The sequence below is a fragment of the Adiantum capillus-veneris genome, chromosome 7 (assembly GCF_014529385.1).
Source record: "Adiantum capillus-veneris isolate H3 chromosome 7, ASM1452938v2, whole genome shotgun sequence".
Taxonomy (NCBI): Eukaryota; Viridiplantae; Streptophyta; class Polypodiopsida; order Polypodiales; family Pteridaceae; genus Adiantum; species Adiantum capillus-veneris.
This window is the reverse complement of record NC_140937.1, coordinates 115,729,391-115,873,569: the sequence shown is the minus strand read 5'-3', so window position 1 is coordinate 115,873,569 and position 144,179 is coordinate 115,729,391. Positions and strand designations below refer to the sequence as shown.

General features: G+C 42.4%; 1 protein-coding gene across 2 annotated transcripts; it reads right to left on the bottom strand.

Annotated features, from left to right (window-relative positions):
* Positions 1-47,369: 47,369 nt before the first annotated feature.
* On the bottom strand, positions 47,370-118,008 carry LOC147454476 (Cyclophilin-like peptidyl-prolyl cis-trans isomerase family protein). Of its 2 annotated transcripts, XM_086516414.1 has the most exons (9): positions 117,778-118,008; positions 78,678-78,791; positions 78,370-78,518; positions 48,488-48,560; positions 48,272-48,361; positions 48,096-48,135; positions 47,931-48,022; positions 47,702-47,803; positions 47,370-47,556 (listed from the first exon to the last, which is right to left on the bottom strand). In XM_086516414.1, the coding sequence occupies exons 1-9, from the start codon at positions 117,877-117,879 to the stop codon at positions 47,503-47,505; spliced, it is 816 nt and encodes a 271-aa protein (XP_086372540.1). In that variant the 5' UTR covers positions 117,880-118,008; the 3' UTR covers positions 47,370-47,502. The 2 variants fall into 2 exon arrangements, with proteins under 2 accessions (XP_086372540.1, XP_086372539.1); XM_086516413.1 differs by lacking the exon at positions 47,370-47,556 and having other exon boundaries at positions 47,635-47,803; positions 48,096-48,167; positions 117,778-118,007.
* Positions 118,009-144,179: the final 26,171 nt, after the last annotated feature.

Genomic DNA, 144,179 nt, shown 5'->3' with positions numbered 1-144,179 from the left:
CACAAAAATTGATCTGCTTCTTTATCAAACTGATCTAATTCAAGGCTTAAAAATAATAGGTTGAACTTTCCTTCACACATAAAAAAACACCACCAAGATGGCTTTCTCACATCCCCTCTCAAAAACATAAAGAAATCCACTTTGTAGCTACAAATCTCTCCCGAAACTGAAAACTTTTGACTTGATGAATTCCTGCATCATCAAGCTCAGTATAAGTTTGCTTGCTTATTTCCCTTGGAACTTCAACTTCTTTTGGAATTTCAATTGTCTCTGCAACCTTCATATCTTCTGAAACTTGAACCATTTGTACTTTTGACATTATCTGCAGGTGGTATATCATCTTTAATAATACAAAATTGATTTGAAGTTGAGTGTTGTGTTCCTACTTCCTCAGGATCTGTCATTGCAATTGCATCCTACACTACATCTTGAACTTCATCTTGTATCTACTCTTCCATAATAGTATCTATCTACACTTGTACTTGATTTTGAGCTAAGCTGTACCTACTGATTTAGTTGATCATATTCTTGTTTTAAGTCATCATACTTCTTCTTCAAGTTCCTCTCATCTCCTCGTTCCCAAACATCCGTCTTTGCATACTGTTCATTCTGTCTTAACTGGAATAGCTAAATCTTTCGGCCCTTCACCATCACAAATTGAGGTTTCAAGTCTTCATATAACTTCAGTTTAAACAAAATTATCCTTCTTTGCTTCCACTTTATGCATTTAGTCCACTGCAAACATTCAAGCAAAAAGTTCACTTCCTGATTCATATATACAATCTCTTGCAAATATTCAGTCGCTTGCATATGTTCTGTTCCCTATAAGTACAGTGTAGTGCTCTTTCCCTGCAAGTATACTGTAGTCCCTTGTAAATATTCATACTTCCATACACACTTAGTCTCGTGCACATAAACAATATTCTGTAATTGTTCAGTTGCCTCTTGCAAGTACTCAGTATCCTGTGAAGATGAAGCTTCCTACACTTCAAAAATTCATGTGGCTGAACATTTCTTGATTTCATATTCTTCCACAACATCCTTCATGCTTCTTTCATCCAAACCCTTTTTCCGCTTGATCCATTTCCAAAAGAAAATAATCAGCAAATTCCAAGAAAGACTTCCATACCATTGAACACAAGTAGAAATTTGTTGCAAACACCCCATGTTGGACTTCTCAGACAAAAAGTCACTTCAGTCACTTGACTCCTACATCCTTTAATTATAGAAATCAAATATTGAACTCCATTATTCATCTTTGAGAATCTATAGTTTGCTTCTTCTTTGTCAAAAACTGCTTCTTGAATATCTTTGACAAGATACTGATCTTGTGAACACTTCTTGATTAATGATTTTTTCTCTCGATGGATCATAAAAATGGCTTGATTTGTCATCACACCTGATTTGATATCTCTGATTCTTCAAATCTAATGAGAGATTGTTGATGATCATTGCTTGAGCAACAATAAGACTTTGAAATTCATGAAACTCAGGAAAAAAATCTGTTTGCAAATCAATAAGTTTTTGTTGAGGGACCTGCATTATGGAATTTTGTAAATCAGGGACTCTCAGCATTGAAACTTGCAATTTGGAGACGTGAAATTCAAGATCCTTGTCTTCACAACCTGAATAAATCATATTCACTCCTAGAAATTGAATGTGAGTCTTCAAGGCTCCAAAAAACACTTCTCCATCAACACAAAGACCCTCCTGACTATCACTTGATTGATACTCCTCATCAAGATACGTCAAAAATTGATTCATCGCATCATCCTCATCACCATCAAAACAGCGAGTGCAAGTGCGGGAGCAGAGAGAGAGAGAGAGAGAGAGAGAGAGAGAGAGAGAGAGAGAGAGAGAGAGAGAGAGAGAGAGAGAGAGAGAGAGAGAGACATGTTGTTGGGTGGAGCACACAACAACGTTATCTTGTTGTAGCTCCTTATTCTCTTTATATTAAAGAATAAGTGTATATATGGTTAAGTTAGTAGATGGGTTAGTAGTAAGTGGGATGTTTGGCCAATTGGCCTAAATCCCAACAAACTCCCACTTGAAGGCCAACGCAGCCCAAGTGACTTGGTATGTACAACCATGAAGCAATCTAGTGGCTTCAACCTATACCCATCAACTCACTGCAATGTGTAAACCACTCCAAAGCTAAGCCTTTCGTCAAAACATCTGTTGGGTTGTCATCAGTGTGTACCTTGACCAAATCAATGAGTTTTTTGGCCAAGAAATCTCTCACAAGATGATACCTGACTTCAATGTGTTTTGATTTGGAGTGAAACACGGGATTCCTCGCCAATGCAAGAGCACTCTGACTATCACAATATATCATTGGAGTCTCATCAATGCCAAGATTTCTGACCAAGCAAGATAACCATAAAGCCTCTTTACTTGCATCTGACAATGCAACATATTCTGCTTCCGTAGTGGAAGACGACGTACAATCTTGAAGACATGACCTCCAAGATACTGCCGCTCCAACAAATATGAAGACATAGCCAGATGTCGATCTCCTATTGTTGACACAACCTGCATAGTCTACATCCGCATAACCCATAATGGATGCATCATTGTTCCCGAAGCGTAAAGGTGTATGGTGCAGTAAACTACCTTCTAATCCCTCTTTTAGCACAAAAATTGTCAAACTCCTTGGAGACATATTCTCCACCATTGTCAGTCCACAACCTTTTGAGTTTCTTGCTAGAATGACTCTCAACGAGTGCCAAGAATTTCTAGAACACAGGAAGAACTTGATCCTTATGTACCTTTTGAGTAGAGTCATCTATGAATGTCACAAAATAGATGGCCCCTCCTAGAGATTTGGTTGACATAGGACCACAAACATCACTATTTACTAAATCTAGAGGTTCAGCTCGCTTTTGACCCAATGGTAAATGGACGGACCTAGTTTGTTTGCCATAGATACAATGTTCACAAATAGGATAGTCAACATAAGACAAGACATGTAAGTAGCCAAACGAGTCAGAGTTCTCAATCCTTTTTGGCTAATATGACCTAGCTGACAATGCCACAACTCAGTAGACGGTAGCTCGCCTATAGATATGTAATCATGACCAACATCTGACACATGCATGGAATACAAGGTACCATGCTTCTAACCTCTGAGTACAACAAGATTACCTTTGCGTACTATCCACAAACCACTGCCAAATGTGGTGGTTTAGCCCAAATCATCAAGCTGACCAATAGAAAACAAGCTTTTAGTCAACTTAGGCACATGTATGACATTACATAAAGTAAAGTGTGTGTCATTCCTTAGATACAATTTGACGTTTCTGACACCCTCAATGCCTAGTTCATAAGCATCACCAAGTCCCACTTTGCCACAAGAGTGAGAATAAGTAGAGAACCACTCTCTATGTGGTGTCACATGGAAACTCGCACCAGAATCTACTATCCAATTCTACGCATACGGCGTATCTTCTATAAGAAGAGCCTTGACAGGTAGATCTATTGTGAAGAACAATACGTCAGAGGTAAGTGGCATAACAACCACTGGAAGAGTCTCTACAATAGGATCATTTGAAGACTCTAGCACATTGATCTCCTCTAACTTTGCTTTGCCCTTGTTTGAATCATCAGGCTTAGAAGTGTCACAAGATTGTTTATCCTTCTTGCTTTGCTGCCATTTCTTGCAATCCTTCTTCACATGCCCTTTTTTATGGCAGTGATAGCACTCGACATTACGCATACAACCCCGAGACTTACTGCATGAGCCCCCACGCTCTTTGATTTTGGCACGACTTTGAGTGCGACCCCTCTGTCTATCACTAGCAGCATATGCATCACCATCCTTCTTGCCTTTGAGAGATTTCTTGCAAATCTCCTCGGTAAACAGACTCCCAAGGACGTCATTGTAGACAAGACCAGTACCAGGTGCTGAGTTGCTAATTGCAATATAGAACATATCCCAAGACGAGGGTAAACTGCATAGCAAGTAGATACGTTTGATTTCCTCATCGAAGACCAAACCTTGAGTGGTCAACTGAATGAAAATGATATTGAACTCATTAATGTGAGTAGAAATAGTGCCTTCTTCCTTCATACGAAGGTCAAACAACTTCTTCATCAAGAAAACCTTATTAGTGGCACTTTTATTTTCATAACTGGAACACAACTTATCCCATACATCTCTAGCAGTTCTTTCTCCAACTAGAATAAAGTACACATATTCGGCCAAATGCAAACGGAGGGTAGATTTGGCCTTAGCATCAAGTCTCTCCCACTCAACATCTGTATACTCACCCTCTGGGCGCTCCATGATAGGATCCAACTAGCCTTTTTGTATGAGAACATCTTGAATCTTCTCTTTCCAAATAGCAAAATTTATCCCATCAAATTTCCAGATATTGTAAGTATCCTTTTCACCACTAGATGACATGGATGCAAGCTAAAGATAATATGGCGATAAACACTGGTAATTCTCGAATCAGTAACGCATCAAAAGTAATGCTCTCAGAGCATAAGACAGGCGCATCAACCACTAACTGTGCATAAAAAGTCAAAAGTTGACCCAAGATTGTCAACACGGCATCAAATGCACCTAGCCCTCTCTATACATGTCCTATGGCGAGGCCACAAAAAAGGGGTACTCCAGCAACCTTTATCACCGAAAGAATCTTAACATTTGAGAATCCCCCAGGTCAAGAAAACCTCATGCTATTGACCCTCACAAAAGGTTATGCAGACAGGAAACTAGCCCAGTCTCAGAAGGGGCCTTCGAACTTAGTCTCAGATCGGTCAGGACTGCCAGAAACAAGCCAAATCGGCTCCGCAAAAGGTACATATGGTAGTTTTTGCAACTCAACGTACATCCACTGTCAACAATATTGTAAGGTGCAATATACGTGCTCAAACATGCGCCAAACAAAATGTGCAAGTAGTAAACAAATCCTTGCACAGAGTAAAACCGCTCGCAAAAGAGCTCAAGCACTATCAAAAGTGCCAAAACACGCATCAAGTACTCCCACTGAAATCTGTGCTGATGCAAAACACCGCAACCTGTAAGAAACCTGGATGTCCTGTATATATGCAAGAACATGTGAGGATATGGATGCCTTTAAAACCCAAGACAATGTCGATGCCAAAAAGTGCTCCTAATCAGCCCATAAACACCGTTTCAATAGCACATAATAGCCATAAAACGACTATATACAATCTATGAACAACCTGCACCTGTGTCATGTACCTATACATGTACCTATACCTGTAGCAAAAGTGGAGTTGAAAAATACAACTCTTGAAGCGTAGCTCGGATGAAGCTTTTGACTACACGAACAGCTACGAAAGGGGGGTAAAACCACAGGATGCCTGATGGAAACGCTCTCGGAATGTTGAATTTGCCGATGCTGCAAAATCAAAAACCAGTTTTCACTTTGAAAGTGTGTTCGCACAGACGTGAAAATGGAAAGCACAAACCTTGCTCTAATACCAGTTGAAGGTGCCCTGGGATGTTAAGTATGGAGCCTGATTTAACCCTTGTAATTTTCTGTGGTAAATATGCACATTTGTAAGGTCCCCATTATGAGGAGAAGCCATCGTACGTGAAGAAAAATCACTCGCTGGAAACCAAAATTTTCACACCCAGTCTCGAGCCTAAGGCTTTGCCGGAATATTCCTTTTCGCAGGAATGTTATGGCCGAACGACAGCCGAAAAGTGGTCGAAAAACGATCGATCGGTTGGCCCGATGGCCGAATTCAAAAGCGGACTTGTCTTCTCAAGGGCGGCTACACATGAGCGGATTGGAGGGTCCGATTTGGACTTATCTACACAAGGGCGGCTACACATGGTTGCCTCTCATGAGAGAGGGCAGCCCTTTTGGCCTATAAAAGGAGGCCATTTCTACATACATTTCATAGTGTGAAGTTGATGTAACAAGGTGGGTGTGAAGTGGTGAGAGTGAAGCAATGCGGGAGCTCCAAAAGGGTATAATCCCTTTGTAACCTACTTCTTGTTTTGAAGTACTAAATCCATTGAGTGGCTGCTTTCCCGTGGACGTAGCCCACGTTGGGTGAACCACGTATATCATGTGTACTCTCTCTCTCTCTCTCTCTCTTTCTCTACTTTATAATCTCTTGTGTGTGGAAATTATCTCTCTTCATTAAGTCATCCACTCAATTATCTACTTAGCTACATCATATTTCCTAACATGGGAAGCGTATGCGAGTGCAAGTGCAAGAACAGAGAGAGAGAGAGAGAGAGAGAGAGAGAGAGAGAGAGAGAGAGACCTGTTGTTGGGTGGAGTGCACAACAATGTTATCCTGTTTTGCAGCTCCTTATTTTGTTTGTATTAAAGAATAAGTGTATATATGGTTAAGTTAGTAGATGGGTTAGTAGTAAGTGGGACGTCCGGCCAGTTGGCCTGAATCCCAACACCGGCTTCCTCTTTCTTCCACCAACATCTTTTGAACTTCATCTCCCTTGCATTGAACAACAACTCTTTCTTGAATCAACTTCTTCTCTTCAGTAATCTAAGTATCTACAACTTTTATCCCATATTCAAAAATATCAAAATTAGGTTGAAAAACTTCAGGTGCTGAAAAATCAGATTCAGGCTTTGAAACTTCAGGTTATGAAACACCAGGTGCTTGAAAAACTATTGGTAACTAAAAAGTGACAACTTGAGGTTGTTTTAAATTGGAAACGGTAATAGGTTGTTGAAAACACCATTGAGAACCATCATAACGAAGGTAATCATCAAACTCATCTACATACTTCTCTGAAATGCATTCACACGCTTCTTGCAGCCTTGATATTCGCCGAGCGATAGAGCATGATTTCCTCTTCTTACCAACTTGACTATTATGCCAGTTGTGTGCATCATCAAGAAATCCAAAAAACCAACTAAATCCTCTTGAGCATCACACATGTCCTGATGACATGATGCATCCTGAAAACTCTGCATAATTTGATACAACTCCCTGCACAACTTTGGCATGCAATACTTGACACAAACATCCTCTTTTTGACAAGTCTTACACATGTAAGGACATCGCTTTGTAGAGTGCCCATCTTTTTGACAAATAGTGCAGTTTTCTTCTTCCTTTTTGCCATTAATCACACATCAAAAGAATAGAGAGCATTTGTACCTCTTTAAACCCTGAGACTGCTTAAACTGCATTGCAAACTGAAATACTTGAAACTACATTCTGTAAATTGAAAAATTGAAACTGCATTCTGCAAACTGGAATGTTATAATTTGCAATATGTAAACAATTGAACTGCAAACTGCAAAATGTAGACTGCAGACTGCACAATGCCTAAAAACGCATATTGCACATAAATTGTATGCACAAAAACTACACAAAAATTGCAGACACTGGCAAGAACCCTACAAACACCTGCAACTTGTTTGCAATTGTAATTTTGATTTTCCTTGGCAGTTTCAAGAAGAAATTCTCTAATAACTTTGATGTATGTTCCTCAAACTCTTCCTGCGGGGTTACCCAATTCAAGAATTCCCTCAGCTGGTCGAGGTTGACTTAACATGTCAAGAACCCACTGTATTCCCAAATTCCATATGGTAAAGACTGAATTTGAACCAGTTGCAGACCAAAGTGTTATTGGGGGAAGAGAAAGGGATGGCGGCGGTTAAAGTATGAGAGAGAAACTTCGCAGCATAACCGACTCACCATTTGCTTTCATATTACTAAAATTTTCTCCCATGTCCATTAGGACACGCACAGTAGGATCACCAAAGTGTTAGGGGCTCACATCCCTAGCAGGTAATCAGTACAAGAATCATGCAGTGTAGAGATAAACAAGGCAAGAGACTGCACATTACACCATAAAAAATGCAGATTGTATGAACACAAGCGACCATGGCTAAGCAAGAGAAAGTATTGCGCTACCCTGTATTCACCAACGTCCAACTACAGGCCCAAAACAGTAGTACGAGTACAGGGAGACTGCAAAGTGCAAACTACCGGGTGGTTACATCCAAAAATTGCTACACGCCATATGACCATTCGGGTATTCAAAACTACCTAGGCTTAGGAACCTGTGTAAACATGCATCTAAGGCTTAAAAGCTAAGACCTTAGTTAAAAGTCCAAAAAGAAAAGTGCCCTGGCAGATCAGGCACTAACAAACATCCAGAGAAAGAGGTAGAATTTTGAAAAGTGACATTTTTTGATGTATCACCTCCTTTGCAGACATCTCATGAGCCATTTATGCCGCAAGTGAATGCTCCTGTCACTAGAGAAACTAAGGAGGCTAGTACTAGTCAGCCGAGAAGGTCTCAAAGAGCCTCAAATCCTCCATACCATTTTGTTCTTGGCCTGGATTTTATATTTCTGACAGATAGTGGTGAGCCATCTTGTTACAAAGAGTCCATGCTAGCCAAGGATAAGACTCAGTGGGAGCTTGCGATGAAAAGTGAGTTGTCTAGTATTTAGAAAAACAAAACTTGGGAAGTGGTTCCATTGCCAAAAGGGAGGAAAGCACTACCTTGTAAATGGGTTTACAAGAAGAAGATTGCATCCAGTGTTGAGAACTACAAAGCTCGTTTAGTGGCCAAAGGTTTCAAGCAAGAATATAGTATAGATTTTCAAGAAATCTTTTCTCCAGTGGTCAAGATGATGACACTGAGGTTGTTGCTTGGTTTAATTGCCACTGAAGATTTGGAGCTTGATCAAATGGATGTCATTACAACTTTCTTACATGGACATCTCAATGAGGAGATTTATATGAAGCAACCTAAAGGGTTTGTGCTAAAGGGAAAGTAACATTTAGTCTGTAAGCTTCCAAAAAGTCTCTATGGCTTGAAGTAATCATCCAGATAATGGTATCAAAAGCTTGATGGATTTTTGTGTTCCCAAGGCTAGAAGCGCAGTATTGAGGATCCATGTCTTTATGTGAAAAGACAACCCAATGGACAACTAATTATGCTTGTTCTTTATATGGATGACATGCTCATTGCTGGTCATTTAAAGGACATTGTTGGCCTCAAAATGAAGCTGAAAAGTCAATTTGACATGAAATGCAAATCACATTTTGGGTATGCACATAACGCTCAAGAACTTTATGCACATCAGTCTCGAGCACTGTCGTGAGTTGATGGGCATTGGGTGATGTAGTCTTACTCACTCATTATTTCTTTTGGCGGCCATCAAGTGGGAGATTGTTGGGTTTGCTAGCCTATGTCTAATCGACCATCACTAACTCCCGTCACTAACTCACTTATAGTTTCTTTATCCAACTATATAGATAATACATTATTACGATCCATACACACCATCTTGACATAGTGTGTGATGTGTAGGAGGGCAAGGCTCACCCTCACCTGTGTGTGCGTACTCTCTTCTCTCTCGTACTCTCTTCCTACTCCTGCAGTCGATCCAACACTAGATGTATATTATAGACAATAAAATATATGTGTTTTTAACTTAACACGCTTAATTGTTGTATTTCCATCATCGTTGGCTATAAGACATCTCACTTATGTATGCATTATAACGTCTAGATGTATATTACATACAATAAAATATATGTTTTTCTACTTGAGTGTCAACTTTGTCTATCAAATGTCTCACTTATGTATGAATTATAAGGCCTAGATGTATAGTACAAACACTAAAATAATATATTTCACTACTTGAGTGGCACTATATACCTTGGTTTGTTTTATCTCAAGTGTAGGTTATTGTCACCAAATTTATCTATTTTTCAAATTCAAAGTAGGCTATTATTATCAGACACACCTGGCTAAAAGCACATTTTGGTGCTACAAAATCCGATGTCCTTGATAGTACCTTTGAAAAATCTTTAGAATGCAATTTATCAAAGTCCCAAAAGAAATCACTTACCATATTGAATATCATTGGATAAATCTTTGAAAGATGAACATAAAAATACATTTTTTGACAAGTTTTCACACAAACTACTAAAATTTTACCTGTCCGCACTTTTTCATTGGTACCAATAAGGTGGGAAAAAAAAAATTTGTACTACCAAACCTTGCTTCCACCCACCCACAAGTGTTTTCATTCCGTGTTTGGAAAAACTTTCATTTAAGAAAAAGAGGGAGGGGCATGATACTCATGGCACCACCTTTATGATGGGCAATAAGAGGATGGAGGATTCAACCTCGGAAGGGTGATTCTTAAGGGTGACCAAACACAAAAAGTTTGCATGTATAGCATTAAGGCTTCTTCCTTTAATTCAAAAGCATGTAACATCATATGAATCTTTAATCAGAAAGCATGTAACATCGTATGGAATCTTTAGGCCAATTAATTGTGTTCTTTGAAGGGTAAAGAAGATGCAATTTAGGCCAGTACTAAGAATTTAAGAATAAAAGATATAGATTCGTACCTAACAATGGGGGTCCTACAAGAGTTTGGCGGTCATTAAATCTAGTGAGTGAGAGATTAGTTTTGGTTGTGCTCATCCTTTTGATGCTTTTCTAGAGTCTAGTAAAACTTTTCCTAGACTTTGTTTGAACTGCCACTTTTTGGTCATTTTAACTTTTTGGTCTTTTTTATGGGGCCCCTATATTTATGCCATTAGAAAAAGTTTGAGGTCAATTTTTTGTCCTTTGGCATTTAGAACGAGTTCTCTACACCATAAGGGGAGGGCTTCTATTTAACTTTCATTGTAAAAGTTTCATTTGAATTTCTAAAATGACTTTGCTGGAAAGACAATTTGAGGTAAGCTCAAATGACATTATGCCTTTTCCTCAACAAAGTCTCTTTCATTGGCATAAAAAGATTTTCAATCTTTCCATTGCCTTCTTTTCTCTCCTATTCCCACCTCCCTCTTTTGCCTCCTCTTCCCACTACCTTGTTCTCCATCCTCTTTATACTTCTCTCTATTCTACATGTCATCTTTTTCAAGCAAAACGGCTTAGCACATCTATTGAATCCATCACCACCTATGGCACACTAAATGAACCCAACAGGTGGATCCCAATATCAATCACCAAGGGTAGCTAGATAATCATTTGGATCGGGTGTAATCCACCCAATCAAAACGGCTTAGCACATCTATTGAATCTATCACCACCTATGGCACACTAAATGAACCCAATAGGTGGATCCGAGTATCAATCACCAAGGGTAGCTAGATAATCATGTAGCAAAGTAAGAGAAGGAAAGATTCATCAAAAAACATTTTCTGTCATGTTGGAAAGGAAGAGTAAAAGATGTCACGCTTTTTGGAAATTGAAAATTAGGCAAGAAAGTCTTAATGCAGCGTATCTATATGGACAAAGAGATTCACCTCCATCTCGCAAGCTCCAAGATTCCAATGCACATATCAAAATATGATGATTCCAAAGGTTCTTAAGATTTAAAACGTGAAAATCAATGGTTTACAGGAGGATAGTGGTGGGAGTTTCTATACTAGGGTCAAAAACCTAGATGACCAAAAGGAAAAAGGCACGGCATGAAAAAATTTCCTTTGTTATATGCTCTTATTGAAGTCGAGCACTCAACATATAAGTACATTTTCATGCAAGGTGAGTGCTTGGGAGAAACAAAAGAAGAGTGCATAATGAAAGTTCCAATTATGGAACACTCTATATGCAACAAGAGAAATTTTTTAGAAAAGCATGCGGTGCAATAGTAGAGTTGATGGGTGCTTCAAGGAACAAACGTAGCACTTGTGACGTAAAGAGATGTCTCGATAGATTCCACTTCTTCAAGAAGGTTTTTCTATGTAGAAGATTCTTCATTCATATCTCACAATGCTTAGTGCATGAGTGTCTTTTGGAATCTTCTAATTCACTCCCCTAGATTCAAAATACATAGACATCAATTCTTATGCATCACCTATACCAACATGAGTCACATGACTTAAATATGCTCAACTTTGTTAGCTTGAGAAGTACCTAAAATAGTAGACAACAAAAAATATTATTTGAAGATTTGGGACTAATGTCTTACTCATTTATTGGCTTAGCTACAGGAATTTTGACGGTTATGCCATGTATTTCTAATGGAAACTTTGTCTTACCTCATCAAGGTTGGGAACCGAATTCCAAAGGTTCTTAAGATTTAGACCCCTGTCATTATTTTGGTCTTGGAATCCATCATTTTGTCCAATAAGTTGGAATATTCCCACTTCTCTTGAGTCTTTTGTTATATGTTGATAACACTTTGTGAAACAAGTTGCAATGTTGCAGCAAGAGTTGATGGGGCCTATTGACACTTGTTAAGCTCTTTAAGGATTTCTCCTTCTTGCACCTTTGTTTGTCTCTTTTAAGAAGAGGCTGTAGATGTGGGTTGGCTCTTTATGATTGATTTTCCAATAGTACTTTTGGGAATCCAGTTTGTTATCGGTTCCTATGTGACTATATTTCCTAAGTGACTTGTCATATGATTGACTTGATGGACCTTAGGCTTTGGTATCCATATGGGGGTACTACTACTGTAAAAGCCTTGCTTTTATAGTAGAGGATGAAATATCTAGGAGAGGCCAAAGAGTGTGGAGACCCATGCTCCACCTAGACTTCTTGCTCTATCCTATAGGCAACCCCCATGCCAACCCCACCTAGCCCTTTGTCCTTAATTACTCCCCCCTTGGAGAAGACTTTTCGTCCTTGAAACAAAAGTGGAAAATTTCTTCTTAAGAACACTAATGTTTTCTTGAGTGGCACTTTCTTCAGATCGGTCTTTCCACTTAGGCAATGCACATGATGACGAGTTTTTAAATCATGATAGTCAATAATGTGCTTGGTTCATATGCTGGGTTGGAGGTTCAATGAAATTGACCAAAATATGATGATCAATTACATTGGCATCCCTATGAAAACGTTTATGTAAATGACTTACATGAAAAACTTAATAAATATAAGAGTGCGTTGGTAAAGAAAGGCCATATCTCCATCTCTCTTGAGTATTTTGAATGGACCACAATACCTAGAAGATAACTTAGGTGTAATACCAATTTTTAGACTTTTGGAATGTTTTGGAATATGTAAGAATTGCTCTTCACCTTCCATGAAGGTGATTTCTCATGAGCATACTTCTCTTATTTGTCTTATGCTTGTTGAACATTTTGATGAGCAATTTTCAACATATCCATATGGTCTTGAATAAAATCCTTTACTTGTTGAATTTTCTCAGTAAGCCAACCCCATCGTAAATAGTGATCTATATTGAAAACCATGCGTATGCATGAAGGGACTAATCCTAGCCATAACATGCTTTGGACAACAAAGTCCAAAATAGGGAGATATCAATTGGATTGCTTATTGATAACATATGCTCATAGCATATCCTCTAGCACTTGATTGACATGTTTAATTTGTTCAATGTCTATGGGTGATCTGCAGTACTGATATAATACCAACTATTTAAACAGAGCCCTCTAGAAATGACTATTAAACTTGAGATCACAATCACCCACGATGTTGATGAAAAATCCATATAATCTATATAGATTGTTAACGAACAACTTGGCTAACTCTGAAGTTTTAATAGTGTAATTCGTTGGAATAAACTTACAAAGTTTAGTCAACTTGTCTACAATCACCCATATCGAGTCATGGCCTTGTATGGTGGTGGATAGGTGCACATTCTCTAGGGGTGCACTATGTCACCATATTAATGTATAACGTGAGTTTGATAGGAGGGGTTTTAAAATGCAAAAATATTAGGCAATTTAACAAAGATACATTAAAATAAGGGGGTTTTATATTTAATTTTGGAAAAAATCCTAAGATAAGGGGTCATTTTATTCATTCAAACATGTTAAAAGAGGGGTTTTTTTAATACCCACGAACGAATGTTATATGGGGGGTATTGAATGGTGAACCCGCTGAAAGCACATTGAAATCCATAGAAATTCTCTCTCATTCACCACTGGGAATCTCCAAAGGATGCAAGAGACCTCCCACCTTCAACTGCTTTGCTTTATTAGCTTAACATTTTTGGCAATGCAAGACATGGTTTTGAACATACCCATGCAAGCGTGGCTAGTAAAACTATAATCATACGAATGTATGAGTTTTCTTTATGCTTGGGTGTCTTGCACTTGGATTGGCATGACATTTATAAAGAATTTGGCACTAAATGACTGCATCCATCAATACACAAACTCTCCCCTTGTGGAGTAGGTATCCATCACATCAATGAAAAAATTCTTCCATCTAGTTAACTCATCACTCAAAGAGTAGAACGAAATGTGGAGGAAGTAGACACACTGCCAAGATTAAAGTAATGATGAAGATCTCTCTTTTTAACATGGATCCACACCTTGGAGTATGCATCATCATACTCAAAAATACCCTTTAGATATTCCAAAAACTCACTTTTAAGTTTTTGAAGAGAAGAGAGTTGATCTCAAGAATTCTACTAAGAGCATCAACTATCACATTGTATCATCCTTTATGATACCAAAGCTTTGCATCATACTCTTGAGAAGAATCTTATCCCACCTAGCCTTTTCACCCTTCAAGTCACATGGCGATGTAAACCACTTGATACTTTCATGGTCAAACACTATTTTAAATTGAGTACCATACAAATAATGCTGTTAAATTTTTATAGCAAACACTGTTGCATAAAGTAATCTTTCATAATTAGAACAATATTTCTATGCAAAATTGAGCTTTTTGCTATCAAACACAATTAGCCTTTCTTCTTGAAAAAGAACTACTCCAATAGCTCAATTTGCTTGCATTTGTCTCAAGCACAAAAGGTTTCATTGGATCCACAATAGGTAAAATTTGGTGGAGTAGTAGTTAGAGCAACCTAAGTGCATCGAAGCTTTGTTGTTGAGTTTCTCCCCAATAAAATGTGATTTGCCTTTGGCTTTCAACTGGTTCATCATACGAACAACACTTTTAGCATAGGTTTTAACAAATCTAGGATAAAAAACTACAGAACCCAAGAAAACCTAAAGCTCTTTTTTGGGGAAGTCCAATTACAAATGAAATCCCTTAAGATTATTCCATATGTAAGCGGCATCAAAAATTACTTGGCCCAAATAGAGAATTTTCACTTTCAAAAAAATACACTTAGATTCCTTAGTATATAGTTTGTGTTGCCATAGCATATCAAACACCAACTACAAATGTTCTAAGTTCTCTTCTTTAGATGATTGTACGCTAGAATTTTATTGAGAAAAACAATGACAACCTGATTAAATATGGTCTCAAAGCATTATCCATGAGTGTCATGAATGTAGCTCGCACATTGGTTAATCCAAAAGGCATAACTAAGAAATCATAATGTCCAAACCTTGTTCAAAAATCATAACTAAGAAATCATATTGTCCAAACCTTGTTCAGAAATTAGGTATATCACCAAGACAAATTTGCACTTGATGATACTCTAACCACAAATCTATTTTCGTAAAAATACAAGTATGGGTGAGTTTGTCAAAGAACTCATCCACCATTAGAAATAGATACTTATTCTTAATGGTAATCGTATCCAAACCACAATATTTTATGCACATGCACATACTATCATCCTGTTTCTCCACCATTAGAATAGAGGATGTTATGGTGAAGAATTAAGTTGAATAAAACCTCTACTAAGGTAGTCAACAAGCTAAAATTCCACTCAATAGACTCAAAATAACTCATTCTATAGGGTGGTGTATTAATGGGCTTACTGCTTGCAACCACATATATGTCATGTTGCACAGAATGTGTCGGTGGTAGCACAAGGGGAAAGTCATTTGGAATTCCATCTTTGCATTGAATTAAAAGTTCCTTTAATTGACTAGAAACATTTTTTTGTGGTGATAGAGAAGTAGCAAGAGAAGGAAGAGAAGAAGAAGCATGCAACATTGAGTAATCATTACTCATAACATTGGAGAAAAAATGACACAAAGAGTAACACAAGAAGAGTTATTTTATTTCATCATTCAAAGAGAACTTTACAAGCTTATTTATACATATAAGTGATGAGGACGGTGCTTTTCCAACAGTAGCATGTGGACACCATTGGATTCAAACATTGGACTATTATGTTTGTAGCTATGACGTAATGATGACCCTAGCTCATGAAACCACTCCCAACTTAACACCACATCTACTCTATCCATATTCATGACTTGAAAATCCAAGGATATCTAATACTTGAATCTCAAGAGGTACCCCCCTAACTTGTGTATCCCACACTTCAGCATCAAGTCCATTTATCATTGCTACCTTGTAGCAATGGAATTGAGGGGTCTAGGGCAGATTGAGACATTTCACTAACTTTTAGATGACATTGTGAGAAGTTCCATCATCTACCATGATTCTCACCTTTTGACCTTGGATAAACCCATGCATCGCATTTGCACAAGCTCATGTAGTCCAAAAGGTTTCCACATAGAGGTCGTAATAATACAGTCATGAACTACTTTGGTATGTGTTACTTCCACATTGGAATAGCAAAAAGAGGATTTAAGGGAAGCAATTTCACCATGTGCACAACTTTCTTTTGCCTTAGGCAACAAATTTTCCTTTGGCACAATCCTTTTTCCATGCTCACTTCCCAAGGAATCAAAACAAAATTTATCCTTCTTTGCCTTTTCAAATTTCTCACTTGAAAGATGGCCCCTTGGTATTTTTGGACGCATCATATGAGGCTACCACAATTTTTCTCTTATCAGGACTATGAGATGCACGTACATTTAAAGTGTCAAGCATGTGTGTGTTATGTAATGCTTTTTCCTCTAGATCATCATGGATATGAGCATGCACTACAAATTTATCAAGTGCTTTGGAATCCTAGGTTTTAATATGCTTCTTAAGCTCAAGCTCGGGAATTAACCCATGGATGAACCCATGCACCTATTGGGTGGCATCCAAGCCCTTTAGCTTGAGGTTGACATCTCTATAAAGCGATATATACTCAAGGAGTGTCTTATGCTAATGCATAGATCATTTCTCCCATGCAATCCAATTTTTGTCCCTCACATTAGTGGACAAAAAATCCTTTCTAAACACATCCTTGAAGGCAGCCCATGCCCATGACATGATGCCCTTCTCCTTGAGAGCGGCATTCACCATTTATAGGATTTATCTTCTAGTGTTAAACTGGTTTGTAGTGCCTTGATTGCATCCAAAGTGCAACATAGATCATGAATACCATTCCGTTTACTTAGAAAGATATTCACTGCGTCCTTGTTGCGCTCTTTCTCCTCCCCTCAAAAGATTGATAGCTTCGTGTTTTCCAACCATTAGTTACATCTTTCTGAGTGAGAATTGGAAATGGATTTGGATTGGATCCTTGATCTGGCATGCCAGGAGTAAAATTTCCAGGCACGGTGTGCCCAACAAACCCCAGGCTACTCTTTTGCAGGGTCCTTAGCTTACTGATGCATATACTACACTACTAGAATTCTCATTCAAACATGTTTCCATAACAAACATGCATGATTGCAATGCTGTAGATTCTTGCAAAGCAAGCAATTCAAAGTTGTCATCCATGCTAGTTTTTACATTTGAACCCTCCATGAAAGTAGTCAGCTATGGTGCAACAACAGATGCAGGGGTCTCAAAGTCGAGAGCATTATGCATGTCTATGTCTACATCCATAGTGTTATATTAGGATAAGAAATTAAATGAACCAGAATGAATACCTTGTATCACAAGCATCATGCAAAGCTTTTGCGAATTGTGGATGAGCAACCACAAGGAGACGTTGAGTGGTCATGCCAAAACAATGCCCAATAAAAATCAAGAGAAGTTGTCAAAAGTAATTATGATCCAAGGTCAATTCTTGAAATCCTGCAAATCACCTCATTCAATATCCATTAGCAGCAATAATAACCTCAATTGCCCAAAATTGATGCTTTGATAAAATTTAATTGCAAATTTTTTTGGTACAAGGCCTTGTATAAAACAGGTACTAGATGCAAACTACCGTCAGTTGTCAGAGTACTCAAGGAAAAGTAGCCCGTACCAAACCTGGAGGATGTCATCAACTTGTTCCAAGAGCACGAGAAGAAAATACAAGATACAAAGTCTTCAAGAGGAGGTTTTGTTACTACATCATCATTGAGCCCAACAAAGCAAAGATGCAAGCACTGCAACCGCACCAACCACACATCCAATAAATGTTAAAAAATCAACCCTTTTGTGCATTGTGATAAAAAATTCATGGGTCTGATTGGTGTCTGTACAAGGATAAAAACAAAGATAAAGGCAAATTCAACATAACTAAAGATTCTAGTGAAGAAGACAAGGGAGTAGAACTACATGGATATACTTTGAGACACTCACATCCTCCTACACCCTACCTGCTTACAATTCCTTAGGAGAGAAAATTTTTCCCTACACCCTTGTTTTCCACCACCATTCTCAAGGGGAGGGATTTTTGGCATACACGCTATTGCCACTACTCTTGTAAGGTTTCCAGTTTCTGAAACCTTAGAAATTGTACAAAGCCTGTAAATTTAGCTGGAAAACACTATTGGATGATTCAATCATGGCTTATATTGGTATTTTTGGAATCATAACCAAAGCTTTACTATGGTTAATATTTTTCAAAATCAGATTCCGATAAAATCTGGAAAAGTTACAGGCCCCGAAAGGTTACATTAAGGATTCAATTAGTTAATAAAAATTGGATGGTTTCAGTAATTATTATCAACAAAGACTTTCTTATCCTAAGGTTCTAGAAATTACTGATATTCCAATTTTCATAAGTAAAAATCAGTAAAATCAACCAAAATCGATTCTGGAAGCTGAGGGGGCAATGTGGAGCTGTGGGGAACCTGCCAGAGTCAGTTTTAGCAGCAAGTGGCGCTACCTAGAAGCTGGGGCCTTGCTTGAGGTGCCAGAACCTGCCAGGAATAGCCCGAGGCCTAGACCTTCATAAAAAACTAGACTCGGAGCCTTGGCACATTCTCTCTCATCTAGAGAGACCTCTACGCAGAAATCACTAGAGATCAAGCTCCAGTTGGTTAATTAAACGGTAATTAGCCTAATCTTTCTTAATTAGTAAAGTTAGGTTAACCTATTTTCTTAATAAATTGAAGATTAATCCTATGTATACTCAAAAATACTCTCTTAATTAAACATTCTCTGCTTATTATTGTGATTAAGCTTAAGGATATTAAGCAAATTAATTATTATATCATATTAGGGCTGAAATTATCTATTTTAACCATAAATTAATGGGAATTATACTAATTAAGTTTATATTAAGTTGAGATAATTATCAGAGCTGTGTTAGACTATCATTATGCTAGGATTATAATTTTTGAGTAATTTTCATAATTAATTAAGCAGAATTGCATTGTTTTTTAGAGAAAAAGAAAGGTGGAAATGATCAAATTGATTCAAAATGTTTTAAGATAATTATAAGAGGTTAATCACACTCTAGAAAAGCCATGATAATTATATTAACCTCAGATAATTAGTTTACCTAATTATCTTAGCAGAATTACATTGTTTTTAGGACAAATTAAAAGGGGGAAAATAGTAAATTGATTCAAACTGCTTTGACATAATTATCAGTAGTAAATCACATCTTAGGGAACCCGTGATAATTTTTTTAACCTCAAATAATTAGTTTACCTAATTATCTTAGCAAAATTACACTATTTTTAGGACAAAACAAAAGGGGGAGAAAATTTAATTGATTCAAATGCTTTGAGATAATCATCAATGGTAAATCACATTTTAGGAAACCTGTGATTATCTCAAATGCTTTGAGATAATCATCAATGGTAAATCACATTTTAGGAAACCTGTGATAAATATGTCAACCTCAGATAATTAGTTTACCTAATTATGTTAGCAGAATTACATTGTTTTTAGGACAAATTAAAACAGGAAAAATAGTAAATTGATTGAAAATGATTTAAGATAAATATTAGAGGTTAATCACATTTCACAAAACCGGTGATAATTATTTTAACCTTAGATAATTAGTTTACCTAATTATCTTAGCAGAATTACAGTGTTTTTAGGACAAAATGAAAAGAGGAAAATAGCAAATTGATTTAAAATGCTTTAAGCTAACTATCAGAGGTTAATTACATTTAAGAAAAACCGGTGATAATTATGTTAACCTTAGATAATTAGTTTACCTGATTATCTTAGCAGAATTACACTGTTTTTAGGACAAATTAAAAGAGGGAAAATAGAAACGTAATTCAAAATAATATACTATATTTATCAAAAGTTAATTAGATCTTAAGAAACCCGTGATAATTATGTTAGCCTCATATATTTAGTTTACCTAGTTATCTTAGCAAAATTACACTGTTTTTAGTACAAATTAGAAGAGGGAAAATAGTAAATTGATTCAAAATGATTTGAGATAATTATCAGAGGTAAATCATATCTTATAAAACCCGTGATAATTATCCTAACTTCAGATAATTAGTCTAACTAATTATCTCAATAGAATTATACTATTTTTTAGGAGAAAATAAAAGGGGAAAATAGTAAACTAATCCAAAATACTTTGAGATAATTATCAAAGGTAAATTATATCTTATGAGACTGGTGATAATTATCTAAACCTCGGATAATTAGTTTAACTAATTATCTCAGTAAAATTATATTTTTTAAGGGAAAAATAAAAGGGAGAAAATAGTAAATTAATCCAAAAACCTTTGAGATAATTATCAGAGGTAGATCACACCTTGAAAAATCCAAGATAAATATCCTAACCTCAGATAAATAGTTTAAATACTTTATCTTCATTAAAAGTAATTGATTTTGTGTATAGAATAGAGAAAGGAAATTAGTAAATGAATTTATATAATTACCAAATAAATACCTGAGGTCCAAAATCACTATTCAAAGTTAAAAAAATTACCTCAGCATAAATGGTTGGTATAACAAATTACTATCCGCAAAATTTTGCCTAAATTAGACCATAACTATAGGAGGGAAAAGTTATAAATCAAATTTATGAAATTCCTAAAGATAGAACATATCAAATTACATTTAGGGTAAGTAATCCACTAGCAGATAGAAATTATGATTTACTAAGGTTAAATATAAAATATTCATGGAATATAGACTAAGGAGAAACCCAGTTAAATAGATTCCCTAATTAAATGGTAATTATGGGAAATTACTTATAGTACAAGGAAGTTACAGGAGAAATATCTCATCCAATTAACTATCAAGGATACCTACTTACTCCAAAAATCCTTTTTTTTGGAGTAAGTAGGTATCCAATTAAATGGTAACTATGGGAAATTACTTTTAGTACAAGGAAGTTACAAGAGAAATATCTCATCCAATTAACTATCGAGGATACCTACTTACTCCAAAAATCCTTTTTGGGTAAAAAGAAAGAAAAGAGATTATTCAATTAAAACTCTAATCGATTAAGTCTTTTTATAAGGTTGTCGATATGGCTCCAAAGAGAGCCAGAGGAAATCCTCTTACCGAAGAAGAGGATATTAGCAACAAAAAAAATAAAGCCACTTATGACCATGAGGCTGGGCCTGCAGGCTCCAGCGCAGCAGCACATAGACGAGCAGTCCCAGGTGGATTTCTATTTTGTTCACTTAAATCTTTTAAAGCTCATTTTTAAGTTAGCATTGCATACGTAAAGGTTAGGAAGACAAACTGGCTGTAAATGGAAGGTAACTTCCAAGAAACCAACGAGCAATGATTGTAAATAGGAAAGAAATGATTGGGTTATGACTGATGGTTGACCTAGGAAAGAAATGTTTGACCATCCTTACGACAGCTTGTCTCAAGACACCTCTGATTCCTTGGAATATTTTACTCCAGGTAATGAGTAATGATGGCGATTCCGCCATGGATGAGTCGGTTTCCTCAGCGTGCGTGGAGTCTTTACCCCGTGCTTGTTTGTGTTTGTGGATATTACTTAAGATATCAAGTTTATCCTAAAGGAACCGCCCGGTTGTATGGGAAACTGGTTGGCGTATGGGCGCCCGGACTTTGGGTGATGGCTTTTTCCACCCCGGTTTTTATAAATAAGGAATGGGTGCCATTTTTTCACCCCTGTATAGGTGGTCTTGAGACAAGCCAGTATTGGTCAGAGATACTTCAGAATGACAGTACCTTGTCTTAAGTCTAAAGATGTTTGTTTGCTAAAAGAATGTTTTCAATACTGTTTTCAAGGGTTGTCTTAATGAAATCCAGTGATGAAACTTAAAAGAAATCATTGTTTTAAATGTGAAAAGAAAGTGGTAGTAATTAAACAATACAGAAATCATGTGTGAGTGCGGGGTGGTAAGTGGGTGACTAAGGTTGTCAATCATGGACGGGTGGACCTGATTAGTTAGGTAACTATCCATTCTCGCGCACTAAAACATTTAGAAACTTCTTCACTTGGAAGAGGAATCCACCAACGGCTGTGCCCTCACATATGTTAGGGGGGAAAAACGTTGGCTAAGAAACCTTAATCTAAATGATGGAAGTTATAGGGCTAGAATAGTTTTTTTTGTGGTCCCATTTCCACTACGAGACAGGACTAGGTCTCCTTCTAGGGCTATAAACCTAAACCATTATCAATGGTAAGGGTGAATTCCCTGGAATTTTTCTTGTATAAGGACTCTGACTTTAGTAGACCTAGAGACCTGTCAATGGTCCCATCCCGTTTTTGGTCTCGGCGGGTTTGGGGACCTTACAACTCTCTAGGGGAGGTACTCTTTTGTACACCTATCTAGATGGGGAGACTTAGACCTCACTAAAAGGTACTTATGAAATTTGATGTGCTCAAACAAAATAGTAGAGGAATTTTAGGATTTGTGCCTAAGCCCATAGCATGGAGCTCTCCACTAGACATTCCTACCACTTTTAGTTGATGATTCATTGACTCCACATGGTACAGACACACACACACACACACACACACACACACTCATGGAGAATCATGCATGACCTAGAAGAGATTTGGGCTGATCTTGATGCCTACCATCACCTATGATATCATTCAAAGCTCCCTCGAGAAGCCTATATAATGGCTCACTATGTACTTACAAGTTTAGTTCAAGAATCAATCCAATTTGTGTTTATTCCCTTTGTGCGTTGAATCTCCTAATTGTACTTAGTGTGGTTGCACATGATTCCCTCACCATCATCATGAATGAAAGCCTAATATATGCACCTTAATCTACTTAATGGGGTGTGATCCCAAGGATCACCATAAGATAGATGGCATCTGCGCAGAGTTGCAGCATAATACCAATGAGAGATGCCAGAGGGTGTGGAGACCCATGCTCCACCCATCCTTCATGTTCTATCTTATAGGTAGCCCCCATATCAGTCCCCACATAGCCCTTTGGACTCACAATCCACCTGGAGGTTGTGTCACCCTTGGTTGTGTTTAGTTGTCTTTGGGTGAAGCCTTGTGCTACACGATTTTTATTCGTGGTTCCAAGTTGAGCTACTACTTTAGGTAATCATATTTGAGAGTTACTCTCATAGAATCCTTGTGCTTGAAATAGCTTGATTAGGAACATCTGTTGTTGTCTTTGGATAATGTTATGCCTATTTTTGATACCCCAAATTAAAAGGTGCATTTCCATCTCTATTCTGACCACTTGAGACTTTGGACCCAAATTTGCTTACCCTTTTTTTTTGTGATGGTGCATAGCATCATTATTTTTGGACTTCATGTTTGCTTTTGATTGTCAATTTGACTTATGGTAGATCCTTGAGGTGTTTAACCAAATGATAGGGTGTATTCCTTTGTTGATTTTGTGGAAACCCCTATATTCACATTATCTTTGTGATTGGAATGACTTCCTTGTTGACATGATCCATCATGTGGGTCTATCTTCATGATGCAGTTGACTTGTTGGTACCCAAACTAGATCTATTACTTGAATAACGGCCAAGAGAACCAACACTTGGTTCCTCTTTTTCTTCTCTAATGCTTTGAATGATAGGTACTTTGGCTGGTAGACTAGATTGACTTCTTTGTTGACATGATCCGTCATGTGGGTCTATCTTCATGATGTAGTTGACTTGTTGGTACCCAAACTAGATCTATTGCTTGAATAAAAGCCAAGAGAACCAGCACGTGGTTCCTCTTTTCCTTCTCTTATGCTTTGAACGATGGGTACTTTGGTTGGTATACTAGATTTTTTCTTAGAACCTCCTACAAATTTATCATAAATTTTGTAGGAGAGGTTGAGCGTGTTTCCACTATGCTAGCTTTGGTTGTAGAGATGTGTATAGAAGCTACTGGCAATGTTCTTGTCTCCACTTGGATATCTCTTTGTGTGGAAACTACAAATAAACTCCTTCCCTTGGTGGAAAGAAATTTTTATAAATATTTCCTTGTTCATCATCATATCCATCTTCTCATAGCTACTTGATGAAGTTGCTAACCATCAGCCTTGAATGTGAGTTGTTGCAGCCTTGTTTGTCCCTTTTCCTTGAAGTTCTCAAGTTTGATGTTGAGGCTCTTGAATTGGTAATAGCCCTAGAATTTTCTTGATTATATTGTACTTCGAGCCAATAAAGGCACCAATACATAGTCTTGAATATGATGTATCTGCTCAAGTTCTTGCAATCTCTCCAATATTCAAGATCCCATTGCAATTGTATCTCTTTCTCTCTTTGTTCTTGAATTGCAAATAACATTTTTAGAAGGGTTTTTTGAGTGATGATCATGAGGTGTAGCTCCCCCCTTCTTAGAGGGTTTTGCAAATTCATCAATTCAATGCAGCTTATACATGTATCCATTGTCTCTTATGCATTCTCAAACTCCATTGCAATCTATCACATCTTTGTGAAAGAGAAGGACTACCACATATCTTGATATATTTCTATCCAGCCTCATCCTTATAGATAATTCTTTTATCCCAAGTTCTACCAACCAAAAATAGGTTCATAGTGAACCCTATCAATGGGTCTATATAGAGGGTAGCTTGTGATGATCCTATTTCAGTAGTCTTCAGGCCAAATATCATCCACTTTGCCCTTGTTTTAAAGTCCCTTGACTTCATTTGTACTCCCCTCATATTCTTGTCAATGAATGGGATGAAAAGAGTTTCAAAATATTGCTAGACGTGTATTCTTTGTTTAACTCAATTCACATGACCATTATTCTTTCTCATCCACGATCATCCAAGAAAAACTGATAGGCAACACATAAAACTTATGTAATGCAATGTAATCATTAACACTGACCTTGAGAATTAGCGATCTAAGTACACAAGTATACATGTGGTAGTGATGTGCGTGAACACACTTAGGACCGACAAGGCATTTTTTCCCTCACTAGGAGGTTTTTTCCCGGTGCATTGTATATACGCCCATCACTCTAGGGCTATCTTTCTCTTTCCATTGCACACTAAGTAATGCAACTCTTTGTTGTGTGCCTTGAGCTTCCTTTGTCTTCTCCAAGATTTGTGTGTTATTTTGCAACCCTAACTTTAACAATTGGTATCAGAGGTTGTGTCCTCCCGAGCTTAGTTGCCAACAGCTCCCGCACATGCCTGCTCATTTTCTCCAATTTTTGTGAGATTTAGCAAACATTAGTAGGTCAAAAAATACTTTGGGAATTCTCATAGATCTTGGTCTGCTCAAATTTTTTATTTGGGCTCATTTCAGTCTTCGTTTTCACTACAGGCAGTACTGAACCGCAAAACACTATATACACTCACATGCAATTTTTATGGCCGAATTTCTCCGGTTTTTTAATATTTTGCCCGAAAAATGGCTATTTTTACTTATATACACACACTTAGGGGCTTGATTTGGCGTTTGGCCCCATATACTTGTAGATTCATGATGTATAAGGGCATATGTACTTGGGTTAGTCCAAAAATTTTGCAATCAAACGACAACCCCTTAAAATAGTCGAAAAACATGCCCTTTTTTGCTCTTTTTTCCATTGGGTCCGCATTTGAGAATGCCTCCCCCCCTCCCAGACGGAGTCCTCCCGAACGACAAGGTATCACCTTGGAGTATGTGCATGCAATTTTATCATTTTGTGTAAATTTTTTTGTCAATGGCGTTTAACAGGTCACATACAATCTTCTAAGGTTTGTGCTATATAGCACGTGCTGTTCTTGCCTTGTTTCTCCTTTGTTTAGGTAGTTTTCACATAAGGTGCAGCATTTGCCATCAACGACAACAACACAGATGTGTTCAAGATGTTTGTTGCTGAGGACAGATTAGATGGGGACAGTTACCCTATGTGGGCTTACATGATGCAACATGTCCTTGTGTCAAATGGCATTTGAAACATTGTGCAGGGCACTGATTTACATCTAGGTTTTGAGGATGTAGGCGATGTTGAGGATGTTGCAGGTTTTGGTGGCAGGATTGATGCTGCCAGAGCTATTTTTTCAATGGCTAAGAAAGCTCGTTGGGATGTAAAAGATGCGTAGGGTCATGCATTGATTGCATTGTCTGTGAAGCACACTATTACTCCTCACATTCGTTCAACAAAATCTGCAAAACAGGCTTGGATATTCTGGTTGTTCTTTATGCAAGTCGCAATGAGGCAAAAATTGCATTGCTGCATAAAGAGCTGGAGTCGAAGACTATGCATGAGGAAGATGACATGGGCACCTTCTTGTTGGTGTCAAGGATATCAATGATAAACTTATTTCTATAGGTAAATTCATTTTTGATAGTTCCTTGTGCAGGCTGTTCTTGATGCTTTGCTAGATTCTTACCAGACTTCTGCTAGTGCTTGGAGACTCATGACCCAAGGTAATCCAGAAGTAGTCAAGTTTGATGCAATATGCACATTGTTGTTGCAAGAGTTACTTTTCACAAAAAACAAGACTAGACAACGTGCAGTTGAATAGGCCTTAATTTCTACTCAAAATGGTGGTAATAGCAATGTAGCGATTTCTCATGGTTCTTTTGCGAGTGGAAAATCACATGTTCCTAATGCTTCTGTTGGAAGCAATTCGTTTGGAAAGTTTGGTGATAAGGAAAAAAAGAAGATGTGTTGCCATTATTCTATAGCTAATGATCATTTGGTCAAGCAGTGTCCTAAGTTGAAGACCAAAGAGGCTGGTTCCACTACTAATCCTAGTTCCAATACAAATGCAGCTTTTGCGAGTGGAAAATCACATGTTCCTAATGCTTCTAATGGCAACAATTTGTTTGGAAATTTTGGTGATAAGGGAAAAAAGAAGATATGTTACCATTATTGTAAAGCTAATGACCATTTGGTGAAGCAGTGTCCTAAGTTGAAGACCAAAGAGGCTAATTAGGAGAAACTTGGACTCAATTTTGGGCCCTGTAAGAAACGCCAACTGAGCATAGAGAGAGGTAATTATGAAAAATGCAAAAGTTTTTGTTTGGAATTCTATTTCTCATAGTACATACATAAAAGTTTGCTCAATCACTTAAATGCATGCTCATACAAAATGCTTTTCGAGAGCCCAACTAAAGTGTACACAAAAATCCATGTCTGTGAATCTTCATGAGTGATGTGATATGCAATGAGAGAAAACATATAAGAGTTGTTTTCAAAATACAAAAATAATACCATGGATGCATCCGGAACGTCCAAAAACCTTAGGAAAACGTTGAAATCTGACCTCTCTAACTCAAGATATAGCATTTTTAAGAATAGGGCCTGATGAGGTCAGTACCAAGCGAATAGAGGCCCTAGAGGCCCTTGAGACCCCTCAAGGGCCTCTGTTCGCTTGGTACTGACCTCATGAGGCCGTACGCTTAAAAATGCTATATCTTGAGCTAGAGACGTCAGATTTCAGCGTTTTAAAGAGCTATCCTAATGTTTTTGGACGTTCCAGATGCATCCGTGGGCTTAAAAAATATTATATCTTAATCCTAGGGCTTCATGAGGTAAAAAAACAAGTGAATAGAGGTCCCAGAGATCCCTCAAGGGCCTCTATTCGCTTGGTTATGACTCCTTCATAGTCTTAAAGAGTACCTATCAATCACTATCAAGTACAATCTGTTCGAATTTAAATTGCGAGTACTTCATAAAAAAGTGATTGATACTTGTGCGAGATGCATAAGTACAAGTACTTTACTTTGTAGGATAGCAACAACGGGTCATAAAAAGGCGTTCGGCGCTTGTGCAAAACGTCATTATCAAGCGCCTTCTTTTCTAATGATAGTGACAATTTCACCAAAATGGTTTTCATGGACATTTTCAAAATGATAAAAAAGGTTTTTTCAATGTAACGTTAGCCTTCTTCCTATTGGCTAAGGAGCATTCTCTCACTAGAGCTAAAAGGCCCAAAAATGAGTCCATTTCTTTCCTAATGGCTAAGAAGAAAGAGGCTGGTTCCACTACTAATCCTAGTTCCACTACAAAATGCAGCTTTTGCGAGTGGAAAATCACATGTTTCTAATGCTTCTGTTGGCAGCAATTCTTTTGGAAATTTTGGTGATAATGAAAAAAAGAAGATGCGTTTCCATTATTGTAAAGCTAATGACCATTTGATCAAGCAGTGTCCTAAGTTGAAGACCAAATCCACTACTAATCCTAGTTCCACTACAAATGTAGCTATTGTTGAGTCTTCTGTGAAAGAAAACTGTGATGCTGATGTTGATGCAAAATGGGCTTTTAGTGTAGGGTGTACTTATGATCCTGATGTCCATGATGCATGCAACAATTGCTGCATATTCACATGTGTGGTATTTTGACAGTGGTGATACAAAGCACATTACCTCATATCGTGATTTATTCACCTCTCTTGATTTTGTCCTTCATGGGAATCCAGTCACTTGTGCCAACAATGCCTCTTATCCGGTTCAAGAAGTTGGAACGATTATGCTTACTATTGCAAATGACAGTTCTTTCACACTTGTTGATGCATTGTATGTACCTAGGATCAAGAAGAATTTTTTATCTGTGTCTGCACTTGCTAGACTTGAACTTGTAGTCAAATTTGTGGATGACAAATGTACAATACATGATCTCATTTTTGGTGATGAAATTGTTGCATCTAGCATTTTATGTCGTGGTCTATATAAGCCACTTTGTATGAAAAGTGTGGGCAGAATTTTGCAAATGCAGTTGTGGATTCTAAGGCTATTTAAGAAGCAAAACTTTGGCACGCACATTTTGGACATCTGAATTTTTCCAGTTTGTTTGGTTTACAGAAATCTAATATGGTTTCTTCTTTGCCACCTCTTCAAGAACCTGTTTGTGAAGATTGTATTTTGGGAAAGATGCAATGCTCGAAGTTTCCAGAGGATGGTTTAGTAAGGGCCACATGCAAGTTTCAGCTTGTGCATAGTGATTTTTATGGGCCCATGCAAACTCCATCCTTAGGCAATTACCTTTACTTCGTGACTTTTATTGATTATTACTCCAGACATGCATGGCTATATCCGCTTAGAGCGAAGTCCAAAGTATTTATGTGCTTCAAACAATTTTTGGCTATGACTGAAAATGTCTCAAAATGTACTATGGGCACCCTCCATTTCAATTGAGGGGGGGAGTATATGTCTTATACCCTATGTGGGCCTACATAATGCAACATGTCCTTGTGTCAAAAGGCGTTTGGAATATTATGCAGGGCATCGATGTACGTCCTGGTTCTAAGGATACAAGAGATGTTGAGGATGTCGCAGGTCTTATTGCAAGGATTGCTCGTGTTAGAGTTGTTTTGCCTACGTATGAGCAAGCTCGTTTTGGGATGTAAAAGATGCACAAGCTCATCCATTGATTGTGTTGTAGTGAAGCGTACTATTACTCCTCACATTTGTTCATCAAAATTTGCAAACAGGCTTGGGATATTCTAGCTCCTCTTTATGCAAGTCGCAAAAATTGCATTCCTGCGTAAAGAGCTGGAGTCAAAGATTATGCATGAGGAAGATGACATGGACACTTTCCTTGTTGGTTTCAAGGATATCAATGAGCAACTTATTTCTGCAGGTGAAGTCATTTCTAATAGCTCCCCTGTGCAGACTGTTCTTGATGCTTTGCCAGATTCTTACCAAACTTTTGCTAGTACTTGGAGACTTATGACTTAAGGAAATCCTAAAGTTGTCAAGTTTGATGCATTATGCACATTGCTATTGCAAGAGTCACTTTAGTTTTTAAAAAAAGGACTAGATAGCGTGCAATTAAACAAGCCTTTATTGCTACTCAAAGAAAAGGTGGTAATAGTAATATAGCCACTTCTCATGGTTCTTCTGCGAGTGGTAAATCACCTATTCCTAATGCTTCTTTTGGCAGTAATTCATCTGAGAATTATGGTGAAAAGGGCACAAAGAAGGCGCATTGCCACTACTGTAAAGTTAATGGTCATTTGATCAAGCAATGTCCTAAGTTGGAGGCCAAAGAGGCTAAGAAGAAAGAGGCTCGTTCCACTACTAATGTTGGTTCCACTAAAAATGCAACAATTGTTGAGTCTTATGTGAAAGGAGATTGTGATGTTGATGCTGATGCAGAATGGGGTTTTAGTGTAAAGTGTACCGATAATCCTGTTGTCCATGATGCATGCATGTCAATTGCTGCAGATTCACATGTGTGGTATTTTGACAGTGGTGCTACAAAGCACATTACCTCATATCCTGATTTTTTCACCTCTCTTGAGTCTGTCCCTCATGGGAATTCAGTCACTTGTGCCAACAAGGCCTCTTATCCAGTTCAGGGAGTTGGAAAGATTGTGCTTACTGCTACAAATTCAGTTCTTTTACACTTGTTGATGCACTTTATGTCCCTGGGATCAAGAAGAATCTTTTTGTCTATATTTTCACTTGTTAGACTTTGTCTTGTTGTGAAATTTGTGGATGATAGATGAACAGTACATGATCTCAGTTTTGGTGATGAAATTGTTGCATTTGGCATTTTATGTCGTGGGTTGTATAAGCTCACTTTGTATGACAGGTGTGGTCAAAATTTTGCGGCTACAGTTGTGGATTCTAAGGCTATTTCAGATGCAAAACTTTGGAATGCACGTTTTGGATATCTGGATTTTGCCAGTTTTTTGCGTTTCCACTGTTTGCAAAAGTCTGATATGGTTGCTTCTTTGCTGCCTCTTGAAGCACCTATCAAACATGTTTGTGAAGGCTATATTTTGGGTAAGATGCAGTGTTCGAAGTTTCCAAAGGATGGTTCAGTTAGGGGCACATGCAGGTTGCAGCTTGCACATAGTGATGTTTGTGCGCCCATGCAAAATCCATTCTTGGGCAATTACCTTTACTTCGTGACTTTCGTTGATGATTACTCCAGGCATGCATGGGTATATCCGCTTAAAGCAAAGTTCGAAGTATTTATGTGCTTCAAACAGTTTCTGGCTACGGCTGAGAATGTCTCAAAATGCACTGTGGGCACCCTCCATTCCAATTGATTGGGGGAGTATATGTCTTATGCGCCTCGGAAAAACGGTGTTGCTGAGAGGAAAAATAGGTCACTTACAAAAATGGCACAATGTATAGTCAAGAGTCAAGCTTTACCGTATTTGTTTTGGCTTGAGGCCATCATGTGTGCCACTTATCAACTAAACAAGTGTCCTACAAAAGCTTTGCAGCCTATGACTCCATATGAAGCATGGCATGATAGAAAGCCTTCTATTGAGCACATGGGTGTTTTTGGTTGTTTGGCATATGCTTTGGTGCCACAAACATAGCACAGAAAATTGGATGATAAGGCTGTCAAATGTATTTTTGTTGGTTATGATGCTAAAAGCAAAGGTTACAGGTTGTATCATTCGCAAACAAAGCATATTCAAGTTTCACGGGATGTTATGTTTGTGGAAATTTATGCAACCCTTGTTGTCATGTACTTGAGACAGTACTATAAGCTCACAGGACATTTATGACACTTTGTTGCCTCTTTTCAATGGTGGAAGTTCAAATGTAAATTCCAATGATAAAAATGTGCAGCCTATGGGGGTTTCTAAAAATGTTACATATCAGTCTATTACTTATGCAAATAGTTTGTTTCTATTGGAGAGTAGTTTGTGGAGAGATGAAGGTCCGATGCAGGTTTTTCTGCTCCTGGTTTGTGGTAAAGTGAGGAGATGGTATGATGGTCCACAGAAAGAAGAAAAGACTAGTTGTGAAGCCTTGGAAGCAGCATTTTAAAGAAAATCTATGGCAGATGCACAACTAGATGAAGTGAAGAGAAACCTAGGGTGGTTAAAGCAAAGCTTGGAAGGTGGTTTTCAAGCGTTCAAGTGGGAGTTTGAATCCCCTTGGGGATGGCTTATCAAGGTAAGTGATGCAGAGAATGTTGATTTGTAAAAGTTGAGCAAGTTTATGGATTGCCTCCATGAGGAGGTTCAAGAAAAATTAGAGACAGACGACCCAATGTCGTATGAAGAAGTGGTGGCATTAGCAAGGAGATGCACAAAAAAAATTTTGAAGAAGCGCCAAGCTAGGCGGGTTTTTCAAGCCCAGTAATTCCAAAGCAGGTTAATGGGATGGAAGTAACGCCTAAGTTGATGCAAAGGAATGTGCCAATGCGAGAGGAACCAAGGGTTCTATGGTTGCAAAGAGATAGAGCGGCTTCTATGTCTAACATGCCAGCTAGGGAGGCTCCAACTCTAGAGGAAGTGTAGGTAGTTTTGGATTGGGTAGAAGATGCACATACAAGTCAAGATATGGTTGTTCAAGCTCCTTTGATGAGTGCTAGAGATCAAAAGGTGAGGTATTTTTATGAGGTCAAAGTGGTAAATCTTGAAGAGATTCCAGATCTCAAGACAGAGTAGGAGGTAGAAACTAGTGATAGTATTTCTATGGATGCAGATGCAAGTTGGGAAATTGAGTTGTCCCAATCAAGGTATGAACAATTTGATATGCTGCATGTGAGTAGAGATGTGGTAAATACATGTAAGGAGCAAGGAGAAGTGCAAGCCAATATGCTTGATGGAGAGCAAGTGGAGGATTTGAGGCCGACATGTGAGGACATGCAAGTGAAGATGGTGTAAGGTGCCATGTTATGACTATGCTCGTGAAAGTTGCAATGGAATGGTCAATGGTGGTGCAGCACATGCGAAGTGTTGGGGTCGTAAAGCCCAATGTGCCGCACCTGAGTGTTGGGCGGCCGAAGACTACCGAGAACTAACACTGACCATTCATTCTACATAAAAAGAATAAGGACTCATAACCCTAACACTATTGTGTTTGGAGTCCACCCAAACCTATGTCTCATCTCTTATCCATTGTTGCACACACACACACGTGCGCGTGCCCTTCAACTGGTATCAGAGCTCAGGGATTGGGAGCACCATTGGAGCTCAGCGGGGAGGCAAGCGGAGAAGCAGCAAAAACTGCAACACGTTTTTGCAGGTCTATTTTGGCCTACCAAAACATCTTCATTCAAGCCGATTCCCTCACTTTCTGACCAGTTTTTTGTCCTCATCAACTTTGCAGAAGAAAGTTTTCTCAAAATCTTCACCAATTTTGAGATACATCACTCAAACTGCCTGTAGGTCGTGAAGTAGAAGCTGCAGATTTTTACAGATCTGTTTTGACCTGTAAAAACATCTTATTTCATGTCCATTCCCTCGACCCCAACTGTTTTCGCATGGTCTACAACTTTGCAGAAGGAAGTTTCTGCAAATTTTGCACAGTTTGAGAGATATTCAGTTCGGACAGCAGGGTGGTCTACCTTCGTCGGTTCTTCTACGTACAGGTTTTCATTGTAGACACTTTCTGCAATCTTTGTCACATGCATATTTGATGTAAGGTCTTGAGGGTCTATTAGATCAAACAAACCGCCGCAGCGGTTACAGAAAAGGGTTTCGGTGATTGATGTAAGATCTTATGCGGTTTATGTATTGTGATGGAAATATGGAAAGCCTATTGTTGAGGGTCTTGGTAAGGTTTTATTGAGCTGGGGGATTCTCAAATGTGGAGATCCTTTCAATGATACAGGTTTTGGAGCGAGCCCCCAGCATCCCTATAGTTTCTGCATCGACATAGGATGTATGTTTATGCGGTTAGTGCAGTATTGGTGTGCATTTGCTGACCCGCAATTGTTGGCATTGTTGTCATCTTTATGTGTATGCGTTTGACAGTGTTCTTTGAGATTCTATCTTGCCGATTTAGCCACTTTGACCAGTGTTTCAGTCATTGTACACATTTGTTTTGGGTTCAGAAGTCAGTTTTGCAGGGGAGACTCTGCCGAAAATTTTCAAGTTTTCTATCATCTTCTTTAGTGCAGTGGATCTATTACTTTTGTTCCTTGTCGAGTGATGGCTTCATCATCAGAGAACTCTTTGTTCAACATTGAGAAGTTAGATGGCACTAACTTCCCATTTTGGATGGAACAAATTTATAATGTCTTAGTACAAAAGAAGCAGATCCGCCGGTCATAAAGATGAAAGAGATAAAGCCTGAGGATATTGATAAGTATGATTGGCAGGAGTTGGATGAGCTTGCCAGGTCCACCATCATGCTGACTTTGTCAAAGAATGTGTACTTCAATGTGAACATGGAAAAGACTACTTATGAGCTGTGGAAGAAGTTATGTGATCTATATGAGAAGCAAAGTGCAACATCACGGGTTTATTGGCTGAAAAAGTTAGTTGATTTGAAGATGGATGAGTGCACACCCATGTGCAACCATCTCAATGAGTTCAACACAATTTTCAGTCAGCTTTCTGCGCACGGAGTCAATTTTGACAATTCGGTCAAAGCAATGTTCTTGCTAGTTACGTTATCAGAAAGTTGGGATAATTTTTGCATAGCCATAAGTACCTCAGCACCTCCTGATGGTTTAATATGTGCTGATGTTGAGGGCAGTTTGCTTACTGAAGAGGTTAGGAGGAAGAATCTTGATACTTCTCGTGGTACTAGCAATGCTCTCGTTGTTCGTGGTCGATCACAATAAAAGGGCAAGCAGAATTAGAGAGGAAAATCTCGTAGCAAATCACGTGTCCAAAAAGACATTGAGTGCTATCATTGTCACAAAAAGGGTCATATGAAGAAAGACTGTCGAAAGTGGAAACAAGAGAAAGGTAAAGACAAAAAGTCGGAAGAAGGCAAGACCAAGGAAAGTAGTATAAAGATTGAAGAGATCAACAATGTTTTTGTTGAAGATTCTGATGGAGAAATTTATCTCACATCTGCCATGGATTCAACATTTTTGGTTGCCACTGATGACTATGCTTTACAGGATTAGGTTATTGACTCGGGTGCATCGTTTCATGTGACTCCTCACAGAGAGTGGTTAAGTACATATGATGCAGCTCAAAAAGGGCGTGTTCGTCTTGGCAATGATTTTGCTTGCAACATAGTTGGTGTCAATGATGTGCCCCTAAAATTTCACAATGGTTCTTCATTCATGCTCAAGAATGTGAGACATGTGCCGAAGATTACCAAAAGCTTCATTAGTACAGAACAATTGGATGACGCAGGATATTACTGTACATTTGGTGATAGTTCATGGAAGATCACCAAAGGTTCTTTAGTGGTAGCACATGGTTCAAAGTCCGGGACTTTGTACATGCTACATGTATCCAATGTTAAAAACCATGTAATTTGTGTAACCGAGCAACCAAGTGTTTCTTTGTGGCATCACCAGTTAGGACATATGTCTCAAAAGGGAATGAAAATCTTGTCTCGTTTTGGTTATGTGCCTGGCTTCAGTTTCTCAGACTTTTCAGTTTGTGAGCATTGTCTTTATGGTAAACAAACACAATCACCACACAAAAGGGGAAACACTCGGAAAAGTGAGCCATTAGAGTTAGTGCATAGTGAGGTGTGTGGACCTATGTCTAACATATCCATGGGAGGTTCATTGTACTTTCTTTCATTGATGACTTCTCAAGGAAAGTGTGGGTATATCCTCTCAGGAAGAAGGATGAAGTTCTTTCAAAATTTAAGAATTTTGTGGCATTAGTGGAGAATCAGTTTGGCAAGAAAGTCAAGTGCTAAAGGTCAAACAATTGTGGTGAGTATGTCACTAAAGCCTTTCAAAATTTTTGTGATTCCAAAGGCATCAAAAGAGAGTTGAATGCTCCATATAACCCTCCACAAAATGGTGTTGCTGAGAGGATGAACCGTACCATACAAGAGAAGTTACGTAGCATGTTGTCTAATGCAGAGTTGCCTAATGGATTTTGGGTGGAAGCGTTAGCAACTGTTGTCCATCTTATTAATAGATCTCCTAACAAGGCTTTAGATGAGAAGGTACTTGAAGAGCTTTGGTCTGGGAAGCCACCTTCTTACAAGCATCTTAGAGTCTTTGGTTGTGAAGTGTATTGCCATGTTTGAAAGGATTTTCGAAGCAAGTTGGCTCCTAAGTCAAAGAAATGCATATTTCTTGGTTATGGCAATCCTGGCGAGATGGGATTTTGGTTATGGGATCCTGAAGCTAAAAAGATAGTTCACAATAATGACGTATAATTCAATGAAGAAAAGATGCATAAGAAGCCTGTGCATACACTGGAGGTCAGGAGAGTTATCTTCCAAGAAGATGGAGTTGTCCACAATAGGGCTGAAGTGCCTAATGTCAGACAGCAAGGATAGAATCCTCCTGAAGTACAAGATGTTGCTGAGGGACAATCGGGTCAAGAAGTTATTAGAAGGTCTACAAGAGTTTCAAGGCCTCCTGATAGCTTTACTCCCTCATTGGACTACATTGTGTTGACAAAATGCAGAGAGCCTTTCTGCTCTATAAGGAAGCCATGTCAATGGATGACAAGGCGAAGTGGGAGAAAGCTATGCAATAAAAAATGGACTCGTTGTATAAGAATCAAACTTGGAAGTTGGTTCGATTGCCTAAAGGTAAAAAGGCATTACCATGCAAATGGGTGTACAAGCAAAAAATTACACCTCATGATAATAAACCCAAGTACAAGGCACGACTTGTTGCTAAACAATTTAAGCAGCACAGTAGGGTATTGACTTTGATGAGATATTTTCTCCGGTTATCAAGATGACTACTCTGCGGTGTGTACTTGCGTTGGTTGCTAAAGACGACATGGAACTTGACCCGATGGATGTCAAGACGGCGTTCTTGCATGGTGATCTTCAAGAAGAAGTTTATATGCAGCAGCCATAAGGTTTTGTTGAGAAGGGCAATGAAGACTTGGTGTGTCAGTTAGAAAAGACTCTTTATGGTCTAAAACAGTCATCAAGGGAGTGATATCGTAAATTCTACTCTTTCATGCTCTCTCAAGGCGACAAACGTAGCGATATGGACCATTGCCTCTACACTAAGCGAGCTAAAGATGGTAGTTTGCTGATTTTGGTCCTTTATGTGGATGATTTGTTATTTTCCGGGAATTGCAGGGATAAGATTTCAGCCTTGAAGTCAGAGTTACATGCAAACTTTGAAATGAAAGACATGGGTGAAGCAAGCCATATCCTTGGTATGTGCATTAAGCGATATAGATGCAATAAATTGGTCTATTTGTCTCAATCTAAGTACATTGCTAAAGTGCTCAAGCGTTTCAATATGGAGAAGGGGATTGAGTACTCCATTGCCTCCATATGTGAAACATTCTAAAAATGATTGCCCTAAGTCTAAAGAGGAAAAGGCTGAAATGGCACAAGTGCCTTATTCATCTGCAGTTGGGAGTTTGATGTATGCTCTGATTGCTACACATCCTGATATTGCTTTTGCAGTGGGAGTTGTTAGCAGATATATGTCAAATCCAGGCAAGAAACATTGGGAGGTAGTGAAAGGGGTTATGCAATGTCTGAATGGTACAAGAGAAGGTCCACTTCAGGCTATGTTTTTGAAATCATTGGACGTGCAGTTTCATTGAGATCTCGTTTGCAAGATTGTGTTACCTTGTCTACTACAGAGGATGAATATGTTGCATCTTCAGAAGCTTGCAAGGAAGCTATATGGCTTGGTCGGCTAGTGGGAGACTTGGGAATCAATGTTGAGATGCCTGTGTTACATTGTGATAGCCAAAGTGCTATACAATTGGCAAAGAATCTAGTGTTCCATGCAAAGGCAAAGCATGTGGATGTGAAGTATCACTTCATTTGTGAGGTGCTTGAGGACAATTGATTCCAGCTTGCCAAAATTCACGCCACTGAGAATCCTTCTAACAAAGGGCTTACCTTCAGAGCGGTTTGCACATTGTCGGGCACTCATGGGAATTGGGTAGATGATCATGGTCATTGTCTACCTATATTGTATATATATATATATACAATGTCACCCAGCTTAAAGGCACATTGTCCTTTAAGTGGGAGGTTGTTGGGGTGGTAAAGCCCAATGTGCCGCGCTTGAGTGTTGGGCGGCCGAAGACTATCAAGAACTAACACTGACCATTCATTCTACATAAAAAGAATAAGGACTCATAACCCTAACACTATTGTGTTTGGAGTCCACCCAAACCTGTGTCTCATCTCTTCTCCATTGTTGCACACACACACATGCTCTCGCACGTGCACTTCATGAAGCTCTACCAAAAAGGACAAAGTCACCTTGAATATGGAAGAAGAGCATGTGAATGGTGTGTATGGGGTGAGTTTCTCTCTTCTTTGGCTAAAGATGTAGTAGTGGAATAGGTGCTTGAAGAGAAGGCAAGTGAAGCCAACAAGCAGGTGATGTCGATGGATCTTGAAGGGATAATTAATAAGGAAGGTCTTGGTGATGTTGGGATTGAGTGATTTACAGACGTGGATACAAGCGTGGAGCCAAAGGTGGAAGAGTATCAATGCAGTTGGTATGCTCTGTGGTGTATGAAATAGAGTCCCAAGTTGCAGATTTTCTTTCAAAGGAGGTATGTGAGACATGGTTAAAAGGCATGTTGGTAAGTGCATATGTGCAGTGGGTGATTCATCGAATACATAGTTTACTTGAAGTGGACCTCACTTTACATGGTTTGAAGGGAGAGTCAGGAATGTCTCCTAAGGGTGATAGTTGGAGGGAGGGCCCATTCCAAAAATGAATGGTACACCCCTATAAAAGACATTTTTTAATCATTATGAATGCTTTTTGGCTAGAGTCCTTTGAGCCATTGGAGTTTGTGTCTGTAGAGAGGGGATTTTGGACATATTTTTGTGCCTATCAAGCCCAAGGAGTGTGAGTCTGAGTGTGTTTTTTCCCGATGACCAAGTGGGTGCGCCATCGTTGTAAGTGAGTTTTATATGGTGTTTTTTGCTGTGTGCTCAGGCTTCCATAGCCATTTCTTGAGTGTCATTCCCCTCTGCTTCCTTCTCTACTTCTTTTGCTTTTGTGTCGTGGTGTTGGCGTGTGTGAGTAGGTGTGTCCTCTAGGCCATTTTGTGTGCGGAATGGAAGTGAGAGAGGTGTTGTGTGCGACAAGAGTGTGCCATCTAAAATGAGCGATGAAATGCATGTGGGTAGCTGATCTTAGCGAGTGTGAGTGTGTGGTGTGCAACCTAGTGGTGATTTGCTTATTATTGTGAGTTAGTGTGTGCATTGGTGTGTATGCAGCCAATTGTCTGCCAATGATAGTGTGAATTTTTAAAGGTAGGATAGGGGTGTTTTGAAAGCCTTGAGATATAGAGAGGCCTTGTGTTGTGTGTTGGGTGTCGGGTGTGTTTCCCCATTCTCCATGTCCAATGCTTTTAGCTCCAAGTACTTTATGGAATCTTGCCAGGTGATCAAAATGATCTCCTAAGCCATCATACCTTTCTACCCATTTTTGAAAATCAACTTGTCTTACTTCTCTTGCATGGTCTAAGCCATTCTTGTATTCTTGTGAGTGTTTGGCATCCCAAGTCCTAGATCTTCAAACCAAGCTTGGTATAATCTTGTCCCATTTCAACTTTTGATGGGCTGTTATTAACAGGTCATCATGTCAATCCACCTTTACAACATTGTTTCCTTTGTTGATCGGATATTCTTGTGGGCTAAAATCTTTGCTATTGTGCATCACACTAGATGTGTGTAGTGGTTGGGATGATTCCACACAATTTGTATAACCTCTTACTAAAAATCCAACAGCCAAATTTTGAGGTATGGCTTGATGTGTACAATGCATTTTTAGGTTTTCTCTCAACCCCACACTCATAGGTGCTACAAGATTTCTTGTTTTCTCCATGTGTAAGGAAACCCAAGTCGTGGTGTTTTGGCATGGTTAAAGCCCTTTAGCCATTGACTAGCTCACCCTAGCCTAGTGCAAACAACCCCTTTTTTCCCCTGGTCAAGTTTCAAGTTTTGTGGTTCTCTTGGATGGTGCTAGTGAAAGTATATCCTTCCCTTGAATTTCCTTGAATTTAAATCTCAAGTTTGCGTTTTGTCATAAAGTTTGCAAATTTTAGAAGGTTCAAGACTGTTTAGAAGTTTCTCCTTACTTGTAGCTCCAAATTCTTCCAAACGTGGTAAATAACTTTCAAATCCCACATAAAACCAAAGTATCCATAAAATACATACAATTATGCCATAAGGTCAAAACTCAAAAATAGTCCTAGATGTGTGAGCTGAAAAATAGGTGTGCCTATTTTTTAGGTGACCCTTGTGATGTCCAATTCCTAGTTTTTTCACATGCATGTGTTCCTGGTGATATTGGTAATGTGAATCGTCAAAATTTAGTCCCACATCACTATTCTTAAAGAAAGACGCACCTAGTTTTTAGTTTGCCAAATTTTGATCCACTTAAGATTTGATAGCACGGATGCAATCTTGACAGTCAATACTCCTACAAAAAACTAAAAAGGGAAAAGAATGTGAAAAATAACAAAAACCAAAGCAAATCAAAATCTTGACACGGTGTAGCGCTCAAAACTTACCCATATGTCTCAAGCATCCAACACTAGCCCAAATCTAATCTAACTACTCGCTAGTAGAAACCACAACCCAACCATGTGCTAAACAAAAGTAAAAGGTCAACTACTCTAGAGTGATTTGGAGGATGCTTTGGAAAAAAAAAAGTACGTGGTTTATTTTAGTTTAGGTTGCCTCGTCCTCGGCAACAATGCCAAAATGTAAGAAGGCCACCAAGTCTCATTGGTAGCAAAGCAAAAACCAAAAACACTAATATGTCAATCCATGGGACGTAGCTGATCTGACTAGAGCATGGAGACTATGAGAGGTTGTTAATCCCTCAAAAACCCAGTCACAACTTACTACTCTTAAGTGTCAATCTTTATAGTCTTCCAACAGCAAGCACACACGCATGTTTCACTAAGATAAAGTGCTTCAAAAGGAACCAAACTTGCTAGGATGGTAATACCATTAAGAACCTCCTTATGGTCTCAAAATTTTGATTCGGCCCTTGGAAAAAACCATACCTATTTTCAAGGACCTATTTTGAGTTGGTTGATTTTGACATCTAATACACTCAATTATTTTGTATAAAGGAGCTCTATCCCCTACCATGCTCAAAGTTCCAAATGGATGAATAAGTCAAGCAAAATGAGCAAAAACAACAAGACGATGTCCACGCCAAAAACACAAAAACTTTATGAGAGACTTACGTTGAATTGCAGAGATTTCACCTGTGATCCCAATGCCAACCGCGTGAATAGAAATTCATGCAAGGGAGATGTGAGCACAAGAAGTAAGAAGATGAACAAAGTACTAAAAATGTCAGAGCACTTACTTTTATTGTCTGAAAAAACTTAGGTTTGGTTTAGATAAATTGGCCTCTATACTTTGCCAATAGTCAAAATTTTGTCCTTTGGTCAATATGGCTCATAAAGATGGAAGACTAAGTTCCCTTGGGTAATTAAATTATAAGCTGGAAACCATTAGGCCCAATTTACTCAATAAAGGCTCATTAGATCTCCCCAATCTTGAAAAAATAAAAAAGTCTTTCAGAATATCTTAAGTGCGTAAGTGAAGGGTGAGAATATCTTAAGTGCATAAGTGAAGGGTGAGTTTGGGAAATGAAAAGACTCATGAAAGTGGAAAGTCAAAAGACTTTTTGTTTCCATATAAAGATATGGCCAAGTGCACATTGATACACTTGTGTTTTTCTTTGGCTTATTTTCCTTTTTCTTCTCTTTAGAGTGTCCTTGCACTATAGACTATATGAATACTGAATATATATTTTTTGAAGCCATTAGGAGATCTATACATTAGGCTCACATATTCAACAGTAAAAACAATAATTAAAGTTGTGAATTCTACTTCGATTGCATATGGTCCCACTTTTGGTGGCAGGTATTAGCTTAGTTGCTGCTAACAATTCTTTTTGTGATACTATACTCCTAACATATCTGCATGCCTTGAGCATAAAGGAATGACATTCGATGGATTGTGTCATTAACATTTTGGACATTTGACATGGTTCCATTAGCGAGAATCTCTATAAAGGGAGAACACATGAGTCTCTTGTAGAGAAGAAGATATTCTTTCTTTTATGATCACTTCTATGTTTCACCAACGTCCATGAAAGAATGGAAAAGCTTATGTTGCTTGATTTTAAGAGTGGAGAGTGATTGCTACCAAGCTCAAGCACAAGTGAAAGCTAAGGTATCAAATCTTTATAAAATCCAAAAATATTTGAAGCCTAACATTGCAAGCAAACAGCGTAGAGTATCAATATTTATGACAATCATTGTCTTTGTGGATTTTTTTGCAAAGATATGTGAAAGTATTAACCATGATGTCATTTAAGTGTTTGGAAACAAAAAAAATATTCTAGAATTTCTAAATGAAGATTCAAGTGTGAAAATAGTGAATGGATTTATTTGCGAAATGCAAGCTAGCTTCATTACTAGTAACTACCTGTGATCCATATCTGAAACTTTAGCTGCTCATTTTTTTACAATTGATAGCATCATCTGGGTGGCCAATTGGTCCATCTAGATCAAACTTGGATGATTATTTTGAGCCCCTATCTAGAACATTGATGTGTAACCCCATCCACGACATTGATATGTGAATAAACGATGAGCATTTGGTCACTTTGAATATAAGTTCCATGTAGTAACTGAGGCAAGATCTACAAAATGAAGGGATCGGTTTACTAGTAGCTTTTGCTTTTCAAATAGATGACAAGAAGATGTGTAAGGAATAGCTTTTCTTCTTACCATTTTCTATTTGTGAGTATTATAGTCTTTCTTTTTACTATTACTCTTATTTCTTGCGAGTGTAAAAAATAAAGGAAAAGAAAGTCTTGTGCAAGGAAATGTCAAAGGGGATTGTAAATCTATTCCCAAACAAAGCCTATTCCTTATTTTCATGAGGCAATCTGTACCCAATCTTGCCTACAATTGGCATTTTGTACAAAATATTCTGATATGAATGAAAAGTATTTGTTTTGTGAAAATGACTCGTCTCATTGAATTCAATTTTGTAAGACTTTTGCATGGTTGAATGACGTGAAAAGATATACTAATGTCTTGTATATTTGGTCTTGTCGTGCTTTCAATTTTGTAAGGTTTTTGTACGGTTGGGTGATGTGAAAATATGCACCAGAGCGTTGTATAGTGGATTTGTCTTGCCCATAAATAAGTGGAGCTAAAAAAACAATTTCTTTAAAACCAAAATGTTGTCTATCAGTCTTTTCATAACACAATTTTGTATATTTGGGTTGATCATTACTCAGAAAAAAACTTCTTATTGCATAAATCTATATTTAGTTTAACCCAATCTCAAAGTCACCCATTCATACTTGAGAATGAAGAATAGGATTATAAATATGGTCAAGGATAATAGGTCCTCTTCCTCACATTCTGTGAGCAATAGGCAGAAGAAAAAAGAGGCCAAATTTCATGAGCAAAAGACCATAGAAGAGGACAAGAAGGAAAAGAGAAAAGAGAAAGAGCCACGGTTGGAGAGACAATTTCATAATCTCAACTTATCTGAAACAACTCCTAGGGTTGGAGAGCCAATTTCATAATCTCAACTTGTCCGAAGCAACTCCTACCATGGTTGGAAAAGTATATATTCTCTTTAATCATAGGACTAGAAGATAGCATGGATTATACTTTGGACCTTGACATGTTACTTTCAACACAATTAGATTGGACCAAATGTCTGAATTTAGATTTAAGGGCTACTCCAATTGTTGATGAAATTGAAAGATTGCATTGGGACTTACACAAGAGCTAGAGTCAGTGAAATTATAACCGTGAAAGCCTTCTCTTATTCAACTTGTACTCCCTCTTTTTCTTTTGTTTGTAATCAAAATGTTTTATTTTATAAGAGATATAGATATATAAAATGTTTATTTACAAAAGAGATGCTTTACATTCTTTACAAAATGTCTAGTGCACTTCTTGTCTACCTTAATTCTACCAAGAGCCCTTAGACTCTTCCTTGGGGTGGCCTTATGTGCCCTCCTTGGGGTCTTCCTTGGGGTGGCATGCTCTTTCTTCTTATACTCCTTTACGTCCGCCTCCTCCTTTACCAAGAGCCCTCAGACTCTTCCTTGGGGTGGCCTTATGTCCCCTCCTTGGCGTCTTCCTTGGGGTGGCATGCTCTTTCTTCTTATACTCCTTTACCTCCGCTTCCTCCTTCTTCTTCTCGTCCTTAGCCTCCTCTTCCCTATGTTTGTGTTCTTCTTAAGACTTTCTAGTGGTCACAGGCTCCTTGTCCTTCATCCCTGCCTCTCTTTTCCGCTCCCTTTGCCTTTTTTGTGGGTTTAGCATTTGATTTATTCATCCAAAGGCCCACAACATTTCTCTTTAAGCTAGGCATTGCACAAAAAATCATGGCTCCATGTTTCATTAAAAACGGCTACCCAAACCACTAGAGGGATTTGTGTCCATAACCCTTCTTTTCCTATCCTTTTTCTATAGCTTTCCATTGGATAAAATCTTTTGCATGGCATCTTATTAGATTCTAACAACCCAAAATTCATTCCACATGTCCCACACTCATTTGCACGTACTAGTCTTCTTTTTAAGCCCATGGAAATTTAAGCAGCTCTCCTAGACCCTAACCTCCTCATATTGTGGATGAACATTTTTGCATCAAGAAACTGTTGTCTACTATGTTTCTATTACAATAAATCCTTGGAAACCTTGATAGACAATGGAGGATTGCTTTTTTTTTTTGTGAGGAGTTGGACCAGATTGGGCTACTTTTTGAAGGCAAGAGAGGACTCGAGTGTGATGGTTCATGCCCGATACCTTCGCATCAACTAGCTAGTTGGAGATTCTTGCGTGGTTTAGGGAATTGATTTTGGACTATATCAACCACTTATCAAGGAGGTTGGAGAATGGGAGGAGGCTTGCAACTTTGAAACTTTTGTACTTGTCTATGGAGGATTCCCTTGGAGTGTCTAGACAATTGTACCAAAGAAGAAGATGTTGTAGCGAGATCTTGTAATATGGCAGAAACATAAAAAGATAAAATGGATGACTCTTTCAAGCATTTGTGAAGATATTCTCAAAATGAGGAAGTGCAAAAGTAACTTGAGAAGAAGGTTCCATGTTGCCGATGTTTCAACACAATCACAAGGTGGGTGCCACCAACTACCATGATTTTGTGTTAGTCTATGGTGGTCTAATCAGTGTAACACCCAATTACACCCAAACTAAGGTAATGCCCAAGTCAAATATAAACAATCCATTATCACTGCACTTCATGACAACGAGAGTATTACTCCTCTTGTTAGCCCTTGAGAGTGCTTGTGAAGATGAAAGTCCAAGCTTAGGTGGTTGCCTAGTTCCTTGGTAGAGCCTAGACAACCTATCCAACCTTTGGAGGATGTTGTGACAGATAAGTCAAAGGTTGTTAGATCACGTGACACATGCATGTTGGCTTCTAGCATTGAGAGCTAATTGTTGAAGCAAGTTGATTCAACGCGTTCTTGAAGGAGGCATAGCTGATCTCCTATTCTTCCTATAACCTATAGCTATTGATGACATGCCTATGTAGAATTATATGTCGACAATGGAGCTCTAGGGTATATGGTTGACAGAGATTCCATAGATCTTGTAGACACTTTAGGCAATTGTGCACACCTGGTTGTCAGTTGTGTACAAGATTGTCTACCTTGGGCATTGCAATTCTCTATAGAGAAGTGGTGTGCTTAATGCAATATAGGTCTTGACTTGTCAAAATCCTTCTTCACTCTTGAAGGCCTTAGATTTTTGGTCTTGTTGTGTACCCAGGAATTGAGAGGGAGTGTTAAGAGTTTTGGAGGCCATCTCCTTGGTTTCCCATGTAGATCTAGTGAGTGCTTCTTTGTGGTTGTGCCTAACCTTGTGAAGCTTTTTAAGAGTCTAGGCATCATGAAAATTTTCCCTTTTTTTGTTAGGATTCCCACTTATTGGCCTTTTTTATGAGCACCCTATTTTTATAGTCAACGACTTCTTTTTCTCTTATTTATGGATCATGGGGTTTTACGATGAGATTCTAGCAACCATACTTGCCCATATATTGTGTCATCTCCATAAGTGGCCTTTTCCTCTCAACGGCACCATTTTGCACATTGTACATTATTGGTTTTATGCCACAACTATTGTGGAATGCATTAAACTCAATCAGAATGGAGGACGCCTATAATACACCATAAACAAAAATTGTTTTAAGTACATAAATATAGACTTCACCACATTAATAGATATGTCCATGCATGCCTTGAGTGATCATAAATGTTAGTCATGACGACGTAAAGATGGTTGTTGCCAAAAGATGGGGTACGCATTAAACCACGATCTTAACTACCAACAAGTTGAAATTAGAAATAAGTTCAAGATTCGCCACTTACTTTTTTTAAGAAAAAATCGTAAGTACATTATCCTTTGAAAATTTATGTCACTACAATTTGCCTAGCATATAGTCTTCGAACACACATCTTGAAGACGATCCAAGAGGACAACAATGAATAAGAGGATATTGGCAAAATGTAGATGACCAAGGCATGCATGCAAAAAAATTGATTTTTGAAATAGTCTTTTAATAAGCCTTACATACTTAATATTTTACACATATTCGTCATGTGCATTAAGTTTATAAAGCCCCCACAACAATGTGCAAGACGTCACACTTGTACCTATCGAATTGAGATCTTTATTAGTTTATCCATTATACAAATATTTCAAAACAAGACCGAGTCTTGCAAGGGCAAATGCAAACAATAAATTCCTTTTGGCCCATTGGCATACAACGCATTCACAAAAGTATTAAACAACCAGAACACATAAGGATGTATGAAAATAAATAAGTACAATGTTACCAACTCTCTTAACTGGGCAAGAGGCACTATTGGCACATTCGATAATACTTCCACTAGGGATTGCCTCCAAGAGATGTAAGATATCATAATGAGATGTTATCCACTTTGCACGACCAATACCAAAGTACCATGTATGCGATTTTGTTGCCACTACCATTCTTGGATCGTTTAACAAAAGGGTTAAACAAAACTCTCAGCTTAAATAGTATAGTGGTTTACTTCATATCAACCTCGACATTTCTACTATGAAATTCAAAAGCTGTGCTTTAAACTTGCAGATTCATGTAGGACAGAGAAGGCAATGATGGGTTTGAGTAGTGATCTTCCTTTCTTTAACCTCAAACCTTGAACTTGAGAAAACCAAAGCTATTTTATTCACCCTCTCTCTCTCTCTCTCTCTCTCTCTCTCTCTCAAACGCTCAAATAGATATATGATTAAATGTTTTCAATGATTCCTTTCACTAAAGGCAGGCCATCTTAAACATTTTCTTCAGTTCCTTACATTAATAGCAATCACCTCTATTCTACAAACATACCGATTGCTGAGAGTGGATGATGGAAGTAGAGATGCCATGCATGATGTGCAGGCCATCACCTCCGTCCTCGAGGGCTCTCCGCACATCATTTATGCTACAAATTCTAGAAATGTGTTAAAATAACATTGGCCCTCTTAGCTTCACTCGCTCCTTTGGTGATCGTAATGTCCGCTGCTTCTCAACTTTGGCACCCTCTGAGCTAAAAAAGGCTCTATATCATAATCATAATGAGCTTAAAAAACTAGGATTCCCAACATGCACAGATGGCAGCATGCACAAGAATCGTTCAAGTAAACCCATTGGAAGTTTTAAAAGCTCCAAGTTGTGATGTCACTATACTTTTGGCTTCGAAAGATCACGCCACCAACCTCGCTGCCAAGCTACAGCCAGCAAGATGGCACAACCCAAAGCCATGCCCAGCATCAAACTCTTATAGGTTCCCTGAAAAGTATATGTGCAAGTTAGAGCCCATCTGAAGAAACTCGAAGTGAAGCATGTCACTGCTAATATTTACTTCATTGTCAAACATATAAACTAGCTACTCAATTGTAATTTCTTATGTGGATACCTGATTTTGGTCAGCCAATTCAATAAGACGCTTCTTGAGCAAAACAAGCTCTTCCTCACAACCGAGTTCTGATGAACCTCGTCTCGGAGAATCTATTACAGTGAAGCAAGAGCAATGTTTAATTAATGCAAGAATAATCATCAATCAAATTTAAAATGACCTTACCATAATAATATGTAGAAAGAATTGTAATACGCTCCAATGGCTACATGTGCAGTAGGTCGTATCAGCATGCCTCTCAACAAGTTGAAAAAGAAGATGCAACCAACTCAATTCGACCCATTAAGCTTTGATGATTTATTAGGGGAGAGGCTAAATGGATTCTGTTGATAAATTATTACCATGACAAAGATACCTTCCCTCTTTGTTGGCAGCTCTTCCAACTCTGCTAGTGTCTCGTAGCCCTTGGTCACTTTACCAAATATAGCGTACTGTGATAAAACAAGACAACCCTTGTCTGAACTCTTATGCTCATCGTATTCTCAATTCTCTAGGGCTCATAAAGCGCATGCGATCGACTTTAATAGGTAGAATTAGTGCAGCATTGGGAGAGAAACCTGTCCATCTAGATGAGGGGCATTGCCAAGGAGTATCGAGAACGAAGAGCCTGCGCTATCTGGATCGCTATGCCTGTCAAACAAACAAACAAAAAATGAAACAAATCTCAACTCTGAACACTGAAATCTAAGCTTATGGTTAATGCACATGCTGCTAAGCTGTCTGCAACCACATCAGAGTTTGATATGAATTGAACCATGTCTTGATTTTTTCCCATCACAAACATACCGCTTGATCAAATCTCAACTCCGCACAATCAACTCTAAGCTTAGGAGTTGATTAATGCACATGCTGTGAAGTTGTCTGCAACCACATTGTAGTTTAATACGAGGAGAGATATGTCTTGATTTTTAACCATATCATGACCGTGCCGCTTGAAACACTCATGCATCTTTGAGTGAGCTCTTCTTACATCAAAAGCTACTTTGGCTAATACCAAATTGGGTGAGACCTATTCAAGGGGGATTGAAAAGTTGTTCATTGCGCACAAATCCACATAAAACCAACGACAATCAAGCGCATTTCTTCAGCATTTCAAATTGAAGCCTTCATCGGTCAGTCTCATTGCTGCTGTCGTACACCCTCACCATAGCTATCTCCCCTAGCTCCCCCACGCAGCCCCAGCCTCCCATCCCCCCCCCCCCCCCCCCCTTTCACTTTCTAGGTTGCTCACTTGAGCTTGGCCTTGGTGGTGTTTCCCAGCGGCAGCGACTCGCCCTGTCGCCTTATTTAGCTTTCTTCGACGCCCTCAATCCACCTTCGCTCGTCTTCACAGCAGCAGATACAAATGGAGGATTCTACTCCGCCATAGAGGAACTTGACGGAAGCCCCCTCGCCCGACCCCGTGGAATCCACCATCCGACATGCAATTTCGCCGACAGAGCAAGCGAGCTTAGAGGCAGAGGTGGCGCACCTTCAGGCCACCCTGTTATCTGCAAGATCAAAGGCGCCCAGCCTAGCAGAGGGGAGGTGCGTGATCTCCTCCAGGCCCGCCTTTTAGCAGAGGTGGGTAAGATCATCGACGTTCAGCTTCTCGGACGCGGCTACTACCAGTTTGAGACTTTTGAGATGGCATCCAAGGTCATTGCGATGAGCCCCCTGGCCAACCGAGCAACTAGAGCTCATTTTCGACAGTGGCACCATGGATTTGATCTGGCTACCAATATTCTTGTCGAGGAAGCAACTCAGTAGTTTGCTTCCCAGGCCTGAGGAGAGAGAACCTCTCGCTCCTTTCCAGGATTGGTTCAAAGATTGGGACTGTCTTGGAGACACCTCGCACGGCTGCTTTTGTCGCTGCCAAGGATGCTGGCATACCTATAGTACGTTCTAGTTCGAGACACCCACACCCTCCCGATGGTCGTTTTACAACCTCAGGTGAGCGGTGGTTGGCTCCGTCAGAGTGTGGAGTATTCGGGCCCTCCGAATCAGTGCTTCATTTGTCAACAGATGGGCCATCTTGCAAATTCTTGTCCACAGAGGGGGCCCAAACCCACAGCACAGACCCAGACCCAACCTCCCAAGGCTGCCCAAATACACCAGCCAAAGACCAACGGAGCTTAGGCAGGTTCTTCCTCCGAGCCTGGTACCCACGCAGAGGAGTGCTAGCAACAGGCCCGTGGTCGTACTCCAGGCCAGCAGCAGTAGGTTCCCACAAGGAACCGTTTTGACCCCTACAGCAAGATGAGCCCACAAATTCCCCCTTTTCCTCAGCTTCGCCACCGACAACCTCTCCTCCTACCATGCGACCCACCGTCCCATCTCCCCCGCCTCCATCTCTGCCTCCCTCCATTTCCCCAGTTACTGCCCCCGTCCCCCCCATTCCACCCACTAGCCTCCTGCTCCACCATCCCCTCCTGCTGCTGCCTCACAACCGGCTCGAGGCACGAGACCGTCTTTGTCTGCTAGGAGTCTCTTGGCAACGCTTTTGCCACGAGCCGCCTAGCCAGAGAGGAGCATACTATCCTGCAGACCCCCTTTTGGTGCAATTGTCACCTTTTGCTGCAGTCCCTAGAGGACCCACGAGCTTCGATGTCCGTCGTCAGTGGGACTTCTTCGCTTCCAACTTCACACGTTTCCTCGGCGACTCTTAACCAAACTTTGAGGCGGCTTGCTTCAAAGTCCATGTGTTGTTTCTAGCAGTTAGAGGGACAAAGGCCTTGGACATAGCGGTAGGTTTCTCTTTCCCTCTGTGTGGCAGGGACCAGACTAAGTGGGCTCTTGACTCAGTGATGGACTGGCTTCAAGCTCAAGCTCTCAAGTTCTCTCACCACACGGGGAACTTGGGGGTGACAGATTTGATACAGACTCTATGGCCACTTGCCAAGTTCTCAGTGACACCTCCGCACACAGTAGGATGTTGACACATTGTGGTGCACTTTTTTGATGACACACAGAGTCCACCATGCTATGCATATGTACATGAGGACTCCTGGATAGAGGAGGTAGCTCGACAGACGACGACACGCTCTTCTTAGGGCCTCGGTTTGACTGACTCTACAGTCACAACTATCTTGGGGCCGCTCAGATGTGGATTACTCCCCATCCAAGCCGGCCTCGAAGATAGTGAGGTTGGTTGCTGTTGCAGCATTCGTTTTCTGTCACCGACTCCATGAGGATCGTTTGTTACATACTTGGGCACCCCAAGTCGGAGATCTAGCACAACACACTAGAGAATCACTTTAAATACTTCACACACTTAATCACAATTTAATAGTCGACACGGCCCGGTATAGTTTCGTGCCCAGAGGTATTAGCTCCAAAATCTAGTGTCCCTTTCAGTATTTATTTTTGTATTATTTAAAGGCCCTTGAGGCTTGGCCATCAAACTCAAAAGCAACATGAAAAGCTTCTAACTCAAAAGCTACTCGCCCAAAAGCAGCCAACGAAAATCATGAAATCCGTACAACCTGCCACGTGGCACACCACATCAACATTGTCAACGCACAATGCGGGCCTACCGTACAGTTCTGCCACGTCATTAGTCCGCCAGAGCTGCCACGTCATCAGTTTGTGACATACCTCCCTCTTGAAAGAACTGTAATCGCCCTCGATTATGCCTGCAAAATCAGACATAAGCCATAAACCAATTCAGTAGACACTGACTCTAAGTGCCGACACACTAGAGGACACAAATCCAGTACTTGTACAAAGATGATAGTCACATCACATCACATTCAAGTCATATCACATAGAATCCATTCAAATCTAGGACCATGGTTTCTGGCAATGTATTTAGCAATCGCATCTAGATTCACACCGGACCTCACTGATGTCGGATTAACTAATCCTTATTGTGATCATGTTCATAGATTTCTCAAGACCGAAATGTTGCAGTCATTTCGTTGATCATTCCATCTTTCAATCTTGCACTCAAACACAATCTCATGTGTGAGTAATTATTTCCGAGATTTCTAGTTCATCAATCAAACACTTAGTTCATACTAAACAAAGTGGTTCAATCATTGAGTCCTAGTCATCTTATCGTTGTGTAGCCATCTCATCCCTTGGGAACTCTTGATGTGATGATCACAGTATCCAATCAGATTATTCATCATTAGTCATCATCATCATTCAAAATTCATGTTTCTTGTCTCGAATCGTAATCGGGTTCATTCTGGAGCTATCATTACTTCCGATTTGTTATCATCTCATTCTCGATTTCACTTGTTATCTATTCACAAATAGTAGGATCTTCAAGAAAACATTAATTTCTTATATAAATCAAATTCATCTTGGGGAATTTCTATTTCAAAGTTCTTTATTTATTGAACATGCAATTCACAAATCCTTAGTTCATACTAAATACAATGTTTCAATCATTCAGTCTAGTCATCTTATCCGTTCAAAAGTTTTCATGCACCTAGATACCTGTGTAGCCATCTCATCTCACGGGAACTTTTGATGCGCTCATCACAATATCCAATCATCTCATTCATATGGTATTCTTGATGCACTAGAATCATTCATCATCATTCGACATTCCCCATGCGTTATCATCCATTCATTCAAATTGCAAAAAAAAATATCATCATTCTTATCTTGAATCGACGGAATTATTCCTGAGCTGCCGTCGCTTCCTCACCATCTCATCCTCGAGTTCACCTACAAAACAGGTAAAATTTCAAGGAGATGGCTCACCTCGTTGCAAAAGAGTGGATGTCCACCTCCATGTTTCCCAATGCATACAAATGCGAGTTCCTCACTCCTATTTCCGGTTATCTCTACACAAACAATCAGATTGTCAGCACATTAGTATCCCTTTCACTGTCCTTTCTGGTATCTGGTTCATCTTCTGGTCGACAGCTCTGTCTAGCTCTTCCTGCGAGTAAAGCTTCCGCTTTTCTACACTCATCTGTCCTTTCAGCTTTTCTCCCGTCCTGAGAGGAGAATCAATGGCCTCCCGCCATCTCGAGTGAATCTCATCAATCGGGTAATTCTTCAGGTGTTTCACAAATCTCGGGTCTCTGGAGTACTTTGATCGATCTTTTCACGCACGTGTGAACCTGCAATTAACGCTTGTACTTCGCTCTGGCAAACTTCTTTGCCGAAACATTTGTCCAAATCTTTATTCTTTTCTTCAGTTCCCACGCCGGATTTCAACTTTTCTTTGCCTTCCTGTTGAGAGGTGTTATCTCTGTCACATTCTCTACGAGAACCCATGTGTAATCTGGGATTCTTTATGGCTTATGTCCTTTAAGACAGAGCGATGAAGACAAGAGCGGAGCGCGCTAGATGCGCGATGCACGAAGGGTGGGAGTGGCTAATAAGTCTGGGGTCGGGACACAAAGATTCTTTAAGAACCAATTTCTAAAGTGCCCAAGTGCTCTGTCTGCTCTTTGGTAGGACCGATATGCTTTGAGAAAAGCACACGCCTCAAGCTTTGAAACCACTATTACCGATATGCTTGTCAACACACTGAGGAAAAGAGGGGCCTTGGGTTCTTATTTAAAGGCCCTTGGCCATCAAACTCAAAAGCAATTATACATGAAAAGCTTCTAGCTCAAAAGCTACTGGCCCAAAAGCAGCCAACGAAAATCACAGCACTCCGTGCGGCCTGCCACGTGGCACAACGCAAATCGCGGAAGTCCGTACAATTCTGCCACGTCATCAGTTCGTCAGAGTTGTCATGTCATCAATTTGTGACATCGTCTCATGGAATGTACAGGGATTAGGTGGACCCCAGTTTCAGCGCCAGCGAGGTCGCTTGCGTCAGGAGCTTCAAAGATGCCTTGTGGGTGGTATGATTGATATGCTTATGCTTCAAGAGCACCCTCTTTGTGAGAGCCACATTAGATGTTGTGGTCAGATTTTGTGTGGTCGTTATGAGACATTTTGGTCAGTTGTATTTGAGCCTAGAGGCATTCAAGGAGAGGTACGTATGACTATTGCGGACTCATGGGCCATGGTAGCAGGCCATTGTGGACAGAGATATTATTGTGCCAGGTAGGGCCAAGTAGATTACTATGCAGGTTCAGGGCTGCCTTATGGGCTTCTTGAACATTTGTACGCCCAATGTGGCAAATGCACGAGCTAATTTTTTGGTCCCATATTGTAGAGTCCTTGCCACATGTAGAGGAGTGGTGTGTTGGGGAGACTCCAACATGTTGGAGGTAGCCATGCTATTGTGCACGGAGCTGAGTTGGCAGCTTGGGAGCATTTATGTATGACCTTGAGGGTTTCTGATGTTTGGTAGCATACAAGCTTTGTGCAACCCCAAGAGACCTTGTCCTTTTCTCGCTTTGACCGCAGAGTAGGAGAGTCAATGCAGGAGCACCACCCAGAATGTCCTTGGTTGGAGGAAGAGATGCAACAGCCTTGACAAGAGCTCGCTAGCATTGAGGAGCGGCGGTATGAGTTTGCCTTCCATCGACAAATGTAAGGTGCAACGGAACTGAATGTTGAACTTTGCTCAAGATGAGTGCTCCAAATTGTGCTCAAGGTTCCTTTTACTTACGGAAGGGAGAGCCTTCCGTTCCTTTAGTCAGAGAGTGCAATGGACACAAACAAAGTGAATAGACATTGTGAATGAAGGTGCATGAGTCTGAGAGATAGATAGAGAAGAATACGACACCAAATAGGTTGTCAAACCCTCCTCCAAGGGCCCCACTCTCGATGGCGAGAGCGATCTATGCTATTGATTGCACAATCTGGTACAAGAGGCTGATGCAAATCTAAGTGATGCTATGTCGAGGCCAGCGATGGTACCGACGATGTCGAGACTAGGGCTGAAAACTGAATGCTTGGAAATGCTTTGCAAATCTACAACTGTCGACGATGACGGGGTTGATCTGCTACCGCAAAACGTTGTCCTTGCTGTCCTTAAAACGCTGGTCTTGCTGTCTTGAAATGCTGGTCGCTGGCTATGAAAAACGCTCGCTGTTGTCTATGAAAAACGCTGGCTTGCGGGTGTCCAAAAACGCTAGCATGTAGGATGAAAACTCTGGTGTAAGGCTGGCTTTCTTGTTGAAGACGCTGAGGTTTAATGGTTGAAAAACGCCATAGCTTCAAGGGGTCATGCTTGAGATAGAGATAGAGATGCCTGCTGCAACGTGAATTGCCTTTGCATTCCTCCTCTTCTGCCAGATAAGCTTAGCGCTAGGTTTTCTTATATATCATCTCACTGAATTTGCCCAGCCCAGTTCCCAACAAAAGTCACTTAAAAATAATAAGTGAAAAATGTCAAAATAGGGAAAATAGGTTTAATGAACTGGAAAATGCTCCTGATGGATTCTGATGGTAATGTTGATGATCATGCTGTGTGCAACCAGAGGATATGCACCTACTCTAAGTGTCTGGACATACACGGTCTACGAATAGACTCACAAAAGTGCCAGATCACTTCCTATTCTAGACTGACTTGACTAAACTGAACCCTGGTCATGCTGTGGCTTGTCCACGGACACATAGGGTTGGATGTGTCACGTGACATCCCCTCCTTTTCAAAGTGAAGTACTGATACCAAACTGTATGGTGTCGAGGAAGATCGCCAACAAGGTCTGGAATCCTGGGAAGGACTCTTCGTCGACCCACTCCGATGCATGGGTCATGCGATATTTGAACTTCATAAAGGTCTGCAACGCTTACTTCTTTGGGCCGCGCCGAAAGGGATACAAAGTCTTCTGTGGCTCCTTCGATGCTTGAACTTCGTCTATAGTCATGCGGCTACCTTCTTCAAGAATCTCCGAGGATGAAAATTCTTAAAACCACTTCCAACACAAAAACATGAACATACCCATTCCATGTAAAGTGACTGGAAAAATTCTAGTTTTTCGAAAAGATTATGCATACAATGTAGATGAACATAGAGACGGAGTGCCAAACCGGTCATCAAACACACGCAAACAATGGAATCGAATCTTTTTGATCTAAATCTATGAAATGTGGCAAATCACAATGGAAATGCCGATGCTTGATGCTTAATCCTTCTTGTGCTCTTTCGGATATTGTGTCATGCCAAGGAAGAGACATGGAATGTGAATTCCTTGAATGCAAACATTTCATCTTTTCATGAATCATCCGCATACATCCGTTCTCATTCATGAGTGAATCGTGCTCAGCATACAATATGGCATGCCTTTGGAAAGTGATCACATAAAGACGCTGACTAAAATACAGGAAACGATCACGAATGAAACACTCGAACAATGCGTGCTGACAAATCATTTGAGCATAATACTTCCTGAGAGGGTTCTTTGGACCTAGGCTCGAGAGCCAAGATTAGTTCTTCGTGATCTATAGAATCTGCAATGAGGTTAGCTTCACTAGAAAAAGTATCAACTAAACCATCATCCTTGTGAACAATCACATCATTATCCTGCAACTCATCATGCTTGTGAGTAATCACATCTTGATCATGCAAATCATCATGCTTATCATTATCATGCAAATCATCATGCTTGTCATTGTCATTCAAATCATCATGCTTATCATAATCATGCAAATCATGTGTGTCATGCTTTGGAGAAGACGAGACTGAGAGAGTCTCCGTCTCCTGAATCCTTTCAATCTTCACCTGTACATTAGAAATGAGAGACGAAGAATGAACAACTTGCTCTCCACGAATGACAAGGGGAGAGTCACTTTTTGCATTGAAAATGAACGTATCTTCCGCCCAATCAATGAGAGGGTTATGCTCACAAAACCATCGAATGCCCAAAAGCATATCACATCCTGAAAGAGGAGAGACTACAAATTTTATGCGGAAGGACACTTGTTGAACAGTAAACAAAACATCAAGGCACTCTTGTGTGATGAGAGAGTCCATATCGGGAGAGAAGCCAGACACCTCGAAAAGAGATGTCTTGCGAACCTCCAAGCAGGCTCTTTCGACAAGAGAGTCACTAATCAAATCATGCATACTGCCTGGGTCATACAATTTGACAAAACGTTGACCATTCACATGACCATAACACTTTATGAGAGACTCATCAATCGGAGGATCATGAGAGACTTGGGTCACACTCGTGTTCTCATTTATTGCATTGACAAAGGAAGTGGGTTCTGTGGGTTCTTTAGATTCATTCGATTCAAGCTTAGGACATGTTCTTTTTATGTGACCCTTGATGTGACAATGAAAACAACGACCTTCCTTAGAATAAGTGCTTTGCTCCTCCAACGTGATGTATCCTCCTAAAATTCCTTATTCTACCTTTTCATCTAGAGTGAGCTTAGGTTTAGCTATTGTGTTAACTTTACCCTTAGGTTCATTTGGAGAGTTCTTTTCTGAGAGACTCTAGAAAGATTGGTTAGAAGAGTTACCGTTCTGAGGGTTTTGAGAGGTACTTGTGGAAGTCTTGTTTTCCTTAGGCTTTCCCTTGTTGTGCTTCATCTCCTATGCGAGAGCAATCGCTACCGCCTTGTTGAGATCGATTGGATCGAGCACCTCGACATCATACTTGATATACTCGTCCAATCCATAAAGGAAGGCCTCTTTGCGCTCCGCATCCGATTTGCGTAATTGAGTGACGAGCTGCAAAACACGATTAGAAAAAGACATAACTGGCATACCATTTTGCTTGAGACCGCGCCAATCGTCCTTCAATGGTGCGAGGTACTGTGGTGGTATAAACCGCGCCTTGAGCTTGTCTTGGTAGTCGGCCCAATTGAAGGAAAGGGGCACGCTATCCTCGGCTTCCTCTAGGTATGCGGCCAACTGTGCCTCTTGCCATGCGTGGTACCAATTGATGGCATCATCGGCAAGGTACATAGCTACCGTCAAAACCTTGTTATTTCCTGTCTTCTTAGTTATCACAAAATAAGCATTAAATTGATGCAACCAAGAATGAATAATCCTAGCATCCATCTTACCATCATACTTACTGAACTGGATCTTCTCTATGACTGGGTCATTGGAGTCCGAATCTCGGCTTGCGCCACTTAATAAACTACCAACATCTTTGGCTGGCTCGGTCTTCGAGACGAGAACATGTCAGACCAACTCTTGTATGCGTCGTTCACTCTATGCCGTATGCTCTGCTTGTCTTTCTTCGGCCTCCAAGCGCGCTTGATCACGCTCACGCTCCAAGGCAATGTGAGTCACTGTGATCTTCTGTTCTTAAGTTCACGAGGAACTTGGGTTCTTGTGGATCTTGGGGGTCTTGAGGTTCTTGGGGGTCTTGAGGTTCTTCTTTCGCTTGCAATCTGTGTTAGAGAAGGATCTTCTCTTCACCCGAGTTCTGCTCTTTTCCGAGGGCGCACCCCTTGGCAGCCTTGCACTCACACCAAGGTTGCTATTTCCCACCTCACGTCGATTGGCCGGCCGCTAAGTGCACGGTCCGCTCTTAATGAGTGAAAAGAGGCACAAGGGGAGGCTGGACAAGCCCTTCTTTCTTGAGATTCGTGTCACTCTTCAAAAACACGATTAGGAATCGACACGCCCAAGAAGACTTGGGTTACGTGCGACCGCAACAAGAAACAAAAAATCATTGTGGTTCTTTCTTTGCGTGATACAGAACACTGCCAAAGCTCTGATACCAATGTAAGGTGCAGCCGAAGTGAACGTTGAACTTTGCTCAAGATGAGTGCTCCGAACTGTGCTGAAGGTTCCTTTTACTTATGGAAGGGAGAGCCTTTCGTTCCTTTAGTGAGCGAGTGCAATGGACACAAACAAAGTGAATAGACACTATGAATGAAGGTGCATGAGTCTGAGAGATAGAGAGAGAAGAATATGACACCAAATAAGTTGTCAAACCCTCCTCCAAGGGCCCCACTCTCAATGGCGAGAGCGGTCTATGCTATTGATTGCACAATCTGGTACAAGATACTGATGCAAATCTAAGTGATGCTATGTCGAGGCCAACGGTGGTACCGACGATGTCGGGACTAGGGCTGAAAATTGAATGCTTGGAAATGCTTTGCAAATCTGCAACTGTCAACAATGACGGGGCTGATCTGCTGCCACAAACCGTTGTCCTTGCTGTCCTTAAAACGCTGGTCTTGCTGTCTTGAAATGCTGGTCGCCGGTTATGAAAAACGTTGGCTTGCGGGTGTCCAAAAACGCTAGCATGTAGGATGAAAACGTTGGTGTAAGGCTGCTAAAAATCGCCAGGAGATCTTGGCTGAAAATGCTGGCTTTCTTGCTGAAGACACTGAGGTTTAATGGTTGAAAAACGCCAGAGCTTCAAGGGATCATGCTTGAGATAGAGACAGAGATGCCTGCTGCAACGTGAATTGCCTGTGCATTCCTCCTCTTCTGCCAGATAAGCTTAGCACTAGGTTTTCTTATATTTCATCTCACTAAATTTGCCCTACCCAGTTCCCAACAAAAGTCACTTAAAAATAATAAGTGAAAAGTGTCAAAAATAGGGAAAATAGGTTCGATGCACTGGAAAATGCTCCTGATGGATTCTGATGGTAATGTTGATGATCATGACATGTGCAACCAGAGGATATGCACCTACTCTAAGTGACTGGACATGCACGGTCTGCGAACAGACTCACAAAAGTGCCAGATCACTTCCTATTCTAGACTGACTTGACTGAATTGAACCCTGGTCATGCTGTAGCTTGTCCACAAAGGATGAAGTTACCTCTTGCCACGACACCATCCGGTGGTGGTCCATGCGATCTCTCAGTGACTGTTGCAGTACACGATATCTTCAACATCGACTTGATCATCTACGGGCGAACGATCCTTGGGAGATCCACCAACCATTGTTCAGCGGTTGTGCACTCCAAAGGGGGTGGTGACTTGTGGTTTGCTATGGACACACCTATGTACTCATCAAAGTTCACACAAAATATGGCCATGCTCATGGCATATGGGATGCCGACATTCCCAGAGAAGACACCACCATCTTGGGTGGTGGTCCGTGCGGTCTCCCGATGACGGCTGCAACTTCCGATAGCTTTGGCAGTGCAAATTGTTTCGTCCGGCTTTCCTTGTTTCAGAGGATTTTACGACGCAGATTGCTACATCTGGTTTATTTCCTGGAGTTTTTCACAGCTTAGCCACCTGGCCACTTTGGGTTGCAGGTTCATGCATTGACAGGCTTCTTGTCATGCTCATGACGGTTCCTGGGCTTCCCCATTTTCTCTGGACAATTTGAACACAAACACCATAGATCCTATTGGGCTGGACACTTGCAGGTCTATGGGCACACCTTTTACAACAAGGAGTTATTTTCAAACTCAGTTCAGGACCTTCACGCAATATATTCACCCTCTAATGGCGGGGTACAGCAGTTTGCTAGACTGCTCATGACGGCACTTTACCATGGAGATCTCTCGGAGGTTGAGACACCCTAGACTGCTGCTACACTCATGGAGTATCCTTCAGTGGACATGACAGGAGACATCTTCATCATTTGCCTCACATCTTCGGCTTCATGCGGTTTGTTCAGCATCCGATGCTGAAAGGAGGTGTTAGATTTACCCCACTTTGCTCCAGCCTGCTTCACTCAGGTCTAGGGCATACATGTACAGCTAGTATGTCTCCGGGCTGGCCACCCACTGCATTGTCCGGCCGCCCACTTTTGAGCCGGCCGCCTCTCTTTTGTCCAGGCGCCCTATATCCTCGTTTTTCTTGTTGGGTCGTATCTTTGCATTGCCCTACCTCCCCTTGCGCACCTATATATGGGGCCAGGGAGTTCCCCACAAAGATCATATCTCTTGTATTGAGGTTATCATGCTCTGTTAGTCACTGGGGGGTTGATCGCCCTCTTTCCCCATCTCTAGCGTTTTTGTGCTCTCTCTCTTTCTCTCTCTTCCACACCCGCACGCACTCACATTTTACAATGTTTTGCTATAAGCTGAGCCTCAGTCAAAGCGCCAAGCTGCATGCAAAGAGTAGGTTTGGGAGCAAATGCCTAGCCTTGTTACTAAGGAGACGCGCTTTCTCTCCAACTAGAGAAGCTTCATGAGGCCCTCACAGCACTCCCCCGAGGTAGTTGTCTAAGGGAGGATGGTTTCACTCCCAACTTCTTTTTAGAGTATTGGAACTTGCTTGGTTCGGATCTGTACAGTGCCTATCAGTACATCTTGCACACTGGAGAGATACCTAACAGCATGAGTTGAGGGTTTGATTTACCTTATTCCCAAGGAGGGAGGCTCCTTGGATGAGATTCGACAGTGGCGACCCATCACCATTCTCAACTCAACCTACAAAATTCTAGCAAAGGCTCTGAGCTTGAGAATCCAGCCACTTCTCGAGAGCATTATACATGAAACCCTGTCACGAGGACATGGCAACTACTAACCTTAGTTGTTGGTTTCTTTCCGATGATTTTTATTTCATTTTTGGGACCCTCTTTTTGAAGTCACAAATGGTTGGACATTGCGTGGCCAATGTGAAACAGACGACGGCCGAGAGTTTCACCCGCAGTCATGAAGGGCAGGTCGCCACGAGATGGTCGGGCCAGTCGGCACTGAAATTTGAGTTGTAAAAGGGTGAGCCAGGGGAACTGTCCCATTGCGTGCAGGAGCACCTGAGACACGCGTAGGCATGCTCACTCTGCTCGAAACGGTCCAAAACAGAGAATTACAACCTGCTGTGTTTTTCTGCAGGTTTAGGGTTTCGCACCTAAACTGCAAGGAATCGCCAGCGTGGGATGCGAGTACAAGGCAGTCGGCACCTAACAGTGGCAAAACAGAAAATTACAACATGCTGAAATTGACCCGCAACTCGCTAGAAAGCTTCAGCGAAAGTGTCCTTGACATGTACTTTTGACCTACAGGGATATTTGCGTCGTTATGCTGCCGAAATTGGGTCAAAAACCTGCAATTTACAGCCATGGACAGGTTTGGACAGCTTGGTGAGGGTTAGGCAGAAGCATTCAGATCGTTTATTTGCCAGGGGAGCCTAGGGAAAGCATCGGGTGCTTCCATCATCATTTGATCATTGTACGGGTCTTCTTGTTCCCGTAGTCATGGGCGGTTGATCGCCCCCTCTTCCTACACATAGCGTTTTGGTGTCTACTCTCTCTCTCTCTCTCTCTCTCTCTCTCTCTCTCTCTCTCTCTCTCTCTCACACATGGTATCAGCAACTTCAGCTTTTCCATGGCCTGGGACCAGCACTTCATCATCGCATCAGGTACCCCTGCCAAGATCAGATCTGCTAGTGTTTCTGCAATTGGAGCCAAAATCTGCCAGCGTTTTGAAAAAAGCCAGGCAAGCGGTGAAATTTGAAGTTTTTCATCGTGGAGGACCCCCCTCCATCTATGTTTTTGCATTCATCCCGGAAGTTTTGCATTCTGGCTGCCAGTGCTGGCCTATTCGGGCCTTTTCGTCACGGAAAACCCCTCTCCTCTATTTGCGTTGCTCAACCAGATCTGACGTTTTTGTCAGGCTGCAGCATTTTTGCAGCAGAGGAGGGGAGAACGCTTTGCCCATTCCGATCTTGCCTTTCCACACAGGCTCGTCATTCGGTCACGTGCCGATCCGGTTCCTCTCCATTTCCACTAGATTTCAGCCATATACCACTGCTGTTTTCTCTGTTTTCAGACCACTTTGGGTTGCTACGTTAATTCCCCGCCCTCTCTACACCCTCTGCACCGCTCCGGATCCTGGCGGGTGTAAGGTGCAGCGGAAGTGAATGTTGAACTTTGCTCAAGATGAGTGCTCCCGACTATGCTCAAGGTTCCTTTTACTTAGGGAAGGGAGAGCCTTCCGTTCTTTAATGAGAGAGTGCTAGTTATCACAAACAAAGTGAATGACAGGGTGAATGAAGGTGCATGAGTCTGAGAGATAGAGAGAGAAGAGAATACGACACCAAGAAGTTGTCAAACCCTCCTCCGAAGCCCCTTCTCTCGATGGCGAGAGAAGTCTATTCTATTGATTGCACAATCTGGTACAATGGCTGATGCAATGCGTCTACAATGCTTGCTATGTCGATGTTGATGGTGTGGACGACGGGGACGAGACTATGGTTGAAAACTGAATGCTTCGAATCATTGACTTGATGCTGAAAACACTCTGCTTCCTATGGTTGAAAACGCTGATCTTATGGCTGTCCCAACTGTTGGATCTGCTAGCAAAAACGCTGGCCTGCATTGCTGAAAAACGCCATGTATGCTGGTTGAAAACGCAAGTTCATGGGCTGGTCCAAAACGCTAATGCTGCTGGTTCAAAAACCGCTACCAAACTGCTCCTGGAAGCGCCTAGTGCTGGCTGAATCTGCTGATGCAAAAACGCTGGTATGGCTGGCTGAAAAGCGCTAACTGCTGTGAGTGAAAAACGCCAAGCTGAGGTTCTTGTTCTTGCTGAGAGTGGGCCTGTTGAGCAATGCTCCTGCTGCCTCCTCTGCCAGAAAGTGCTAGCGCTAGATTTCTACTTATACAAGCTTAGTAAATTTGCCCTATCTAATTTGCAACGAAAGTCACTTAAAAATAATAAGTGAAAAATATCAAAAATAGGGTAAATAAGTCTATGCACTGTAAAGTTGCTCCTGATGGGTTCTGATGGATTTAATGATCATGTTGTGTTCAACCAGAGGATATGCATCTATTCTAAGTGACTGGTCATGCACGGTCTGCGAACAGACTCACAAAAGTGCCAGATCGCTTCCTATTCTAGACTGACTTGACTGACTGAACCCTAGTCATGTCGTAGCTTGTCCACGGACACATAGGGTTGGATGTGTCACGTGACACCGGGAGCATACAAGCATGCTGAAAATTGCTGGACTGCAGAGTTTTCATCACCTCGCAATTGCGTTTTTGGGTGGACAGCAGACGCATGGTTTGTGTTTTTTCACAGAGGATGAAGTTACCTCCTGCCACGACAGCATTTGATGGTGGTCCGTGCGGTTTCTCAATGACTGTTGCAGTACACGGTATCTTCGACATCGGCTTGATCATCTACGGGCTTACAATCCTTGGGAGATCCATTCATTCCAGCCATCATTCGGTGGTTGCACACTCCAGAGGGGGTGGTGACTTGTGGTTTGCTATGGACACAGCTATGCACTCATCAGAGGAGTTCACACGAGATATGGCCATGCTCATGCAATATGGGATTCCGACATTCCTAGAGAAGACACCACCATCTTTGGTGGACAAACACTTACCACTTGACATCGACACGTTAGATCACTTGCTTACACAAGAGCATCTACATGGACTTAGGGAGAGGATCTTGGATCTCTTCCTGGGCAGGTTCATTGCTTTGATCTATAGACTGGAGTGGGACTTCAGTTCTTTGGACTCTCTTGGAGAGTTTACCCGAGGCATCCCGCGACTACACGTCCAAAAGTGATGACGTGTTTGCCCGAGAGCATGCGGGAAACCCTAGGCTTGACTGCTACTGAAAACCCTAACCCTAAAACTTGCACACCCTAAAGTCTGCCAAAAAACCTAACCCTAACCCTAACCCTAAAACCTGTCCTAAACCCTAACCCTAACCCTAACCCTAGTAGCAAAGGACAGATTTTCGGATAATACAATGGCAGCAACACCCGGATTTTGCGGCGCTTTTCCAGCTGAGCGACGGATTTTGGCTGCTTTTTCTCCAAGCAAATTGCCAAGGGGAGAGAGAGAGAGAGAGAGAGAGAGAGGATGATTTGCTTTATTTTTACGAGAGAGAGAGAGAGAGAGAGAGAGAGAGAGAGAGAGAGAGAGAGAGAGAGAGAGAGAATTTTTGCTTTTGGATTCTAAAGCTTTTGGGGCTCTACTTTTGGCATCCCTTGTAATCTTTAAATAAGTGGTTTAGGGCTCACTCTGCAGAGCATCTGGACGCAGAGTCTGAGAGTGAAACCCTAACCGCTCTCTCGTACTTTGACATTGATTAATACATAAAGAAATACCGAAAGGGGCAACAGTCTTTGGGGCAAATATCTCTAGGCACAGAACTCCGCCGGGCTAGTGCAAATCTATTGTGATCTGTAAATTGTTTTGAAGTGGTTATTTGGTGTTGTGGTGATTGATTCTTGACTTGGAGTGTCCAAGTCTGTTACAGTGGTATCAGAGCACGGCCGATTTCTCTTCTACGTGAAATCCGATCCCCATTTTTTTTTTCCGCGGCACCTATGGCTTCACGCAAGGATCAGTTGACTCCCTCTGCATCTGGAGATGCGGGCAGGAATCACAACGAAGATTCAGACAGAGAGTATGGCCCGCATCGGCCTACTCAAGCGGAGCAAAGAGAGATGCAGCATCGTCAATTGGTCGGCGATGCAACAAAGATGATGCTCAGTTTTGCGAAGGATCCGAAATTAGCAAAATATATGAGCGAGACTTCTTTTCAGGAAATGCATGCGCAATGGCAGAAAACCACAACACGACCCCCGAAACCCGCTCTAAGAAACCTTCTAATCACAAGCAATATTCAGAGAAGGAATTAGAGGAGGTGGTTGATGCACAGATTGCTCAGCTTTTTGACGCGCAGAAGAAAGCCAAAAAGCACGACAAAAAGCAAAAGAAAGGCACTGACTTCCTGGGTCATTTGGGTCGTCAGTTGACATTTGACAAAGCAAAGAAACAGAAGAAGCATGTTCACTTTGGAGGAGTACCCACTTCTTCTTCTTCTTCTTCTTCTTCTGACAGTTCTTCTAGCTCTTCAGATTCGAGCGAAGAAGACAAGAAAGGCAAAAAGCGAAGCAAGAAACAACGCTTCGGAAAGGGCAAGAAAAAGGCAAAGAAGCCTAAATCTCGCCCAGTGACTGACAGTTCTACTAAGGACTCGTCTACAGATAGTTCAGACTCCAATGACGGAAACTTTTATGCGAACAAGAAGAATTTTTATAAAGCCAACCAATATGACTTTCTGGAAGATAAAAGCAAGAAAGTCCGAGAGTTTAAGGAAGGTGGATAGTCGATCAAATTTGACACTTTTTCAGGATACTCAGATGCTTCGAAGGCTTTGTCTTTTATACAGCAATTTGACATCGCTTTCGCGGGAGGATGCTACTCAGAGCACTCCAAGATTCGGAGAGGTGCCTCTTACTTTAAGGGGAATGTTCGAACTTGGTGGTCCACGCTTCTTTTAAACAAGACTGCGTCATTTAAATGGCTGAAATTTAAGAAGCTTTTTATTTCTTCTTGGTTGACGCAAGAGTATGAACGCAATATACGAGCTGCTTGGAACCATTTTCGGATGACCAAGAAAGATACAATAAATGCTTACTGTGAGAGATTCTGGAGCTCTTTTCTACCCGCCTCTTCATTCAAGAAGATCTCGTTTAGAGAACAGATTGAGCTGTTCACCTTGGGTCTACCTACAGAGATCCGAGATCACTGCTTGGAACAGAAGTCAACTTCTATTCAGGAGTTGATGAGTCATGCGAAACGGGGCTTTGCCATTAACTCTGGCAGTCTGACCTACCCCATAGATGAGGCCATGACACAACGAGCCGAACAGACTTCTGGGAATGAAAGTAGAAAGAGAAAGAGCAACCCAAAGAAGAAAGATGCACGACCCAAGCTTACTCCTCAGGAGCGAGCTCGCTTCATCAAGGAGGGGAGTGCTTTGGATGCGGGGAACATGGACATATCTCCGCGAAGTGCCCTAAAAAGGCCCAGAAAGGACAGAATGATAAGGACGACGACAGGCCTGAGAGTTCGAGAGCAGCTGAGGAACGTGAACAAAAAGGCAAGATGAAAACAGGACTGGTTCTAGATTGTGTGGGTGCCGATCCCAACACCATGGACGAGAGTACAGAACTTTGTCGAGCTTGGGGCAAAGTGAGAGATCAAGAGGCCCTGATCTTCTTTGATGGAGGAGCCAAGGCCAACTTCATTTCACCGGAATTGGCGGCGCGGCTCGAGATCACTCCCGATCGGATGGGACCACTTGCGGAGGTTGTTCTAGCGGCACCCGGCAGGGACGTAGCCATTACACCTGTCATTGGCAAACTTCGGTTGCATTGTCAGGGGTATTTGGAGCATGAGGACTTTTTCATAATGCCTTTGGAGGGTTGTGATGTTCTCTTAGGGATTCCCTGGTACCACAAGAACAACGCCGTGGTCGATTATCGGGCGAGAAAAGCGACATTGACTACAGAGAAGGGCAGAACAATTGAACTTGATATTAAACTAAAGGGCGAGTCTGTCCCTATTGTATCGGCTTCGGCCATCTCTAAATTAATGAAATCCAGTCTGTTTGTTTACTCGATCTTTATGAAAGAATTGAGCGATAAGGATAGGAAAAATATGTCTAAACTTGATAAAGAATGCCAAGATTGTCTCCACTCTCACGCCGATTGCTTCTCAGAGGGCCTACAAGGCAAGTTACCACCTGCTCGTCTTGAAGATCATACCATTGATCTGATACCTAGAAGCACACCACCGAACTCGCCACCTTACCGTGTGAGCCAAGCACAAAATGAAGAGATTATGAACCAAGTGAAAGACCTCTTGGAAAAGGGTCTTGTCCAGCCTAGTACTTCACCGTATTGCTCTCCAGTGTTGTTGGTTTTAAAGAAAGACGGATCTTGGAGAATGTGCATCGATTATAGAGCTCTCAACAAAATCACCATCAAGAACAGATTTCCGATTCCTAGGATCGATGATATACTCGACAGGTCACAGGGATCCTCGTGCTTTAGCAAGATTGATCCGAAGAGTGGATATCATCAGATCAAGATCGTGTCGGGAGACGTCTAGAAGACAGCTTTTCGGACGACTTTTGGGTTATTTGAGTTTTTGGTGATGCCTTTTGGCTTAACCAATGCTCCTGCGACATTTAACCGGATGATGGACTGGATTTTTCGAGAGTACAGGCTATTTGTTGGCACTTTCTTTGACGACATCATTGTTTTCTTCAAGAATGAGGCAGAACACAGAGATCATCTGCTTCAGGTCTTTCAGGCATTACGAGAGCACAAGTTAGTGATTAATGCAAAGAAAAGTGAATTTTTCCTACCAGAGATACACTTTTTGGGACACATTGTCTCAGCAGCATGAGTGCAAATGGATCCGGCCAAGATAGAGACTATCCGTGATTGGCCCGATTTGAAGAATGTCCATGAAGTTAGAAGCTTCTTGAGACTGTGTTCGTACTACAAGCGGTTCATTTGAAAGTTTGCAGAGGTTGCTTCCCCTTTGCATATCTTGACACAGAAAGGAGTCCCTTTCTCGTGGGGATCCACAGAGGTGACTGCCTTTCAGACAATGAAAGAGAAATTGACTACAGGACCAGTTTTGACTTTGCCGGACTTGCAGAAGTCATTTGAAGTATATTGTGATGCTTGTGGTCGTAGTCTGGGTGCGGTCTTAATGCAAGAAGGCCATGTCATTGCTTACGAGAGCCGATTGTTCTCAAGGCCGGAGATGACAGCACAGATTTATGAGAAAGAGCTTTTGGCGGTTATCCATGCTCTTACTCAGTGGCGGCATTACCTACTTGGAGCGGATTTTACTGTCTTTACAGACCATCAAATTTTGCGCTACTTCTTATCACAGAAGCAGCTTTCGGAAAAGCAAATGTAGTGGGCGAACATCTTGTCACAGTTTCACTTCCAGATTGTCCATGTGCAGGGACAGAAGAATGTGGTGGCAGATGCTTTGTCTCGGAAGCCATCGGTCCTGGCTATTTCCGCGATACATCATAGGAGCTTCGAGGATATGGTCGACCACTATGCCACAGATACAGATTTTGCAGATATTTTCACACGGATACGGGATGGAGAGACAGTAGCAGGATACTCCCATTCGGGAAGTCTACTTGATGAGAAAAACTATGTTGTGCGTTACACAGCCGTTGAGGGAAAAGGTTATGACTGAATGCCACTGTCCACCTTTTATGGGTCACTGCGGCATTCCTATCACCATGAAAGGGGTAGAGAGATACTTCTTTTGGCCGAGACTCAAAAAGGATGTGGAAGAGTTTTTGCGCAATTGCTTAGTATGCCAGAAGGTCAAGTTTGACAAGCATAAAGCACAAGGATTGTTACAACCTTTACCTATACCCACCCGCCCCTGGGAAAGTATTGCAATGGATTTCATTTTTTATCTCCCGAGAACACAGAGTGGTCACAATGGTATCTGGACAGTTATTGACAAATTTAGCAAACAGGCTCATTTCATTCCAGTAAAGGAAACAATCAAGCCGGATCACTTAGCGAGACTGTTGTTCTCATCATCGTTCCACCCGCAGACTGATGGGCAATCTGAGATTGCAAATTCAGTGGTTCTAGATTTATTGAAGTCTTATATCTCATATCAGAAGACTCAATGGGAAAAGTACCTACCTTTGGTGGGATTTGCCTACAATAACACAATACACTCTTCGATGGGGAAGGCGCCATTTGAGATTGTTGAAGGTGCTGCGAAGTTTCCACCCTTCCTAAGCACGAAAGATAAGATTTTTGAAGCGGATGAAAATACGCGAGACTTGGATATGGCTTTTGCCAAGGTTCGCGAGACTTTGCAGAAGTCTCAAGAACGACAGGAAAAAGGCAGCGGATCGCCGTCGTCGCGACTTGAAATTGAAGGAGGATGATTGGGTGCTCTTACGTTTTGAGAAGGCACGCCTGAGAAAAGAAAAAGGGAAAGGAGAGGCTTTTTCCAAAGCTTAGTATGCGATACTACAGAACTTTCCAAATAACTGAAAAGATAAATGATGTCTCCTTCCGATTGAAACTACTTGATACTTGTAGGATTCACAATGCATCTCATGTGAGTCTCTTGAAACCTTTTAAAGGTGATGTGTCTGATGATGGGGAGCCTGATAAGCAACCCAAAGTGGAAAAAAACGTTCCTGAACAGATTTTGGCACATGAGGATACGAAGAATAAAGGTAAAGTCCGAAGGCGGTTCTTGGTTAAGTTCAAGAACTATCCTGCATTGGATGCAAAGTGGATGGAGGAGGAGGACCTAGCAGATACTCCTCATGTTGTGAAACTTTACCTCGATGCTTTTGGTTTAGCATAGTCTACTCCAAATGGAACCCAGAATTCAGCTTGGCCGGAGATCTGGTGCAGTGGGATGCTAAACAGGGGAGTCACTCCGCTCCTTTATCAACAGATGCCTTGATTTAGATACTAGAGTCACTGATATCTCTTTGAGCTTCAAGGATATTGAAAGCTGACAGGATTCTGTTGTATGACTTTATGAAATGGAATTCCTGATTATGATACTGATTTGTTCTAGACTTCTTTTAAGTGCAGGAACTGATAGACGAAATGAATGCAGCATTTTGGTCTCATTGATCTCGAATAGACATGGTTGCAATAGGGGTTAGTCAATCGGACATCGATGAGGTCCCGATTGGATCTAGATGCGATTGCTAGCTACATTGTCGATAAATCATGGTCTAAGATCCGAATGAATGTTGAATGTCATGTGATGTCCTGTGATGTCTAGTGATGTCGTGTGATGTGACGATCGATTGGTACATGTGCTAGATGTGTGTTCCTACTACGCAGGTACTACCAGTCAGTGTCTGCTAAGACGGTTTATGGCCTCTATCTGTTTTGTAGGCGTAATCGAGGGCGATTACAATGCTTTCAAGAGGGGAGTATGTCACAAAGTGAAGACGTGTCTGCCTGAGAGCATGCGGGAAACCCTAGGCCTGACTGCTGCTGAAAACCCTAATTCTGCAAACCCTAACCCTAAAACCTGCAAACCCTAAAATCTGCCAGAAATCCTAACCCTAACCCTAACCCTAACCCTAAAACCTGTCATAAACCCTAACCCTAACCCTAGCAGCAGAGGACAGATTTCCAGATAATGCGCTGGCAGTAGCACCCCGATTTTGCGGCGCTTTTCCAGCTGGCAACGGATTTTGGCTGCTTTTTCTCAACGCAAATTGCCAAGGAGAGAGAGAGGATGATTTGCTTTATTTTCACTCTCTTGAGAGAGAGATAGAGAGAGAGAGAGAGAGAGAGAGAGAGAAAGAATTCGGATTCTGAAGCTTTTGGGGCTCTGCTTTTGGCATCCCTTGTAATCTTTAAATAAGTGGTTTAGGGCTCACTCTGCAGAGCATCTGGACGCAGAGTCTGAGAGTGAAACCCTAACCGCTCTCTTGTACTTTGACATTGATTGATACATAAAGAAATACCGAAAGGGGCGCCAGTCTTTGGGGCCAATATCTCTAGGCACGGAACTCCGCCGGGCAAGTGCAAATCTATTGTGATCTGTGAATTGTTTTGAAGTGGTTATTTGGTGCTGTGGTGATTGATTCTTGATTTGGAGTGTCCAAGTCTGTTACACTACATCCAGAGTCACCCGGAGCTTGGCTTGGATGGTAGTGCAGTTGCTCTTTTACACTCTTGATCATTTGGATTGCTACCTTCAGAGTTTCTTACACTCACCCTCTGCAACCTTCCAGCAGACTTAACCCCCAACCTGGGCAATACGCCACTCCTAGCTCATTCACATTGAGAGCCACACCGAGATGCAATTTGGTGGCGTTGTTGGCACGCATTTTGTTTTGATCGACACCGAAGGATTGGAGGCAGGAGATACAAGCAAGACGACCCAGACATATTCGTATGGCCTTTCCTCTTCTCAGAGGATCTTCACAACGCATACTTCTCAATCTGGCTTCCCTACTTCTATAGGATGATTACGGTGCAGACAACTTGGTCTAACCACACCTCTTCTCAGAGGCCCTACACAACGCAGACTATTGCGTCTGGCTTTCCCCTCATCTTGGATTACCCTGCCTACTGACAGGACACCATCCGGTGGTGGTCCATGCGGTCTATCGGTGACTACTGCAACTTACGGTAGCTTCTACAGTGCATACCGGTTAGTCTGGCTTTCCTTGATTCAGAGGAGTTTACGGCGCAGATTACTACATCTCGCCTTCCTGGAGTTTTACACAGATTAGCCATCTGGCCACCCTAGGTAACAGGTTCATGCATTGACAGGCTTTCAATCATTCTCATGACGGTTCCTAGGTTTCTCCATTTTCTCTAGACGGTTTGACACCACAGATCCTATTGGGCACGACACTTGTAGGTCTTTTGACACTTCTTTTACAACAAGGAGTTGTTTTTACACTCAGTTCGGGACCTCCACGCGGTATCTTCACACTGTTTATCAGCGGAGTATAGCAATTTGCTACACTGCTCGTGACGGCACTTTTACCATGGAGATTTCTTGGCGGTCGGGACACCCTAGATTGTTGCTACACTCGCGGAGTTCGCCAGAGTATTGTCCTTAAGTGGCCATTGCAGCAGACAACTTCATCATTTGCCTCACATCTTCGGCTTCACGCGGTTTCTTCAACATCCGGTGCTAAGAGGGGGTGTTAAGACTTACATTACTCTGCTGCTTCACAGGTCTAGGGCATACATGTACTACAAGTATATCTCCTGGTCTAGCCGCCCGAGTTTGGGGCCAGACGCTCTCATATATTTCGATATATCATTTTTTTGTCGGATGGTGGGGATTTTTCCAAGCATTGCCCTACCTCCCCTTGGGCACCTATTTATGGGGCCAGGGGGGTACCCACTTCCATCATCATCTGATCATTGTACGGGCCTTGTTGTTCTGGTAGTCATGGGGGGCTGATCGCCCCCTCTTCCTACACATAGCATTTTGGTGTACTCTCTCTCTCTCTCTCTCTCTCTCTCTCTCTCTCTCTCTCTCTCTCTCTCTCTCTCTCTCTCTCTCTCTCTCTCTCTCTCTCTCTCCTCTCTCTCTCTCTCTCTCTCTCTCTCTCTCTCTCTCTCTCTCTCTCTCTCTCTCTCTCTCTCTCTCTCTCTCTCTCTCTCTCTCTCTCTCTCTCTCTCTCTCTCTCTCTCTCTCTCTCTCTCTCTCTCTCTCTCTCTCTCTCTCTCTCTCTCTCTCTCTCTCTCTCTCTCTCTCTCTCTCTCTCTCTCTCTCTCTCTCTCTCTCTCTCTCTCTCTCTCTCTCTCTCTCTCTCTCTCTCTCTCTCTCTCTCTCTCTCTCTCTCTCTCTCTCTCTCTCTCTCTCTCTCTCTCTCTCTCTCTCTCTCTCTCTCTCTCTCTCTCTCTCTCTCTCTCTCTCTCTCTCTCTCTCTCTCTCTCTCTCTCTCTCTCTCTCTCTCTCTCTCTCTCTCTCTCTCTCTCTCTCTCTCTCTCTCTCTCTCTCTCTCTCTCTCTCTCTCTCTCTCTCTCTCTCTCTCTCTCTCTCGCGCGCGCGCGCGCTATTCGTGACTTTTGGCTGGCTCACACTCTCAGGGGTCAATTCAAGAGACTTCAGGGCAGCTCCGACCGCATGCGGGAGCGCTTCCTGCGACTCTGGCGCCCAGGGCCTTTCTTCACCATGGTCCAGGGTGTGCCTAGATGGCACTACCGGCCACTAGTATGGCTTTTTCCTCCTCCCATTTTGTGATTTAGCCCTCAGTGTACATATTTTGTTTACTCACTGGAAAAGTCTCCCTGTCACAAGGTGGGCACCACGTGCCAATAGAAAAGAACAGACTGAACAGACTTTAAGCACTTCAATAACAACTGAATTGAAAGAGAGAGAGACGACACGCGACACGGAGTGGCGGAATTCCACCCCAGAGAGTATTGGCCCCAAACCTTGTCGCCCATTTCGGTATTTCTTTATATTGCATCAACACAGTACAAACCGGTACTCGAAACCATGCACCTTCGCCAGGAAGCATGCCAGAGAATGAGCCCTAGCCTCATATTTAAAGGCCCTTGGCCTGAAAAGCAGTTACAGTAAAAAGCCTTTAAAACTCAAAAGCTTCTGGGGCAAAAGCAAAGCCAAAAAGCTGCCAGCATAAATCACGGAAATCCGTACAGCCTGCCACGTCATCAGCCAATGCAATTTTCGGAAATCTTCTTGTTGCCCTTAGGGTTAGGGTTAGGGTTTCTGCAGTTTAACAGTTAGGGTTTTCAAAATTAGGGTTTCAACAGTTAGGATTTCTGGCAGAAATTAGGATTAGGGTTTCTACTCTCTGGCAACCACGTCATCACTTTGTGACACTTGTTCTTCTTAGGGTTTAGGCCCCTCGGCCACATCTGTAAGTTGGCTCCATTCTTTAGGCTTTGACACGTCAGCAGTTTGTTACATCTCCCCTTCTTGAAAGAGAGTAATCGTCCGCGATTCCTGCATATCTGCAAAACAACTCAACTTAGATCAAAAAAAATTCCGAGGGACAACCAGTTTGCTCTTTTTATCAAGGAGTTAGCTTCTTCTTTCAGTTGTTTTGATCAAGGAGTTAGCTTCTCCTTTCTGCTCTTTTGATCAAGGAGTTAGCTTCTCCTTTCATCCAGATCGGAACTTTTGATATTCCGGGGTAGTAAAATTAGCCATCACACCAGACCGTACTGATCATCCACGGATGGCGATGCACTAAAATTACATACCCAGGCAATCTCATCCAATTAGGAATATTTAGTAATTGGCACATCACAATGCAACACAAATGCTCACATATGCATGTTACAAGACATAGAAACATAAAGCCGCTGATGAACACCCCTCCCGCATAACCTAAAAAGTTCCAGGCCGGGAGATATTCAACGACTCCCTCATCACTCCTCCGGCATAACCTAATAAGGTCCAAGCTGGGAGATACAGAGGCCTTTTACAACCAAACGCCCCCCAAACCGCAGCCTGCGTCGTTTGGAGGTGCTGAGAGTAACCACTGCTCAGACTTCTTAATATTCCTCCCGCATAACCATCCAGGTCCACGCCGGGAGTCACAACAACAATTATTTTACAAGCATACAACCAAACGCTCCCCAGGCATCGGCCTGCGTCATTCCGAGGTTCAAACAATACCAAAACAATATTTCTCAATTCTCCACTCGGGAGTAAAATCACCAATCAATGAAACCAGTATTAAAACTAGAGTCAAACATTTCAAATCGGCACCAAGACAGGTTCAAAACAGATACCATCCATTTCAAACAATACTTTCTCAAACCAAGTTCAAAAGTATCTAACTATAAAACAACTAGAGAGTTCATTTAGGATTTTGTTCGGACAACCGAACTTTGAGGACGACTTGCTTGCCCTTCTGCATCACAGTGATGGTTCAGTTCCGAACCTGGAGAGTCGCATCATTCTTGTCATGCCAAGGCATGCCTAATAGAACGTCACAATTGCCCAACTTCATGATGTGGAAATCAGCTTTTCCATGATAATCTTGAATAGTCACTGGAAGAGCACCAATGAGCGGTACTACTTTCTGAGTTTTCCCTGTGGCTAGCTCAGCTTCAATTTCTCCACCCTCTGCATCATAATCAAAGTGCATCTGCTTTAAGAATTATGGATGGATGAAGTTCTCTGTAGCTCCGGGGTCAAAGAAAATAAGGGCTTTGAAGCCATTGACTTTGCCATATGCTCGACACAATTCATTTGTACTCTCAAGGCGTATGCCATAAATATCAAGAACTAGTCCAATAGCGGGTCTAGCTCTCTCTTAGCAGGAGGTGGCGTTGGGGTTCTGTCAACCGTTGGTGCGGGCGTCGACTCCTCTGGTCTATCGGTGCGTTTGGGACAGTTAGAATGATTATGCCCTGTTTGAAAGCATCCAAAGCATCGGCCTTCTTGTAGTAAGGTGTCTCGTTGTTGAGGAGTAAAACGAGACCTTTGCGGTTAATTTTCACGAGACTCTCGAGAATTTGTTCGTTGTTGCCGACAGTTGTGGTTAGTGGCCGGAGATTCTTCTGTGGTAAACTCTAGCTTTCCCTTCATCAGTTTGTAGCCGACCGCGGCATGGTCCATAAGTTCTTGCATGGTAAAGACTTGCTTGGATAGACAATATTCCTGCAATGGTGATGGTAGTCCAATGGTGTATCGCTCGCATTGGGCCTCCAAGGGAACAAATCTAAAAAAGGACACCAGAAGGTACACGTCGAGAAACCTTTCGTTATATTCGTCCATGGTTTCACTGGCAAGCATTTTCAAGTTGCCCCACTCTGCCAAAATCCGAACTTCAAACATAGAAATCATGTAACTACGTGCAAAAACTGTCTTGAAAGCTTGCCAGGTCCTTGGAGCATGCGGTTGTGTCGCAATTGAACTCCACCATTGCATAGCATTATCTTTAAGAAATCCCGCTACTCGAGAAATCTTGGATTCTTCTGTATAGTTCCCCAAAGCATAGATGATGTTGAATTGCTGTAGGAACTGCAATGCTTTCTTGCGATCTTTCACCCCGGAAAAAGTGAAAAATTTGACTATCGTGCCACCATCTTTGAAATCTGTGTTGGTTAGGCGCATATCCCGGGTATGGATAATAAGGGTATCCATATGGGCTCCGATCATTGTAGACTGGTGGCGGTGGTGGTGGCGGTGGGGGCAATGGCGGTGGCAAAGGCGGTTGCACTGGATCAGGGTCAGATGGTTGCACCATATTCCTGAAGACTCCCCCGATCGGGACAGACGGCTGAGAAGGTTGCCGGTTGGAAGCTCTCGTACTTTCTAGTGCCGGAGGAGGAGGTACCACTTGGGGCATCAGAGGGGGTAACATGTAGTTCAAAAATTGTTGAAAACTTTGCAGCATCGAAAAATTCTATTGAGGATGCCGAGAAAGAATGTTGTGGAGTTCGTTGAGCAAAAATTGCAAATATTCTGCTGAATCCATGAATTCCAAGTCTTGGGTTCTTAATTGGCTTATGCCCTGTAAGACACTGCGGTGAAGACGGGAGCGCGCCCGATGCGCGATGAAGTAAGGGTGGGAGTGGCTAATAAGTCCGGGTTGGAGGGTGAAAATACCTCAAATAAAAATTCCAATAGCTCTATCTGCTCTTTTGTAGGACCGGTATGCTTTCAGAAAAGCACACGCCTGATGCTCTGATACCACTATCACAAGGCGGGCACCACGTGCCAATAGAAAAGAACAGACTGAACAAACTTTTAGCATTTCAATAACAATTGAATTGAAAGAGAGAGAGACGACACGCGACACGGAGTGGCGGAATTCCACCCCAGAGAGTATTGGCCCCAAACCTTGGCGCCCCTTTCGGTATTTCTTTATATTGCATCAACACAGTACAAGCCGGTACTCAAGACTCTGCACCTTCGCAGGAAGCATGCCAGAGAATGAGCCCTAGCCTCATATTTAAAGGCCCTTGGCCTGAAAAGCAATTACGGTAAAAAGCCTTTAAACTCAAAAGCTTCTGGTCCAAAAGCAAAGCCAAAAAGCTGCCAACGTAAATCACGGAAATCCGTACAGCATGCCACGTCATCGGCCAGCGCAATTTTCGGAAATCTTCCTGCTGCCCATAGGGTTAGGGTTAGGGTTAGGGTTTCTGCAGTTTAACGGTTAGGGTTTCCAGAATTAGGTTTCAGCAAATGGGTTTCCGGCAAAAATTAGGGTTAGGGTTTCTGCTCTCGAGCAACCACGTCATCACTTTGTGACACTTCTTCTGTTACTTGTTCTTCTTAGGGTTTAGGCCCCTCGGCCACATCTGTAAGTTGGCTCCATTCTGTAGGCTTTGACATGTCAACAGTTTGTTACACTCCCCACTCATTGGATGTAGCCCTCTCTAGTAGAGGAGGTTTGTAGAACCATGGGCAGTTTTATTAACTAATAGAAGGATCTCTTTCTCGGAAAAAAAAAAGCCTTCATAAGCCAAGATGCTTTACAAAAGGCTTTGTTTTCGAGTCGGGTAGGGCACACCCGGCCGCTCCCCTCATACACCAAAAAAGTATACAAGAAGAACAACCAGGACTATGCACCCAGAAACCGAAGGCAAACGCTTTTGTCACTAGTTTCCTCTGGACTACGAGAGTCCAGAATTATCTACACTCTTAGGGCCATGACTAATCCCTTGAGAGACCCATTTCGCCAACTTGATTTGGGCATGTGCGACCAAGTACCTCTGTTCAAAGGCCCAGGTACTGTGGGACTTGCTTCGGTCTTTCCTTTGGAGTTGCCTCCTCCAGGTAACTTATCGCTCACCTCACCAAACTACCTTTGAAACCCGACGGTTTTCCCCTAGGAAATGCCATACCCGCTTGGAAGGGCGTCGGCTCACAGGTGGCGTCTGCTGAGGTTGGTGGAGTCTCCCGTTTGCACCTCCCAACCCCTTTTAGGTGAAGTCCCCCCCCCCCCCCCCCCCCCCCCCCCGGAGGGGGAATGTCACTTGGGCTCTCTTGTAGCTCATCTGACTTCGCTTGGGGAGAATTACGTCATTTCCCCCGGAAGGGATCGGATTCAAAATAACAGCATAGGACTTTACAAAAGGCCCACTACCACAAAGGTTTTATGCTTTACCTCCTCATGAGCTACACCGATCATTCCAAGGTCACATTCCAAGGTCACGCCTTGCTGCCGCGTATAAAAGCCTTATCTTCTAGAGCTCAAATGTGGTGCAGTCCCCATTAAGTTTGTATCTTGCACATAAGCAATGTCAAGAAGCTTTAAAAACTCGTTAACATTGTCCATTTGCATGAACACAAAGCTTTCCATGACCTTGTAGTGAACACACAATGCCACAACTCTCAAAAGATACAAAGAAAATTTGTGTGCCCTTAAGCATCAGATAAAACACATACTGCCAGAAAACTAAAATAATTAACACAAAACCATTGCTAACATCTGGGATGATATAAGCAGAAATATTCACCTCCCCATTGAAAGAATCCCTTTCGTATGTTTTACATTGGAGAATTCCCCAATGACAGTTTTCTCTCCTTCTTTGCGTTGTTCAGCATTCAAGGGAGCTTCTCTTCCACCTACCACATCAGCTACCTGTGCAACAAAACCTCTGTCCACCTGCCCAAGAAAGCATGGTTAGTGAAGCAAGAAAAGCAAGATTAGTAGATTTGTGAAAAAGTCTAGGAGGCATCAGAGGCCATCTAGCAATTCAGAGGAGGAGAGCTTGTCCTCTCCTGACAGTGACCAGGTTTTAAAAGTCAACCACACAACACTCACTCTGAAGAAATGGTTGGTATTGTAGGCACCAAGCTTAACCAGCTTTGTAATGTGGTCTACAGTAACTGGAGCGACATGCTTTGCAAAGCCAAATTCTATATCCCCATACTTTGTCTGCACCAAACAGGAAGTTTGAGAGGACAATGATTAAAAAGGATATATAAGAATGACTGGGAAAAATCTTCAACAAAATCGTCATTGAAACAGCTATGCTGACTACACTGTGCTCTTGTTAGTTGCATGTACATGGGACTGCTTGTATATGTGGGGGTGTGCATAGATTGCTTGGTTGTGTGGTAGATGTGAGTGTGTGGGTTGATTGCCTGGTTGTGTGTTCTGGATGTGGGTGAGTGCATGCGTGCATGTGATGATCCTCTCCTCTCCTTGCCTGACATTGTCCTTTTGGTTGGCGTCGCACGATATTCATCAAAAAGATTCCCATAACCCCGTTGATGCCAGCAAGGGTGGCCTTTATCTTTCCCCTGGTGTAGAGCTCTCCTAGCTTTGTCCTACTGCTAGTTTATCCTTATGCAAAGCTGCAAGGCATTTGTAGGCCTTCTTCCATGGTGCTAGGAGGTTGCCTGAAGGCTGGCTGCAGACATTGCGATCTGGCACTGGTTCAGTTATCCTTTGGCTAGGCAAAGCAAGAGGTGGATGTCATTATAATTTTTCCCATGTATCTTTGCCTAGGTGGAGGTCATTATAATTTTTCCCATGTATTTCACTGCTTGGGCTAGAATGGGTTGTGTTGCCTTTTGCAGTGGCTCTACAGCACACTCTCCACATTTTCCACTATGCAGCTGGCATTCTCATAACCTCAATTTCTGTATTTTGCATCACTCACGGTTTTCCCCCAGTAGTTCGCAAATGTCAAACCCAATGACTTTTGCATCAAGAGAGGGTATCAGGCCGTGATTCCTACTATGACACGGAGAGAGAGAGAGAGAGAGAGAGAGAGAGAGAGAGAGAGAGAGATGGAGTGCTTCCTTTCCCTCTATGTACAGTGTGGTGCTAGGAGTGATGACCTGCACACTACACACTGCTCTCTCTCTCCCCTACGTGCAGTTATGTGATGCCCCACATGAGGGTTTTTCATTTGACTGATGTACAGTTGTGTGGGTTCATGCGCGGTTGCCGAGGCAAGAGCCTCTTGCACAGGTACTAGATTAGCTACGGCTAATCCCCCACAGGTACAGGTGAATTCGGAGAGGTTTCACGTGAGAACTCTCGTCCAATTCAAAGGACAAGTAGCCCTACAGGTGCGAGAGCTCGAGGACTTGCTACGGATGCGACCGGCACGCGAAACGGAGCCCAAAACAGGAAATTACAGCCTGCTGTGTATTTTTGCAGGTTTAGGGTTTCGGCCCTGAACGATCCTTAATACCCCCAGGAGGTTCAAGGACGCGAGGGGACCGCTGTAGAGGTGAACTGGCACATTTTCCGGGCAGAAAACAGAGAATTCAGCGTCCTGCAGATTCTCGCCGGGTTTTGCAAAGTGTCCGTATGCGTCAGGAAAGTCATCTATTGCGTGGGGATACTGACTGTGAAGCGTCCTAGTACAGTTATGCTGCCGAAATCGGGCCAGAATAGGTGTATTTCAGCCCGGATTATGCGGGACAGCTCGTAGGAAATCACTGGTTATATTCCCTCTATTAAAGAATAAAGAAATACCGAAAGGGGCACCAATTTTGGGGCCTACAGGTTGTAGGCGTCTGCTCGAAGCATCTAGCTTCCGAGCCGTGTGTGTACTTAGGTGTTAATTCCCGTCGCAGGGTTCCTTTGCACGTTCTCTCTATGTCTGTCATAAGTAAAGAATTTCGGGTGAAAGCCAACGCCTACCGCCCCGCGGGCCGGTTTCAAGGTTCCGTTGCCGGGACATCAATAACTTTTTCCTCAAAGAGTGATCCTCGGTTGTTTTGGTAAAGACAGAGTACCTGAACGCGGGATTACATTATGGCCGACAAAGGGAAGGGCATTATGGAAGAGGGTTCCTCTTCGAAGGATAGACAGGAAGTTCCTATGGTCTACAAGATTGGCGAGAGCTCACAACCACGTCAGTCTGTACCTCCTGTTGATGTGAATGTCCCTCCAGTAGTACAGGGCTTATGACTGGGCAACTTGAGGATGATGCGTTCATGACTCGGTTAGTTGCCGCAGTGAATGTCTTTTCGCAACTGGTGCAAAATCCAAGGTTTATGGAGTTCTTGCAAGCGCCACCAGTGCAACATCAAAATAAGTAACCTGCACCGCGTACAGAGCTTGTTGAGGCTCAAGCCCAGGTACTTCATGCGGCTCGGGAGGATAGGAAACACTCGCATGTTGCGGAGTCAGAGGCTCCAAAACAGGTTCCTCCCGTGCTTGAACAGGTGGCTAGAACACCTATTCCACAAGTTATGCTAGTTCAGCCCGCCACCTTTCAGACCCCGCATGCTGTCTTGAATGGACGAACTGGATACCAGGCTATGCACCCAGTTTTTCCACCACCCACGGTACATCCTGGGTGTTTCAGGGGTGGATCGGTGTTCCAAAATATGGCTGGTTATGCACCTAGAAGTCAGCCGTACATGCCAGGAACAGTGTTTGAGGGTATGCAAGGCATGATGCCAAACCCCATGTATGGTAGTATCATCATGCAGTAGGGTTTTCAGTGCAACCAGGGCCGGTTTGGGGTGCCACAAGGTCATTTTGGCATGGCTGGTTTTTCTGGTCAGCAACAGCCAGATATTGCACCTTTGCCGCAAAATGTGAATGACCAAGATGTGTCGATCATGCCTACTACAGTGCCCATGTTGGAGACTATTCCTTATGACAACTTGGGGGCACTCGAAAAGCCAAAAGCTTACAAAGAAGGTGGTGCAGCTGTAAAGTTTAGCACCTTCAGCGGCTTCGAGGATAAGACAAAGGCTCTCACTTTCCTCCAGCAGTTTGATACAGCTTATGCAAGAGGGAATTTTACAGAGGCCTCCAAGGTCAGGAAAGCTTCCACTTTCTTAAAGGACAATGCACTTACATGGTGGACGACATTGTTAATGCAAGGACAGGCACCCGCCACTTGGGTTTACTTCAAGCAAATGTTTGCATCTGCTTGGCTGTCAAATGAATTTGAAGCCGACGTCATGACAGATTGGCACCAGCTTACTTCAGCTTCATGCAAGAGCTTGCTGGAGTTGTCACAAAGTGATGACGTGGCTGCACGAGAGCAGAAACCCTGACCCTAATTTTTGCCTGAAACGCTAACTACTGAAACCCTTATTTTAGAAACCCCAACCCTAATTTTTGCCAGAAACTCTAACTGCTGGAAACCCTAATTTCTGCTAGAAACCCTACTTTCTTGGCGACAGAAATGCCACGTGGCAACAGTACGGACGCGGAATTTGCGGCGGAAATTACGGACTCTTGACGGCAGCTTTTGACATTGCTTTTATCTACGCAACTTGAGAGAGAGAGAGAAACATTGCTTTATTTTTGAAGCTCAAGGGAGCTTGTGAAAGAAAGAGCCTCTGCTTTATTTTTAAGCTTTTGACTTTGAGCTTTTGGGGCTCTGCTTTTGGCAACCCTTGTAAATAAATAAGTGGCTTGGGCTCCCACTCTGCAAAGCATCTGGACGCAGAGTCTGAGAGTGAGACCCAACCACTCTTGTACTTTGAACTTTCATTAATACCAAAAGAAATACCAAAAGGGACGCCAGTCTTTGGGGCCAATATCTCTAGGCACGGAACTCCGCCGGGCCAGTGTAAATCTATTGTGAACTGTGAATTGTTTTGAAGTGGTTACTTGGTGCTGTCGCGATTGATTCTTGACTTGGAGTGTCCAAGTCAGTTACAGGAGTACAATCGGAGGTTTTGTAAAGCGTTACTCTCAGTGACCTCTTACAGATTTGTGCCATTGACAGAGCAGATAGAGAAGTATTGTTGTGGGCTGCCTAAAGGGCTTCGCAATTACTGTACCAAGAACAGAGTGGCTACCCTCACTCAGCTTATGGAAGTTGCTAACATTGGTCTTGCCTTGTTGAAAGGAGAGGACAGTGGGTTTCCGAGCAACGAGAAAGGAGGGCAGCAAAAGAAAAATTCAGCGAAGAAGCCCTTTGTGAAAACGGCTCCTAAAGCGTCACAGAGGTCAAAAAAGGCCACCAAAGATAAGGATTCAGCCGGGACTTCTGGAGCGCAGGCAAAGAAACAGAAAAGGAAGCTTTTTGTGTGCAAGTCGCTCGAGGAAAAGAAGGTCCTAATGGCTGAAAACAAATTCTTTATATGCAAGCAGCCTGGTCACTTTGCTATCAATTGTCCACAAAGGAAAAGACAAGCTGACTCAAAGGATAAAGAAGACCAGAAAGGCAAGAAGCCTAAGTCCACGGCAGGTTTGGTGCCAGACATGGTGGGTGATAGGCCCAATATAGATGCCAGTGAGTTATGCAGGGCATGGGGTAAAGTTAGGGATCAGATGGCACTCATCTTCTTTGATCCAGGTGCCAAAGCCAACTTTATCTCACCAGAGTTAGCTATAAAGCTGGGCATCAGAGTTGAAGAGATGGAGTACACAGCAGAGGCAGGGTTGGCATGTCCTGGCCACTCAGAGTGTGTTACTCCCATTATTGGAAAGCTCCGTCTGCATATCCAGTCATATGTGGACACAGAAGAGTTCTACCTCATGCCGCTCGAAGGATGTGATGCCTTGTTGGGGATCCCGTGGATGTTCCGAGTGCATGGAGTCTTGGATGCCTACAACAAAAAGATCACTGTACAGCATAGGGGAAAAACTCACATCTTGGATGTAAAGCTAAAAGGAGAGTCAGTCCCTATTGTATCTGCTTCTGCTAACTATCACTTCTGTAATAAAGAATCATCTTTCTGTTTTCTTGATTTTTGCAAGTGATGTCTCAAATAATGATCAGTCAAATTTATCTATGTTAGATAAAGAAAGGTCAGCATTTTTGCAAAAGTTTAGTGACTGTTTTTCTGATTCATTACCGTCGCAATTGCCGCCAGAGAGACCTGAGGACCATCGGATAGATTTGGTGCTAGGGTGTGTAGCCCACCAAATAGACCTCCCTACAGGGTTAGCGCGGTGCAGCAGAAAGAGATTATGGGTCAGGTTGAGGAGTTATTAGAGAAGGGGCTGATTCAGCCTAGTTCTTCACCCTTTTGCTCCCCAGTGCTCCTAGTGCAGAAGAAGGATGGCTCATGGCGCATGTGTATTGATTACCGTGCGTTGAATAAGAATACCATCAAGAATAGGTTTCATATTCCTCGGATTGATGATATTCTCGATCGTTTAGAGGGTGCTGCAATTTTCAACAGGATAGACCTTAAGAGTGGGTACCATCAGATTCGTATAAGGCTAGAGAATGTGCACAAGACTGCGTTTAGAATGACATTTGGTCTTTATGAGTTTCTATTGATGTCGTTTGGGCTAACAAATGCTCCTGCCACGTTCAACAGAATGATGGACCGGATTTTCCGCTCGCATCAACAGTTTGTTGGGACGTTCTTCGATGACATGATAGTCTATTCGAAGAATGAAGAGGAGCATAGGCGTCACTTGACCATTGTGTTCGAAGAGCTGCACAGTCACAGGTTACTTGTCAATCCTAAGAAAAGTGAATTCTTCCTGGAAGAGATCCACTTTCTTGGCCACATAGTCTCAAAGGATGGTGTCAGAATGGATCCCGCAAAGGTCGAAGCTATCAAGACATGGCCAGACTTGAAGGCTGTGCACGATGTCAGAAGCTTCTTGGGAATGTGTTCCTACTAAAGAAGGTTTATTAGGAATTTTGCAGAGATAGCATCGCCTCTTCACACATTGCAAAAGAAAGAGGTCACTTTCAGATGGACCCAAAAAGAGATTTCATCTTTTAGTCTCTTAAAGGAAAAGTTGACTTCACATCCAATAATTGTTTTGCCAGATCTCAGGAAGTCATTTGTGGTCCAGTGTGACGCGTTTGGCAGTAGCATCGGAGCAGTGCTAATGCAAGATGGACAGGCAGGGTGGTCTCGTACGGTCACGTACGAAGACGTACGGTACTCATCGAACTAGAAAATTTTATGTCGTACGACATGGTTATGTACGTTCAAAAATAAAAACACGCAATTCTTAACCCTAGATTTTACACTTAGGATAAATAGACAATTGATTATCACATTGGACAAGAATGCAACTTGCAAGTGCCAAGTGCCAACACTCAAGAGTTGAGAATCAAGACAATGAGACACAATGGGTATGAACTGTGATTCGCATTACATATGTCATAAATCAAAAAGCTAAGTTGAGATTTGATAATCGAGATGATACAAAAAAGTAAGCCTTTTAAGCCTCAATCGTGCAAAAAGGGGAAGTAGGGTCAAAAAAGATATGAGAGACACTAAAGTCTAAGAGCTTTCACCATCCTCTTCCACCGCTCTAGTCGAAGGATGTTGAAAGCAAGATTACACTCAATGATGGTGCGTGCAATCTCAATGTCCGCAAGCCTTTGTCTCTCTTTGAGGAAAGACAATGGACCGGAGCTCAAACCCACCGATTGCGAGAGAGAGGCTTGCCTTGCTTGCTTTGGAGGACAGCCACTAGCACTTGCCGATGCCTTCTTCTTATTGGTAGCCATTGAGCTTGCCGTCGCGTCACCGCTTGCAATGGAGGTAGAGGAAGAAGGGCCGCTTGTATCCTCCTCCGAGTCGGTAATATCAATGTCGGGCGCCACTATCTCCTCTTGGGCTCTCTTCATCCCCGCCTTGCGTCTTTTCAAAGGGAGATACTTCTTCTTGCACTCTTCCAAAATGTCGTCGGGTATATTGGGACATGGACCGGCTTCACCTCCCATCTTCGTCAAGTGGATGATGAGTCGAGTGGAGGAGGAGGTCATGATCTTGGGACAATACTTGCATGTCCACCTACAAACGTGTCGTTTGTCCCTCACTCTCTCATAGGAACGGCAATGCTTTTCAAAAGCTTCATGAAGAGGGGGAGGCATGATAGAACACTTGAAAGTTGAGAGATTTAGAGCTTGAAAGTTGAATGCCAATGGAGAGCTATGAGGGAGGAATGGAGAGCTCGAGAGCTATGGAGGAATGCTTCATGGATGAATGGAGAGCTTGAGGAAGGAATGGAGAGGCTAGAGCTTGGGAGGAATGGAGAGCTTGAGAGCTATGGTAATGGAGGAATGCTTCATGGAGAGCTATGAGGGAGGAATGGAGAGCTTGAGAGCTATGGAGGAATGCTCCATGGAGGAATGGAGAGCTTGAGAGCTTGAGAATGACTCATGAGCTTGAGCCTTGAGTTGGAACATAATGGAGAAGAAGAGAAAGAGGGCATCCTTATATAGATTTAGAGTGTACACACTTGCCCTTGAGGCTTGAACACAAGAGAGAGTTAGATAAGAGAGAGAGAGAGAGAGAGAGAGAGAGAGAGGAGCCTAGGCCCTAATGGAATCCAAGGTAAAGGACCAAAGCAATGAGAGAGAGGGAGAGGAAGAGAGAGGAGCTAATGGAATCCAAAGCAATGTGACATGCATGTGGGAGGTGAGAGGGGGGATCCTAGGAGGGATCCTATGCCAAAAAGTCACGTAAATTCCTCGCAGTCAAAAGCGCAGTCAACGTTTTTTAAGCCGGTCAAACGGACTTTAAAATTTTTTATTTTTTTTTTTAAAAATGGTCGGACGGAACGGACGGGACGGGATGGGACAGGACGAGCCGTACGACGGACGAGAACAACCCTGTGGACAGGTAGTAGCTTATGAAAGCCGAATTTTGCAAGGGCCACAGAAGACTATGCAAGTCTATGAGAAAGAGCTCTTGGCCGTGATTCATGCGCTTTCTAGCTGGAAGCACTACCTCTTAGGTGCTGAATTTGTTGTCCAGACAGACCATCAGACCTTGCGATACTTCTTGACACAGTCAAAGTTATCCGAAAAGCATATGCGATGGGCAAACATTCTTTCCATGTTCCACTTCCAGATTATGCATGTGGAAGGCAAGAAGAATGTTGTGGGTGATGCGTTATCAAGGAAGCCACAAATTTCAGCTGTGTCAATTCCTTATCATCATGAGCTAGATGACATGAAGGAACAGTATACTGCTGATGAAGATTTTGCAAGGATCTAGCAGACTTTGCGTCACTAGGCCATTGCGACATAAGGTCATGGAAGAGAGCCATGTCCCACCGTATGCAGGGCATCGTGGTATTGATGCGACAGTTCAAGCGGTAGAGACATTCTTCTATTAGCCTACCTTGAGGAGAGATGTGGATGCCTTTGTGCAAGCATGCATAATTTGCCAAAAGGTCAAGTTTGACAGGCAAAAGGTACCAAGGTTGTTACAACCACTGCCGATTCCAGATAAGCCATGGGAAAGCATTGCTATGGACTTTATCTTTGATCTTCCAAGAACGCCAACAGGGAATGATGGTATATGGACCATTATCTGCAGGTTCAGCAAGCAGGCCCATTTTATCCCTGTCAGGAAGAAGATAAAATCTGATCAGATGGCACGCTTGTTCATGCACAATGTGTTTAAGTACCATGGTATGCAACAATCGATTGTCAGTGATCGTGATCCTCGCATGACCAGTTTGTTGGAGAGGATTGTTTGAGAACATGGGCACTACGCTCAAGTTCTCGTCTTCGTTTCATCCACAAACCGATGGACAGTCAGAAGAGGCTAATTCTACTGTCTTAGATCTACTGAAATGCTATGTGTCAGATAATAAGGGCAAGTGGGAACAGTATTTGCCTATGCTTGAATATGCATACAATAATACGGTGCATTCGTCTACTCGCAAAGCACCTTTCGAGATTATTGAAGGCGGCAAAAAAGTTCCTCCCATTTTGCATACAAAGGACAAGATCTTTGAGACAGATCGATATGTTGAGAACATGGATGAAATGTAAAAGAAAATTAAAGTTGCCTTGGAGAAGACTCAGGCAAAGTAAAAAAAGGCTGTTGATCGTCACCGTCGTGAATTGCTATTATCACCTGGTGATTGGGTTCTGTTAAGGTTCGAAAAGGCAAGGTTAAAGAACATGAAGGGCAAGGAACGGCTGTTTCCTAAGCTCGCATGCATTACTATGGGCCTTTTCAAGTGCTTGACAAGATCAGCGATGTGGCTTACAGGCTGAAATTCCCTGATGCGTGGAAGATTCATAATGTGCTTCACGTGAGTCTTCTAAGACCCTTCGTGGGTGATGTGCCAGAAGATATGCCAGATGAGGATCAGCCAAAAGTTGAGGAACTTAATGAGATCTTGGTACCTGGCACATAAGGACAGAAAAGTTAAAGGACAGGTTGCAAGACGCTATTTGGTGAAGTTCAAGAACTATCCACCTATGGATGCAAAGTGGATGGAAGAGGATGAACAGTCAGAGTCACCAAATGTATTGCAGCTTTACCTTGAAGCCTTTCGGTTACAACCTACCTATGCCCCAACCCAACGTGTGCAAAGGAGGGGTAATGATAGAGCTAGCACATCAAATGTAAATATGAATTCACTGTAATAGATGGAAAATGACAAAAGTATGAAGGTCTCATTAAGTCATTTGTATCTATGTGTTACGACCTTTCTTGCGGATACATGCGATGATAAAAGAGTGTTGATAGCCCAAGATAATCAATGGCGTGTATTTATGGTATGCAATCAAGGACGTTTGTGATTTCAAGAGGGGGATATGTCGCAGGGACGTGGCAGCTGTTAACTATGTTACGAGGACGTGGCAACTGCTAACCTTAGTTGTTGGTTTCTTTCCAATGATTTTTGTTTTATTTTTGAGACCCTCTTTTTGAAGTAGCAAACGGTCGGACATTGTATGGTCAATGTGAACGGTACTTTCACCCGCAGACGGGAAGTGGTCGACACTGGAATTCGTATAGTAAGAGGATGTCTAGGCTAAGAGCAAGATCACGTAGGTCCCCCCCGTCGCACTTAGCAAGTTGGTGGATACTAGGAAGTGAACTCAATAAAGGCATAAAGTCAAGGTGGGACTACCAAATGAAAGTATCCAACAGTTGGGCCACATTGCACTTTTGGATGCGGTCCCAATGAGGATAGATGGTCAGAAGACCAGTGGAAGCCCAACGGAAGGATCTCCTAAAATTTAGGGAGCTGCTATTTTGGGCCGTGAAATGTGTTTGCGTCATTACCTCCGGTATGACTAGGGAAACATTTAAGACTCTGCCGCGAAGTCAACTAAGTCTCAGTCGGGAGATTTTTAGGCGGCAAACCCAAAACGGAAAAATGATTGTAAATGCGCCAAGTGGCACATTTCTGTGCACTTGCCTCACAAAGGAAGAGGTAGCGCTGAATTATAAGCTGGGAGGCCTCATTTTGAAGAACTGTCACGAATAAGAACTATGGAGTGCTTCCTTTCCCTCTATGTACAGTGTGGTGCTTGGAGTGATGACCTGCACACTACACACTGCTCTCTCTCCCCCCTACGTGCAGTTATGTGATGCCCCACATGAGGGCTTTTCATTTGGCTGATGTACAGTTCTGTGGGTTCATGCGCGATTGCCGAGGCAAGAGCCTCTTGCACAGGTACTGGATTAGCTAGCAGCTAATCCCCCACAGGTACAGGTGAATTCGGAGAGGTTTCACGTGAGAAATCTCGTCCAATTCAAAGGGCAAGTAGCCCTACAGGTGCGGGAGCTCGAGGACTTGCTACGGATGCGACCGGCACGCGAAACGGAGCCGTAAACAGGAAATTACAGCCTGCTGTGTATTTTTGCAGGTTTAGGGTTTCGGCCCTAAGCGATCCCTAATACCCCCAGGAGGTTCAAGGACGCGAGGGGACCGCTGTAGAGGTGAACTGGCACATTTTCGGGGCAGAAAACAGAGAATTCAGCGTGCTGCAGATTCTCGCCGGGTTTTGCAAAGTGTCCGTATGCGTCGGGAAAGTCATCTATTGCGTGGGGATACTGACTGTGAAGCGTCGTAGTACAGTTATGCTGCCGAAATCGGGCCAGAATAGGTGTATTTCAGCCCGGATTATGCGGGACAGCTCGTAGGAAATCACTGGTTATATTCCCTCTATTAAAGAATAAAGAAATACCAAAAGGGGCACCAATTTTGGGGCCTCCAGGTTGTCGGCGTCCGCTCGAAGCATGCTAGCTTCCGAGCCGTGTGTGTACTTAGGTGTTAATTCCCGTCGCAAGGTTCCTTTGCACGTTCTCTCTGTGTGTGTCATAAGTAAAGAATTTTGGGTGAAAGCCAACGCCTACCGCCCCACGGGCCGGTTTCACTTTGACCTTGACCTGTTGGCTCAGCGTCATCTCCATAGCTCTTAACCTGTGACAAAAGCTGAAATGAGGCCTCTCCCAGCATAAAAATCAGCGCCCATTTTTCTGCAAGAGGAAAGTTCACGAAAATGTGACACTTGCGGAATTTTCAAACATTTTCCCGTTTCGGGTTCGCCGCTTAAAAATATCCTGACCGGTTGCCCGATTCACTTCGCGGCAGAGTTATAAAGTGTTCCCCTAGTCATACCGGAGGTAATGACGCGAACACATTTCACGGCCCAAAATAGCAGTTCCCTAAATTTTAGGAAATGCTTCCGTTGGGCTCCCACTGGTCTTTTGACCATCTATCCTCATTGGAGCCGCATCCAAAAGTGCAATGTGGCCCAACTGTCGGATACTTTTTGTTGGTAGTCCCACCTTGACTTTACGCCTTAATTGAGTTCACTTCCTAGTATCCACCAACTTGCTAAGTGCGACGGGGGGACCTATATGATCTTGCTCTGAGCCTAGACATCCTCTTACCATACGAATTCCAGTGCCGACCACTTCCCGTCTGCGGGTGAATCTACCGTTCACATTGGCCATACAATGTCCGACCGTTTGCTACTTCAAAAAGAGGGTCTCAAAACAAATAAAATAAACCCCATTGGAAAGAAACCAACAACCAAGGTTAGCAGTTGCCACATCTCTGTGACATGGTTAATAACTGCCACGTCCTCGTGACACCAAGCCTTCCTTTGCCTGAAAAGAAATTTCAGTGAAAAGCCTTCAAACTCAAAAGCACCTGGTCCAAAAGCAATGCCCAATAATCTACCAACGCGTTTTGCGGAAATCTGTACAACTGCCACGTCAGCACTATCAGCGCAAAACACGGGTTGTCCGTACAGGTCTGCCACGTCATCAACCGGCTGCGCAAAACTTTGTGTGTGGGTGTGGGTCCTGCTTTATTTTAATTCCTTTATGCCAATTGGGCCTCATCGGACGGGTCCCATAAGTTGGTAGGACTTCTTCTTCTTCTGTTGTTGCTTGCTTTTCTTATGGTTTAGGCCCCTTGGCCGTGATCTGAAGGTTGACTCTGTTCTTCAATGACTTGACACGTCAATAGTTTGTGACATCCCCCCTTCTTGAAACAGAGTAATTGTCCGCAACTATAGCATACCTGCAAAACAACTCAAGTTAGCTCAAGAATTTCCGAGGGTCATTCCAAGGGACAATCAGTTTGCTATGTTTTTTGTTAAGGAGTTGGCTTCTCCTCTCGGCTCTTTTGATCAAGGAGTTGGCTTCTCCTTTTGTACAGTTCGGAACTCTTCATATACTGGCGTAGTAAAATTAGCCATCACACCCAGATCGCACTGATCGTCCACGGGTGTCTTGATGCACTAAAATTACATACCCAGGCAATCTCATCCAGTTAGGAATATTCAATAGTTGGCACGTCATAATGCAAAACAAATGCTTACATATGCATGTTACAAGACACAACAAACAGCACCGTTGAGCACGCCCTCGAGACAAACGGTCTGCGGTATGAAGCTACTTAATGACTACCTCGTCACTCCCCCCGCAAATAACCTAAAAAGGTCCGGGCCATGAGCTCAGAGGACTGTACAACCAAACGCTCCCCAGACCGCAGTCTGCGTCGCTTGGAGGTTCAAGCATACAACCAAACGCTCCCGAGGCATCGGCCTGCGTTGTTATGAGGTTTTCTAGCATACAACGGAATGCTCCCCAAACATCGGTCTGCGTCGTTCCGAGGTTTTCAAACATACAACGAAACGCTCCCCAAGCATCGGCCTGCGTCGTTCCGAGGTTCAAACAATTCCAAAACAGTATTTCTCACTTCTCCACCTGGGAGTAAAACCACCAATCATTGAAACCTGTATTAAAACCAAAGTTAAACAATTCAAATCGGCACCAAGACAGGTTTAACACAGATAGCATCCATTTCACACAAACTTCAAACAATACTTTCTCAAACAATGTTCAAAAGTTTCTAGCTAGAAAACAACTAGAGAGGTCATTCAAGGCTTTGTTTGGACAACCGAACTTTGAGGACAATTGGCTAGCCCTTCTACATCACGGTGATGGTTCGGTTCCGAACCTGAAGAGTTGCATCATTCTTGTCGTGTCAAGGCATGCCCAAGAGAACGCCGCAATTGCCCAACTTCATAATGTGGAAATCGGCTTTTCCATTATTCTCTTGTATAGTCACTGGAAGAGCACCAATGAGCGGTACCACTTTCTGAGTTTGCCCCGTGGCTACCTCAGCTTCAATTTCTCCACCCTTTGCATCATAATCAAAGTGAGTCTGCTTCAAGAATTATGGATGGATGAAGTTCTCCATAGCTTTGGAGTCAAAGAAAATAAGGGCTTTCAAGCCGTTGACTTTTCCATAAGCTCTGCATAATTCATTAAAACTCTCGAGGTGTATACCATAAATATCGAGTACTAGTCCAATAGCAGGTCTAGCCCTCTTGGCCGGAGGTGGCCCCAGGGATTTGTCTTGACATGGGAGCAAAAGGTTGCACTGAGGTCGTCGAGGCTTGCTCAGGACATGTATTGAATGTATGCCTTGTTTGGAAACATTTGAAGCATCCGCCTTTTTGTAACAAGGCGTCTCATTGACAATGTGTCAGACGAGGCCGTTGAGGTTGGTTTTCACGGGATTCTCGAGAATTTGTTCGTTGTTTCCGGGAGTTCTGGTTAGTGGCCGGAGGTTCTTCTGTGGTAAACTCCAACTTTCTCTTCATGAGCTTGTAGCCGACCGCGGCATGGTCCATAAGCTCTTGAATGGTAGAGACTTGCTTGGAGAGACAATATTCCTGCAATGGTGATGGTGGTCCAATGGTGTAGTGCTCGCATTGGTCCTCCAAGGAAATGTACTTAAAGAAGGACACCGGAAGGTACACGTCGAGAAACCTTTGGTTATAATCGTCCATGGTTTCGGTGGCAAGCATTTTCAAGTTGCCCCACTCTGCCAAAATCCGGAATTCAAACATCGAAGTCATGTAACTACGTGCATAAACAGTCTTGAAAGCTTGCCAGGTCCTTGGAGCATGCGATTGTGTCGCGATTAAACTCCACCATTGCATAGCATTATCTTTAAGAAATCCCGCTGCTCGAGAAATCTTGGATTCTTCTATATAGTTCCCCAAAGCATAGATGTTGTCGAATTGCTGTACGAATTGCAATGCTTTCTTGCGAACTTTCACCCCAGAAAAAAGTGAAAAATTCGACTGTCGAGCCGCCATCTTTAAAATCTTTGGTTTGGTCAGGCTGTCATGTGCACATTTAACCCTATGTGTAGGTGGACAGTACTTCATGTCCAGGGTTCAACTAGCTTAGCTTAGGAAGTGTTATGACACTTTTGTGAGTATGCTCGTAGACCGTGCATGTCCAAGCACTTAGAGTAGATGCATATCCTCTGGTTGCACACAGCATGATCATCAGCATTATTATCAAAATCCATCAAGAGCATTTTATAGTGCACAGAACCTATTTTCTCTATTTTAGCCATTTTTCACTTATTATTAATAAGTGACTTTGTTGGGAAACTGGGCAGAGCAATTCTCGTAAGTCCTCTTGGGCGTGTCGATTCCTAATCATGTTTTTGAAGAGTGACAGGAAACCCAAGAAAGAAGGGCTTGTCCAGCCTCCCCTTGTTTCTCTTTTCACTCATTGAGAGCGGACTGTGCACTTAGCGGCCGGCCAATCGACGTGAGGTGGGAAAAAGCAACCTTGGTGTGAGCGCAAGGCAGCCAAGGGGTGCGCCCGCAAGAAAGAGAAGAGCTCGGGTAAGAGAAGATCCTTCTCTAACACAAACTGCAAGCTAAAGAAAGAACCTCAAGAACCCAAGAATCCAAGAACCACAAGAACCCAAGTTCCTCGTGAACTTAAGAACCCAAGACTTCAGTTTATGGTCATCACCCGAAGCGGAATGGATATTTCGCATGGAGGTGATGAGCATGGCAGTGGCGAAGAAGAATTTTCCCCACCAAGAGGTTTCTCTGACCCTCCCCCTTCCCCATTTACGCCAAGGATTGCACCAAATCCTATGGAGGATTTGGTCAAGACGATGATGGACATGATGATACGATAAGAAGCACAATGGGCCGCCTTGGAGCGCGAGCGCGAAGAAAGAAAGGCGAAATTGGATCGTGAACGCGAAGAAAGAATGGGCCGCCTTGGAGCGTGAGCGCGAGCAAGTGCGCTTGGCGGCCGAAGAAAGAAAGGCAGAATTGGATCGCGAGCGCAAAGAAAGAAAGGCAGAATTGGATCGCGAGCGCGAAGAAAGACGAGCGGCCTTGGAGTTAGAGCGTGAGGCGCAGAGACACCAACGCATGCAAGAGTTGGTCCTACAGGTACTCACCTAGAAACCCGAGCCGGTCAAAGATGTTGGTGGTTCATCAAGTGGCGCAAGCCGAGATTCGGACTCCAACAACCCCGTCACAGAAAAGTTGATATTTAGTAAGTATGACGGTAAGATGGATGCTAATGTTATTCATTCTTGGTTGCATCAATTTAATGCTTATTTGCGACAACTAAGAAGACAGGGAATAGCAAAGTTTTGACGACAGCCATGTACCTTGCCGATGATATCATTAATTGGTATTAAGCATGGCAAGAGGAGCAATTGGCCGCGCACCTAGAGGAAGCCGAGGTAGGCGTGCCCCTTTCTTTCAGTTGGGCCGACTTCCAAGACAAGCTCAAGGCGCGGTTCTTGCCCCCTCAGTACCTAGCGCGGTTAAAGGAAGATTGGCGCAATCTCAAGCAGAATGGTACTCCAGTCGTGTCTTTTTCTAACCGTGTTTTGCAGCTTGGCACCCAATTACGCAAATCGGATGCGAAGCGCAAAGAGGCTTTTATGTTCGGGTTGGACGACTATATCACGTTTGATGTTGAAGTCCTCGAACCCGTAGATCTCAACAAGGCGGTAGCAATTGCTCTTGCACAGGAGATGAAGCACAATAAGGGAAAGCCCAAGGAGAACAAGACTTCTAAAAGTACCTCTCAGACTTCTCAGAACCCGCAAAACGGTAAGAATGGTAAGAATGGTAACTCTTCTAACCAATCTTCCTCTAGTCTCTCAGAAAAGAACTCACAAAATGAATCTAAGGGTAAAGCTAACACAATTGCTAACCTAAGCTCACCCCATATGAAAAAGCAACACAAGGAATTTTAAGAGGATACATCACATCAGAAGAACAAAGCATTTATTCTAAGGAAGGTCGATGTTATCATTGTCACGTCAAGGGTCATATAAAGAAAACATGTACTGAGATTGAATCTAGCGAATCTGAAGAACCCACAGAACCCACATCCTCTGTTAATGCCATAAATGAGAACACGAGTGTGACACAAGTTTTGCAATGTAGATGAACCAATAGACGGAGTGCCAAATAGTTCACTACACACACGCAAACAATGAGATTGAATCTTTCTCTTATGATCTAAATCAATCAACTGTGGCAACAATGAAAATGCCCATGCTTGGTGCTCATACTTTCATGTGCTCTGTCTACAACTGTGTCATGCCAAGGAAGAGATATGGAATGTGACTTCCTTGAATGCATCCTTTTCATCTTTTTATGAAAAATCCGCATATATTCGTGCTCATTCATTAGTGAAACGTGCTCGACGTACAATATGTCATGCCTAATAAAAGGGATCACATAAAGATGCTGACTAAAATACAGGAAACGATCACGAATGAAACAGTTGTACAATGCGTGCGTATCAATCATGCGAACACATAATACTTCCTGTGAGGGTTCTTTGGACCTAGGCTCGAGAGCCAAGATCGGTTCTTCCTGAATGATCGAATCGTCCTATGGGGGTTCTTTGAACCTCGACTCGAAAGACAAGATCGGTTCTTCGTGATTGATTGAATCTGTAACGATGTTAGCTTCGCTAGCAAAAGCATCAACTAACACATCTTCCTTGTGAGCAATCACATCATCTTCATGTAACTCATCATGCTTGTGAGAAATCACATCTTGATCATGCAAATCATCATGCTCGTGAGAAATCACATCTTGATCATGCAAATCATCATGCTTGTCATTGGCATCCAAATCATCATGCTTATCAATATCATTCAAATCATCATGCTTATCATCATCATTCAATTCATCATGCTTCTCACAATCACGCAAATCCTGTGTGTCATGCTTTGGAGAAGAAGAGACTCTGAGAGTCTCCTTTCCCCAAATCTCTTGCATCTGTGCCTGAACTTGAGAAAAGAATCGCAAGAACTCTTTCATGTGTTGGTCGTTCTTTTCTTTGATGGCTTTGTTCGCGCGATCAAATTCTAGTTGTCTTGCTTTGTTCTCGCGATCAAATTTGGCTTGACTTTCTTTTTCTTCCAAGTCGTACTAACGATCTATGGCTTCCATTCTTGCATCGTATGCACGATCTATGGCTGCCCATCTTTCTTCGTAGTCACGATCTATGGCTGCCCTTCTTTCTTCGTAGTCTAACTCCTTGTCCATAAACAACTGCGGCAACTCCTTTATAGGAGTTAGTGCAATCCTTGTCGTAGATGGGTAAGGGTCAAAAAAACCTCCTGGTGGGGAAAATTCTTCTTCGCCTCTCTCATGCTCATCACCTCCAAGCGAAGTATCCATTCCGCTTCGAGTGATGTCCATTCTGAAGTCGTGGGTTCTTGTGGGTTCTTGTGGTCTTGGGTTCTTAAGTTCACGAGGAACTTGGGTTCTTGAGGGTCTTAGGTTCTTAAGTTCACGAGGAACTTGGGTTCTTGCGGGTCTTGGTTCTTGGGGTTCTTGAGTTCTTGAGGGTTTCTTTCTCTTGCAATCTGTGTTTGAGAAGGATCTTCTCTTCACCCGAGTTCTACTCCTTTCCGCGGGCGCACCCCTTGGCGGCCTTGCGCTCACACCAAGGTTGCTTTTTCCCACCTCACGTCGATTGGCCGGCCGCTAAGTGCACGGTCCGCTCTCAATGAGTGAAAAGAGGCACAAGGGGAGGCTGGACAAGCCCTTCTTTCCTGGAATTCCTGTCACTCTTCAAAAACACGATCAGGAATCGACACGCCCAAGCGAACTTGGGTTCGTCCGATCTCAACAAGCAAAAAAAAATTATGTGGTTCTTGTGGTTCTTTCCTTGAGTGATACAGAACACTGCCAAAGCTCTGATACCAATCTTAGGTGCAGCGGAATGAATGTTTGCGCTTTGCTCAAGATGAGTGCTCTGAATTGTGCTCAAGGTTCCTTTTGTTCTTATGGAAGGTAGAGCCTTCCGTGCTTCATGAGAGAATGCTATGATCATAAACAAAGTGAATGGACACAGTGCGTGCAAGTGTATGAGACTAAGAGATAGAGAGAAGAGAAATACGACACCAGAGACGTTGTAAAACCCTCCTTCGAAGGCCCCACTCTCGTCGGCGAGAGTGGTCTACTTATGATTGCACAATCTGGTACAATGGTGATGCATGAGACTGATGCAAGTCTAGACTATGTTGACGACTACGACGGGGATGATGAGGCCGACACTAGGGCTGAAATCTGCAATCTTTGGTCCGCTGTCCAACAACGCTATGGGCTGAAATCTACGACTAGTCCAAAAACGCTGATTTTGGGACTGTTTCTATAGGTCTTTGTCGCTGAAAATCTGCAGGTTTAGGGCTGAAAATTGATGGTCTGTCCGGGCTGAATCTGCTACTCCTTAGGGGCTGAATCTGCTACTCTTCAAAGGCTGAATCTGCAACTACTTCATTGTTGAAAACGCTGCAGTTGTAGCTCTTCAAAAACGCTAGCATGCTGAGTTTCCAAAAACGCTAGGGAAGGTCATCTGCTGGCGATGGTTACTGATGAAAAAACGCTATCTGCTGGGTCTTCTAGCGATGGCAAAACTGATGCAAAACGCTGGGATCTGAGAGGTATGGCGATGAAGGAAAACCCTAGCATGGGGGTTCTTGCTTCTTGCTTGGAGGGAAGTCCACCAAGGGGTCTTGTTGAGAAGTTGCCTGCTGAGCTTAGCTCCTATTGCCTCTTCTGCCATTTAGTGCTAGCTCTAGTTTGCTCATATACAAACTTACTCAATTTGCCCTATCTACTTTCCAACAAAAGTCACTTAAAATAATAAGTGAAAAATGTCAAAAATAGATAAAATAGGCTAAATGCACTGGAAAATTCCCCTGAAGGATTCTGATGGGAATGCTTATGATCATGCTGTGTGCAACCAGAGGATATGCATCTAATCTAAGTGATTGGGCATGCACGGTCTACGAATAGACTCACAAAAGTGCCAGATCACTTCTCATCTAGACTGACTGAACCCTGATCATGTTGTAGCTTGTCCACGGACACATACGGTTGGATGTGTCACGTGCTTCCCCGCTTCTCCTTCGCGATGAAGTACTTGCAAAAACACACACAAACACGGTACAACAATTCGTATGGCGAATCCACAATAGATACTTGTCGCTCTTTCGTGGGAAAAGCGATTTCCGTGCTTCTTCGCAGTCTTGGGATCTCCTGCGTCTTCTGGCGGCAGAGTCTTCTCTTGCTGGTGCTAGCAACTCCCTCTAGGTGAGGGCATGTGGTGTTTTTATAGCTCCCTGGCCACAGCAGGAATAGCTGAGCAGAGGCTGGCCGCGTAGAGATCGCGTCGTTTTTCTTTTTTCTTTTTTCTTTTTTTTTTGTTGTTCCACCCGAAATAGAGGGAGAGAATTCGCTGGCTGGTTTTGTTGCTTTATTCTCTAAGTGGCTGCCCACTTATTAAGTGGGTGGTCGGCATATTTAAAAATTGATCTGAACCTGCCCAAAAACTCAATAAAACCTTATAAGTTAAAAACAATGCTTTTCACAGCACTTCCCAGGCGTCCCTAGATGCAACCACATGCACAAATGCAATGCACACATAGATTCCCCGCAGGAAAGCGCCTGCTCTTCCTGGAAAACTCGTTAAAATATTTTGCTTTTCAAGAAAAGCTTCTCAGAACCCATTTTTATTCTTGTGCTAGCGTCTTTACGCGTATTCCTCTTTTCCAGTTCGGATTTCCTCTCGACTATGGATATCCCCTTTCCGATGCACCCGTCACCCACCTTGTGACGCATCAAGAATACCCATCACCTAGTCCTTTCCTACAGAACTTACAGTACAATCCCCTTCACGATGCTCTATGTTACCCATCCTATGACGCATCAAAGATGTCCGTTCCCGGATGGTCAGGTACTTCTTACTGATGCTCCTTGTCACCCATCCGTTGTGACGCATCAAAAGTACCCGTTCCTGGTGGCCTTACAGATATTCCCATTCGCAGTGCTCCTGTCAGTACTCTGAATGACGCACTAGGGATACTCTGTACTCGGATGTCTCCAGTGAGAAAAACCCTCTCACTTAAAATTCCAATAATTCATTGAGAATTATTTTTCTTGGTGTTCCAAGCGAGAAATCCCTCTCACTTATAAATCCAACAATTCATTTAGAATTATTTTTCTGTCACATAAAGCCAATTTAGCAACATGAGCATAACCCTCTCATTGATTGGGCAACCAATACTTTCACTTTCAATGCCAAAAGTGACTCCCGTTGTCATTCGTGGGGAGGAAGTTGTTCATTCTTCATCTCTCATTTCTAATGTGCACGTGAAGATTGAAAAGAATCAAGAGAAGGAGACTCTCTTAGTCTTGTCTTCTCCAAAGCACGACACACATGATTTGCATGATATAGATGTGATTGTTCACAAGCATGATGATTTGCACAATAAAGATGTGATTGTTTACAAGGATGATGGTTTAGTTGATGCTTTTTCTAGTGAAGCTGACCTCATTGCAAATTCAATCAATCACTGAGAGCCAATCTTGGCTCTCGAGTCGAGGTCCCAAGAACCCCCACAGGAAGTATTATGTGTTTGTATGATTAGTCACTACGCATTGTGCGAGTGTTTCATTCGTAACGGTTTCCTGTATTTTAGTCACCGTCTTTATGTGTTCCCTTTTCATAGGCAAGCCATATTGTACGATGAACACGATTACTCATGAAAAGATGAAATGTTTGCATTCAAGGAATTCACACTCCGTGTCTCTTCCTTGGCATGACACAGTATCCAAAAGAGCACAAGAAGAATTGAGCATCAAGCATCGGCATTTCCATTGTGATTTGCCACAGTTGATTGATTTAGATCAGAAAGACAAGTTTCAATTCCAATTTTTCCGTGTGTTTGATGAACGTTCGTCGTTTGGCACTAAATCTCTATGTTCATCTACATTGAATGCACAGTCTTTAAAGAAGACTAGAATTTTTCCAATCACTTTACATGGAATGGGTATGTTCATGTTTTTGTGTTGAAAGTGGTTTCAGGAATTTTTCTCCTCAGGGATTCTTGAAGAAGGTAGATCCACGACTATAGCCGAAGTTGGAGGATTAAAGCACCCACAGATGACTTTTTGTCGCTTTCGGCGCGGTCCAAAGAAGCAAGCGTTGCAGACCTTTATGAAGTTCAAGTATCGCATGACCTACGCATCAAGGAGGGCCGGAGAAGAGTCCTTGTCACAAAGTGATGACGTGGCGAACAGCAGAAACCCTAATTTCTGCCAAAAACCCTAAAATTCCTGCAAACCCTAATTTCTGCCAAAAACCCTAATTTCCGGAAATCGCGAAGGCTTTTTTTTTTTTAAAAGAATTAAAAAAAAATTGAAATGATGAGCGACACGAATTTTGCTTTTTTTTATATAAAAAAAGAAAAGACTCTCTAAAGAGAGAGAGAGAGAGGACTACTGCTTTTGATTTTAAAAGCTTTTGGGGCTCTGCTTTTGGGCATCCCTTGTAACCTTTAAATAAGTGGTGAGGGTCTCACTTCTGAGAGCATCTGGACGCAGAGTCTGAGAATGAAACCCTAACCGCTCTCTTGTACTTTGATGATTGATTAATACAAAAAGAAATACCGAAAGGGGCGCCAGTCTTTGGGGCCAATATCTCTAGGCACGGAACTCCGCCGGGCCAGTGCAAATCTATTGTGATCTGTGAATTGTTTTGAAGTAGTTATTTGGTGTTGTCGCGGTCGATTCTTGACTTGGAGTGTCCAAGTCTGTTACAATGGTATCAGAGCACGGCCGATTTCTCTTCTACGGGAAATCCGATCCCCGAAATTTTTTTCCCGCGACACCTATGGCTTCAGGCAATGATCAGTCGACTCCCTCTGCATCTGGAGATGCGGGCTGGGATCACAACGAAGATTCAGACAGAGAGTATGGCCCGACTCGGGCTACTTAGGCGGAGCAGCAAGAGATGGAGCGTCGTCAATTGATCGGCGATGCAACAAAGATGATGCTCAATTTTGCCAAGGACCCGAAGATGGCAAAATATATGAACCAGACCTCTTTGGAAGAGATACAGATGGAGTGGCAAAGAACCACAACACCACTCCCGAAACCCGCTCTCAAGAAATCTTCTGCCTCCAAGAAATATACGGAGAAGGAACTGGAGAACGTGGTTGATGCATGGATTGCTCAGCTTTTCGACATGCAAAAGAAAGGTAAAAAGCACGGCAAAAAGCAGAAGAAAGGCACTGACTTCCCGGGATATTTGGGTCGTCGGTCGACATTTGACAAGGCAAAGAAACAGAAGAAGCGTGTTCGATTTGAAGGAGTACCCAGTTCTTCTTCTTCTTCTTCTTCTGACAGTTCTTCTAGCTCTTCAAATTCGAGCGAATAAGACAGAAAAGGTAAAAAGCGAAGCAAGAAACAAAGCTTCGAAAAGGGCAAGAAAAAGGCAAAGAAGGCTACATCTCGCCCAAAGACTAACAGTTCTACTGAGGACTCGTCTACAGACAGCTCAGATTCCGATGACGGAAAGTTTTATGCGAACAAGAAGAATTTTTACAAAGCCAACCAGTATGACTTTCTCGAAGATAAAAGCAAGAAAGTCCGAGAGTTTAAGGAAGGTGGCCACTCGATCAAGTTTGATACTTTTCAGGATACTCAGATGCTTCGAAGGCTTTGTCTTTTATACAGCAGTTTGACATCGCTTTCGCGAGAGGACGCTATTCAGAGCACTCCAAGATTCGGAGAGCTACCTCTTACCTTAAGGGGAATGCTCGTACTTGGTGGTCCACGCTTCGTTTAAACAAGAGTGCGCCAGTTAAATGGCTGAAATTTGAAAAGCTTTTTATTTCTTCTTGGTTGACGCAAGAATATGAACAAGATATACGAGCTGCTTGGAACCATCTTCGGATGACCAAGAAAGACACAATCAATGCTTATTGTGAAAGATTCTGGAGCTCTTTTCTACCCGCCTCTTCATTCAAGAAGATCTCATTCAGAGAACAGATTGAGCGGTTTACCTTGGGTCAACCTACAGAGATCTGAGATCACTGCTTGGAACAGAAGTCAGCTTCTATTCAGGAGTTGATGAGTCATGCGAAGTGGGGCTTTGCCATTCACTCTGGCAGTCTAACCTACCCCACAGATGGGGCCATGACACAACGAGCCGAACAGACTTCTGGGAATGAAAGTAGAAAGAAAAAGAGCAACCCAGAGAAAAATGATGCACGACCCAAGCTTACTCCTGAGGAGAGAGCTTGCTTCATCAGAGATGGGAAGTGCTTTGGATGCGGGGAACAGGGACATATCTCCGCGAAGTGCACAGAAAGAACAGAATGATAAAGACAACGACAGATCTGAGAGTTCGAGAGCAGCTGAGGAACGTGGCAAAAAAGGCAGATAGAAAAGCAGAACTGGTACAACATGGCGTGGAACCTGCACCGAATCTAATGAATGGAAGTACAAACTTTGCCGCTTTTGGGGCAAAGTGAAGGATCAGGAAGCTCTTTTGAAGGAGCCAAGGCCAACTTCTTTTCACTTGGAATTCGCGGCTCGATTTGGAACTACGTCCGACAGACTGACGCCACAGGCGGAAGTAGTTCGACTGGCACCCGGATGGGATGTTGCCATTACACCGAGCATTGGCAAACTTCGTTTGCAATGAGAGGGGTGTTCAGGGCACGCGAGTGATGTTCTACTCAGGATCCCTTGGTACCACAAGAACTACGCCATGGTTGACTACCGGGCCGAGAAAGCAACTTTGATAAATGAAGGGCTTAGAGATTGTACTTGATAAACTTCAGTTTTCTTACTCATTCTTTTGGGAGAACTGAACGATGGATAAAGGTTGAATATGTTTTGACTTGAAGAAAGAACGCCAAGATTTTTTCTCCACGCTCATGCCGATTGCTTTTGAGAGGGCCTGAAGATCATACCATTGATCTGATATCTAGAAGCACGCCACCGAATCGGACACCTTACCGTGTGAGCCGAGTACAGAATGAAAGGATTATGAACCCAGTGAAAGACCTCTAGGAAAAGGGTCTTGTCCAGCCTAGTACTTCACCGTATTGCTCTCCAGTGTTGTTGGTTTTTGAAGAAAGACGGATCTTGGAGAATGTGCATCGATTATAGCACTCTCAACGAAATCACCATCAAGAACACATTTCCGATTCTTAGGATCGATGATATACTCGACAAGTTACAGGAATCCTCGTGCTTTAGCAAGATTGACTTGAAGAGTGGATATCATCAGATCAGGATAGCGCCAGGAGATGTCTACAAGACAGCTTTTCGGACGACTTTTGGGTTATTTGAGTTTTTGGTGATGCCTTTCGGCTTAACCAATGCTCCTGCGACATTTAATCGGATGATGGACAGGATTTTTCGAGAGTACAGGCTATTTGTTGGCACTTTCTTTGACGACATCATTGTTTTCTCCAAGAATGAGGCAGAACACAGAGATCGTCTGCTTCAAGTCTTTCACGCATTACGAGATCACACGTTAGTGATTAATGCAAAGAAAAGTGAATTTCTCCTACCAGAGATACACTTTTTGGGACACATTGTGTCAGCAGCAGGAGTGCAAATGGACCCGGCCAAGATAGAGACTATTCGTGATTGGCCCGATTTGAGGACTGTGTTCGTACTACAGGCGGTTCATACGAAAGTTTGCAAAGGTTGCTTCCCCTTTGCATACCTTGACACAGAAAGGAGTACCTTTTTCGTTGGGACCCACAGAGGTGACTGCCTTTCAGACATTGAAAGAGAAATTGACTACGGGACCTGTTTTGACTTTGTCGGACTTGCAGAAGTCATTTGAAGTGTATTGTGATGCTTGTGGTCGTAGTCTGGGTGCGGTCTTGATGCAAGAAGGCCATGTCATAGCTTACGAGAGCCGTTTGTTCTCTAGGCCGGAGATGACAGCACAGATCTATGAGAAAGAGCTTTTGGTGGTTATCCATGCTCTTACTCAATGGCGGCATTACCTACTCGGAGCGGATTTTACTGTCTTTACAAACCATCAGAGTTTGCACTACTTCTTGTCACAGAAGGAGCTTTCGGAAAAGCAGATGCGGTGGGCGAACATCTTGTCACAATTCCACTTCCAGATTGTCCATGTGCAGGGACAGAAGAATGTGGTGGCAGATACTTTGTCTCGGAAACCGTTGGTTCTGGCTATTTCCGCGATACATCATAGGAGCTTCGAGGATATGGTCGATCAGTATGCCACAGATACAGACTTTGCAGATATTTTCACACGGATACGGGATGGGGAGACAGTAGCGGGATACTCCCTTCGGGAAGGCTACTTGATGAGAAAGACTATGTTGTGCGTTACACAGCCGTTGAGGGATAAGGTTATGACTAAATGCCACTGTCCACCTTTTACGGGTCACCGCGGCATTGCTACCACCATGAAAGGGGTAGAGAGATACTTCTTTTGGCCGTGACTCAAGAAGGATGTGGAAGAGTTTGTGCGCAGTTGCTTGGTATGCCAGAAGGTCAAGTTTGACAGGCATAAGGCACAGGGATTGTTACAGCTTTTACCCATACCCACCCGCCCCTTGGGAAAATATTGAAATGGATTTCATTTTTGATCTCCCGAGAACACAGAATGATCACGATGATTTTCCGATTACATGGCACGCCTGAGACAATTGTCTCCGACAGAGACCCCAGATTTATGAGTTTGTTTTGGAAGGCAATTTGGGAGAACATTGGCACGCAGTTGCAGTTCTCGTCATCGTTCCACTTGCAGACTGACGGGCAATTTGAGATTGCCAATTCAGTGATTTTAGATTTATTGAAGTCTTGTATCTCGGATCAGAAGACTGAATGGGAAAAGAACTTACCTTTGGTGGAATTTGCCTACAATAACACAATACACTCTTCGACGCGAAAGACGCCATGTGAGATTGTTGAAAGTGCTGCGAAGGTTCCATCCTTCCTGAGCACGAAAGATTAGAAATTTGAAGCGGATGAATATTCGCGAGATTTGGATACAGCTTTTGCCAAGGTTCGCGAGACTTTGCACGAGTCTCAAGAACGACAGAAAAAGGCAGCGGATCGCCATCGTCGCGACTTGAAATTGAAGGAGGATGATTGGGTGCTCTTACATTTTGAGAAGGCACGCCTACGAAAGAAAAAGGGAAAGGAGAGGATTTTTCCAAAGCTTAGTATGCGATACTACGGACCTTTCCAGATCACTGACAAGATAAATGATGTCTCCTTCCGATTGAAACTGCCAGATACTTGGAGGATTCATAATGCATTGCATGTGAGTCTCTTGAACCCTGTTAAGGGTGAAGTGCCTGATGATGGGGAGCCTGATGAGCAACCCGAAGTGGAAGAAAATGAGGAAGTCCTTGTTCCTGAACAGATTTTGGCACATAACGATACGAAGAAAGGTAAAGTCCGAAGGCGGGTTCTTGGTTAAGTTCAAGAACGTTCCTGCATTTGATGCGAAGTGGATGGAGGAGGAGGACCTAGCAGATACTCCTCGGATTGTGAAACTTTACCTCGATGTTTTGGTTTAGCATAGTCTACTCCAAACGGAACCCAGAAACTCAGCTTGGCCGAAGATCTGGTGCAGTGGGATGCACAAGAGGGGAGTTACTCCACTCCTTTGTCAACAGATGCCTCGATTTTGATACTAAAGTCACTGATGTCTCTTTGAGCTTCAGGGATACTGAGAGCTGACAGTATTCTGCTGGATGACTTTATGAAATGGAATTCCTGATTATGATACTGATTTGTTCTTGACTTCTTATGAGTGCAGGAACTGATAGCCGAAATGACTCCAGTATTTTGGTCTGATTGATCTCGAATAGTCATGGTTGCAATAGGGGTTAGTCAATCGGACATTGATGAGGTCCCGATTGGACCTAGATGTGATTGCTAGCTACATTGCCCATAAATCATGGTCTAAGATCCGAATGAATGTTGAATGTCATGTGATGTCCTGTGATGTCGTGTGATGTGACTGTCGATTTCGTACATGTGCTAGATGTGTGTTCCTAGTACGTAGGTACTAACAGTCAGTGTCTGCTAAGACGGTTTATGGCTTTTGTCGGTTTTGCAGGCGTAATCGCGGTCGATTACAATGCTGAGGGGGGTATGTCACAAAGTGATGACGTGGCGGACAGCAGAAACCCTAACTTCTGCCAGAAACCCTAAAATTCCTGCAAACCGTAATTTTTGCCAAAAACCCTAATTTCCGGAAATCGCGGAGGCTTTTAAAATTTTATTTTATTTATTAAAAAAAATTTGAAATGATGAGCGACGTGAATTTTGCTTTTTTTTATATAAAAAAAGAAAAGACTCTCTAAAGAGAGAGAGAGAGAGGACTACTGCTTTTGATTTTAAAAGCTTTTGGGGCTCTGCTTTTGGGCATCCCTTGTAACATTTAAATAATTGGTGAGGGTCTCACTTCTGAGAGCATCTGGACGCAAAGTCTGAGAGTGAAACCCTAACCGCTCTCTTGTACTTTGATGATTGATTAATACAAAAAGAAATACCGAAAGGGGCGCCAGTCTTTGGGGCCAATATCTCTAGGCACGGAACTCCGCCAGGCCAGTACAAATCTATTGTGATCTGTGAATTGTTTTGAAGTGGTTATTTGGTGCTGTCGCGGTCGATTCTTGACTTGGAGTGTCCAAGTCTGTTACAGTCCTTCATAGAATTCCAGACACTATTGCCGATCTCCCTCGAGGCCATACAGTTCGGTACCAGTACCTCACTTTAAAAAAGAAGGGGATATCACGTACACATCTAACCCTATGTTCAGGTGGACACGCTACTTCATGTCCATGGTTCAGTTAGCTTAGCTTAGGAAGTGTTCTGGCACTTTTGTGAGTCTGTTCGTAGATCTTGCATGCCCACGCACTTAGAGTAAGTTCATATCCTCTGGTTGCACACAGCATGATCATCAGCATTACCATCAGAATCCATGAGGAGCATAATACAGTGCACAGAACCTATTTTCCCTATTTTAGCCATTTTTCACTTATTATCAATAAGTGATTTTGTTGGGAAACTAGGTAGGGCAATTATGGTAAGTCAGTATATAAGAAACCTAGCGCTAGCACTTTCTGGCAGAAGAGGCAACAAGGACCAAGTGTTCGACAGTGCACCTTCTCAGCAAGGCCCCCCGGGTGGGCAACCTAGTGTTTTCAGCCACCATAGACAAGCCTAGCGGTTTTCATCAAGGACAACCTAGCGTTTTCATCAAATCAGCCTTGGCGTTTTACAGACAGCAGATCAGCCTGACGTTAGCACTTCACAGCAGATTGTCTAGCGTTTTTGCAGCGACAGCCCTAGTGTTTTTGCAACTTGCAGATCCCTTAGCATTTTACAGATTCCCCGCGACAGAACACCGTACCGCAGTTAGACTCCGTACTGCAGCCCCCAAACCTCGCAGATCTCACCTTCTGGCAGTAGATCCTTGCCGCACGGTCAGATCAGCCAGCATTTGCAGATTCAGCCTGCTATTCGCAGATTTCAGCATCTGCGTTTTCAGCGCGTCGTCGTCTCATCGTCGTCATCGCCGTCGTCACCAACATAGAGTTTGAATTCAACAGATACAAGATTTGCAGATTTCAGCCCCTAGCGTTTTCAGTTTTCAGACTGTCTCGTCGTCGTCGTCGATATCGTCGGCAAGTCCATTGACGAGGATTGTGTAATCAATAGCATAGACCTCTCTCGCCATAGAGAGTGGGGCCCTTGGAGGAGGCTTTGACAACATTCTGGTGTCGTATTCTTCTCTCCCTATCTCTCAGTCTCAGCACCTTCATTTACAGTGTTTACCACTTTGTTGTGATCATTTGCACTCTCTCACTAAAGGAACGGAAGGCTCTCCCTTCCGTAAGTAAAAGGAACCCTTGAGCACAGTTCGGAGCACTCATCTTGAGAAAAGTTCAACATTCACTTCCGCTGCACATTACATAGGCGCATAACCCAAGTATGGATAATAAGGGTATCCATATGGGCTCCAACCATTGTAGCCTGGTAGCAGTGGTGGTGGTGGTGGTGGGGGGGGGCAATGGCAGTGGTAAAGGCGGTTGCACTCGATCAAGGTCAGATGGCTGCACCATATCCTGAAAACTCCCCCGATCGAAACAGACGGCTGAGAAGGTTGCCGGTTGGAAGCTCTCATACTTTCTAATGTCGGAGGAGGAGGTACCACCTGGGGCATCAGAGGGGGTAACATGTAGTTCAAAAAGTATTAAAAACTTTGCAGCATCGGAAGATTCTGTTGAGGATGCGCGAAAGAATGTCGTGAAGCTCGTTGAGCAGAAGCTGCAAATATTCTGTTGAATCCATGAATTCCATGTCTTGGGTTCTCTATGGCTGATGCCTTGTAAGATAGAGCGATGTAGATGGGAGCGCGCCCGATGCCCGATTCTGCTGAGGATGCGCGAAAGAATGTCGTGAAGCTCGTTGAGCAGAAGCTGCAAATATTCTGTTGAATCCATGAATTCCATGTCTTGGGTTCTCTATGGCTGATGCCTTGTAAGATAGAGCGATGTAGATGGGAGCGCGCCCGATGCGCGATCAAGTAAGGGTGGGAGTGGCTAATAAGTCCGGGGTCGGGACCCGAAGATACTTCAAATAAAATCCAATAGTCTCTGGTTTGCTCTGTCTACTCTTTTGTAGGACCGGTATGCTTTCAGAAAAGCACACGCCTGATGCTCTGATACCACTGTCACGAGACAGGCACCACATGCCAATAGAGAAGAACAGATTGAACAGACTTTTAGCACTTCAATAACAACTGAATTGAGAGAGAGAGAGAGAGAGAGAGAGAGAGAGATACAACACGTGACACGGAGTGGCGGAATTTCACCCCAGAGAGTATTGGCCTCAAACCTTGGCGCCCTTTTCAGTATTTCTTTATATTGCATCAACACAATACAAGTTGGTACTCCAAACTCTGCACCTTCTCCAGGAAGCATGCCAGAGAATGAGCCCTAGCCTCATATTTAAACGTCCTTGGCCTAGAAAGCAGTTTCAGTGAAAAGCCTTCAAACTCAAAAGCATATGGTCCAAAAGCATATGGTCCAAAAGCAATGCCCAAAAATCTACCAGCACATTTTGCGAAAATCCATACAACTGCCACATCAGCACTGTCAACGCAAAACGCGACTTGTCCGTACAGGTCTGCCACGTCATTAGCAAGCGCGAAATCCAGGTTGTCCGTACAGGTCTGCCACATCATCAACTGGTTGCACAAAACTTTGTGTGTAGGTGTGGGTCCTGCTTTATTTTAATTCCTTTATGCCACTTGGGCCCCATCGAACGAGGTCCCATAAGTTGGTAGGACTTCTTCTTCTTCTGTTGTTGCTCGCTCTTCTTAGGGTTTAGGCCCCTCGGCCGTGATGCAAAGGTTGGCTCTATTCTTCACTCACTTGACACGTCAGCAGTTTGTGACAGCTGCCCTCAACGTCATCTTGTTAGTTGTTCTGTGTTTATGTAGGCACGAGAGTCTGTGTGGATTTTGTGTGCCGTGCGCGTGCGTGCTTGCCTGTTGTCTACATGCGTGTTTCGTGTTTTTTCTTTTCTATTTGGTTGTAGTTTGGGTTTTGTGCGTGGGCTTATGTATGTGTTTGTCTACTTGCGGATCGGTGTCTCTCTGAGAGTGTCAAGAATGTATGTTTGTGTGTGTGTGTGTGGCGGGGGGGGGGGGGGGGGGGGGGGGGGGGTCGACGCCTGCTTGTTGTGTGTGTGCATTGTGCGTGCATGCATGGCTTCGTCATGCACTCCTGCTTCTTCTACAAGCTCAAGGATCCCTATGCTCTTCGAATGGATTTGTCGACAATTCTTTCACGCACTCTCTTCGTTCAAGAGTATGAGTCGTCTAGCAGAATGATTATCAAATTTTGCCTCCCCGACATGTCACCTATTCCTTCGACCTGTTACTAGTTGTTTGATAGAGGTCTTGCAAAAGCAATTTGCCATCTCCCCGTATCTCGGATACCTTCTCCTCTCAGCTCTCCGCCTAGTTCCTAGGGCACTTCTACCCTCGCTAGGAGGGGTTTTTCCCCTAGTTTTTCCAGTTAGACGGTTGTTCCAACTTATGGGCGTTATGTTTCAATTTTTTCAATTTCTGATGGGTCTCAACTCTTTATAGGTTCTATGCCTTTGGGCAGCCTTGTACTTTGCCTTTAGGCGGTTGTATCAGATTTACTTCCCCCTACGTAGGCACCCTTTGGGCGCCTTCAAGGGGTCAAAAGTAAAAGAGAATTGGCAATGTGCTTCAGAGAGAGAGAGAGAGAGAGAGAGAGAGGAACCAATTCAGATGCCGATAAAAACGAAAGCCATGCCGGATACTGCAACAAACAGCAACTATACAAGACACCAATAGCATGACTATACAATAGGCTGTGCGAGACGTGTGGTGATGTAGCACTTTCGTACGGAGTGTACCCTATATGTATGGTTGCATGGTGCCACAGCACTGACGTACGGACCAAACTACTAACATGAATTTTAAATGCAGATGCTTTTTCGGGGCAACCCAACGGGGGTACTAAGTCAACAAGCTACTTTCGATCAATGAGTTGTTTAAGCAAAGATTTTGATGTGTTGCGTTGCTTCTTAGCAACAACACAAACAAAGTCAGGGCCATAGTGTTGCTTGCAATCAGATTTTGAGGGTGGTCTCTCTCTAAGAAGAGAATCTCTATACTTTACTTGATTATAATATTAAATAAAGGGGAAGGATTCCGGCCCCGTGTCGACTTCTCCTTGCTCCGACACTGTGCCCTGCAACTCCCCGGTCACACAAGCAACACACCACGATTGTGTGTGTGTGTGTGTGAGAGAGAGAGAGAGAGAGAGAGAGAGAGAGACAGAGAGAGAAGCAGCCAAAGACTACCGGTCAAACTAGTACTTGATTGGATAAATAAAGAGAAATACCTGCCAAACATAAATTGCCCGCCTGCGTGGATGTGATGGTCTATAATCTAGTTCTCTTGGTCGTCGACGCACTCTGATCTCCTTTACACTACCTAGGGTCACTCTATTGTGTTGTAGCACCCTGGTGAGATGTCATCTATTTAAGGGTAGAAAAACTTTGGGAGACTAGTTCATAGGATACTGTGTAGGGGTAGGAGCACCCGGTCAACCTAGTCTTCGGCTGAAATGGTATCTCCCACTCCCCGTCTATTACAAATGGTCTCAATGCAAGTAAAGCACACCGGTCTAGAGTCATCATCATTGACCTCAAAAGAGAAGTGAGAACCCTGTCTCACCAATGACCAAACAAAGACGAAAGCAGGCTCGTATGCCACTATAGCAAGCAGAACTGCAAATAAAATGTGCATCAAACTCTACCTCCTCTCTGCATTGGTGGGATTGTGGTCAAGGCGAATAGGTGAGTCCTCGACACGGAGGCCATCTTGAAGAGGGTTGAGGGAGAAGTCAAAGGACTCCTCTGGGAGGTGTTCTAAGTCAGTGATGGTCTTGTAGGGGTCTAGAGTGAGGTAGTCAAACGTAAGAGCGTTATCTGTGAAGAGGTTAGTGTTGTTGGTTGGGTCCTCCGTCTTTATGTGTTCCCTTTTCATAGGCAAGCCATATTGTACGATGAATACGATTACTCATGAAAAGATGAAATGTTTGCATTCAAGGAATTCACACTCCATGTCTCTTCCTTGGCATGACACAGTATCCAAAAGAGCACAAGAAGAATTGAGCATCAAGCATCGGCATTTCCATTGTGGTTTGCCACAGTTGATTGATTTAGATCAGTAAGACAAGTTTCAATTCCAATTTTTGCGTGTGTTTGATGAACGTTTGGCACTCCATCTCTATGCTCATCTACATTGAATGCACAGTCTTTAAAGAAGACTAGAATTTTTCCAATCACTTTACATGGAATGGGTATGTTCATGTTTTTGTGTTGAAAGTGGTTTCAGGAATTTTTCTCCTCGGGGATTCTTGAAGAAGGTAGATCCACGACTATAGCCAAAGTTGGAGGATTAAAGCACCCACAGATGACTTTTTGTCGCTTTCGGTGCGGTCCAAAGACGCAAGCGTTGCAGACCTTTATGAAGTTCAAGTGTCGCATGACCTACGCATCAGAGTAGGCCGGCGAAGAGTCCTTCACAGAATTCCAGACACTATTGCCGATCTCCCTCGAGGCCATACAGTTCGGTACCAATACCTCACTTTAATAAGGAGGGGATATCACGTACACATCTAACCCTATGTGCAGGTGGACACGCTATTTCATGTCCATGGTTCAGTTAGCTTAGCTTAGGAAGTGTTCTGGCACTTTTGTGAGTCTGTTCGTAGATCTTGCATGCCCATGCACTTAGAGTAGGTTCATATCCTCTAGTTGCACACAGCATGATCATCAGCATTACCATCAGAATCCATCAGGAGCGTAATACAGTGCACAGAACCTATTTTCCCTATTTTAGCCATTTTTCACTTATTATCAATAAGTGACTTTGTTGGGAAACTAGGTAGGGCAATTATGGTAAGTCAGTATATAAGAAACCTAGCGCTAGCACTTTCTGGCAGAAGAGGCAACAAGGACCAAGTGTTCGACAGTGCACCTTCTCAGCAAGGCCCCCTGGGCAGGCAACCTAGTGTTTGCAGCCACCAAAGACAAGCCTAACGGTTTTCATCAAGGACAGCCTAGCATTTTCATCAAATCAGCCTTGGCGTTTTACAGACAGCAGATCAGCCTGACGTTAGCACTTCACAGCAGATTGTCTAGCGTTTTTGTAGCGACAGCCCTAGCGTTTTTGCAACTTGCAGATCCCTTAGCATTTTACAGATTCCCCGCGACAGAACACCGTACCGCAGTTAGACTCCGTACTGCAACCCCCAAACCTCGCAGATCTCACCTTCTCGCAGTAGATCCTTGCCGCACGGTCAGATCAGCCAGCGTTTGCAGATTCAGCCTGCTATTCGCAGATTTCAGCATCTGCGTTTTCAGCGCGTCGTCTTCTCATCGTCGTCATCGCCGTCGTCACCAACATAGAGTTTGAATTCAACAGATACAAGATTTGCAGATTTCAGCCCCTAGCGTTTTCAGTTTTCAGCCTGTCTCGTCGTCGTCGATATCGTCGACAAGTCCATTGACGAGGATTGTGTAATCAATAGCATAGACCTCTCTCGCCATAGAGAGTGGGGCCCTTGGAGGAGGCTTTGACAACATTTTGGTGTCGTATTCTTCTCTCCCTATCTCTCAGTCTCACCACCTTCATTTACAGTGTTTACCCCTTTGTTGTGATCATTTGCACTCTCTCACTAAAGGAACGGAAGGCTCTCCCTTCCGTGAGTAAAAGGATGATGACGTGGCAACAGCATGCGGAAAAAGCAAAAATTGCGTGGGTAGTTTTTGCTGTCACAAATCAATGACGTGGCACAGCCCTAGACACACCCCATCCAGTGGGTAGCAAACCGGTAAGCTGGCGGGAATTAACCCAGTAGGGCTGACGTGGCAACCCAGCAGAGTTGACGTGGCAGCAAGAAACCTAAGGGCTGACATGGAAGGCTGTACGGACGCCTCCGTGATTTGCGGTGCAGATTTCGGATGGCTAATGACGTGGCAGCAACATGCGGAAAAAGCAAAAATTACGTGGGCAATTTTTTATGCTACGCAAAGTCAGCAAGAGAGAGAGGGAGCTTTAAATTGAATTGCTTTATTTTATAAAAGCATAAGAGAGAGAAAGAAAGAGTCTCTGCTTTATTTTATGAGGGCTTTATTTATCAAAGCTTTTGAGTTTAACAGCTTTTGGGCTCTGCTTTTGGCATCCCTTGTAATTTATAAATAAGCAGGTAGGCCTCTCACAACTCAGAGCATCTGGACGCAGAGTCTGAGTGTGAGCGCCTACCCGCACTCTTGTACTTTGAACACAGATTAATACAAAAAGAAATACTGAAAGGGGCGCCAGTCTTTGGGGCCAATAACTCTAGGCACGGAACTCCGCCGAGCCAGTGTCGAAGCAATTGTGAACTGTGAACTGTTTTGAAGTGTGTATTTGTGTTGTCGCGGTAGATTCTAGACTTGCAGTGTCCAAGTCTATTACAGTGGTATCAGAGCGCAGACAAATTCTTCTTCTACGAAGGATACGATCCCTTTTTGCAAAAGTTGCTTCCCCTTTGCATATCTTGACACGGAAAGGAGTCCCTTTCTCGTGGGGACACACAGAAGTGACTGCCTTTCAGGAATTGAAACAAAATTTGACTACAGGACCAGTTTTTGACTTTGCGAGATTTGCAGAAGTTGTTTGAAGTATATTGTGATACTTGTGGTCGTAGTCTGGATGCGGTCTTAATGCAAGAAGGCCAATGTCATTGCCTATGAAAGCCGATTGTTTCAAGGCCGGAATTGACAGTACAAATATGTGAGAAAGAGATTTTGGCGGCTATCCATGCTCTTATTCAGTGGCGACATTGTCTATTCGGAGCCGATTTTACGGTTTTCACAGATGATGGGAGTTTACGCTACTTCTTGTCACAGAAGCACCTATCGGAAAAAGCAGATGCGGTGGGCAAACATTTTGTCACAATTTACTTCCGGATTGTCCATGTGCAGGGACAGAAGAAATTGGTGGTAAATACTTTGTTCCGAAAGCCATTGGTTCTGGCTATTTCCGCGATATATCATACAAACTTCGAGGATATGGTCGGTCAGTACGCCACAGATACAAATTTTGCATATGTACTCAGTTGAATACAGAAAGGGAAGATGGTAGCGGACTATTCCATTCGGGATAGCTACTTGATGAAGAAAACCCTGTTGTGCGTTACACAGTTGTTGAGGGAAAAGGTTCTAACAGAATGCCACAGTCCGCCTTTTACGGGTCACCGCGGCATTGCTACCACCTTGGAAGGGGTAGAGAGATACTTCTTTTGGCCGAGACTCAAGAAGGACGAGGACAAGTTTGTGCGCAGTTGCATGGTATGCCAGAAGGTTGAGTTTGACAAGCATAAAGCACGGGGATTGTCACAGCCTTACCCATATCCACCCGCCCCTAGTAAAGTATTGCAATGGATTTCATTTTTTATCACCCGAGAACACAGAGTGGGCACGATTGTTTATTTCCCAGGTCTTCAGATTACATGGCATGGCTGAGACGACCGTCTCCGACAGGGACCCCAGGTTCACGAGTTTGTTTCGCACGGCTATTTGGGAGAACATAGGCACGCGGTTGCAGTTCTCGTCATCGTTCCACCCGCAGACTGACGGGCAATCAGAGATTGCTAATTCAGTGGTACTAGATTTGTTCACGTCTTCTTTGTTGGATCAAAAGACTACTTGGGAAAGGTTTTTATCTCTAGCGGAATATGCCTACAGAAGCTAGATTAACTCTTTGATGGGGAAGGTGCCATTTGAGATTCTTGAATTTGCTACGAAGGTTTCACCCTTCCTTAGTACAAAAGATAAGATTTTTCTTTGAAGCCGACCAGTTCACGAGGGACTTGGTCCGAAAGGCTTTGCAGAAATTTCAGGAAAGACAGAAAGAGGCAGCAGATCGCCATTGTCGCGATTTCAAATTGAAGGAGAATGATTGGGTGCTCTTACATTATGGAAAGACACGCTCGAGAAAGAAAAAAAACAAGGGAAAGGAGCGGCTCCTTTGTAAGCTTAGCATGACATAGTGTGGACCTTTCCAAATTTTCCGAAAAGAAAAAAATGATATCTCCTTTGGACTGAAGTTGCCAGAATACTTGAAGAATTCACAATGTTTTTCATGTGAGTCTCTTGAAGCCTTTTGAAGGTGATGTGCCTGTTGATGAACAACCCGAAATGGACAAAAAAGAGCAGATACTCGTTCCAGAACAGACATTGGCACAGAAAAGAAAGAAAGAAGGTAAAGCGAACTGACGGTTCTTGGATTAATTCAAGACCTACTTCACCTTGGATGCGAAGCGAAGGGGGGAGGAAGACCTAGCAGATATTTCTCGGAATGGGAATCTTTACCTTAAAGCTTTTGGTTTAGCATAGTCTATTCCAAATGGAACCCAGAATTCAGGTTGGCCAGAGATTTGGTGCAGTGGGTTTGCACAAGAGAGGAGTTACTCCGCTCCTTTGTCAACAGATGCCTCGATTTTTGGAATAACTAGTCATTGACGTCTCTTTGAGCTTTAGGAATACTGAGAGCTGACAGTATTCTGCTGGATGAAATGGAAATTTCGGAATATGAAACCGATTTGTTCTTGACTTGTTTTAAGTGCAGGAACTGATAGACGAAATGACTGCAGCATTTTGGTCTAAATGGTCTCGAATAGACATGGTTGCAATAGGGGTTAGTCAATGGGGCATCGATGAGGTCCTGAGTGGATCTAGATGAGATTGCTAGCACATTGCCGATAAATCACGGTCTAAGATTCAAATGAATGTTGAATGTCATGTGATGTCCTGTGATGTCAAGTAATGTCCTGTGATGTCGTGTGATGTGACTGTCGATTGGTACATGTGCTAGATGTATGTTCCTAGTGCGTCGGTAGTACTAACAATCAGTGTCTGCTAAGACAATTTATGGCTCCTGCATGTTTTGCAGCGTAATCGAGGGCGATTACAATGCTTTCAAGAGGGGGATATATCACAAATCAGTGACGTGGCACAGCCCTAGACACACCCCATCCAGTGGATAGCAGATCAATATGCTGGCGGGAATTAACCCAACAGGGCTGACGTGGCAGCAAGAAACCCTAAGGGCTGACGTGACAGGCTGTACGGACGCCTCCGTGATTTGCAGCGCAGATTTCGGATGGCTGATGGCGTGGCAGCAACATGCAGAAAAAGCAAAATTTACGTCGGCAGTTTTTTATGCTACGCAAAGTCAGCAAGAGAGAGAGGGAGCTTTAAATTGAATTGCTTTTTATTTTATAAAAGCATAAGAGAGAGAAAGAAAGAGTCTCTGCTTTATTTTATGAGGGCTTTATTTATCAAAGCTTTTGAGTTTAACAGCTTTTGGGCTATGCTTTTGGCATCCCTTGTAATTTATAAATAAGCAAGTAGGCCTCTCACAACTCAGAGCATCTGGACGCAGAGTCTGAGTGTGAGCGCCTGCCCGCACTCTTGTACTTGAACACAGATTAATACAAAAAGAAATACCGAAAGGGATGCCAGTCTTTGGGGTCAATAACTCTAGGCATGGAACTCCGCCGGGCCGGTGTCAAATCATTTGTGAACTGTGAATTTGTGTATTTGTTTTGAAGTGTGTATTTGTGCTGTCGCGGTAGATTCTAGACTTGGAGTATCCAAGTCTGTTACACATGCCATATAGAAAAATGCTTAGAAATGTTGTCTTGTGCCAAGCAAGATCTGAAGTGCTTAACTCCGAGCGTATGTGCCAAATTGTTTCTAGCTTTTAGTAGCGTCGAAGCTCTTCTTTCCATTCCCCGAATCACTGTCTTCTCCACCAGCATTGTTTTCTGCGTTTAGTTTCAGGAGCCTGAAGGTCTCTATTGCTGTGATATCTAAATCGATAATCTAACGAAGCTTCAATTTATGCTGCCTGCGAACTCTGCACATAGTAAAGTATTTCTTTTCTTTTTTTGGTTTGGTTTGGTAAGGGTGGTTTTGGGGGTGTTGTGGGGAGGGAGAGAGAGAGAGAGAGAGAGAGAGAGAGAATCAAACCTGGAAGACTACCCGCAGAGAACCAAGTTCGAGCTCCTCCGAGACGGCACGGCACGCCAGAGAAAAAATAACCACAGCAACAAAAGGGCAAGCTACAGCCATGGATGAGAAGTTCCAACTATCCCCAGAGACCCTTATAAGACATGGAAGAAGAGAGACGAAGAAGAAGAAGAAAGCATGAAAATGAGATGCAGTAGAAGTAAAAACGAGGCCTCCTTACAACAGTGGACGACATTAATGTTTAGTATTGATACATACACTAAACTCTAGAGTATAGAGATGGACAATGTAATGGCATTGAAGAGATAAATTACAATACATTTGAATGAGAGGTTATGTCGTGAGAACATGTGGCTAAAGTAATTTGTAGCAAGCCCTATTTAAATGCAAAAAATCAAAGTGGACTACTAACCTGATAATCAAATAGTTCTCTCACCCAAGTGTGTATCTTTTTTAGTGTGCAAGATACATGACGTTTTGTCACAAGAATACATTACTAGTCATGAAAACATGTGGCTAAAGTAATTTGCAGCAAGCGATAATAAAATGAAAAAAAGACTAAAGTGGAATACTAATCTGGTAAAATCAAGTAGGTGTCTTATCCGATTGTGCAAGGTAGAGGACATTGTTTTGTCAAGCTACAAGGGAAACCATGAGACAAGTTAAACTTCATCATGCAACGAGGAAATGGCACAAAGTACATACCATATAGTGCACAACATACAAAAGTGCCATACACAAGGACGGTGGAGAGTTGACAATATGTCTCTTCGAAAATTATAAAGAACAAAAGCCATGCCCTACCTCGTAGTCTATATGTGTGGTTCAAGCACATACGCATGGTAATTTGAATGCACATGAAGAACTTTTGGGACTTATTGATATAGAATTTTGCCCATCACTTTGTAGATGCTATCGTCGTCCAAGAGCTTTCTTGCCACAAGCATGTTGGACATACTTGCGGTCAATCATTGCTCCAAGAGACAACATCCTAAAGAGGATTCCCATCGAGTATATTTCATGCTTTGTAGAGGCACCACACTTGGCATACGTATTGTTTCTCAAGCAGTCCTTGAATAGCAATCTCGTTGTGAGTGCATACATATCCTATAATCAACATGCTCCATGGGAGGACATGCCTTAAAGGTGTGAGGATAAGTGATTGCGTCTAAACAAAGGCCTCCCCCTCAAATCTGATAAGAGCCCAAACCTTCTTTTGAAGAGGATGTTCATCAATAATTTCTTGTGTTTTTGTGAGTACACCACAAGCAAACATCTTCTCGAACACTTGATGATTTGTGATCTCGTTGTAAATTCTCTCACTAATGCCAATGTCCTGCAGAAGGTCAAAGGCCTTGAAGGTGTGAGCATAAGTAAGTGCATCTGGAGAAACACCTTTCCTTTGCAATTGGTTTAAATAGCCTTGAGCATACCTGCAGTCAACTCCCTCCAAGAAACAACATCCTCATGTAGAGGATGTCCATCAGATATATTTTCATGCTTTGTCTATAAGGGCCGCCACATTTGACATACATATCAATCAAAGCACCGTCAAGCACAACATTTTACGAAAGTCCCTAAAAGCAATCTCATCGTGAATTCTCTCACTGATGTGAAGGTCTTGCATTTTGATGAAGCAACCCAATACTTTGACGACACAAGCTTTCAAGGTGAGGCATAATTGATTCCATCTAGAGATAGGCCTTATCCTTGCATCTTGCTAAAACATCCCTCAGCTTCCTTGCCACAACCATGTTGAACATATCTGCAATCAATGTGCTCCAAGAGATGGCATCTAGGATAGGCCTTCCCTTTGCATTTGATTAAAACGGCCTGGAGCTTCCTTACCACCGATGTTGGGCATTTCCTACAATCAACATATTCCAGTTGATGACATTTGAAAGTGGTTGCTTATCACAACCATGTTAGCCATGTGGGCATATGAGCAATTAGCACTCTCCAAGAGACGACATCCATCTAATCAAGAATATGCAAGCCTAGAAACTAGCACACGCGAATCACCACCCAACCATACACTATATAGACCCTTGGTCATGCTATTTATAGGACCCATTTACCGCATGTATGTCATGACCTTTGGCCTGCCCGATCTTACCGTAGGCCTAACATTACTCCCCCTTGGAGAAGCGCTTTCGTCCTTGAAAACAAAAGTAATGATATCTTCATAGAACATTAATGTTTTCCACAATGGCACCCTTCCCGGATCTAGTTGTCCATTTGACAGGAACACGATTCAGTAGGAGGATCAATGAAATCAAGAAGAACATCTTGATTTTCCACATTGTTTTCCCTTTCGAACCATTTTGTGTAACCGACATAGTATGTAAACTCTATTCATAACTCATTAAACTATGCTAAATGAGTTACCATAACTAAAATGTGTTTAAAAGAATACCTCTTCTCACTTTCCATGAAAGTAACATGTTGACATAAATCATCAGCACAGATTAAGTCCTTGACTTGTTATTATTCTTCAATAGTAAACAACCCCATCATAACTAGTGATTGAGGTTGAGAACTTGATCAAAACATGAAAGGACTAAACTTAGTCACAACATGCTTTGCCTCATGGTAAGAAAACTCCAACTAGAGAGGTAACCTTTCCAATTGGATTGATTGGTGCTAAGGTACGTGCTTAGCATATCCTGTAGCACAAGATTAACACTTGTAATCTGCCTATTCTCTCTACATGACTGATAGTATTGAGGCGTGTTTTCCTACCATTTACAGACAATCCTCCAAAATGACTAGTAAACAGGGATCACAATTCCTTGCAACATTGTTGAGTAATCACCAATGTTATGAACAACCAACTTGGTTAACTTTAGAGATTGAAAAAGTGAATTGAATAAACCGTACAAAGTTTAGTCAGCTTATCTATCCAAATCGAGCCATGACCTCTATTGGTGATTGATAGATCCACAATTAATCCCATTGAGGTGTTGCACATATAGTACCATATACTTTACCACCAATCAATTTCATGAATTTGCATGCCATTCCAAATCAAACTTTGCTAAACAGTAGGGCCCATAACACCTAGTGTGCATGCATTTAACGAAAACGGATCCGAACTTGCATTTTCATGACCATACTGTTAAGTATGGAGCCTGATTTACCCCTTGTAATTTTTTTTTAATAAAAAATGCACATTTGTAAGGCCCCCATTATGAGGAGAAGCCATGGTGCGTGAAGAAAAATCACTCGCTAGAAACCAAAATTTTTATGGCCACAGTCTCAAGCAAAGCTCGAGACTCACTTCACTGGAATATTATGGTTGGCGGACGGCAGACGGAAGCGGTCGAAAAACGGTCGATCGTTTGGCCGGTTGGATGGCCGGTGGTCGAAAGTCAATGGCTGATGGCCGATGGCCGATTTCAAAGGCGGACTTGTCTTCTCAAGGACGGCCACACATGGGCGGATTGGAGGGACCAGTTGGACTTGTCTACACAAGAGCGGCTACACACGGTTGTCTCTCAAGAGAGAGGGCAAACCTTTTGGCCTATAAAAGGAGGCCATTTCTACACACATTTTGGAGTGTGAAGTTGATGCAACAAGGTGGATGTGAGGTGGTGAGAGTGAAGCAAGGCGGGAGCTCTATTAAGGGTATAATCCCTTGTAATCTACTTCTTGTTTGAAGTACTAAAGCCATTGAGTGGCTGCTTTCCCGTGGATGTAGCCCACATTGGGTGAACCATGTATATTGTGCTCTCTCTCTCTCTCTCTCTCTAATCTCTCGTATGTGAAAATTTGTCTCTCTCCATTAAGTAAACTACTCATTCATCTACTTAGCTACAATTTATTTCCTAACACATACTTGTTAATGCTTATGGCAAATTCTATGCTCACAAATCATAGGGAAAGAACCAAATACTTTCCTCTGCAATCACATGAAAGTTGTGCTAGCATATTTGGACCATAATAGAATGTGAAAAAAAATCTCTTCTAGGTACCAAATGAAACATGTTCATTAATAGAACATAGCTTGTTACATGTGTACACAATGTTGTTTAACAATACTTGTAACCTTAACAAGTCTTTCTAGGTATCCGACAATTTATAGACGTTGAAATTGTTCCTGATACAATGTACTCAAAATGGTCTAACAAACGGATCCGCCAAATAGCACCTAGGGACTCTATTGTGACACATAATTGAAATAATGCGCTCCAGTGTCAATCCCAGAGACTCATATTCTCCACATGTGGATTATGTCTTATATAGGATGTACAAAAAAATGACATATAAGAATTTCTCACATAAGATTGTGACACGTAATTGAAATAATGGGCGTTAGTGTCAATCCTAGAGACTCATATTCTCCACATGGAATATGTCTCATATAAGGATGTACGAAAAAATGAGGAAAAAATGACATCCATCAAGTATGAGACGTACTTGTGTGTGGACGTAAATGTAAACAGTTAGCGACATGAGCGAGAACTGTATCCGGTAAGCCTCATTAACTTTGTTTCACATTGGCTAAACCAAACTCCATGAGTTCCTAAACCATGTTGTATCTCTTGTGACAATATGAACTAAACCTATCATGTAGGTCCATAACGACAGAGTGCAAAAATGTATCCGTACACAACTATCCCAAAATTCTTTGCTCCTTTACGACCTTGGCATAGTTTGCTTCTTGCAAATTGGTGTCTTGCTGACCACTATGTTTGTGTGTTCCTAGTAGCACTCGAGATGTCACGAACCATGGCATAATCATTAGCTTGACACACAACCTCCTATATGCCTTTGCCATCGATCGTTGCATGTGCGAGTTGAGACAGTGTCTCAGGGACCTTAATTTTTTAAAGTCCATGCATAGGAGTATTGGTAGGTAGAAATAATATTGATGCCCTATATCCTCTCCCACCCTCCCAATATCCTCTCCTAAGTCTACTCTTATCCATCAAACATTTGGAGTTTATTCCCTTATTAAATCTCTATTGTAACGTGTCAAGACTTTATTGAAGATTTTTATAAACTACTACTCACTTTTAAGCATGACCTCCTCTCACACTTCGAAGCCCTGCACCTTCTTTCCTCCCTCACAAGCGTTGAAAATAAGGCATGCCGCCAAGGCCTGCACTGGCTTCAAACACTTGTAGTGCACTCAAATTCCTACACATCCTCACTCTAACCCATTGCTACTCACCTACGCATAGTGTACCTGAAAACCCCCCACCTTAATTTGCTGCCTTGCAACACACTTAATCCCGCCAAGGTTCACCTTAAACTTTATTGGTTATGGTTTTCCCATCCTTACTCCAGCTCATTCTTCAATTGCCCAATACTCTGTTTCCTTACTTAGCACCCCCATACACTCTAAGCATGCACCTACCTGCTTCACCTTGTCTACAACACACTACAACACTACACGCCCTTCACACCTTGTCTACAACATGTTGCAACACTACACATTACTCTACACGCCTTCCTTACTTTAAACACATATTTCGTACCACTATGCCCGCCTTTGATTCTACATCACTACAATCACACAAACCCCATCCTCTCCACCTTTATCATTGAACTTTCAACACCTTGTCTACAACATGTTGCAACACTACACATTACTCTACACGCCTTCCTTACTTTAAACACATATTTCGTACCACTATGCCCGCCTTTGATTCTACATCACTACAATCACACAAACCCCATCCTCTCCACCTTTATCATTGAACTTTCAACACCCACCCACCCCCTTACACCAAGCCTACATCAAATGTGCTCTGAACCAGACCTTCACTTAATGCCAGCATTTACATTTAGTACCAACTCTACGTTGATGTAGCTCTTTTCTCGACCTTAGCTGCAACCACACTCAGGCCGTATGACGCTCATTATGGAATGGCCATTGCATACACTTGTTTGCATTTGGCTCTTCATCTTCATTAGCAAGCTTGCAAGAATGATCAATACGCACACATCGTTCACAGCTAGATATTTACGTTCATCAGCAGGCTCAAAGAGTAAGCTTTGGCGATAAGTTTTAACACCCTATTTTCCCCGACATGAGAAATCAATATAGCTGCCCCGACACATGGAGATTCTTTCCAAAAAGAGAACTCGGGCCTACAAACCACCTCTCTTCCAATGGAAAATAACACAACCCATCCACATCAAATAATGGAGGACTCCCTTACTCTTGATGCCCTCACTTTGGACCCTTACAAGATCATCATTGAGGAACTCAAGCTTCTCCCAGAGGACTCTCTCTTAATCCTCAACAAACTTTGATCGAAGAAGACAAAGATGAAGAGGAAACTTTACCCATTTGGCTCAACCTCAGCCTGTAGGACACTAGCCACTTTCACCTACTAAACCCTACAAAAAATCCACTTCAAACCTTCTAGTTACCCTCACTACCGCTAAATCCAACTCTCCTTCACCCAATCATTCACTACCCTCTTCTAGCCTTCACCCTACTTCCTTGCCCTCTCATGATATTACCCAAATATCCCCCACCAAAGGCCCTCCCTCTCTTTCAAAAAACGAAAGGAGCTTGACAACATTATCTCCTTTTCAACTTTGGAGTTCCAAAATCTCCACCAACGGATGTGGAAAACCACCGCTTTCATCACTCATCTTGAAGAACTACATAAGCAACAAATTGCACCTAATAGCCTCAATATGAAGCCACCTCGCTACAACTTGAAGACACACAAGCTCAAGCCCTACTCAATGCAAAATTTACCTCTCTAATTGCACCCAAGTCCTCATCCAAGCTAATAAGCTCCTCCTCCAAATCCTCAACATATCATTGAATGACTACCACTCTCTTGTAACCGACCACCTTGCTAGCCTCACTCAAAAAAACTCTCTCTTATTTCCCTACCCCTTGTAACCATCACCAAATGGAAACACCACCCAAAATGATGGAGAGAATCCTCTTTACAACATTTTCTCTCTCTCATGCAAATAAAAGAATTCTTCAAAATCTTCCCCTACTAGCAATCACACAACAAAACCAACATCATCTTGAACAAACTTTGGAAACTACTCTTTCCAAACCTCTGAAGTTTGTACATATAGCCCTCAAATCGCTCACAAAAGACAATTCCATTGTCATTAAAACCAATACAAACTCCCCAACCTCCCCCTATAAACTACCCAACCTCAATTGGAAACCACCTAAGGATAACCTCCCCTACTAAGCAATCCCACAACAAAACCAACACCACCTTGAAAAAACTTTTAAAAACTTACAATACCCCTTACTCAAACATCCCAAGTTTGTACACCTAGCCCTCAAATCACTCACACAAGACAATTCCATTGTCATTAAATCAATCGATAAAAACCTCGAAATGGTATGAAAATGAAGCCTTTAGACAACTTAACGATAACACCACCTATCAACACCACTCCAATCTCCTCTAGCTACATTGCCTCCCTACTCTCCACCATCATACATAGATATATCCTCCTCCCCACCAAAGAGTTTTACCAAACACCGAGCGAACTTTTTTGAGCAAACAAAATACCGAGCAAGCCATACATCTAATCAAGGAAAAGATTGATTAAAAAATGTGACTTGTCCACTTGTTTACAAAAGAAAGATGGTGTATATAACACAATTTTAATTTATGCTCATACTACAATTGAAGAGATGTTGCAAGATCATGACATGAAATCCAATCATCAAGCTTGCTTTGGAGAGAGGAGAGACTATTGTATTAACTAAAGAGCATGCTAATATTAAAGATATTCCCTTGCATAATGACTTACAAGCCATCTCTCTTGAGATAGTAAAGACTACACTATATAATCCAATTTGCAATTTAAAAAATTTAAAAAATATTTTACTTCATTCTTAGTGAATTATAAACTAACAATAGAAAATTACGACTTTGATCTCACTTTTATATTCTATGGATACGATTTGTTCCAACATAATGAAAGAAACGTGGACATGACCTAAAACCTTGCAAGATATTTGTGTCAAATCATAGAATTTTTTATTATTATAATATTATGTGAGAGAAATAAATATTGACAATTTTGATCTATCATTGTGTTTAAGATTCCCATAGATAGTAGAAAGGACTATGGCATTGAGATGTCCCAAAAACCTTGAAAGTAAATGTTACCACATGTACATGTGGTAGTGATGTGTGTGAACACACTTAGGACCACCGAGGCATTTTTTCCCTCACTAGGAGGTCCTTTCTCTCGTGCATTGTATATATGCCCATCACTCTAGGGCTATCTAATCTTTCCATTGCACACTAAGTAATTCACTCTTTGTTGTGTGCCTTGAGCTTCCTTCATCTTCTCCAAGATGTGTCTGTTTTCTTGCAACCCTAATTCCAACAATTGATATTAGAGCAGGTCTCATCCTCTTGGGCTTAGTCGCTAGTAGCTCCAGCACACGCCTGCTCATTTTCTTCAATTTATATGAGCTTTGGCGAGCGTCAGCAGGTCGACAAATACTTTGGCAATGCACGTAGAGCTCAGTTTGCTCATATTTTTTATTCGGGCTCATTTCGGCCTCCATTTCCACTACAGGCGGTATTATGTAGGCTATTTTGTCATTTTGTACAATTTTTTTGTCAATACCATTTTCTGCATAACAAGTCCCTTACAGTCTTCTACAGTTTGTGTTGTATAGCATGCATTGTTCACGCCTTGTTTCTCCTCTTTTCGGGTAGTTTTCACATCAGGTGCAACATTCACCATGGCTGACAACAACACAGATGTGTTCAAGATATTTGTTGTCGAGGACAGATTGGATGGGGACAATTACCCTATGTGGGCTTACATGATGCAACATGTCCTTGTGTCAAAGGGCATTCGTAACATTATGCATGGCATTTGATGTACGTCCTAATTTTAAGGATGTAGGAGATGTTGAGGATGTTCCTTGTTGTCAGTGAACCCAATCACCACAAGCTTTGAAGAGGCATCTTGGAAGAGCCTCTAGATCTGATAGCATCCCTTTCCCTACCTAAAGTAGTTGTTGTCGTAAGTGAATGGTGAAGAGGTGTCCAAAACTTGTAGATTGCACCATGCTTGATATGGGATTTTGTTTGAAATCGTAAAAACGGTTCAAGAACTGGTAGCAATGCAAAAGAGCAACAACCTCTCCTCACAACCAAGTAGGGCTAAGGGGTGTTTGCATTTGCCTCAGCCCCTTGAAAAATATTTTTGCTAGTTGTGTGATGCCCAACTTTTAAGTGCTTTTGTTGGTTATTGGTGATGTGACTCAATGCACCAAGTTTGGGTTATTAGTCGACTACTTCTCTTCGTCAAGAAAAGTGGATCATCCCTAATGGCTAACACCCATTGTATCATGCATGAAAAGCAGGCTACAAGAACCATACGATCTTGTTACTTGGTTGATGTCTAGCCATCAACAACATAGCAACATGGACAAACCTCTGGGCTCATTTTATAAAAATTTAGGCCAACTAGGTAACCAATAACAAGAGAATAGCATTGAAAGACAATTGGAAAGTGAACATTACCATCCTAGGACATTTGCCCATCTTAAGCATAACTCAATGAAAAATCCCACCTCACATTATCAAAAGCTTTTGCAAACTTAAGCTGCACTATAAAAGTATCTTGATGCATGTATTCTATAGCAATTTGAATTGTTTAAATAAAATACATAATGCTCCCTCCCTCCCCCCCCCCCCCCCCCCCCCCCCCTCTAATCCATATTGATTAGGGTGTGAAAATTTTTTGACGGATGGAGATAATCTAAGGACAATTAGCTTAAGCTAATATATTTGTGCACTATGCAAAGCATAGTAATAGGTCTCCAGTGATTTAATGTGTGACCCATGACTTGCTTAAGTAGAAGTTTAACAACATCAAACTTCTCAAGTTGACCATTCAACTAGGAAGAATTCATAAGTATTAGTATATTAATCTCAAAAAGATACCAAACTTCAGCTTATCCTCAAGCTGACCATTCAACTAGCTAGAATTCATAATCATTAGTATATTAATCTAAAAAGATACCAAAATTTGATCATGAATTCTTTTAAAATTCCATCATAGTGAGAAGTTTTATTGTGGCCCAGCTCATTTTTAGGGCATTCTGAGTTTCATTTTTGTCAGATAGACGATCTAGAGATGTTGTGGTTGAATGATGAACATGAGAGAAAACTTACTCTAACAAGGTAGCACATGCATGTTGATGGTCAATTGAAACATAGGTGTCATACGCCTCTCATATGAGGTCTTTGCATAGGAGCACTGCAAAAGACTTACCACTCAACCGTAAGAGTCCCATTATTAGACCAAGTTGTCCAAGTATGCCCAAGTCTATGGTATGTCGGGCTACACACCACTATGCCCATCCGGCCTTCTCAAACCCTATGTGGACTACACCCCTAAACTATTCATACACAGTGTGCACTATGCACCTAACTATGCATGCCATGCATGCTCCATGGTCCCAATTCTATAGATACATGACTTCAATGCTCATTGAAGGAGGAGAGTTGAGAATATTCTCAAAGTGTTGTACAAAATCATTAGCTAAGTTCAACCTTCAATGATCATTCCTACCATCAAAATGGATTTGGAAAGGCCATGAGGATTTAACAAGGAAAAAAAAGGAAATAACACTTATTATCTAGTCATGAGGTGTGCTAGGTTTTGTCCACATTTGTGGATTAGCAATCTAAACGGTTCAAGATTTTGTGTTGGACGGGATAGACTCACACACCCATGAAGTGCATGCAAACACTACCTAGATCAACATAATGTCAATCGAGGACACAGATGACACGATAGGCACACGGAGGAAATCTCTTAAGCTTGTCAGGCTGAGACCATCCTACACATACAACACTCAGGAAGGCCAACTAAACCACAATCAAGAACCTCACTGCTCTCAACTACACCACCTAGCCACATACACACATGCAGAAGGTAACTCACCTAATCATGCCAGATTCATACGAAACTTAAGGAACACCATCCCCTCACTAGGATACACCTGTCCCTAAGCTTCTACACTCAAAACCCTCACTCTAAACCCATCTGCGGAAAACGCGTAGGATGACAGAGCCAAATTTTGAAAAGTGCCCGAAACTGAAATTTATGAGTACCTATGCGTAGCTTATGTCGCCACGATTCTATAGACTAGTAGCACGCAGAAAACAGACATCGTTTGATACACTTACGACCACAAATAGCTCGTAGATGCATCGGCGTGTGCGCTTCGTCTCGCGTGGGGAATGCTTGGCATTATCGCGTAGTTCTCCTCGAGCCTACAGCAATGGTGCAGTCGGATCTCCAATGCGTTGAGCGAGCTGGGCGTAGCGAGAGGATGAAGCTCACGCTCACTCTCTTTCTCTCTCACACACAGTAGACGGCATCGCTAAAGTTTGATTATGATTAAAAGTCCCTTTACAAAATGACCTAGGTACCTTATATACGAAGGCTACCTTAGGTTTAACCAAAAATGGGGTTGAAAGGGTCAAATGGCTTTGTATTTACAATCTGGAAGTGCCATTGCACCCCGGCTTCTGAAACTAGAATAACTACTCATTACAAATGACGTTTATATCCATAATCCGCAGCATTTCATAACTCGCAAAAGATAAGACTTTGGTACGAAACTTGAGTTATGTTGTGTTGTTGACCCAGCGATCAACATTCCCCCCTTCCGCATTCATGTCGTCCCTGACATGACCGGATTGTCGATGGCGATGTGGTCTTTGCTGTCGTTTTGTTGTTGGAAAGAAAGTCTAGACTATAGCCTTTGCAGTAGCTTGTCTTGTTCGTCCAATCCGATGTACATAGTCTTCACATGATTCAGGAAAATCATAATTGATGACGAACTTTATGTCTTTCACATCCAAAAACTTCTACAATTTGTAGAATTAAGTGATTGGATTTCTTGAGTTATGTTGTGTTGTTGACCCAGCGGTCAACACTTTGCTGTTGTTTTGGCTTCATATGTTTCACTGCTAGTATCTTTGTCGAACCACAACAAGAACTATAATCCATTAGAGCGGACATCTATCAGCATAACCATTCATCTTTTGAGATCCTCTGATTACTTTTATGTCTGCTCTTCTTCATGGGGGACGTCTTTGTTCCTGTGCAATCATGTTGTTAGTGTTGTCTGCAGCTTTGTCATTGTAGGCCATTCTTCGACTCGCCATTGAGGAGAAGTATGCTATGATCTGAAATTGGTGCTCCAATTCATTTGTCAATTGATTTGAGTAGCATTTCCTTATTGTTGATGTAGAAGGAATATGTACAAGAGGATGGTGATAGGTGTCTTTAGATTAGGGTTTAAAACCTGGATGACCAAAGGGAAAAAACCCGGTGGGAAAAAAATGCCTTTGGTATACGCTCTTATTGGAGTTGAGCAGTTGAACGTGAAGTACATGTTCATGCAAGGTGTGTGCTTGGGTGAAACACGGAAAGAGTGCCTGATGCAAGTGCCAATTATGGGACACTCTATATGCATATGAGAAATTTGTCAACAAAAGCATGCAATGTGAAAGAAGGAGATGATGGGTGTTTCGAGGAATAAATGTAGCACACGTGACATCAAAAGATGTCTCAATAGCTTCCACCTTTCCAAGAAGGGTTTTCGATGTAGAAGTTTCTCCACTCATATCTCACTGTGCTCATTATGTGAGTGTCTTTTGGACCTTCTCCTTCACTTCACCAGACTTAAGTACTTAGACTTCGACTCTTTTGCTCACTTATACCAGCATGAGCGACACAACGTAAATATGATCAACTCTTCCAGCTTGAGCAGTACCTAGAATAGCTAAGACGCTTAGACCACAAAGAATATTACTTGAAGCTTTGGGACTAACACCTCACTCATTTTGTGGCTTAGCTACGCGACTCTGACTTGTATGACTTGTCGGTTGTATGTTGACACTGCTTTGTGACAAGTTCTTCGGCTGTTGTAGTGGTTGCTGAGACATACTTCGTGAAGTTTCATCGTTTTCCTGTACCTTCTTCTCTTTGTAGTGCTCAGGCCTCTCGTCAGTCTTTTCTTCATGTGGATTATGGATTTTTTTAATTTTTTCTTAATAATAAACAAAGAAAATCTTTTTAAAAAACTCAACAAAAGAAAAATCATTCAAATAGAAATCTAAATGCTATGTACAATATACACATGTCCCTAGGGGCTCATATATGGATTTTGTCCCCATACTCCTCTGTAACACTACTATGAGGGCATATACTCTAAATTTCGTCAAAAATTTATCACAATAAAATGCAAAAATTCAATGCATCTCACAAAACATTGCCCTCTAATAGTCATAATGTTAGGTACGCATTCAGAATGCCTCCCCCCTTTCTATTTGGAGTCATCCTTTACGACAGGGTATTGCAAAGGGTATGTGTTGTGCTTGGGAAATTAAAAGTTGTGCCTATGCAGGCCTTGTAATGTAGCCCTATTATGCATACATAGTCAATGCATGGAAAAGATTTATGTTGTGCAAGATGTGGGTATAAGCAATTTGCTTATTGGCATTTGTTGGCGAGGCTTCCTATTCTAAGCAATGTAATGGTCTTTGAAGCTCCTGTATCGTTGCTTGATTGAAGCGACTTGCTCTCTTCTAACTGTACTGTAATCGTAGGAAGAATTGTAAGAATTCAAGCGGCGATGCACCGACAGCAGTTTTGTTGTTCTTCTTTGGGACCCATTTCTTTGCGATCATGGGCTGTTTTGTTGTTGACGCTCGTTTGGGAACCCATACTTGCCCGTGCTTCGTTTGTGTTTGAAGAGACTTCTTTGGGATCCACCTTTTTGTTGTGTGAGTCGACAGTGGTCTTTGCTTCAGCCCTTGTATGCTTGGTTGGTGACAGGATTCAGGCTTTGAAAGTTGATATTGTGGTTGTTTTGGAATCCAAATGAATTCCTGACTTTTTTGTGCTTGAATCAACTTCTTTGGAACCCAAACCTGAGTTGTGAAAGCTTGCGACTTTGTGATATTCTTACCCGTTCGTGCACGCTTTCGTTGTTTTTGTTTTGGTGTTGGATCTTGTGATTTGTCATTAGAGATCTTTGTCTTCTTGATCCATATCTGTTTTTGGCCGATCTGGCTTTTTGGTATCCAGATTTGTCGAGCTTTTTGGCTTTGACTTGTTGTCTTGTTCTTTTGACCTGTCATGGTTGTTGCTAAAGGGGTTGGTGATAGTGATGGCCTGAGTTGATGATAGGGGATGTTGTAAGATTCATCACTATCGCTACTATCCTTAGCAAGGTTGACTTCTTGTACTTTCCCTTGATTTTTTGGCTGGTAGTGGAAAGTTACTGTCTGTTTGCTCGTGGGTGGTATTTTCTTGGAGGACTTTTCTAGCCCATTGATTAGAGCATTGTTAGCTCGTTGCTGTGGTCGTATTCCTCCTAGCTGAGTCTTTGCATCCTTATTAGGAGCCATGTATGAGGATGCTTGTGGTGGCTGTGTCTTCACCGAGGACTTTGGAATCCACTTTTGATGCACTTTATTTGTGTAGCGATGACATTGATTCCCGGGTCGTTGATCTTCTTGAAGCTCGAAGTGTTCTACAGAGTCATAGAACTCGTCGTCTTCTTCATCTTTTGATTCTCCACATTTCTTTGTTTGCTCCTTATGTCACTGCACTGGATTACACTCACTGCAAAATAAGGAACGACATCATAGCCATTTTCATCACAAAACTTTGTTGTGGGAGCATCCTCCACGGCACACACGTCGAGAGTATCCAAGATGTGTTCCCATCCAAAAGGCTCTAACTCTTCTTCAGGAAATGGTTCTGGGATATAGTCCATATCCTCTATAACCCGTTCTAGGATACATTCCTCACGTTTCAAGCTACCACATTGTGAAGCTCCACACATCCACAGTTCTTTAGGCTTACCTAACCAAGCTGGAAGTTCTGATCCTGCTACTAGGGCGGAATCAAACTCCTCAATCGGTGTTCTCGTCACATCCCTATAGCTATGGTCCCTCAAGTTTATCTTTGTTATGGTTTCCATATGTCTCAAGTATATATGGTCATAACCCCAATCTTGGACCATTTTCAATTGTCGCATGAATGGTCTTCCCAGAATGATGTCATAGTTGTTCTTCTTGCCAAAGTCAACAACAGCAAAAGTGTGTTCATATTCAATGCCACAAGAAGTAACAAGTACTTTTTCTAGCAGTCCTAGGGGCTTTTCCTTGTGTCCGTCTGCAAGCTGCAGGGTCATTCGTGTGGATATCAAGGCAGGTTGTCCCCATTTTTTCCAAACCTCTTTGGTTGCAATGGCCACACCAGCTCCACTGTCAAGGATTGCCATGGTTTTTACACCATTGAATTCCATAGGAAGGGTGGTGTTTCCATCTTCCCCCTCGTAATACTCGCCTACCTTGTTTAATGACACTGGCCTAGTATTTAGTTGAGGCATTTCAAGCTCTTTGATGCCTTCCTCGATTTGAGTCATTGGGGTTTTTACACCAAATTTCTCTAGACATTTACCCACATTAGCCCACATGTTTGGTCTTATTCTGAGCAACTCGGCTAACATTATTGTACAGGTGACTGGGGTAGATAGAATATCTACTAGCCCCTTTGAATCGATGGCCTTGTTGGGAGACAGTCTCTGTGATGGGACTACAACCACAGCTGACTTGGTCTCGTACTCTCCCATGTAGGACGGTAGTGTTCTTAGCGAATGGGGTTGACTATCCATAGATTGTACAGATCCTTTGTCGCCCCAACACGATCGCACGTCTAGATTCATTTGAGATCCAGTCTCAAATTCCTCTATTGGTGGTAGAAATACTCCTCGGTCATCACCAGTCTTGTCTACTGGTCTTCTTAGGTCATTGGCTTCATTGGCCTCTCTGACTTGTTTCCACAATTCATCAAGACCATCTATCTCTTTACAATCCTCAGGTATAGCTTGGTGAAATCCCTCGGAAGAGTTATCTGTGGTATTCAGTACTATCCTTGGTTCTAATGCTGGGTCTTTGAGGTCTTGTCTGTGCTCATGACTAGAATCTGTCTCTTTTAGTTACTGGTTTGGTTGGATTATTTGTGTAGGCATGACACGGATCACATCCTCAGGTTTTGCAACTTGTGGTTCTAGTAAAGGTTGGGCTGTTTGAATCATTTTCTTGCACATTTCAAACCTTTGCTTTTCTAGTTCTGCATAGGGATATGTCATCCACCTGTGTTCTTGGGTTTGGTTGTTTTTGAGCCTCGCATCATAGGCTTTCAAGAGGGCATCTAATGTCTCATTAGCCTTCTCTGCCAACACAGATCCTCCTAAACTAGCACTTCTCGGTTTCTCATCCATGGATGGTTCTTCTAGAGGTTTAGCCATCTGTGTAAGAGAAGTGGCCTCCTTTTCCTCATGTTGTTTTATCTTCTCCTGAGCTTCGGTAAGCTTCTCAGCTAGGGATTTTTGCTCTCGTTCCCTGCGTGCTTTCATCCTAGTCTTTCTAGCTTTCCAACTATTTCGTTTGCTCTTGGTTTTCTGACTAGGTGCGTCTGTCTTTGGTCCATCATCTGTCTTTGGACTCGTGTCACTTTCCGTGTTCTTTGTCTCTGGATTCTCATCTGCTTTCTTTTGAGCTTGTGCTCTCGTAACTACTTGAATTGGTACAACATTTTCATTTTCTGATCTACTAGGGAGCTGAACAATCCCTGATACATTTGTCATGATTTTCCTGATTTGGTTTGGTTTTTTCGGGCAATCGGGGATCAAGTGAGTGATGCCACACTCAAGACAATAGGCATTTACTTCAGTGATCTCCGTATGAGGACATTGTTTGACCAAGTGGTTGTCACGACTTTTGTGACAATCTGTGTCTGGTTGAGGAGATTCTTTTAGCATTTCCTCTTGGCTATAAGCAAGCTTTGACCTAGATAAGCCGCTATTTGCAATGAATCGCAATGTCCTTTCGTCCATTTCATACCTTCTTTCTCTCGATTGAAAGCCAGGAGGTGGAGGTTGTACTGGCCTCACCATTCCATGTGTTTCTCTCACATTTTGTTGCTCCGAAGGGTAGTACTCATTTTGGTTGCTATACCACATTGTAGCTGGTACTGGCGTTGGTTTATTTGATGCTTCCATCATTGGCATGTATCTCATGTCTATCGGCATTCTAGCACCTGGCAGTGGAGGTTGTTGTCCTAAGACAAGCTGTGGCCTTAAAACTCCTACTGGTCCTGGCGCATTCCCTGTAATGTATCCAGGTGGAGTAGGTGCTTCTGGAACAGGTTGTACATACCTCTCCCTAGCATTATCCATGCTATAATAGCACTCTTCCCCCGTATGGTTCGTCCATTTTCTCTCAATTTCACACCACTTCGGCTCTCCCGAATCAGACCTTACAAGAGGAATCAACCTCTTGACCAAGTCGTCGATAAGCTTTTCTTGATCAATAGGTGCCGTTGGCTTGGCAATGGACTCACTTATGTGTGAAGCACTGTGCTGACAGGATGTGTCATCTCCTTGACTCTTTAAGTCCTTTTCTTTGTATGCCTCACAGTTATCCACTAGATAAAGAGCCTCTTTGATCAACTCGTTTAGCGTCATCCTCATCATATGCAGATCCTTCTGAAGGCCCTCATCTCTCGTTCCCTGGATAAAGATCAGCATCAGCCGTGCTTGCGTAGGTAATTCCGCTCTAGGATAGAGCTTAACATATCTCTTGAGCCATAATGATGCTTTGCGTACTGATTCATCCTCTTTCTGTTTGAATCTATGGATTTGCGAGACCGTGTTGTGAGCAATGTCTTTTGGCAAGAATTCTTCAATAAACTCCTCAAACAGCTCATCTAGGGTCTCAAAATCCCATATTTCCACCGAGTCGAACCATGTAGCTGCATCATCTTCTAGAGTCAATCCAAATCCCGCAAACTGTGTCGCAAAATCTGAAACTTCCTCTGCTCTAATCACTCTTCTAAAAGCCGCTACATGATCTCTTGGGTCGTTATCTCCGGAGTATTTTTTGTTTACCCATTTCTGGACTTGGGATGGTCTAACTCGTCGATTGTCTACAAGTCTAACCAGAGACTCTCCAATCCTTCTCTCGTTATCGCTCTTGAAGGGAATCCTGGTGGCTCTCTTCTTGGAACTCCTATAGGAATTCTCGTGTTTGGTGGAGGCATTTGTGGTCCTTCATTGACCAAATATCCACCTCTTTCTAGTACAGTCTGTGGATTTGTGCTTTCTACAACTCTGTATTCTCTTCCATACTTGTCGACAACTATAGATCTCCATTGACAGTCAACTCCGTATGTGTAGACATATAAGAGCTTGTAATCAGTTATCTCTTCTAGGTATGGATCTGAGCACCTATAAAGATTGACCTCATTGTCGTCAATGTATCTACATAGTCCTTCACTCTCATGACCAATCATCCAAACTCTCTCAACAAGATGGGTCTTTATCAATTGCAAGTTTGGAAGATCCATTGTGGGAGGATATTCTTCTATCGTCGGGATCTCCAAGCTTGTGTAAGCTGCGTTTGAATCTAGGGTAGACATGATTTCTGGGCTTCAGAGCTTTGGCTTGGTTCAAGTAGACTTAGTCCACTATGCTCAAGTTCTTTGGTTAGGGAAAAGTCGAAACTATGTCCAAAACCGCAACCGTTTCGTCACAATTCTCGCAAATTGTCGCTTTCAGACACCCCTGACTTCCAAAAGAATTTTGAGGCCTCAAACGATGTTTTTTTCAAAGTAGAACGAAATGGTTGCCGTTGGCATACATTTAGTTCATGTTTTGCTCTAGGATCTGTAGAGCCGCTCTGAGGCTACGTTTTGATATAAAAACTTTTCCGATCCGATACCGTTTGTGAAAGTTATGGCCAAAACAGTGAATTGCAGTTTAGAATGGTCAAAATGAGTCCAAATTCAATTTTGAAAAAGATTTGGGATCTCTCTGACACTGTGAACACTTCTGTATGGTCAAAATTACAGTTGGACCCTAAAACTGGCCTGGAGACATCCTACGCGTAGGATGTCTATATGCTCAGAATTTAACAAAATTTGGTCCAGAGACTCCCCTTAAGTCCAACAACACAATGGTATGCTCAGAATTTCATTTGGACCTAAAAATGGCCTTGAGACATCCTACGCGTAGGATGTCTTTTTGCTCAGAATGACTTGAAATTTTCACCCCAGCTTCTCCTTGATGTGTTGATCATAGTGGTGTGCTCATAGGTTGGTTTGGAGTCCTAAATCAAGCTGTTTCAGCTCAAACTTGCACTGTAGCTTCCCCTTGATGTGCTTAACTCACAGCTATTTTTACTTTTTGATTCTGACACCTATAGGTTGGTCAAATGATCAAGAATCTGTTTCAAAAGCCTGATGTCTGTTCTGATGAATTTCCAAGTCAAATTAGCTCCAAATTGGACCAAATTTGACTAGGAGGCTTGCCTAAGGCTATATGACAGCATGGTATGGTCACAATAGAATTTTGGTTTCAGAATTATGCATTAGACATCCTACGCGTAGGATGTGTTTTTGCTCAGAATGAACTCAAACTTGGACCACAGACTCTCCTTAAGGTGCTGATCACTGTGGTATGCTCAAAATTAAGTTTGGAGTGCAAAATCACATATATGACATCCTACGCGTAGGATGTCTTTTTGGCTTGTTTGACCCCAGACTTGACCCAAAGCTTCCCCTTGATGTCAGTAACCCAGTGGTATGCTCAGATTTTGGTTTGGATTTCAAAAGTCCCAAATTTTAGTTGTTCTAGCCTTTTTTAGTCAAAAGTGCTAAAGTCCGCTTTGAACCCAATTTTCTCACCCAAATGAGCTGAAAACTCTCACATGCACTCAAAACATTATGTATAACATGCACATGAAGTCACCCTATGGTTTGGTCTCAAAAATTATGCCTGGGCACAATTTGGGTAGGATGTCTGGCAATTCTCGTCTTTTGGATTTGATCTGTCACAATTTGGTCAAATTTCCACTTTCCAGGTGAAAATAGGGTAAAACCTACCTTCTAAACACACTGGTAACCTCATATTTTCAAAAAAGTGCCCAGATCACCCTGTAGACATCCTACACGTAGGATGTCTACTGCTAATTTTTTGAGATTGAAGTGTCCTTGATGCTTCCTTATGCTCTCAGCAAGTGCAAGTATGCTTCACAATTGCAAAAACATGCAAAAATCACTCAATTAAGTCTTTTTTGAAATTTTACGTTTTCTGACTCCGCCTTTTGGCTTTTGGTCAACAAAAATAGGGAAAAACACTCAAGTCAATATGTTACTAGGGTAAAACCTACCCTCTGAACCCACTGGTGCAGTCAGAATTTTCAAATTTGATCTCCAGAACCCCCTTGAGACGTCCTACGCGTAGGATGTCTGTGTTTACAGAATTGCAGGTTTTCTTCACAGAACCCTTGCAAATGCTCTTTTATATGCACAACATCCGTCAGTCATACAAAAATATCCACAAAAGCTTGTTTAATGCATTTTTATCCACAAAAGCACACTTTTCCGTGATTTCAAATGCAAACAAGCACTTTAGCAAATAATTCAGTGCTGAATAGCTCTAGATCATAATCGGATCACTTACCTAAAGCTACTCCTACAAATCATATGGGGTTTTGCATCTATGAGTAGAAAAACGCTTCACTGCCACACACGGACTAGTAAACGCTTTTATCACCTCACAAATCACTCGACCACCAACAACTACTCTAATCCATAGATCCTAACTAAACCTATCTAGTCGCAGACCCTCGGAAAGACACACGCTTCTTGGCTATCCACTTGATCGCGGAATATCGTCTTCCGGATCCACTTAAGAAAAACTCTTTCTTTAGCCGAAACTAAATCAAGCACCATCACACGAGTGTTAGTAGGAACCCTACTTAGGTCTTTGTGTCCCCGGCAACGGCGCCAATGTTGGACAGGATAGACTCACACACCCATGAATTGCATGCAAACACTACCTAGATCAACATAATGTCAATCGAGGACACAGATGACACGATAGGCACATGGAGGAAATCTCTTAAGCTTGTCAGGCTGAGACCATCCTACACATACAACACTCAGGAAGGCCAACTAAACCACAATCAAGAACCTCACTGCTCTCAACTACACCACCTAGCCACATACACACATGCGGAAGGTAACTCACCTAATCATGCCAGATTCATACGAAACTTAAGGAACACCATCCCCTCACTAGGATACACCTGTCCCTAAGCTTCTACACTCAAAACCCTCACTCTAAACCCATCTGCGGAAAACGCGTAGGATGACAGAGCCAAATTTTGAAAGTGCCCGAAACTGAAATTTATGAGTACCTATGCGTAGCTTATGTCGCCACGATTCTATAGACTACTAGCACGCAGAAAACAGACATCGTTTGATACACTTACGACCACAAATAGCTCGTAGATGCGTCGGCGTGTGCGCTTCGTCTCACGTGGAATGCTTGGTGTTGTCGCGTAGCTCTCCTCGAGCCTACAACAATGGTTCAGTCGGATCTCCAATGCGTTGAGCGAGCTGGGCGTAGCGAGAGGATGAAGCTCACGCTCACTCTCTTTCTCTCTCACACACAGTAGACGGCAGCGCTAAAGTTTGATTATGATTAAAAGTCCCTTTACAAAATGACCTAGGTGCCTTATATACGAAGGCTACCTTAGGTTTAACCAAAAATGGGGTTAAAAGGGTCAAATGGTTTTGTATTTACAATATGGAAGTGCCATTGCACCCCGGCTTCTGAAACTAGAATAACTACTCATTACAAATGACGTTTATATCCATAATTCGCAGCATTTCATAACTATCAAAAGATAAGACTTTGGTATGAAACTTGAGTTATTTTGTGTTGTTGACCCAGCGGTCAACATTTTGTGTGTGCATTTTGTTGGAAATAGGGTTGCAAGGAAACACACGTAGCTTTGAGAAGATGAAGGAAGCTCAAGGCACACAACAAAGAGTGTATTACTTAGTGTGCAATGGAAAGATAAAATAGCCCTAGAGTGATGGGAGTAAATTACATTGACCTCTTCTTCATAGTGCTTGAGCATCACTCCATCTTTTCTTTGAGTCCAAAAGCCAGACTTTCCTCTATGGACTATTGCAGCACGGCCCTCCAAGTTCACATTAAACCATTGCACATCAAAAATCCCCATGTCAAATTAGAGTCAAATCATCTATAATCCACCCTAAAAAATTATTGCAAAGTTCTAAAATAAATGTTTTTGCCACAATCACTTGATGACCGTCATTGACTAGACATCTTGAATGTAGCGATGACCTTACAATCAGATGTGCATTGCTTTGTGTCAACCCATTCTATGCATAGATATCAATCTTTACACGAAGTTGTTGAGTACAATTTGTATTGTTAAGATAGTTACAAGGTAATAAGCCAAGTAGCCAAGCCAAAGCCTTTAAAGAGTTAAAGATTGGAAATTTACCTTAGGGCTACAATCTCAAGAAAATTCCCACTCTTCATTTGTCACTTGTTCACCTTTTTATTGGCCCTCACTAAAGCACCATGCAACCATTATAATCACATGAAATATGGCAACATTTCAATCTCCCTTGGATAGTGCATCGTTGGTTGTTTTCCCCTTCTAAAGGCATGTTGTTGTGAGGTCCCCACCCAATATAACAATGAGATAGATTGATGGGTACCCAACAGGTCATCATGCCCTAGCTGTTTGTAGCAAACATTGCCAAGAGGTAGATAGAGACCAATGGATAGACTCTTGTCACAAAGTAACTTAAGTTCAAGCCTCTAGAATTGTGAAGTTAGCCCTGCCTCTCTCACAGCAAGGGAAGCAATGTCTAATGTAAAATAGAATGCTCTAGATCCTCATCTTCCAAAAGAGAACCCCTCTGGGTCTCTTGTCCCATAGCTTTTAGAGGAACAACCACCAGAGGGTCACAACTTTTGGGGCAATGAGTTTGTTAAGATATGTGCTTTGCTCACACCATGAAGCACTTCCCCTCCACATCTTGACCAGATACATTGCACTTGACCTAGAGTAATCCTTGCCACATTTGGTAGATGCCTGACATGCCTTGTACATGTTATATACACTCAACCACACCCCTCAAATTGGGTTGGTAGTTTTGAGCCTTCCATCACCCATGATGTTAGCAAATACTCTCCTTTTAGGACTATATAATGGTCCTTGTACTTGGATCATTTTTGCTCAAATTTAATGAAGCTTACTGTACGCTTTACCGTACGTGTTGAAGGCTGGGAACTTGCGTGTGCACTATGTGCGAGCCTCAAAAGGCTGCAAACACACAACTAGAGAGTCCTAGCAAGCTCAAAGAACAATGGTGTGTCACTCACCTCTCAATGCTTCCATTGTGAAGGATCCTGTGATGTGAAGAAGAAGAAGCTGTTGTCGATGCCGCGCTCTACCGTCTCGCTACCACCAATGTCACCGCAATGCTTGATCTCTCTCTCTCCCCCCCCCCCCCCCCCCCCCCTCTCTCTCTCTCTCTCTAGCATACACACGCACATACACGAAGGACAAGGAGACAAAGATGGAGCAAGAGTACTTCCTAGCTTACACTTCAATAATGAGGATTTTTAGGTCAAATGGACCTTTATAAGAGTCCATTCACACATGGGTGCCCACAATGAACGGTCGTTGCAAAACTGCTGTAAAAATAAGATAAGTGGTGCGCCTCTCATCGGCGATCACTACACACCTATTGGACCGACAAGCCCGGTCCATAACTCAATCAAATAAATAATATGCGTCTATCGAAGGGGATAGGGTGTCCGTGAGGGTTAACATGCCCCCCTTCCTGTTGTAGATTCCGTCCTCGAAAGCTATTGAGATGAAGTATGTTCGTCGAGATACCGCATTCTCGTATACAATTAAAAAGCATATGTAATTGTAAGCATACAAATTGATTGGTAACAGAATAAACATTAAACTTTAATATAATCAAACGCATAAACAGTTGTAAAGGTCAAAAACTAAACAAGTATGGGGTTGCTAATTTAACAACCGAAAGGCACTAGAGGTCAACTATTAATACCATGGGCAAGCTTCTCAAATTTTCTGGCCAATTAAGCTGTTTAATCGTGAGAGCAAAGTATTTCATGTTCGAGGACTGACTAGAGGCTATACCTAGAAGACCTTGTAGTTAAGCTACGATAAAAGGAATTGCTCATGAAATTGACTTATTTCCTTTTCTTTGACCTCCCAAAGTCTTTTCACATTGATTCAATTTTGATGTGTGTGCTTATTTTGTATGCCTTGGGTTTTTTGCTTTTCAAAGAAAAGCGCCAACACTGGGAACCTCTAGGGCTCTAGTACCAAAGGTAATACATGTGAGTGAAGTACCAAATCAAGCTTGGATTTCATCATTTTGTTTGTTCGTTTTCATCATTTTAATTTTGTAACTTTGGGAGGTCATATAATACTGTTACCCTCCCTACGCTCATCACACTAGTAAACTCCCTTTATAATACTTAAGCTAAAGGTCAATAGGGACTAAGCCCACTAGAAAGACCTAGTACATTGCACACAATGTTGCCTAAATTGGATTAAGAACCTAAAGTAACCATTGATTATCAGGAAGGCATTCCCCATGGTATTAAAAGAAGATCTCTAACTACTAACTTGGTCAAACTAGCTTAATCAGACTGCTTGATTCTGAAACCTAGACAAGGGATTATGAAAGAAAATTATATAGAATCTAATGTTTAATCTAAGCAAATGTGTGGAGTATTGTGCTACCAATCACACTTAAAGCAGACAAACATGGATGCAAAAACAAAGACAAGGGGCAATGCTAATGGTCAAGAAACACTTGTTTGTGTTGATGATCGTGCTTGATTTGAAGAGTGAACGAGAGAAGATTCCATGAAGTTCCAAATCCTAACAACAGCAACATGTTCCTGTGCACACTAGGGAACACAAAGAATACCTCTAGGAGGCACATCAATGGGAAGAGGCACCAACCCTTATTGAACACAATCAAACAACATAAGGAACCCTAACCTAATTATTTGCACTCCCCCAAGAGAGTCAAGGAAATAGGATATTGTAGAGATTGGGGGGGAACCCTAAGGCTAAACTCCTATCCTCGTCATCATCAAGAAAAACAAAGTCATCATCCGTGAGACCATATGTGCCATCCGTGTAATCATGTAACTCTTCCTCATCATTAGAGGCACAAATGTTCACTAAGAACATCATTAGACGTTTATAGTCATCTTGGTCAAGAGAATAAGTTTGTGCAATTGGAGAGACGTCCTCTACTAAGTATGGACCAATCGTGGTCAAGAGACGTATCAGCCATTCTAACTCCTCGAAATTCCTCTCACACGCTAGTGTATCTACCAAATCCCATTCACATGCAAGCACCGAGTAGACTATGTGAAACACTTGTGCAAAGTAAAGAGGGTAGCTCTCACCCAAGGTAGGAGTGGATGAATCTATTGTACTACCCAATCTGTACACACATATAGATGATGTTTAGAGTGCAAATATTATAAGGGTCGTGTCAAAAGTTCGTGTCCTTGTGCATAATGTGTTTTTATGATTTTGGGTCATGTATAGAAATCGTAGGTTTTTAGATTTTTGTTTGGTGGCTTGCTCTTTTACTTTTTTATTCTTGTTTTTTGTGAGTATAAGGCTTTATATATACATTCCCTAAGATTGGGAGATTGAGAGGACAAGAAGGAAGGTTGAGAGGGAAGCAAGTGAATGATGGCTGTCAGCAAACACTCCCCCCTTCCTTGGGTAGATCATACCTTTTGGAGGGATGTTGTCACCCTTTGAAACCAATTGTTCCAAGTTGTTATAGGTGAAGGCTTTAACCAATAGTTTTTGACCGCCGTATGCATTTCATTTAGTTGCAAGGGTGGTAAGATACTCTCCCATGGTTTTATTTGCAACATTGTTGTAGGTGGTGAACTTACAACGGGAGGTGCAAAATCTTTCTTGTTTGTATGGATATGAACAATGGTAGGTGTCGGTTATGTCGAAGCTTCTATTTCCATCCATATAGAAACTACATGAAGAGAAAGAAGCTTCATTCGTTTTTTCTATGGTTGAGCTGAGCGAAACAAGCCTTTCTCACTTGAGAACCCATACTAGCTCCGGATCTGGTGTATAGTATTCTGTGATTTTTCCTTTCCCATGCTCTTCCATCGGCTTTGTCGTCACAGGATTTGAATCACATAGGTCAAATTACAGGTAAGAACACAATTTACGTTTGGCACTCAGATTTGATCATTTCCTTGATAGTAGCCTTGGGCTTCCAATAGTCGTTTATGAATCCAACGCAACATTTTCTTACATATTCGGGAGTGAGTGGGGCATTTCTTAAAAGGCTCCTATTTTTTAGCATCAGCCATGGTCGCTAAAGAAGCTTTAGGGACCCACTTGTATGTTTTCTTCACTATATCAGGATGCATCTTGTGTGTCTTAAGCGTTGTTTCAACTACA

What these genes read in the sequence shown, in the direction of transcription:
- LOC147454476 (XM_086516414.1), bottom strand. Translation starts at nt 117,879, where the DNA reads ATGGCTGTAGCTTGCCCTTTTGTTGCTGTGGTTATTTTTTCTCTGGCG. An exon ending in GGGATTCTTTCAATGGGGAG is followed by an intron (nt 48,561 to 78,369) that starts GTGAATATTTCT and finishes TTTGTTTGACAG; the next exon opens with GCATAGCGATCCAGATAGCG. An exon ending in TCTTTCTACATATTATTATG is followed by an intron (nt 48,023 to 48,095) that starts GTAAGGTCATTT and finishes TCACTGTAATAG; the next exon opens with ATTCTCCGAGACGAGGTTCA.